General features: G+C 41.6%; 13 protein-coding genes and 1 long non-coding RNA gene across 25 annotated transcripts in view; 6 read left to right on the top strand and 8 right to left on the bottom strand.

Moving 5' to 3' along the window:
- The window catches only part of aebp1b (AE binding protein 1b), a 12,652-nt gene extending 311 nt beyond the window's left edge, over window positions 1-12,341 (top strand). Inside the window, exons 1-22 of the mRNA XM_071482421.1 lie at window positions 1-83; window positions 1,137-1,310; window positions 1,404-1,466; window positions 2,392-2,862; window positions 4,460-4,534; window positions 5,080-5,145; window positions 5,456-5,539; window positions 6,653-6,724; window positions 6,817-6,926; window positions 7,312-7,451; window positions 7,543-7,627; window positions 7,718-7,862; window positions 7,965-8,053; window positions 8,367-8,490; window positions 8,816-9,012; window positions 9,147-9,323; window positions 9,539-9,702; window positions 9,856-10,295; window positions 10,418-10,557; window positions 10,884-10,983; window positions 11,097-11,263; window positions 11,349-12,341. The exon at window positions 1-83 is cut by the window's left edge and continues 311 nt beyond it. Of these exons, the coding sequence (XP_071338522.1) occupies window positions 1-83; window positions 1,137-1,310; window positions 1,404-1,466; window positions 2,392-2,862; window positions 4,460-4,534; window positions 5,080-5,145; window positions 5,456-5,539; window positions 6,653-6,724; window positions 6,817-6,926; window positions 7,312-7,451; window positions 7,543-7,627; window positions 7,718-7,862; window positions 7,965-8,053; window positions 8,367-8,490; window positions 8,816-9,012; window positions 9,147-9,323; window positions 9,539-9,702; window positions 9,856-10,295; window positions 10,418-10,557; window positions 10,884-10,983; window positions 11,097-11,263; window positions 11,349-11,759 (3,577 nt within the window). The 3' untranslated portion in view covers window positions 11,760-12,341. The remainder of the gene's footprint in view (window positions 84-1,136; window positions 1,311-1,403; window positions 1,467-2,391; window positions 2,863-4,459; window positions 4,535-5,079; window positions 5,146-5,455; window positions 5,540-6,652; window positions 6,725-6,816; window positions 6,927-7,311; window positions 7,452-7,542; window positions 7,628-7,717; window positions 7,863-7,964; window positions 8,054-8,366; window positions 8,491-8,815; window positions 9,013-9,146; window positions 9,324-9,538; window positions 9,703-9,855; window positions 10,296-10,417; window positions 10,558-10,883; window positions 10,984-11,096; window positions 11,264-11,348) is intronic.
- On the bottom strand, window positions 12,214-16,051 carry pold2 (polymerase (DNA directed), delta 2, regulatory subunit). The gene is made up of 11 exons (XM_071482422.1): window positions 15,895-16,051; window positions 15,485-15,717; window positions 15,256-15,377; window positions 15,031-15,154; window positions 14,824-14,938; window positions 14,535-14,733; window positions 14,327-14,407; window positions 13,380-13,537; window positions 13,168-13,295; window positions 12,975-13,076; window positions 12,214-12,803 (listed from the first exon to the last, which is right to left on the bottom strand). Exons 2-11 carry the CDS (start codon window positions 15,708-15,710, stop codon window positions 12,643-12,645), a joined length of 1,416 nt encoding a protein of 471 aa, XP_071338523.1. The 5' UTR covers window positions 15,711-15,717; window positions 15,895-16,051; the 3' UTR covers window positions 12,214-12,642.
- A 252-nt stretch (window positions 16,052-16,303) lies between these two features.
- Window positions 16,304-18,061, top strand: nono (non-POU domain containing, octamer-binding). The gene has a single exon (XM_071482423.1). It carries the CDS (start codon window positions 16,436-16,438, stop codon window positions 17,759-17,761), a length of 1,326 nt encoding a protein of 441 aa, XP_071338524.1. The 5' UTR covers window positions 16,304-16,435; the 3' UTR covers window positions 17,762-18,061.
- A 4,907-nt stretch (window positions 18,062-22,968) lies between these two features.
- Window positions 22,969-34,241, top strand: npc1l1 (NPC1-like 1). Its single transcript, XM_071482407.1, has 21 exons — window positions 22,969-23,180; window positions 24,668-24,829; window positions 25,015-25,929; window positions 26,225-26,518; window positions 26,611-26,834; window positions 26,939-27,039; window positions 27,135-27,307; window positions 27,661-27,789; window positions 28,626-28,808; window positions 28,909-29,023; window positions 29,122-29,387; window positions 29,561-29,650; window positions 29,737-29,927; window positions 31,506-31,633; window positions 31,749-31,878; window positions 31,963-32,018; window positions 32,127-32,277; window positions 32,413-32,644; window positions 32,973-33,086; window positions 33,231-33,393; window positions 33,488-34,241. Exons 1-21 carry the CDS (start codon window positions 23,139-23,141, stop codon window positions 33,736-33,738), a joined length of 4,110 nt encoding a protein of 1,369 aa, XP_071338508.1. The 5' UTR covers window positions 22,969-23,138; the 3' UTR covers window positions 33,739-34,241.
- A 2,286-nt stretch (window positions 34,242-36,527) lies between these two features.
- LOC139623826 (rapamycin-insensitive companion of mTOR-like) lies at window positions 36,528-56,030 on the bottom strand. Of its 3 annotated transcripts, XM_071482406.1 has the most exons (38): window positions 55,939-56,030; window positions 55,766-55,813; window positions 54,020-54,117; window positions 51,207-51,271; window positions 50,790-50,921; window positions 50,530-50,593; window positions 49,812-49,938; window positions 49,516-49,685; window positions 49,082-49,149; window positions 48,498-48,565; window positions 48,304-48,386; window positions 47,384-47,471; window positions 47,059-47,149; window positions 46,903-46,969; window positions 46,645-46,725; window positions 46,338-46,438; window positions 45,917-46,082; window positions 45,211-45,312; window positions 45,082-45,128; window positions 44,839-44,974; window positions 44,532-44,731; window positions 44,247-44,373; window positions 43,938-44,102; window positions 43,540-43,616; window positions 43,356-43,434; window positions 43,112-43,221; window positions 42,917-43,004; window positions 42,683-42,775; window positions 42,472-42,578; window positions 41,931-42,160; window positions 40,677-41,784; window positions 40,342-40,422; window positions 38,756-39,015; window positions 38,445-38,651; window positions 38,203-38,355; window positions 37,402-37,525; window positions 37,149-37,287; window positions 36,837-37,060 (listed from the first exon to the last, which is right to left on the bottom strand). In XM_071482406.1, the coding sequence occupies exons 1-38, from the start codon at window positions 55,985-55,987 to the stop codon at window positions 36,980-36,982; spliced, it is 5,280 nt and encodes a 1,759-aa protein (XP_071338507.1). In that variant the 5' UTR covers window positions 55,988-56,030; the 3' UTR covers window positions 36,837-36,979. The 3 variants fall into 3 exon arrangements, with proteins under 3 accessions (XP_071338506.1, XP_071338507.1, XP_071338505.1); XM_071482405.1 differs by lacking the exon at window positions 40,342-40,422 and having other exon boundaries at window positions 36,528-37,060; XM_071482404.1 differs by lacking the exon at window positions 40,342-40,422 and having other exon boundaries at window positions 38,756-39,063.
- Window positions 56,031-56,546: 516 nt separating this feature from the next.
- LOC139623832 (FYN-binding protein 1-like) lies at window positions 56,547-61,767 on the bottom strand. 2 transcript variants are annotated; one of them, XM_071482420.1, is made up of 13 exons: window positions 61,680-61,767; window positions 60,993-61,385; window positions 60,706-60,796; window positions 59,581-59,671; window positions 59,370-59,489; window positions 59,074-59,179; window positions 58,772-58,886; window positions 58,648-58,667; window positions 58,487-58,532; window positions 57,967-58,001; window positions 57,796-57,843; window positions 57,580-57,608; window positions 56,580-56,719 (listed from the first exon to the last, which is right to left on the bottom strand). In XM_071482420.1, exons 2-12 carry the CDS (start codon window positions 61,360-61,362, stop codon window positions 57,586-57,588), a joined length of 1,065 nt encoding a protein of 354 aa, XP_071338521.1. In that variant the 5' UTR covers window positions 61,363-61,385; window positions 61,680-61,767; the 3' UTR covers window positions 56,580-56,719; window positions 57,580-57,585. The 2 variants fall into 2 exon arrangements, with proteins under 2 accessions (XP_071338520.1, XP_071338521.1); XM_071482419.1 differs by lacking the exon at window positions 57,580-57,608 and having other exon boundaries at window positions 56,547-56,719.
- Window positions 61,768-62,647: 880 nt separating this feature from the next.
- cunh5orf34 (chromosome unknown C5orf34 homolog) lies at window positions 62,648-65,791 on the bottom strand. The gene is made up of 11 exons (XM_071482413.1): window positions 65,449-65,791; window positions 65,269-65,358; window positions 64,806-65,177; window positions 64,475-64,725; window positions 64,292-64,390; window positions 63,833-63,953; window positions 63,581-63,672; window positions 63,416-63,494; window positions 63,230-63,315; window positions 63,075-63,121; window positions 62,648-62,939 (listed from the first exon to the last, which is right to left on the bottom strand). The coding sequence occupies exons 1-11, from the start codon at window positions 65,752-65,754 to the stop codon at window positions 62,758-62,760; spliced, it is 1,725 nt and encodes a 574-aa protein (XP_071338514.1). The 5' UTR covers window positions 65,755-65,791; the 3' UTR covers window positions 62,648-62,757.
- Window positions 65,792-67,498: 1,707 nt separating this feature from the next.
- rnf34a (ring finger protein 34a) lies at window positions 67,499-74,272 on the top strand. Of its 4 annotated transcripts, none has more exons than XM_071482414.1 (8): window positions 67,499-67,726; window positions 68,299-68,517; window positions 69,454-69,840; window positions 70,509-70,571; window positions 70,958-71,159; window positions 71,363-71,392; window positions 71,611-71,652; window positions 72,276-74,272. In XM_071482414.1, the coding sequence occupies exons 1-8, from the start codon at window positions 67,514-67,516 to the stop codon at window positions 72,461-72,463; spliced, it is 1,344 nt and encodes a 447-aa protein (XP_071338515.1). In that variant the 5' UTR covers window positions 67,499-67,513; the 3' UTR covers window positions 72,464-74,272. The 4 variants fall into 4 exon arrangements, with proteins under 4 accessions (XP_071338515.1, XP_071338517.1, XP_071338516.1 ...); XM_071482416.1 differs by lacking the exon at window positions 72,276-74,272 and adding an exon at window positions 72,014-72,177; XM_071482418.1 differs by lacking the exon at window positions 67,499-67,726 and adding an exon at window positions 67,790-67,929.
- Window positions 74,273-74,701: 429 nt separating this feature from the next.
- On the bottom strand, window positions 74,702-85,831 carry kdm2ba (lysine (K)-specific demethylase 2Ba). 5 transcript variants are annotated; one of them, XM_071482408.1, is made up of 10 exons: window positions 85,671-85,831; window positions 81,735-81,959; window positions 81,373-81,516; window positions 80,476-80,562; window positions 79,819-80,100; window positions 78,657-79,474; window positions 78,313-78,476; window positions 78,060-78,221; window positions 77,311-77,529; window positions 74,702-76,019 (listed from the first exon to the last, which is right to left on the bottom strand). In XM_071482408.1, exons 1-10 carry the CDS (start codon window positions 85,722-85,724, stop codon window positions 75,838-75,840), a joined length of 2,337 nt encoding a protein of 778 aa, XP_071338509.1. In that variant the 5' UTR covers window positions 85,725-85,831; the 3' UTR covers window positions 74,702-75,837. The 5 variants fall into 5 exon arrangements, with proteins under 5 accessions (XP_071338509.1, XP_071338511.1, XP_071338510.1 ...); XM_071482410.1 differs by having other exon boundaries at window positions 79,819-80,091; XM_071482409.1 differs by having other exon boundaries at window positions 81,735-81,956; window positions 85,671-85,829.
- A 2,272-nt stretch (window positions 85,832-88,103) lies between these two features.
- Window positions 88,104-92,961, top strand: LOC139623824 (calcium release-activated calcium channel protein 1-like). Its single transcript, XM_071482402.1, has 2 exons — window positions 88,104-88,522; window positions 89,732-92,961. The coding sequence occupies exons 1-2, from the start codon at window positions 88,409-88,411 to the stop codon at window positions 90,278-90,280; spliced, it is 663 nt and encodes a 220-aa protein (XP_071338503.1). The 5' UTR covers window positions 88,104-88,408; the 3' UTR covers window positions 90,281-92,961.
- A 102-nt stretch (window positions 92,962-93,063) lies between these two features.
- On the bottom strand, window positions 93,064-95,031 carry LOC139623825 (uncharacterized). 2 transcript variants are annotated; one of them, XR_011691595.1, is made up of 5 exons: window positions 94,950-95,031; window positions 94,732-94,838; window positions 94,016-94,221; window positions 93,748-93,835; window positions 93,064-93,538 (listed from the first exon to the last, which is right to left on the bottom strand). It is a non-coding gene; the product is annotated as an uncharacterized lncRNA (long non-coding RNA). The 2 variants fall into 2 exon arrangements; XR_011691596.1 differs by having other exon boundaries at window positions 94,092-94,221.
- A 7,841-nt stretch (window positions 95,032-102,872) lies between these two features.
- Window positions 102,873-112,555, top strand: LOC139624761 (histone-lysine N-methyltransferase SETD1B-A-like). The gene is made up of 18 exons (XM_071484138.1): window positions 102,873-103,439; window positions 103,662-103,814; window positions 103,951-104,055; window positions 104,187-104,457; window positions 104,558-104,670; window positions 104,822-105,853; window positions 105,973-106,695; window positions 106,824-106,937; window positions 107,036-107,114; window positions 107,236-107,435; window positions 107,564-107,690; window positions 107,784-108,167; window positions 108,501-109,547; window positions 110,552-110,751; window positions 110,833-110,961; window positions 111,617-111,736; window positions 111,957-112,094; window positions 112,209-112,555. Exons 2-18 carry the CDS (start codon window positions 103,677-103,679, stop codon window positions 112,380-112,382), a joined length of 5,094 nt encoding a protein of 1,697 aa, XP_071340239.1. The 5' UTR covers window positions 102,873-103,439; window positions 103,662-103,676; the 3' UTR covers window positions 112,383-112,555.
- Window positions 112,556-112,692: 137 nt separating this feature from the next.
- Window positions 112,693-117,331, bottom strand: hpdb (4-hydroxyphenylpyruvate dioxygenase b). Its single transcript, XM_071482401.1, has 14 exons — window positions 117,242-117,331; window positions 117,068-117,094; window positions 116,915-116,977; window positions 116,496-116,600; window positions 116,267-116,309; window positions 115,581-115,663; window positions 115,352-115,441; window positions 115,112-115,215; window positions 114,915-114,992; window positions 114,234-114,396; window positions 114,060-114,131; window positions 113,849-113,971; window positions 113,478-113,594; window positions 112,693-113,344 (listed from the first exon to the last, which is right to left on the bottom strand). Exons 1-14 carry the CDS (start codon window positions 117,242-117,244, stop codon window positions 113,234-113,236), a joined length of 1,182 nt encoding a protein of 393 aa, XP_071338502.1. The 5' UTR covers window positions 117,245-117,331; the 3' UTR covers window positions 112,693-113,233.
- A 13,095-nt stretch (window positions 117,332-130,426) lies between these two features.
- On the bottom strand, window positions 130,427-133,494 carry aplnra (apelin receptor a). Its single transcript, XM_071482400.1, has 2 exons — window positions 133,480-133,494; window positions 130,427-132,506 (listed from the first exon to the last, which is right to left on the bottom strand). Exon 2 carries the CDS (start codon window positions 132,355-132,357, stop codon window positions 131,272-131,274), a length of 1,086 nt encoding a protein of 361 aa, XP_071338501.1. The 5' UTR covers window positions 132,358-132,506; window positions 133,480-133,494; the 3' UTR covers window positions 130,427-131,271.
- Window positions 133,495-138,132: the final 4,638 nt, after the last annotated feature.

The raw sequence follows: 138,132 nt of genomic DNA, 5'->3' as shown, positions 1-138,132 counted from the left end.
TGAGCAAGGACTTGCAGAGGACCCACACCCACTAAGAAGCAGCAGCAAGGCCAAAAGAGACACAGAAGAGGCTGCACAGACAGGTGAGTGGAAAAAATTCAAATTTTAACTATAAAAATACAGATATGTTACACAGACAAGACTTCAAAGTTGTTGAGGTGTGGTCTGAGTTATGACACAACATGGACAAAAACACACCCATTTGGTCTCTGACAGCTCCAACAGGCATGGGAACGTTTAAGTGCTCACCTGTCCACCGCAACACAGCAGGGAACAAACAGGGCAAAAGGGCAATTTTACACACACCAGACAAGAGAGGAAGACATTGAGTCGAGCATCTTGCAGATAGATTTTATGACGCCGACCTTTTCCCTGCTTCTGTCGCTGTATCTCTGCATGAGTAATGCTGTCTCTGGTGTATGCTCAAGCTGAAAGAATGGGTTTCAATGACTAATACACGTTAGTGATAAGCCTATTTTCCTTTTTTTCTTTCCAACTAAACTTCACATGTAATACACATCAGTCGAAACGGGCTCGTTAATGAGTCCCGCTGACGGGTTTATTCTTTTGTGGTAAGATGTTGCTGAGGTGAGAGTGATATGTTTATTGAGTATGTGGACAGATTTTGTCATTATAATGGAATTGTGGTTAATGGAGCACAACTAATGGAAAGAGAGAGACGTGTTTTCCATGAAAGTACCTCAGGACTTCAAACCGCCTCAGAAGGAAATGCTAATGGACCTCAAGCAACCACTGAAATGTATCTGGCTGTCTGGATTTTCCCCCCAGCTGTGTTGAGTTTTGACATTGCAGGAAAGAAATAATTGCAAAATCTCAAATGTACTGCTGATAAACGATACACACAAAAATACAGACTAGAGCTTTGAGTTTTACTTTGGTACGCAATACAAATTTGCTTTCATTGTTTAATAAATTGGGATCTAATTGGTATTGGCAGAGTGTGACCTGCTAGGACATTGTTGGTCTCTATCATTTGATGCTAAGGGACTTGTCTAGAATTTAGTAAAAATACGATAAATATTGTTACTGTATGTGCTCATTTTGATTCTACCCAAAAGTCAACTGAGTGAGCTTTGGAAAATTTCTCTCTGCTCTTGTTTTTCTCATCTTTCCAGGTATTACGGGCAGAGTGAGGAGAGCACCAGGGGAGGGAAAAAAGAAGAAGAAGGACAAGAATAAGAACAAAGAGCCAAAGGACCCCAAAGCCACCAAAAAGCCCAAAACTGACAAGAAGGGAAAGAAGAAGGACAGACAGACAACAACTACAACTCTACCACCAACCACCACAGGTGAGGACAGGACAGAGCAGTGAGCCAAGTCTGAACTTGAACAACTTGGACTTGAATGAATGTTGTTGACCTTGTGTCTGTCTGCTGCCTCAGCGATTCCGACTGAACCACCCACTGAACCTGAGCCATACACTGACTACCCCTACCCTGATGCTGGTGAGTGCCACACGCTTATGGACTGGGCTCGGGAGGGGGGGTTAGATCTTCCATTTCAGTGTGTAGATTTGCAAGCTCCACCATAGCCTTATTAATTAACCCTACCCATGAATAAACTGCTAGTCTCCTCCACAGGGATGGTGCAAACATTTCCACCATTAACAATTAAAAAAGGCAAAGCATAAGGAATTTAAAGAGAACTCCACCCGTTTCACACATCAAAGTTTGTTTACAGGCCTTACTACTGTATAAAAAAGTAATAGTAGGAGCTCCGGATTCAAATCTGATTAAGCATTTGAGTCAGCGTCAGCTGGGACTAAATGCTACAAGTTGGAAAAGGAAAAAATCCAGAAAAAAAAAAAAAAGCCAGACTTTATTATGAAGACGAATAAAAAGACAGTATCTCTGGATCTGTTGTACGAATGTTGTTTTAAACAGCCCATTGCATATCCAACAATGTTGTACCTGTGCTATGCTAAATTGGTGGAGTAGCCTACTTTAAGATGCTGCAATTAAATTAAAGCTTAATTAATTAGTGGGATAACAATAATTTTATGTGCAAAAATAGAAAAGAAATGAGCTATCTCAAAATTTATGATAAACTTAACAAAAGACTTAAGTTGAATCATAATACAGACAACCTACCACTACATTTATTAAGATGAGAAAAAATTAATCAATTTAACAGAGACATATCCTCTGCCTATTGCAAAATACACCTCCATTCACACCCCTCGAAAAAGGAAAAGAAAAACCCTCCCTTTAGGATGACCTTTCCTTCCTAATAGTTTGTGTACAGTCTCTTAGGAATGTTAGGTGCTGTGCAGGAGGTCGTTCTGTTTGTAGTTTTGCATATTTCAGTCACACTTAAAAACCAAAGCTTGAGAACCATACAAATATTTTTGTCCATATGTGTCTCCGTCAGACAATGATTACTGGAAACCGGACGATGACTACTGGGACGTTGATCCCACACCATCCAGGCCTCAGCCCGAGACTGAGACCACAGATCTTCCATATGACTACTGGAAGCCAGAGGAGGTAGACCCAGCCGCTCCTGTAATAGATACCAATGAAGACTACCGGAAACCAGAGGAGAAAGAGCCATCCACCCTAGCCCCCGACGCCTATGATGACTACTGGAAACCAGAGGAGAAAGAGCCATCCACCCTAGCCCCCGACGCCTATGATGACTACTGGAAACCAGATGAGAATGAACCATCTACCCTAGCACCTGATGCCTACGATGACTACTGGAAACCAGATGAAAAAGAACCATACCCCCCTGTGACTGATAACTATGATAGTTACTGGGAAGAGGTGGAACCAACGCCTCCTGCTCCTGAGGTCGATGGGAAGACTGGGACAGATGACAATGATTACTGGGACGCCACAAGTAAGTCTTCGTTTCCCCCTGCTTTGTTTTGATCAAGGATGTTTGTGGGGTGACAAATAGCTTCATGAAACATGAACAGGATGAGATGAAACTATAATGATCTCTTTGGGAAATCACTGTGGGTCATTGCAACAACAACGAAAAAAGATTTGAGTACAGATTGAAATAGTGTTTAACCAATATGATGTTTGTTGAAATTTGATTTTGATAATACAACCAGAGTTTACACAACAAGTTGTGTCAATTCAGTTTAAGGCGATATCCTGTTCGTTTGATGGAGCAGAGACTTCGGTGCATGATAGTGGGAAGCATACGCTCAGAGGCTAACCCGGGGCTAATTCATTCGCTCAGCTACTGTTAAAATCTTAAGCTAACAAGCCATGTGTGGTGAGTGCAGACGCCAAGTACAGACCTGCTAAGTTGTGCTTTTTTCATATTAACATACAAATAAAATTATACTAGAATTTCACTCACCTCAAAATACAGGAACACAGACTGCCTTGTATTTCAGGTCAATTAACCACAAAGACAGCCAAAATTAGTGCCTTTTGGCCAAAAGGCACTAACACCACACACGGCTGAGAGGTCACACTCAGTGACTCAAATTAGCTGAGGTGAAGCCTCAGAGCCAGCAGATTGTGACAGCACCCACCTGTCACTCAAAGCGGCCACAGCCTCAATTATGCATAACTTGAAGCTCTAATTTAGTTATATATTCAACCCCATACAATTGTCATGAAAGAGGAAATTATCTATAGAGATTAAACCATTTTCTTTACCAGGCTGCAAACATGTTTGTTACCGCTGTAAAGTTGGATATTTTAATATGGGAGTTGATGGGAATTGATTTGTTTTTGGAGCCAGCCTCAAGTGTTCATTGGAGGAGCTGCAGTTTTTGGTAATTGTTGCTAACACCTACATCCAAACCTGTATCCATAGATCCTGGCCTTTTCATTTTTTTTTTTTTTTTTTAATTTTTTTTCTTAGTTTGAACAACTTGTAATCCAGAATATAAACGGTTGTTTTTACAGTGAAAAATCAGTGATTAAGTCTTTAGAGAATGGGAAACCACAGGACACATGTAAGAATAATACAATTTTATTGCGGGTTTTGTGCGACTTTGGAAACAGAGGGTAATTCATTGACATCCAGTGGCTGAAACTGAATACCGAATCTTCTAAATGCAGCCCGCTGATAATCAGAACAGATTGTCGTACCCTTTCAAAAAATGCTGAATAACTAATACCTGGTGACTAATATCCTGTACTTGATGCAGACTTCATGCTGAAAACATTTATGACAGTTGCTATCTCTTCCAGCCTCCGACCACCTAAAGTCTGCAGTGGCTTAACTAATTTTTCCACAGGATCAGATGCTGGAAACAGTGTGTCTCTGTGGCTCTGTGACACTCGTCTGGACCGTACCGGACATGCTCTCATTACTCTGTGTTTCCAGCATATGCACTGTACCTCTGCTCTTCCAGCATTTCCACTGACCCATCACAGTGCCATTTCTATTACATTCTCCTGTTTCTCAGTCTACTTCTGACACAAATGATCCCTTTGTGTGACCTTCTCTTTTCTTTCCACTCCTGCAGTTGAGGTGCCAGACAATCTACCATTCCCTGATGGTAAAGAGATCACCCCTGAAATCATTGTAGAGACTCTACCAGGTAACTGCTGACATGTTAGAAATTACATTTACATCTTACAGTCAGCATGTCAAATTTCCAACTAGGCAGTTAGCGTGTTAGAAATCTCCATCTAAAGTTGAGATGCAGATGAAATGTCCATTCCATTCAGTACCTTTACGCTGGGAGCAGGTGAGAAATCACGAGTGATTTAGCACATGGGAATAACATTATAGTGAGTCTGTGAACTAACCTGCCCTACTTTTCAAACAGGAGTGGGTGGGTTTGCTTGGTTTCACATAGTCAACAAAACTTTCCATAGTTTTGTTGTGGAGCTCAGATTGCAACTGTGTTATGATTCTTGTAAATGTAAATTAAAGATTTAACAACTTAATTACGTGGTGGGTGTTGCAGTGGCATCCAAACAGAGACCACTTGTTGTGTTTGAATAAATCAGGGCTGTACTAACCTGTAAAACTTTGCAGATTAAATGTTGTAATCTCGTAAAATCTCACTTGTAATGTGGCGGTGCGTCTGAGTGACTGAATGAATCGTCTGACTTCATGTTTGCTTTTTGTTTTACACAGAAGAGCCCACAGCCACTTCTCCCTATGAGGGGACGTGGTATGATGAATACGATGAATATGGAATGAGTATGCACACACACACACACACACACAAACACAAACACACACACACACACAAATTTTTTATATTAGATCCACTGGTTAAGCTGCAGTGAGGTTTCTGCCAACAAAGCAAACAGAAAGGAAAAGAGATGAACAGCAGCCAGGTCAATAACCCTGCAGATTCATAAAAGATCCTTTGTGACCTTTTTACTGTTTATGGTGCCTAATGTCTCACAAAGACTCAGAAATACACACATATACACTGCTGTGTATGGGGCTGGGGTATTTATAGATATTGCTATAAAATTATCCATGATTTTCTTATTTTCTGCAGGAAGAAAAGAAGACGAGACTGATGAAAAATGGATAGAGAGAGAGAGAGAGAGAGCGGCAAAGGAGAGAGAGAGGGAAGAGAGAGGTAAGAAAACCCAGATGTGGGTTTCTTATATAACACCACTCTGCACTCTCATGTCAGACTGTATGAAATACTGTAGTTGCCAAAGCAAAGAACTTGGGCTGTGACCTGAGTGCCAAAGTAGTACCAGATAACAGCTCAAAGGTGCACGCTCACATTTCCGTGTATAAGGGAATGCAGATGTGATGTCCCACCATGCTAATGTCAGCAGGCCTTTGGTACTTGCTTTAACTTGCACGACAGGAACAAAAGTTCATGCTTCCAAAACAAAATGGAGATTAGGCCTGTAAAAAAGTTGAGAAATCTCTTGCGAGCTCGGCTGAAAGCAAAGAGGGCGAGAGGGGGAGGTGATGATCAGCATGCAGCGGATTAGTGTGAGTGATAAAGGAAAGAGAAAACAAGGGAGAGGATGTTGTAATATAGGAGTCTGAAGGATTCAGATCACATTCAGCTCTGTTTTTGCCACGTGTCTGCTGTGTGCAGTGAGGCTGGCTGGTGTCTGAAGAGTCGAGCCTGGAGTCGATGATATATAACGCTGTCAGGACTGGTGTCAATAGGGCACTTCCTGTGTGCGCGGATCACTGCAATCTGGGTTTAAAGTGAAAAGCATTTTTAGCTAACTTGGAGCATAGGTTTAGACGTTTCTGAGGCTTGTAACACCGAGGCACGAAAGCAGATGTGTGTCTGCAGATAAATGTATCCTGTGTGCATGTTTATGTGTGCTTGTGCATGTAGGAAAGTGCAGTAGGTGAGTGAGCTTACAACACTGTCCCATTGTCAGTAAGACTTCTGGCAGCCATAGAAGCAGCAATAAACTAATAAATAATGATAGTGTTAGATGGGATTATTCTTCAAGAGTAATCTCTCTGGGTCAAGATGATCCAAGTTTGATCAGAGGACACTTGGAAAATCAAAACATCTGTCTTTCTTTTTTTTTTTTTTTTGTTTCTTTCACTGCTCTCCAGCTCTCTGGTCCTCTTGGGGATTCTTGGCAAATGACATTTGCAAAATAATGATGAGTTCCTAGATCATTTCTGGGCAGAGCGAGTGAGAAAATATTCAGCCAAGACAGTGCAATTTATTTTACATTAAGACTGTTTTTCTGATCTCTGCCAGAGAGAGCGCAGAAGCTGAAGGAGGCGGAGGAGCGGGCCAGGAACAGACCACGTGTCTACAAAGAGCCAAAGAGTAAGTCAACGTCTGTTTAAATCTGGAGAACATTGTATAAGCTTTGCTAATACAATTAACATGACATTTGATTTTCTCTGTGTACGTGGCAGAGTGTCCTCCCCTGGGGATGGAGTCCCATAAGATCGAGCCAGACCAGCTTTCAGCCTCCTCTATGTCTCAGTATAGTTTTGCACCTCAGAGGGCGCGCCTCAACATGCAGGTACACAATCAGACTCACAAAAGGACTCCCCTGGTCTGAACACTCATATATATTATAGCTATCACTTACATACTACCAGGCCTTGGTATAAACACTGGCTACCAGACACATGTTGGAAAATAATTACTGCTATTGCTGAGTCTGTCACTTCCATCAGCTGCTTTGGCAGTTTATCTTCAGCAGTCTTTATAGTCTAAGAATCTTTTTAGCAGCTAACTTATTAAATGAGCTGATAAATTTTGCCCTGTTTGTCGCTGCTGGTGATTTACTCCATCCATGGCAACTGTAATGTGTGTGCAGAGAATGAATTTGCACAGTTAGATATGCGGTTTGTCACTCAGTCAAAGGACCCAGCAGCATGTGTTATGGCCTCTGTGGTTCCCAGGGCTCTGACGATGAGGATGACATGAGAGGTGGAGCGTGGTGTGCAAACTCAGATGACAGAATCCACTGGTTTGAGATAGATGCTCGCAGGGAGACAGAGTTCACCGGAGTCATTACTCAGGGACGAGACCGCTCGAATGAGTAAGACACATACGCACGCAAACACATGAATACACTTTATCTTCCATTCATAATCAATTCAACACGTTTCCCGCATGTTGTCTTGTTGCAGGGGTGACTTCGTGACGTCCTACTTCCTGGCTTTCAGCAATGACAGCAGAGAATGGACCACCATCCATGATGGATACGCTGACTGGGTGAGTTCACCCAAAATAAGTCACTTCCCTTGGCACCATGTATGATGTCTGCTCTCTCCTGTCTCTTTGACTCATTTTCCTCTCGTCCAGTTGTTCTTTGGAAACAGTGATACGGACACTCCAGTGATGAACCAGTTGGCAGAGCCTATGCTGGCCCGCTACATCCGGATCATTCCTCAGAGCTGGAACGGCTCTCTGTGTATGAGGCTGGAGGTCCTAGGCTGCCCCCTGCCTGGTGAGCTTCACACACACACACAAACACACACACACACACATACTAAAACACACTAAAACACACTAAATTAATAATGCATGTTGGTTCCCCTCTGCCTCACAGATCCAGTCAATTTACAGTACAGGCAAAATGAAGTGACTCCAGTGGATTACTTGAAGTTCAAACATCACAGCTACTCAGAGATGGTTGCAGTGAGTATCCCTGTACACGGGCCCCTGAACGTGTGCTGGCAGACTGAATTTTACAGGAAATCCTCAGCTATTTTTCCAAAGATTAAAACAAAAAAATTTCCCAGGGACAATTAAACACTGAGCCAGCTGCTTTAATCCACTTTAATGGAAACTGATATTAAAACCCCCTGCTGCGGGCTCATTCCCTCACAGTTAGATATTTTAACCACTAGAGGGCAACATGACCTTTTCACACGAATACTAACCATCAGCTGTTTCATAAATAATATGTAAATATAACGATATAGTACGGGCTGTTTCCATCATCTCACAGCTTATGAAGTCAGTGAATGAGGAGTGTCCCAACATCACCAGCATCTACAGCCTGGGCCGCAGCTCCAAGGGTCGGGAAATCATGGCCATGATCATCTCTGGCAACCCCACAGAGCATGAAATAGGTGGGAATATGTGTACACGACCATGAAACAGGCAGATAAAACCATTTTCTTAAATTGTTTATATGCCATTGTATTTCATTATGATCTAGCAATAGCAAAATATAATTCTAAAAAGCTTGTTTTCATTCCAAGCAGATGTGAAACCAGCTGTTTTCTCTCAGACTTTCTAACACTGAAATGCTGATTGGTTGAAATTAAAACCTGAGGACTGTTGGGTCTTGGCGGCACCACCCATGATTCCAGGAAATCCTAATAAACACCAGGTGGAAGGCCGCAGATTATGGTTAACACAGAAACAGCCACAGTCTCCTCCGTCTGTCTGCAGGTGAGCCGGAATTTCGCTTCACGGCAGGTCTCCATGGAAACGAGGCGGTGGGTCGGGAGATGCTTCTGCTTCTCATGCAGTACCTGTGCAAAGAGTACAAAGACAGAAACCCCAGAGCCCAGCGGCTGGTGGAGGGAATACGCATCCACCTGGTGCCCTCGCTCAACCCTGATGGACATGAAGAAGCTCTTGAAGCGGTCAGTGACACAGCTTTAGTTTCTAATTCGGTGGCAAAAGAGAAACAAACAGGGAGCGCCAGTGAATCCTAGTGCACTCATTGTCCCAAGTAATTTAGCTAAATACGCCCTTTATTCAATTTCTCCTTCTGCAGGGATCAGAGCTGAGCAGTTGGATCACCGGACACTTCACTGAGAACGGCTTTGACATCTTCCAGAACTTCCCGGACCTGAACAGCATCCTGTGGGATGCTGAAGATAAAGGCATGGTGCCCAAACTCACCCCCAACCATCACGTACCTATACCAGAAAACTTTGAGACCAACAGCTCGGTAAGGAGGAGAGTATTTTTGCAAATCACTTATCAAAAATGCTGAGAGGAGGAAAAATCTGTAATATTTCCAAATACATTGTACTTTTAAGTGTTTTTACTATGCTATGGTTGTACAATTGATTTTTCATAAAAGTGCTTGTAGTCTGCTTGGGTATGCTGTACCTCAACGGGGCTTCCCTTCACTATTTGGATGATCCTTATCTTTTCTTCCAGATTGCTGTGGAAACCAGGGCTATAATCTCCTGGATGAAAAGCTATCCATTTGTGTTGGGTGCAAACTTCCAGGGTGGGGAGACAATTGTGGCCTATCCTTATGACAGCTTACGTCTCAACAAGCCTGCCCAGAGCCAGAAACCCCACAGCCGCAAGAAGAGACAGTATGACTTAACTCTCTCCATCCGCCTGTGTTCTGTTCTTGTTCCCCTGCTCTACACATATTTGTTTCCTAAATTCTCATTTTTCATCCTCCTTCTTTCTCCTGCTGCGGTTACAATCAAGTGAAATAGTTCATCTAGAATAATTCCTTACAGGTATGAGGAAGAAGGTTTTGATGTGACAGAGTGGGGAAGGGGCTACCACGAGGAGCCAGAGGAAGACTGGAGAAGCAGGGGGTACGCAGAGCCAGAGGAGGAGTGGAGGGGTCAGGGCTATGACCAGGGTTACAACCATGGCTACGACCACGGCTACGACCATGGCAACGACCATGGCTACGACCACAGTTACAACCAAGGTTACGGCCACAGAGAGGAAGAGGAAGATGACAGAGGAAGAAGCGCCGGCTACCAGTACGCTGAGCCTGAGGATGAGCCTCGGGTGATTGCTGATGAGTCCCTCTTCAGGTGGCTGGCTGTCTCCTACGCCTCCACACACCTGACCATGACACAAAACTACCACGGCTCCTGCCATGGCGGCAATGCTGCAGTCGGGCATGGCATTGTCAACCGGGCCAAATGGAAGCCAATCACAGGCAGTAAGTAGAGGCCTGTAGAGTTGGTTTACCTGTCTGCAAGTGATTACAACACACCCTGGTGGAAAATGTGTGCATTGCAAGTTCTGAGGTTCATGTTTGTATGTGTGCGTGCTTCTCTCAAGGCATGAATGACTTCAGCTACCTGCACACCAACTGTTTGGAGCTGTCCATTTTCCTGGGCTGTGATAAGTTCCCGCATCAGAGTGAGTTGGCGCATGAGTGGGAGAAGAACAGAGAAGCAATGCTCATCTTCATGGAGCAGGTCAGTGGCACACACACTTACGGCATTCAGACATGAACATACAGAAGAAGGGATATTATCTAATTCCAGTGTTACTCAATTAAAAGTACAAAAGTAGCTCATTTGAAGTCTGCTTTGAGTAAAACTTGGTCAAAAGTAACACATCCTAGAGTAAGTGTAGTTATATTTGAGCAGCACAATAAGACAACCTGACCAGTTCAACTTACCAACCAAGCCCTTTCATATCGAGCAGGATGGCTTTGTGGATGCCAATGTCAGTCTATCACATCAGTCAGTCTGCTGCGTTGGCCTCCCCCTCAACTACCGTGTTCTCCCTCTCTATCTAGGTGCATCGTGGCATCAGGGGCGTTGTGAAGGATCAGCAGGGGAACCCCATTGCAAACGCCACTATATCTGTAGAGGGGATAAACCATGACGTCACTACAGGTCTGGTGAAACACCTCCACTCTCTTCCCCTTACTGAGGTCAGGTGCTGTAAAACATAATGTAGGACCCGCTGTGCTAAAAACTAAATGTTTTTCCCCTCTTTGCTAATGAAGCTCCAACAGGAGACTACTGGAGGCTGCTGAACCCTGGGGAGTATCGTGTGACGGCTCGAGCTGAGGGCTTCTCCCCTGTGACAAAACTCTGTGTAGTGGGTTATCAGTCAGGGGCGACCGCCTGCAGCTTCAACCTGGCCAAGTCCAACTGGGACCGCATTAAACAGGTAAGGCCTTACCATCCTTACTGACCACCTCATCAATACGGGTCCATCTCGTACTTAATAAAGTGATGTCTTAATTTATCCGCAGATCATGGCCCTCCATGGCAACAAGCCAATTCGACTCAGCTACAGCAACAACAGAGTACACTACCCCGCAGTTGTTAATGGCAACAGGCGTGTGGTTGATAACAACAATGGGTATTCACAGAATTCACGACTCAGCCCTGGGCAGCAGAGGAGGATAAAGATAGCTCGTCTCCGTCGCCTTCGGCAACAGAAATTAATGAGGCTAAGATCGACAACGATGTTACCCCCAACAACAACAACAACAACAACAACAACACCACCACCACCACCCACCACAATTCCCACAACACCAGAGACCACCACATCCTGGTACGACTCGTTGTTCATAGATGAGGGACAGTCCTCGACGCCTGGCGGGTTCACAGACTCCATCCTGGATTATAACTATGAGTACAAGGTCGATGACTATTAAACCAAACACACACAGCCCGTTTCTGTAAACAACCATCCTCTCCTACTTGCAGTTCTCACCGCCTTGTTGTACTTGGAGCAGGTTGATAAAGAATCCAAAAAAGAATCCTGTCTTTGTATGACAACAAAGCAATGGGAATGCACAGAATATTAACTATATTAATTGTATAAAGATAATGTATCTATTACTTAACACTTGAAACAATGTCTCTTCACAGAAATGGACCCTGTTAATGAATGGTATCATTTCAGTTTGACAGTTCACACTGCGTTTTTCCTGTCTCATTATTCTGTCTGTTTTTTGGGTTTGTTTTTTTTTTTAAATGAAGAAATGTTTATTGTGGATGCACATTAAAAAAAAAAGTCATGACATGTTTTAACTTCAGAGCTGAATTATTTACAATGTCTTCAACCATGGCAGAAAGATTTTTTTTTACAGTATGAACAGTCACAAAAGGTGTGTAAAGCATTTATTAACAGTTGGTAAAAGAGTCAGAGGAAGGAAAGAGGCTTCTGTCATGTTTCCTCAGACACAGATGGGGTAGAAGAGTTATTTTTCAAATAAAGGCTTGTTGATACAAAATGCTTGTGTTCTCTTTTTTTCAGCACTTTTGTCAATGCTGATTTCTGTTTTAAGAGGAGAGTACTGGGAAGTCAGTGCTATTTATCTCTTACAAACTCGCCTTAAAAGGAAACATCAGAGGCAACCCTACAAAGCAATTTTAAACAGCAATTTGTTGACCTTTATAATGCCAGACAGCAATAGTGTAACAAGGACTCTAATTGTTGGCCCCATGTAGATTGGAATAGTCTCTTGTCAGTGCATGAGTAGTGTCCAACAAGTCTCAGCATGCTGTACTGTACTGTTGTGTGGATATGGAGCCTCAGTGACTGATGTTCATTTCACTTTCCTCATCTTCGTCAGCAGAGAAGGCAGAGAAGCTGACTGGCTCACATTCAAGAGTGCGTAAATTGACCAGGCATGCTGTTCGGGTGCTGCTGAACTCTGGGACAGTAACCAACAGGACTTCCTGCCCATCGGCACCTGCCAGGAACAGAAGAAGAAATCTACTGACGCAATAGTAAAAGAGAGGGAAACTGTTTAAATTGAATTTTCCTGAAATAATGTTAATATTTGGTCCATTTAGAGTGTAAATAAAGACCATAGTGACCTCTTTTTTTTTTTTTTTTTTATTAACGAACATGTCACACTGACCTTTGATGAGCTTGGACTCAAAGGCTGGAGCGTTGCCACTGAAATAAACATGTGGACACTCTTCCAAGATGAAAGGGTCTTTTTGGTAAAATGGGAAACAACCTGACAAAAAATGTAAAGAAAGCAGCGTGAATAATTTGAACCCATATCAGCCAGAAAGTTTGTGTCTTATTCCGCATCAACTCTGACCAACCAAGAGTATCAGGTGCCGTAGGGGCCAGGTGTCTGAGCCGCAGTGTTTCCTCAAGTATTTCTAGGTGACTGTCCATGCTGCTGTACCTCTGAATGTCACAGACATTCTGACCTGATGTGCCCAGGAACCTTTAGTGGAAACAAAAAGAGCATCCTAAGCTTATCTGCACACTCAATTTAGATTAGAAAGTGCATGTGTGTGGTAGTGCTCACCTCACTCCATCGATGTTAGCCTGGTACGGATTGGAAGCCAGCTGTAGAGTGGGGTACACTGAGGACAGGGGGAACATGCAGCGGTGGAGAGGCTGCTGTGGGAGAGTGTAGTTGGTGGGGTCATATTGACCCGGCATTACATCCACTGGAACAGAGGCCTAGAACAGCACGAGGGAGTGGCACATAACATTAGAGACAATAATGTTACCTTCATGGTACTCTGAAGTCACATTTTCTGTCATACCCTAAAAACTGAAAGTAAAGTTTTTTATCTTTTACCAGACTCACATTAGATCTTCCTTTAGTGCATATACTACTTTCCTCACATTTCTCTCTTAAATCTCTCATTTCTTTATCAACTTATCTGTCACTATTAAATGAATCCTTTTGTCGGTAAAAATATCATGAAGCGGACAACTGTCCATCTTCATTTTAACTCATTTTATAGTATTCATGACAAATAGTAAAAAAACATAAAATTAAAATATACACTTGGTTGGCAATTTATTAGGTCCCTCTAGCTAAAACTAATCCAAAAGTCCAGTAATAAATCTATCTTCGTAAAGATTATAATGTTCAGTTGTCAAAGAGGTATTGATTCAATTTCTGGTAATTTTGGAAGCTTCAGTTTATGGTGCTGTTGAACTGTACTGGGTTACGTGGACAAGTATTTTCATGATTTTGTCCACTCCATTTATATCAGTGAGGGAAGGATAAATAACAAAAGCAATACAGTTGACCTCAAATGATCTCTAAAATGACCATAAAGTTCAATCAGCACCTCTCTAACACAGTTTTAACACAAACTGAACATCATAACCATCATGAGAGTTGGATTTACTGTTGGGTCAGACGGCATTAGTTTAAGCTTGGTGGACCTGGTGAACTGCCAACTGAGTATAAGCACATACATACAGTACGATCTGACAGAGCAGATGTTGACTCACCACCAGCTGAAGCAGCAGCTCATCCAGCAGACGAATGGCATCCACACTGCCAGCCTGAGTCTTCTTAGTGAGGTATTTGGCCTGAAAACAGCAGGAGGGCACAACAGTACTTGATATATTTGTATATTGATATCTGTTCTCTTCTTTATGGAAACAGTAATACTACAGACACAATCAAATGAGTGTCAAGGTTGAATAAATTCCTCACCTTTGTTGATGCATCCTTGTCCTGGGTACTTTGGCTCAGGAGGTTTCCAGCCAGCAGGACCCTGGAAATTGTCGCTGCTCCGCTCTGCTCCCCCTGGTCACCGAGCTGACCGGTAACCATGTCAACCAGCAACTGTAGGCCCAGCATGCTGTCGGCATGAGTACTGCCGAGACCAAGTCCTGAGGCCAGAAGTACAAACCTGAATGAAGACAGACAAGGCCGTCAGAACCTATTATTACAGCAGGCTGGGACCACAGAAGTCTCTATATGTGTAGGTGTGTGTGTTCACCTGTCTGAGCTGAGAGCAGGTCTTGCCGTCTGCAAAGGGAGATCAGCTGTGCAAAAGTCCTCCACTGTGAACTTCCCATCGTTCCTCTCAGCTCCATATACTGCAACAATACTACCTGAGAGACAAAACAGAAAATGCCATGACATACACGAGACATGTTCAAAGCTGATTTGATCATAATATGAAACCCTGAAAAAAAATCCTGACCTGTCACACACTTGTCTCTGTCGATTTTGCCCTCTAGTTTGATCCTCTGGAGCTCATCCTCCAGAATCAGCTCATCTGCTTCACTGATGTATTTGGCTCGTGGGGGCTGGGGCAACAGGTTGTGCTGAAGGACAAAGGAAAACACAGAGATGGTACATGATACTTCCCAGAGAGCTGATTTCATTTCACCCGTGATGCAGGTGTCAGCTGGTGAATTCTGCCTACCTCCTCACTGATCTCTTTCAGGATAGAAGGCTGCAACTCCATACGCTTGAACAAGGTGCCAACAATGCAGCACTGTTCTCCTGTCTGAAGATCACACAACTTCCTGATCAGCACGTCTGATCCTGGCAGAGACGACAAAGACAAACAGATGAGAAAATACTTACAAAACAACATGCAACAGAAATTCTTCTCAGGCGAAGGTTTAAAAAAAAAAACGTCCTGAGCTTACCCCACTTCTGCTGGGCTCTTTCTGACAGCAGGGGCCTCATTTGCATGAGCCGTGCTGCGTAAATATGAGCATACTGGCGACTGAAGCTTCTCTCCCCGACCCTGTAGCGCTCGGAGCAGGGGCTGTAAGCCAGCGACACCCTCTCAAACACCGGCCCCTGGTCATCGGAGGCAGGGCGGCAGAGCAGAGAGGAGCCCTGCTTCTGGGCGCTCAGGTCGGAGAACATGTCTGTCCTGAAGCAGCAGCAGGGGTTAGCAGAAATATATCTTCTTCCACATGCACACTTCATAACTGTCGTCACGTTTATAGCGAGAGGGTTTTAGCATGGGGATCAATAACAGCCGTCTGTGTCCCTACAAAACATGTAGACTGTTATTAAGTAGCTAATCAAACCGATTTATCGACCTTACCCTTCGAGGAGGAAAGTCAAGCTTCGGCTGCTGCCAGTCTTAAATCAGGTATTGAATTATATTTTATTTTCTTCCTCTTTATATTTTGTCCCTTGTGAGCAAGCCAAAGAAACACTTCCCGCGAAATCACCCGCTCAGTGTCGCCGGAGATGTCAAGGCGTATGCGTATTCTCGCGAGAAAAACCAGTGCGTTAGAGCCGGTTAGAGCAGGCTACGTACCGCCGACACAAAAACAAAAACCGAGCGTAAAATAAACCTTCATGACAAAGATCTACATCGACTTCAGCAGACAATGGGACGTGCCGATCGTGTGTGATATAACATTAAAAAAAGAAGAGAATGGTCTCACTTTTTTTGTTGTCGCACAGAGTGTACGTCATGAATTTATGTACGTACGTCGCACTGAGTTGAAGTCACAATAGCGTCGCGGCAGCACGCAGCCTCGCCATTTTCGCAGCTCTTTGTGCGCCACTGTCCGCTCAGAGTTTGCGTCTTTTTATTGAGCGGTTCGTCGACTCGGGTTTAAATCCTGTCTCCAAAAATGCAAGGAAACAAAGGCCCCCAGCAGAACCACGGCCTCAACCGCCCGGGAGAGCAGAAAAAACCCGGAGGAACAAACACCAACGGCCAGCAGCCCGAGTCAGGCGACCAGACCAACCTCAATGAGGCCTTAACCCTGGACCTGCACAGCTTCAGGAAGCCCGGTGAGAAGACCTTCACCCAGCGCAGCAGGCTGTTTGTAGGAAACCTCCCCACTGGAGTTACCGAGGAGGAAATCGAGAAGCTGTTCTCCAAGTACGGGAAGGCCAGCGAGATCTTTGTCAACAAGGAGAGAGGCTTCGGCTTCATCCGGCTGGAGACCAGGATCATAGCAGAGATCGCCAGAGCAGAGCTGGATGATACTCTGTTCAGAGGCAGACCCATACGGGTGAGGTTTGCAACACACGGTGCTGCTCTGTCTGTCAAGAATTTGCCAGAGTTTGTGTCCAACGAGCTGCTGGAGGAGGCCTTCGCTGTCTTTGGTCAAATAGAAAGAGCTGTGGTCATAGTGGATGACAGAGGGAGGCCTACAGGGAAGGGAATAGTGGAGTACACCTCAAAGCCAGCTGCAAGAAAAGCTCTGGATAAGTGCAGTGATAGTGCCTATCTTCTCACAGCGTTCCCTCGCCCTGTTACAGTGGAACCTATGGAACAGTTTGATGAAGAGGAGGGACTGTCAGAAAAGATCATAAACAAAAACCAGCAGTATCACAAAGAGCGAGAGCAGCCACCTCGATTTGCCCAGCCAGGTTCCTTTGAGTACGAGTATGCCATGCGCTGGAAGGCTCTGATGGAGATGGAGAAGCAGCAGTACGAAATGGTAGACCGCAATATGAAAGAGGCTCAGGAGAAGCTGGAGGCCGAGATGGAGGCGGCCAGACACGAGCATCAGGTGATGCTGATGAGGCAGGACCTGCTGAGGCGGCAGGAGGAGCTGCGGAGGATGGAGGAACTCCACAGTCAGGAGGTGCAGAAGCGGAAACAGGCTGAGCTCCGGCAGGAGGAGGAACGTCGGAGGCGAGAGGAGGAGATGAGGATGCGCAACGAAGAGATGATGAAGAGGCAGCAGGAGGGCTTCAGGGGCAACTTCCCTGAAAACAGGGAGCAAGAAATGAGGATGCATATGGGTGGCCACGGGATGCCCATGAACAGGAACTCTCTGGGTGGCAATTCTGGTCCTGCCGGTGCTTCTGGCATGGCTGCAGAGAATGCTTCAATGATGCCGGGGCCAGGAAACAACAACATGTCCGGAGGAGGTCAGGGTGGCTTCCCCAGAGGCCTCCCTGGGCCTGGAGACTATGGACCTAATAAGCAACGTAGATTTTGAATCCCGTCTAATTTTTTCCATTTTCATACTCACTGTATTTTGAAGTTCAGGTAGTGAGTGTTACTTTTGAACTTTAAAAACTGTTGCATGTGTTTTTTGTTTTTTTGTTGTTTGTTTTTTTTTTTTTTACTTTTTATTTGTACTTTTGAATTACGTTTTAGTACTAAAATGTCCAAACTCTCCAAATGAGCCATGTGTTTTACATAATTTCTCACATTAATGTATTTTTCATAGGGATAGAAAATGTTTTTGTCCTGGATATGTTACATTTTCTGGAATAAATTCATGATTCCCTAAAAATGTTGTGTTGTTCAGAATAGACAAACACTCATGATTTCTAAATGTCTTTCAAAGCAGTGTGAGGCCAAATATTTCACCAACTCAGCAAGCTCAGTTCTTTATCCATCAAACTGACTAAATCGAGACATCTTTTTCTCCATGATGGTTTGACATAGTGTGTCTCACTCTTCATCACGTGGCTTCGTCATTGATTAGAATATTGATTTTTGATTAAGACAGTGGCACTGACTTAACACCTGATTTCCAGGCAGCATATAATATCACATAAAAAGTCATCTCAGTGGAGTCGGGAGAATATGGTGCTTTTCAAGTAAAGAATTAACAGGACAAACTAACATCTTGTATGAAGCTGTAGTTATACTTGCTTTTCAACACAGTTACAGCTAATATAGTTAACTGGTCACTCTGAATAGGGAAAGTTAGGCTTCATTTTATAGTAACATTGAGGTTGTGTTGGAATTATTATTGTGCTGATGTGAGTGCCTAAAATTCAGACTTTATTAGCTGCTGTGATTTATGAAGAGGTTCAGTTGGCTTTACAGTGATGTCTCTTCCACTCAGTGAACATCAGGTATACTTCATATGTTATCATGATAATTCATAGCAGGAATGAACAGGTGTAATTAATATTATCAGTGGCCACAATGCATTTAGGTGTGTCACTGTTATGGTTCACTGGGACCCAGGGGATCGGACCCTGGTATAGCAACAGAAAGTAACACTCCCTTGGTTTTTATTGATGGCCAGCTCCCTTCCAGACTAGACAGACGTTTAGTGACTCATTCTCCATCCACCCAAAGAGGATCACTGAATGAGAAAAGCTCATGCCCACACAGTCTAAAGTGACACAGAGGTTAGTGACACCTACATACCTACACAGTGTCAACAACCACTGCATATATGAACAGTGCTAAAATGTCACAAATGTCTCACTGTAACTAGCACAGACTAATGAAACAAAGAGGGTGGACTATTTTAAATCAATAGGACGAAGTAAAAGGAAGTTGGTCTAATTCAGTCATATTTTCATGTTCTTTTTGGGGGGTTTTTTGTCCAGCTTAATGAACAGAATGGATGAAAAAACAGGTGGTGTCATCACCGCCCTGTGAATTGCTTAATTGACTCAAACTTTAAAGGTCAAAGTTCATCAATCTCAGCTGAGTAAAACACAAGTATTAAGATTCTGTTTGAGCTTGCTCCCAGTGCTGATCTCAGTGCCAATCCGTTGTCATGTCAGCTGTCCGTCACGTACATCAGGCTCTGGTGTTTGAGTTTCATAGACACCCCCCTCATCTAGTGACCTGTCAAGATGAAACCCAAAGAGAAGCACCATGCAGAGAAAGCCTGGTTTGTAAACAAGGGCTAAGTTGATGGAGGTGGACTGAAACTGTTTAAGTTTGCATAATAGCTAAACAGTTGCAGCATGCTTGTGTCAGACCAGTGAAAAGAGCCAGGCTATGTGATCATATTTAGTTTTGTGGAGGAGGGTCAGTAGTTCCACATTAATGATTTAGAGTCACTTGTGGTTGAACATCTTCTCAGTATAAACCAAACTTCTATACAAAAAGTTCAAGAATAAAGTCTGGGATATATTGTGAACATTGAGAATCAAAAGCAGTTGCTTATAGTCGATGGTCTTGAATATCAAAACATCCAGCTGTTAAGTGATTTGTCACCCACCCTGTTGTGATAGACAGCCTGACGGTAATTGAAGATATTTAAGGATCCTCCTATCTCCATCACGCAAAGGGTTTATGTCCTTTCAGGCAGTTTTCAGCTGATAGCCAAGACCTTTCTGAGGAAACTACCCTTCAGCCTTATCGGAGTCCAAAAAGTCAAGATAACCAGCTTACTCCACTATCCAGCCAGCACAATAGATAATGGTTGACAAGGACGCAGGACTCAGTCAACGTAATAAAGAGGGGAAAGTGTGTGTTATCTGGAGTCGAGATCAGCAAAAATGGTTTAGATAGGTACTTTTTAAGCCCTCTGCACCTTGGAGGAAAGACAGCAGGTGATTTTTCTACAGCTCCCTCTGTGTAAGGTGTGTCTTTTTTTTATCAATCATGAATCGGAGGCTTTCGAGCCCCCACCATTGAAGAACATGATGATTTTGCATGTAATAATACAGTGTAAGGCTAAATAAAATTGACCATGCAGCAGAGTATTGTCAGTGTTTGGAATCAGCGTGGATAAAGATTGTTTGTTTTTTCCACATGCCAGGACATCTTTAGATAAATGAGTAGCCTATAGTTTATATGATATTAAGTCTTGTGTTTGAATATGTATTTCTTGGCAGTTGATCACAGTAAAAAAATAATCACAGCCACATTCATTCTCTCATGCAATTTGGCAAGAAAAATGCTAAGCTGTATCAGTGCACTTATTTTTATACATTTAACTGCTCATGTTTCTGTCTCATTATCAACTAGTACAATTATGACATACACTCACGGAGTGCAATGAAATAAAAGAAAAATACTAACAAATATAGTTATATATAATTGTTGGTACATATATATATGACGTGCAAAAGTACTTATTGTGAAAAGTGGCCTACTATATCACTGCTACTACTACTACTACTACTTCTACTACTACTATTAATAATAATAATAATAATAATAATGTATAAACATTATCTCATGTTGCACCTGGACTCTGTACATAAAAATTAACAATGATATTGTGTTTTATGAACATATAATATGCTTTCCATTAATTAATACATATAATGTAGTTGAAATTTTAAGTTTTCTCAAAAATAATAGTAATAAAACCTGCACTTGTCTCTGCCATCTATCCTGCATTCTTTGAAACTCTTTGAAACAAGTAAAAGATTTGGGTTGTGCTCTTATGTAAGAACATTTTATGTTAAAATACTTAAGTTTGATGTACATAGTGGATTAAAAATAGAAGAAAAAATAGGAACTCCCGTATAAGCCAATGCACTGCAAAAAGATACATCATGAAAAACAGAACAACAAAAAGACCATGGAATTAAATTCGTATTTCTCTGACTATCTGAACAAACATGAAACATTATGGAGGTAAACATAACAAATGTAGTAATTATGTTGTTTTCACATTTTTGTTTAGACTGTCAGAGAAATATTGATTTAATTCTGTGGTTGGTTTTTTGCTGCTTTGTTTTAAGTCATGTTGTTTGTATCTGCAAGGCAGATTGTGTCAAATGTCTGTATTTCCTTAATCAGATCATTCAGGTGAGTAGTTCTACATAAAAGGCTTTCTCTCATATGCTTTTATATATTTGTGTCCTCCTTTCTAGGAACACCTGGTGCTCACTTTAAAAAATGTGAATTACCAACAAAAAGTGCATACATAGCTTACAGATATTACAGTATGCATTTAAAAACCCTTTTTGGTTAAGCACTGCACTCTTAAGAGAAGTTGTTGTGACCCTTGTCTTGTTTTACATTACATGCTGGTTTTGGGCATTTAAGAGAGCTAATAACAAAATTGTTGTTGTCTGTTATTTGTAAAGCTGTTCTTCATTCTTAATACTAAAATGTGTGAATATTTTTTTAGAAAGAAATCACAAGTTTCTATTAAAATATTGTTTTGTCACATTTAAAACCACAATTATGTATTCTTTAAACCTTTAAGGTTACATTGAAGTCCAGTGGATCTAATCTAATTAGCCTGTGGACTTTTCTGCATTAAGATTTCTTGAGATAACATTTCTCTCACAATTATGGAAGCTTTCTGAATTTTAGCTAATGTAAAAAAAACAATTTTATGAATGGCCTTTGTATACAGTATGTGCAGATAGGCACTCATAAAGAACAGGTGCCAGATCATGCTGCAACTCTCAAGGTCATTTAAAGATGATAAAACAAGTGGGTATATAATGATCAAGAGACAAATATGAACCAAAAAAATGTATTTCTTTACAGAAGAAAAGAGTATAACACTGTAAATGTAGATGAATGAAGCTTATTCTTTATCATTTTTATGATTTCAGTTCTGCGCAGTCACTGTTAGGGTACTTTCTCACAGTGCAAATTGATAAACAATAGATAAATAGATAAATGTTGATCAAGCACATGATTTTACATTTTGATTTGAATAATGTGCAGTGCGGTGTAGCAGTTTTTGGTGTGCTGGCCAAGTTACAAAATTATACATGTTGTCGTGACTTATCAGCATATGAAAGAACAAAGAACATCACCATATCTGCCCCATTTCTTCTTGTCTTTTTTTACCATCTCTGTTTATCACAAATTGAAATGCTTATGTACCTTCGCCCTGATAGCTCTGATGCTCTGATGATCCTGTGCTTTATCTCAGGTCTGACCTTGACATGCGATAACAATATTAATTGCAAAGCTGATCTTAGATGGTAGGATGTGATCCAGGAAGTGATTAGCCATGTTGTCTTGGCATGACGGTCTGCCACCATCTATAGGCTGGCAATTGGTCTGATGTAAGCCTTGAAAGGGCGAAAAAAATGTTATCAGACGGAAATGTGTCAAGGATATTAGTAGATAGTATCTCTGCTCTAGTATACTGTACTTTGCATGGTTGTGACATACACAAAAACAAACAAACATCATACTTGCTGTTCAAATTGATCTGATTCAAAGCAACCAGTGTCAAAATCTGTCTTTAACAGAAACACCAAGGTGAAAACAAGACACACACAAGTGAAGGACTGGGTGTGGTTGTTGTTATGGATTCTCATGTAGTTTCTGCCACCTGCTTTGCATCTCCACAGCAACCCTATCAAAGTCTCTCCCATGTTAATTATCAGACAGAGGAATTGATCATCCATAGCTGCGATTGGCCAGCCACCACATCAGACCAGATAAGAAAAGTGCGACATCATAGGAGGGGTGACGTTGGGCATGTCATGATTTTTCTCCTTCCCCAACCCCAACGGACAGACAGACAGATGATAGGTGAGAGAGGACAACTTCAATATCACAGAGCATCTCTCTCACTGTCATACTTTGTCTAATGTGTCGTCCAACAAGGCAACAGTGATTAATATACACTCCATTTTACTGCACCTTAGGATCCAGACTCTTCTGTTGCTGAAAGACCCTCAGGAATCATGGTCTGTGTCAAAGCTCTGATCGCTTTTCTGACTTGTCTGGTAAGTTGGTCTGATAGTTTTTCTTTATTAAGGAACCAATACCTGATAGCTCTGTAACAGTGTACTGTAATATAAATACTGTTTTTTTTTCAGTCAGCAGTATAATAGCATTACTTAATTCTCATACTATAAAACTTTAAACAAAAAAAAAACTTTATAAGGAAATGATCTGTGACCAAGACTGAAAAGAGGCGGAATATGTGTGATTGCTTTGGTAATTCCAATACTAAGTCAATGTAATCACTTACAGATATAAGACAAATGCTGTAATTTAACTGTAATTATTGATCCAAATGTTCGTAATAACAAAAGGACTATGCTATGTTTCCACAGTAAAGCGCCATAAATGTCAAAACAAAAACGTGCTTCCAATGCTTTGTTACATCTAAGTGTCCAAAGTAAAGATTGGGGAAGTGTTCATACAGGTAGCATAGACCTGAGCAAGTCATTTAGATAAATGTGTCAAAATCATCAGATAAAGCATGCTCTGTGGCTTGAAGTTCAGTTTTATGGGAGATGTTAAATGCCTAAATAGAAAATAAATTAAATACTGAAATATAGTGAAATACCACACCTGTCGTAATGTGTATTCCAATTTTTACATATAACTACATAAAAATGATTTTGAATATATATTACAATGCATGTTGTATTTCACTTTATTCACTGTATTTCAAATCTTTCATACAACTGAAAGGTCTAATTAAATTATACACGTTATACTTGAATTAAGTAATATAATGTTAACTGGTTGTAATCTTTTAAAAAAATAACACTGTAAAACCATGTTAGTTACTTTCATCTAGAATAATGTCTGCTTTCATTCTTCATGGTAAATAGTGTTAACAGTCGGGTCCGGTAGTTCTTTTTCTGCTTTTGGTTTTGGTTGATGTCTAAAGAGTGAACATGAGACATAATGTAAATCATACCCAGATTAATGAATGCACTCTGTCATGAATTATAAAGTTGATATTTTACGATTCTACTTAAAATAAATAATTAAAAGAAAATGTATTTAATTTAGTACATGTTCCAAGAGTCCACATAGTGGTTGGCTAACCATTAAGTCATTTTATTTATACATAACATTTGAACAATTGCCAACTATAGCTCTTTTAGGTGGAAGTTTAAAAATAAAAGCTAAAATAAAAAGATTAAATTTAGACAAATACCAATGACAGACAGTAAGGGCTGTATTTTACTAGTTTAAAAGTGTGCCTCATATGGGAAGTCTATAAAATTATCAAACATTAAACATTTACTAATATATAAAATAGGTTCATTAATTTGTAATTCATTTTTGGATATTGTAATCAACCTTGAAGTAGAACATATTTGAACTTGAACATTTTCCTTTTTATTGTTCTTGTAAGGTTGTATCAAGTAGCTGACATAGCAGGACGCAGTGCAGCTCTAAAGTCATTATAGATAGTAGTCATATGTGTGCCCTATATGCCTTATACTTTACAACTCTGTCTTCCACACAGGTGCTGTCAGAGGCCCAACATGAGCCTGGCTACTGCGCCTTCTATGAAGAGTGTGGTCGTAACCCGTCGGTAGGAGGGTCCCTCATTGATCCTACGGTCCCCTGTCTCGACTACAGCCGTGCCCGACCAATCACAGGGCAACACTACATGAAACTTAAACGGGTATATAGATCCTTCATACTGTTTAACTAAAGCAGAGAACTGGACTTAATAAAGCATTGTAGAGTAGGACTGTTCTTAGTGTTCCTCATTTATTCTTAAGAAATTATTTTATGTATTCAGTTCACAAAAACTGAGCTCGTGTTTGAGTCTGTCACTTCGTAAAATAGCGCCTGTTCTTGCTGCAGGTGTGTCCCATGCTGGACCGTGGCGAGGGCAACACATATGCCTGCTGCTCCTCCAGACAGCTGTCGTCCCTGGAAAAGAGTCTGTTTCTGTCCCAGGCTGTGCTGGTCCGCTGCCCTTCCTGCGCTGAGAACTTTGCCCACCTGCACTGCATCAACACCTGCAGTCCCAACCAGAGCCAGATGCTAAAAATCACAAAGGTCATGAACATCACCACCTACGAGAACATCACAAAAGAGGCTGTGGTGGGTTACCAGGCATTCCTCACCACCACCTTTGCAGATGCTTCCTTCCAGTCTTGTAAAAATGTCAGGATCCCCGCCACAGGTGGCTTTGCCATTGCCACCATGTGTGGTCGGTATGGCGCCAAGCTGTGCACCCCCCAGCGCTGGTATGATTTCCAGGGAGACTCCAGTAACGGCCTGGCTCCACTGGACATCGACTTCAGGCTGATAAAAGAGGGGGACACTGAGGGAGTGCCAGAGGGTATGATTCCCTACAATGGACGTGCTCTGAAGTGTAACGAGACCACACCATCTGGAGGTCAAGTCTGCTCTTGCCAGGACTGCCAAGAATCGTGCCCGAGTATGCCTCCTCTATCGCCACCCCCCGGCCCCTTCACCCTGTCCGGGACAGACGGCTTCCTTGTGATTTCTATTATCTTACTCGTTCTCCTGACATTTGCCTTCCTGTTTTACCTCTCTGTCTCTTGCGTGATGAAGTCTAAGAAAAGAGAGGATGAAGAGAAAGGAAAGAGGAAAAAGAAAGGCAAAGACCAGAACTGTAATGATGTGACTCAGCAGGTTGTTCAACCATCAGAGGTGACGTGGGCTGACATGAAGAGCCTGGCAGCTCAAGATTTCCTGAGTGCAATTTTTCAGCGTTGGGGAACCCTCATGGCCACTTATCCTCTAACAGTAAGTATTTTCAACCGGCAAAAGTACAGTACATGATAGCAGGTACTGATACAGACCTGCTAATTGTTTCATTTGGCAAATTAAAAGCCACTGCTTGTAGGATTTCTGACTTTGTTGTATGACAGATGCACTGTTTCTTACAGGATTTCTCATTTTTCTACAACCAATAACCATCACAATGATTTTAAACATAAACATCTTCAAACTATACACGCAGTATCTTTAAGAAAAACGAAGTTTGTCAGCCAGAAAATTACAGTTGTTAATATTAAGTCTTATTTTATCTTCTTTCAAGGTGCTCCTGGTGTCGGCTGGAGTCGTGGCTGCTTTCTCTGCTGGCCTCAAGTCCATTGAGCTCACCACTGACCCGGTCGAGCTGTGGTCTGCTCCCAACAGCCAGGCCCGCCAGGAGAAAGACTTCCATGACACACACTTTGACCCCTTCTTCAGGACGAACCAGCTGATCTTGACAGCGCCAGACAGAAAAGGCCACATTTATGATTCTTTGCTGTTTGGACCACAGAACTTCAGTGGCCTTGTATCTAAGGATCTCATCACTGAGCTGCTGGAGCTTCAGACTAGAATACGGGTAAAAAGCCCAGAATAAAAGCTGACAGTTGGAAATGTTTGCAAAAGCTCATCATATTATTTTAACACAACAATGCCTCTTTTTTATGTTAGAACATCTCGTTTTGGTCAGAGGATCTGAACCGCACAGCGAGTCTAAAGGATGTGTGCTTTGCACCACTGAACCCATCCAACCCCGCCGTGACAGACTGTGCAATCAACAGTTTGCCACAGTATTTCCAGAACAGCATGGACAACATTAACGCTAAGGTGAACATGACAGAGCTGGGAGTGACCAAAGAGGTGGACTGGAGAGATCACTTAATCTACTGCCTCAAGTAAGGTTTCATCAAACGTCATTTCAAATCTGAAAAAAAAAAACAGTGATCTACAGTTTCTCAGTGACTTAAACATAACTTTCCCTTGTCTGTCTCTTCTCAAGCTCTCCCCTGTCCTTCAAAGACATCACCGATTTAGGTTTGAGCTGCATGGCCGACTATGGAGCTCCAGTCTTCCCCTTTCTGGCTGTGGGAGGCTATGAGAGTGAGTGACTTTCAGCATCATCTTTTACACACAAAATACCTGAACAATCAACACAATCTAACTCACTTTAACTTTACATGTCTTGCTTTTCCCAGATGATGATTACACCAACGCTCAGGCTTTCATCCTGACCTTCTCCCTCAACAACTACGCTCGCGACAACCCCAAGTTTAAAGTGGCCATGCACTGGGAGAAAGAGTTTCTTAAAATTGTCCAAGACTACCAGAAAAGCCCTGACACCAACTTCACCTTTGCATACATGGCGGAGGTACAGTAAATTACGAGAACTGACAGAACACATCATTCATGTTTCAATATTAATTTTCCCCGGAAGCCAAGGGTTTCAGACCCTGACTGTCTTATTGTCTCTGGTTTAAGCCTGCCCAGTGAAAAGTTGGTGCATGTCAAGTATATTTCCTCTCTGCTCTCTGTCATCTCCTATCAATTAAAAGCAAAAATGCTCAAAAAAAAGAAGTAATCAGCGCCATGCTGATAAAGACCTGCAGTCACAGCTTTTCCAAAGGGCGTGTTAGGTTCTCGCCTCTTTTTCTATCACCTCACTATCTTAACTCTTAAGGCACAAATCCTTGACTTCTCTTTCCCCTGCGCTTCGATCCACAGAGGTCTCTGGAGGATGAGATTAATCGGACCACAGCAGAGGATATCCCCATCTTTATGATCAGCTATGCTGTAATCTTTGTTTACATTGCTGTTGCACTAGGGGAGTACTCTTCATGGAAACGCTTACTGGTAAGTCATCACACAATGTATCCTTTGAGCCACACAAAAGGTGTGGCTCAAAGGATAGGCAGTCTAACACTTCGGTCCAAATATCTCAACAAATATTAGATGAATTGCCTCATTTGTGGTTTCCAGATGATGAATCACAATGACTTGCGTTATTCTCTGACTTTTCCTTTAGCACCATCAGCAGGTTGACATTTGTGAAATGTGTTGACAACTGCTGAATGGATTGCCCTGAAATTTGCTGCACACATTTATCTCCCAGTCAGGATGAATAAGGATGAATAACTGATCCCTTCAAAATTTCCATTTGTCCAATACTTTAATTTATAGTCAATCACCTTCAAAACTAATGACATTCCTAGCACCCTCAGCTGTACTTTGTGTTAAGGGCTAATTGCCAAGTGTTTGCATGCTAACATACTACACTAAGCTAGTGAATATTGTAAATATTATCCTTACCCAAACATCAGCATGTTAGCATTGTGATTGGGACCATGTTAACATGCTGATGCAGCCTCACAGAGGTGCAAGCATGGCTGTAGCTGTTGTTAAATAACTTTGTTTTACTATAAAACAGAGGTATACAACATGTGCCTGGGAAATTATAAGTCTCTGCCAAGAAAGGAAAAATCAATCAAACACAACTTATCACATATATGATAATATATGATATGGCTATCTCAGCTTTATAGAGCTTATCTTGACAGTGAAGCACATAGGTTTATTGGTCATTAAGTTGTACAACATAGAAGGGACAATACAGCATAGATAGATATGAGGAACAGAAAAGGGTCAATAAGTTGAATGTTCATCTGGAGTCTTATCTCTGTGTCCTCAAGGTGGACTCCAAATTCCTGGTGGGTCTGGGTGGGATCCTGGTGGTCGCCTGTTCTGTCCTGGCTTCCATGGGCTTCTACTCCTGGATTGGCATCCCCTCCTCACTGGTTATTCTGCAGGTCGTGCCTTTCCTGGTGCTGGCTGTAGGAGCTGACAACATCTTCATCTTCGTTCTGGAGTACCAGGTGTGTATATTTATGTGCACTGTGCGTGTACAATATTATTGATTTTGTAAGATATGGACATCATTTTTAGTGATGTTGCCCAACTCTTCCTTTCATCCAGAGAGATGTACGGAGGCCTGGAGAGAGGAGAGAGGACCAGATTGGTCGTGTGCTTGGAAACGTAGCTCCCAGCATGCTCCTGTGCAGTCTCTCTGAGTCTGTCTGCTTCTTTTTAGGTAGGAACATTAGAATTAAAAGGTTTCAATTCAGCACAATTGTGTGCACATACAAACCTGATAACCTCTAACTGTGTCTTTTATTTTTGCTATCCAAGGGGCCCTGTCCACCATGCCAGCAGTCAAGTCCTTTGCTCTGTACGCTGCTCTGGCTGTGCTCATGGACTTCATCCTCCAGATGACTGCCTTTGTGGCGCTGCTGTCCCTGGATGCCCGGCGCCAAGACAACAACCGCTGTGAAGTGCTGTGCTGTGTTAAAGTGTCAACCCAGCGTCCCAACAAGCCAAACGAGGGCTTTTTGCTGCCCTTCATGAGGAAATACTACGCCCCTGTCCTACTGCACCGTTACACCAGGATCATAGTGGTAAAGCTTACAATATTTCAGCCATAACATAAGACAGATTCACTGTTATTCTCAACCTGTGCACCAACCTCTGATGTGCCTAAAATAACACAAAACCCAACGTTAACAAGTCATACTTTCTTGTGATTTAACTGGATATTTGTTGAATAAGTTCTGTGATGTGTTCTCTCCAGATGCTGGTTTTCATCTTCGTGTTCTGTGGATCCCTGTTCCTTATGTTTAATGTAAAAGTTGGTCTGGATCAGGAGCTGGCTATGCCACAGGTCTGTAAGCCTCATGAATATAAATGAATGCCCACACATTCCTCTTTCAATGTAACCTTACAAAGATTATTCTGTTTTTGGTGCAGGGCTCTTATATGTTGGACTATTTCCAGTACCTGTACAAATACTTTGAAGTCGGAGTCCCTGTTTACTTTGTAACAAAAAGGGGCTACAAATTCACAAGTGTGGAAGGCATGAATGGAGTCTGCTCCAGTGTGGGCTGTGATCAGTTCTCACTAACCCAGAAGATCCAGTACGCCACAGACTACCCTGATCGGTGAGCCACTGAGTTAATTTCTTATGATCTGGACAGGAGAAAATGTAGGCTTTTAGATATTTGCAGCTCAACTCTGCACCAACCAGTTCCTCAGTTCAGAGGACTGAGGGGAGATTTTCTGCCGTTGTGTTTTACGTCATCATCATCATTTTTCAACAGATCCTTGAACCTGCTGATATCACAGTAGCAACCTCTTGCAAACAAGCCAATCAGATCAGTTAATGATAAACTGAGTTACATGAATGCCACAGAGCAGATAAAAGGTGCCTAGCTGATCGTAGCATGCACAGAGAGCAAATACTAAAGTATTTTCTATAATTACTGTTATTAATAGGAGTAAGTGTAGCCTCCTGATGCATTTTTTCAGTATCCTGTAGTGTAGAATAAATCTTTTCCACTAAAAGAGAGCTTGTGATGCATGAATTAAGCTCCGCACATACAAACAGTAGGAACAATGATATTACCTGTGTTCACTGTGATACTTGTGATAACCTTATCATTATGATATAAAGTATTCTTATGAAAAAACTTGAAGGGCACCATGAGCATTGGATGGATTATAATTAACAACACACTTTTGTTTCTTTGAGATAAGGATTATGGAGCGCACTTATCATTAGTATTATCAGTAGCTTTCTGGCAAACAGCAAAACTCATAAACAGGGATTTCGCCAGAATTTCGATACCATGTATGAAAGTGAAAGGGTTTAGTGTCCAAATGTTTGCTAAAATTAGCCAAAACTGGGCATCCACTAACTTCACTAAATGTGAATATCACACTGTGAAAACTGAAAGAAATATGACATTTAAAAAAAAAAAAACAAGCTCATTCGCTGTCTTGCAGAGTTAGATGACAAAGTTGATACCACTCATGTCTCTACAGTGGATATAAACCTGCAGCCAGTCGCCAGTTAGCCTATATTAGCAAAAAGACAAGCTCATCATCTCATCTCATCTACTTCATAGCAAACAATCTTGTTTCCCTATATGTCTATTTCTTTAAAGCTTAAAGCTGTTGTCAAGGATAATTCTAAATATTTGAACTGTCAGCAAATCCCATGAAAAGACCAAACCCAACAATAAAACTTTTATCTATGTAACTGCTGCCTGGTTAAGTTAATACCTGTAAGCCATAGAGCTTTATTATTGTCTGAAAATCATTACAGACACATCAACAAGCCACACCTTTGGGTGACATTTTCTTTGTGGCAACATTGGTGCTGTAGTTTATTTTGAGCACATGTCCCGCTGCTGTAAATACTCACTAGATCACTGCAATCCACAGCCAGAAATAGTACACAGCATTTATTTATGTTTGAGTAATATTTCCTAAAAACTACAGTTCACAGATGTTTTAGGAAATTGAGACTTTTAAAGAAATTAAAGTATAGGCCTATATTTGTGACCTGATTTTAAATATTTATGTCACAGTATATATTGTTTGACCGAATTAATGCATTGTTGTTTTTGGTCTATTCATGGGATTTGGATGTAAGAAAAATATCACCAGTCTTATCCTTCAACATTGACACTTGTATTCCTGTCTTTCTTTAACCCCACTGACGATGTGACCTGTAGGTCCTACTTGGCTATTCCTGCAAACTCTTGGGTGGATGATTTCATTGACTGGCTGAACCCTGGATCCAAATGTTGTCGTCTGTACACGATAGGTCCAAATTTGGGAAAGTTCTGTCCTGCAAGTGAATGTGAGAATCACTGCAGAGAAAACACAACATTAACGTAAATTCTTACTCTGAGTTTCGTAATATGATGAAAGACATCACCCTTGCTGTATTAACACTCTCTGCTCCGTCTCAACAGCTTCTTTTCTCTGTGCACGTAAGTGTATGGCTACTCCTCCAAATGGTGTTCTCAGACCCAGCGTGGAAAAATTCAACCGCTTCCTCCCTGACTTCCTGGGTAACAGGCCTGACCTGCAGTGCCCCAAAGGGTGTGTATCCTAGCTGCACACATATATACAAAAACATGAAAACATGAAAACAAAATTCTCACCGCTTATATTCTCTTATAACAGTGGTTTAGGAGCCTATGACACAGCTGTGGTGAGAGACGAGAGTGGAGAAATTATAGGTAAGTCATCTCAGATCATCTCAAAGCAGAGAAAGATGTTACCGTATATTCATTTAAATAGAAATGATTATAATAAATGAACCCCCACACCCCCCCTTACGTTCCCAGCCTCTCGGTTCATGGCTTACCACACACCTTTAACCAACTCTCAGGAGTTCACTGCTGCACTGCAGAAGGCCAGAGAGCTAGCCCACAACATCACCATGGGCATGAGGAAAATACCAGGCACCTCACCTGACTTTGAAGTATTTCCTTACACGTACGTACTTTTAGTTCCCAAACTCCTTCGTGTTACCTTCCCTCTACAGTGCTGTTGATGGGCAGTTTCTATTCTTTATTTATATGGAATTGGCCATTTAATCTAAGCAATACTTTGCTTTTCTCCTTCTTCCAGGGTAACTAATGTATTTTACGAGCAGTATCTTACTATTGTGCCAGAGGGACTCTTCAATATCTCCCTGTGTCTGCTGCCGACATTTGTGGTGTGCTGTCTGCTGCTGGGTTTGGACATCCGCTCCGGCCTGCTCAACCTGATCACCATAATCATGATCACCGTGGATACTGTTGGCGTCATGACACTGTGGGGCATTGATTACAACGCAGTTGCCCTCATCAATCTGGTCACGGTAAGAACATGGCTGTGGTGGGGATTGAAGGGGCACTTTGCTCATTCATTCATTTTAGATTTATTTATAATCCATATCATCACCATTATGTTTCATAATGGTGATTTATTCACCTTTTTATCATGGAGATTTATTTGACACTCTTACCTTTGAAATGCACAAGTAAAATTGTAGCCTCACATTTCAATGATAACTACTGTTTATCAAAATGTAATTATGTTAAGGCAAACATTACCTGAAACACTGCTACAGTATGTAAACAATAATGGAATTCATTTAGATGGTCATTTCTGACTTTATGAACTTGCAATCTCTATGTGGTTTGCAGGCGGTGGGCATCTCTGTGGAGTTTGTGTCACATATGACAAGATCCTTTGCACTCAGCAACAAGCCCACACATGTGGAAAGAGCTATGGAGGCTACAGCAAGTATGGGCAGTGCGGTAAGTAAACTAAGGCAAAACCTAGAGCAAACATTGTCAATCACGCACAAATTTAAAGCAAAAAATCAGGGAATTAAACTTTCACCTTTAGTGCCCCACAGTTAAATGCTGTCTGAGTTAAACATGTTTATTTGTACCCTGAAGGTATTTGCTGGTGTTGCTATGACCAACCTACCAGGCATCCTTGTGCTGGCATTTGCCAAAGCACAGCTCATCCAGATCTTCTTCTTCCGGTTAAACCTGATAATCACACTACTGGGGATGGCACATGGACTCATATTCCTCCCTGTGCTGCTCAGCTACTTTGGTATGCACTTTATTTTCTGCATCATTTTCTATGCAACAGAGGGTATCAATGAAACTGAGAGCGAGGACTAAATCTCCATGTTTTCTTTTCTCAGGCCCTGGTGTGAATAAGGCGGTGCAGCTGCAGCTCCAGCAGGCCAAAGCAAAGGCCAGACAGGAGCAGGAGGTGAGTACACAATTCTACGACAACCTGAGTTATGAGGACAATGAGATTAAACAGGACCCACACTCAAACTCCTCAAAGGTTGTCACAGAGGCCAGCACACCATCAAAAATTATGGAAAACCGTTTCTTGACCGTTTCTGAGGGCTTGCAACAAACTCTTAATAAAAGCTCTGATGAGTAAATACCTCAGTAACAAACTGCACAAGGATGGACACAGAAAAGGACAGATAGCAAACAAGGAGTCGGGTATTTGGCTCTTCCTTATGGAAATCATTAACTTAACTATGTACCTCAATCAGAGATGGACCGGTGGGACTGTCGACAACAACACACTGTTGTGTAATATTTCTGAGCAATGCAGGAGCGGACTATTGCAATGAGAGTCAACCTTCCTGTCTCATCAAATGAAAAACTACACGTCTGTCTTCACAAGCGCTTTTTGTTTTTCATTTGTGAAATTATCTGACAGGACAGGAAGTTAACAAATGTTCTTGAATTTTGTATTTTTTATTGAATGTAATTATTTTGTATGTGAATACTTCACATTAGTACTGTTTTGAGTAATTTCAAATGAGTCACACTCCAGCATTTCATAGAACAGTTTCTTCAGCTGCAGTATGATGCTACTGCTGTAAAATGTGCAATCAGTTTTTATTACGTTAATAAATATCCTTATTGAAAACATGTGGCTTCCTTGATTTCTTTGATAGGAGTTTATAAGGTACAAATGAGGAAATGGCCTTGCAGAAATGTCTACTTGGTTATCACGTGTTAATTTGTTGTGTCAGTGTGCAAAGCACATGAACGCCCTTTTGTTTTTTATTCAGGAGCCCAAAACTGAAACTGTGACATTACATTAGGAAAAATTCTTCATTAGGTATATAAATGAACTAGTTCTGGCTTGAAGCTCTTTTTCTATCTATTTTTCTTTTCTATGCAATTAAGAAAAGTTCTCAGGGAATGCAATAAAATATATTGTTTCTCCTAAAATAATTGAACTCATCTCCCCTGAATGTTTTATTTACCATTTGATCAATTGGCTTTCAGGCTTTCAGTCTTTCCCTCACTTTTACACTGGAAGACACAAAGGTTTGATTTTATTAATGAGAAATATTATCTTATTTTCCATATTTTTGGCTGCCCCACAAAGATTAGGACTGGTGTCTTCTTTGATTCTTTGCATTTCTCCAAGGGATTAATAAAGTATCTATCTATCTGAGTATGTTCTTGACTTTGAGCATTCTGCTCTATGCATGCACCTATTGTCGCAAAGTTGGAGTTGTCACGCAAAAGGTGTGAGTTTAGATGTCCTATGTATTGTTAAAATGTTGTAAAATATGCAAATTCAGTTTTGTTTAAATTTAGTGAAAACAGGAAACAATTTTAACACCAAATTAAACACAGAACAATGTGAATAATGGATATTAAGTATGTAAAGTGACACTTTGTTGCACTTTTTTGCAGGTTTCTACCTTTAGAAAGAGGGGTTTTTACATTCTTATTGCAGAAATAATTCAACTATATGATAATCTCCATCCTAAAAACTTCAACCTCTCTCATTTCAACATCTTGACCCAATCTAAATGTGATTTTTTTCAAAGCCTATTCCAAAAACTATTTCTGCAGTTTCAGACATGACATTATGACTTCCCCGACAAATGATAAAATTAAGAGAAACATTACAGATGAAAAATAAAAATAAAAAACGAAAGATATGTCAAATATCTTGGGTATTTCAAATTTTGTTTTATTACCAATGCATCCCTTTGATAGGATTGTATGTTTCTTTAGGTCATCAATGCCCCCAAAAACATACTGTACACATTATACAAGGGAAACCACGATTCAGGCAAAAAAAAAAAAAAAAAAGAAACAAAAAAAAAAGAAAAAAAAATTTTTAAATTATAATACAGTCTTGAGGAAAAAATATAAATAACTTTTTTTCTTCTCTGGTTGAGCTCACTCTATGGTACAGACATATAATAAATAGATCGGATCTGACATCACTCAGCTGATCTATGAATCATCTCTCTATGAGTCCATTTTTTGTAGCAGCATTATAGCAAAAACAAGCCAATGGAAACAGAGATCCCTGTTTCCCTGGAAACCTTTTACAAATCCTTAAGTCATCGCAACCCCCCCCCCCTCCATCTCAGCCAATGACAGACAGTGATATTGCATTGTGGAAACAGATTCAGGGGTAATTATATTCCTACAGTGTGATGGCAGCATGTAATGGCAACCTATTTTTTAAAAAAGTTTTACAAGCAAGAAAACGCGTTAAGGTGACGTTACAACTTTGCCATGCTTGTTGCACATGCAGTGGAGGTGAAGCACAGAGGTAAGAAGGCATAGAGTCAGGCAGCTGCTGGGCTTATGCAGGTTTTGGAAACGTCTGTGAGCAGAGTTTGGTACTAAATCTGTAATGAATCATTCTACAGATAACTTGTACAACCGAGCATTTCTCCAAAGATCAACCCACCTCCTGAGAAGCTTACTAATAATGCAATGGCTGAAGAAAAACATTAAAGGTCCTAAGGAAGTAAAGGATGGCATAAACTAGCATTAAATTACATGCTATTCTCCAAATGTACTGCGTAAGGGTGGTATATATAGTGCTTTAGAAAATACAATACTAGTGATGTTTGATTGTCTGAGATACAAGAAATAGAAAAGTAATTGGCTATCTGTGCTGACAAGAGGCTACAGGTTGTAGGAAGTGGTGAGGCAAGAGAAGCATAAGCACATATCTGGCTAGAACAGATCACAGGTCAGGGTGGAATATGAACCAGGAAGGCTCCAGATACATTTTAAAAACAGTAGGATTCCTCTGTAGTGTTTTATTTCGTAAGGAGAAAAGAAAAGCAGGGTCTGAGGAATCACTGGGTAGACACAACAACATGCCTTATTCATTTCATAACAGGAAAACACCACCTCTGGAGAGAGATAAAATGTTGATAGAATTTTTTCTTTTTTCTTTTTTTCTTTTTTTTTTTTTTTAAAACACAGCGTGAGTCTTTGTCTTAATGATCCAGCTTGTCCTTAAGCATTATTTTGATGTATTATTGAGTGTTGCTCAAGATTGCCAACCCATCTGAAAACAGTATTTGGTTAAACTGCTCCCCCTTTTTCCTGTTAAAAAAAAAAAAAAGTCTGAGACAGCATTAGATGTGTCGGGTTAAATTTTGTGTACAGATACTGACGTCCTTTGTTTCCAGCTCGTATTTGCCAGAAGAAAGGTGAGTGATGACCACCTCCTCCTCATCCTTGGCTATGGCACTCTGTTTTGAGCAACAGAAACATGCCAAACGTTCCCCCTCCTAAGAGCCACAACTTAATTTCTCTCAGTCTTGTGTTCGTTCCAAGTTTGTAGGGTGGCAGGGCCAGGTCTGTGCAGGGAACACAAAAGGGGGGGAGGATGATCAGGATTCTGTAGGTGGGTCAACATCCTCTTCAACGGGTTTTGGTAGTTTTGTCAGGATTGCCTCTGCTTCCTCATACATCTGAAAAAGAGGAAAATGATTGAATACATGGGATATATATATAGAGTTTTAGAAAATGTTGGGGGGGGGGGGTGATATGATGTCTTACTGCCATGAATTGCACGTCCTGGAAGAGTTCCTGTATGAAACGTCTTGAAGTCAAGCGGAACATACAGTGAGCTAAGAGGTGAGAAACCTCGGAATACAGGCAGATGTCGTCAAATGCATATGGAAACTTCTCCTTTATCCTAAACAGAGGGTGAGACATTTAACAGGCCATTAAATAACAACTTCCATTGTTCTGCAACTGATCATGCATCTCAAAAAAAAAAACATATGAATATTGAGAAAAAGAGCTTTACGTCAGTAGTCCTGTTTCGTGGCCTTTGGTTCCTACAGATGAGCTGAGGTTGATGATGAGGCGAAGAACCTCCTTCCTCAGCAAGACTCGAGAGGCGGGGCCATCTTCTGATATCGCCTTTCCACCTGAAGGACACAAATATTTATTCAATATTCACCAAAATAAATACAATACAAGCTGCTCTATAACGGATGAGGCAGGGGCCAGGGAAGACCTCCTTAAATTTTGGTGTATCTCAGTGAGAGCTAGACAGACGCGTAGGATTGTTTGGCCTTGGTTGAGGTATGCACTCTACTGAATACCGGTCTAGTTAACTCTGTGAATGCTACAACTCCATAACTCAGGTGGACTTATATCCACTCGCGTCATGGTGTGGTGGCTGCTTCGTGCTTTCACCCTTTCCCTGCTCCTTTTTCTTAATTGAGATTTGGTTACTGCACTGTCGAGCACAAACTGGATCCAAGCTACTTCTTTTATATTGCAATCAAATAATAAGGACTGATTTTTTTAAGCTACACTGTTTGTTAAATTCTGATTTTGTGGCATATTTTCTGTTATCCGTCTTGTGTTGTCGTCTTGCATCTTGCCCAAGACACTCTTAAAAAGGGATTTTTTAGAGGCTTTCCTGGTTGAATAAAAGTTAAACAAATACACCAAATAAAAAAAGGGGGCTGTGAAGAGCTGTTGAACTGAAGTAATATTGAACAGTTTTATTGGAAAGTAAAGGGAACAGAACAGTAAATTACTAAAGGATATTTTTTGGTATTCAACATGATATCCTGCATGTTGTTGTTATTCTTACCGATGACAATGTCACCAGGTGTGGGCGTGCTACAGATTGAGCCTTGTGACACAGCAGCGTCGCTGCAGCCTGACACCCCAGAGAACTTGGACTGAGGCATCACCTCCAGACGATGGCCGCTCTGGCCTCCCCATGACGGGAAGTCTACGTAGTCTGTTAGAAAAAAAAATGAGCACTGTTATATTCTTCTCTAAGTTTTAAGTAAGTATATGTGAATGATTGAATGCCAGCTGTCAGCTCACCTGTCCGAGGGTGTGTGCTGTTGATCTGCGGCTGTGTGGGGTATCCGAGGACGATGGCTCCAACACAGTAGAGGCAGTTTTCTTCAGTGTGCTCCTGCAGTCCTGTCTCCTCTGAGCCCACCGTGTGGTTCTGGCTGTCACCTCGGCAGACAATCAGCTCAGAGATACTGAACTGCTGCTTTAGTACTGGGATAGCAGGGCGGTCACCTACAGAGGGAAGAACCAATGTGAGCACAAACACCCTTAGATCAACCAATCTGTTTCAAAATCTCACACTTTTGTCATATAATACAACATGAAGTTGCATTTACCATCTCCATCGCCAAAGAGGAAGCGTTTTCGCTCTTCGGACGGCGGGCTGATCCTCTGCTGAAAGTAGGTCGAGTCTCTGATGTGGAACATATCATTGATGTCCATGGGCAATGCTAGGCCAATGTAGTCATCGTTGCACCCAAAGGTGGCACTAGAGACCATAGAGCGCACTGAAGAGCAGCGGTGAAGGGTGCTTTGGTTGATGGGACTGAGTAGCTCCTCTTTATCAAGAGAGGCGAAGCTCAGAGCTTTCAGAAACCTAGGGAGGGCAAGAGGAGAGGTGCGTGAGAGGATCCGGGGGGAGAGACTGGGACAGAAAAAGGAACATGGGGAGTAAGTGAAAAAAATGTTGGATAAAAGCACAAAGACAGAGACTTAGTGAGCAGAGAGTGAGAGGGAAGTTGGGATCACAACGGGCTCTACAGCCCGACATACTGTAGCAAGCTATCAGGGCCGCAGCTACAGGTAAACTCACAGCAAAGGACACATGTCAATCCAAAGTGTGACACAGCTGCCTTCAGCCTAAAGCACCGAATGACCAGCTGACTATAGATTCACTGAAAAACATCTTGTAAAAAGGGCAAAGTTCATACGAAAAAAAAAAAAATTGCTGTCCTTCCTTAGGATATAACCGTTTAGAATCTGTCAGCATGGTCTAACATGTTTACAACTACACATCTTTAAATCTGGACAATACCTCTATATATCATAGTATGTATGTTTTTTCAAGTCAATCAAAATTAATTGGCAACTATTTTGAAAATGAATAAATCACTTCAATATTTTTTTTCCTCAACATTTGCTGATTCAAACTGCTAAAATGTGAGGATCTGCTGTTTTATATCCATGATACATCAGTTTATTTCAGTATCTTTATTTAATCTTAATTTGAAACTTCAGCTTGGCCTCTACAAACTTGTGACAGGCAGTCTTTACTGTTTTCTGACATTTTGTAGATAAAACACCCAATTAATCTAAACTATTTAGACTGTAGGTCTAACTCTTGAATGTGTTACCTGCGATACACATTTATCACTGTGGATTTTTCTACAGAATAAGATTTAAATGCCATGTAAGGCTTATGACCAGTAACTTGAATTTTTCTGTTATTATCAATCAACTATTATGAGTAAAATAATTCACAGTGAAGGTGAAGAGAGAGTTTAATATATAGTGAGAGTTAAGAGCCTGTGTGCTTGGACCTTGGCACTTTGTCAGAGCTAAAGCACATTCTCAAACATTCCTCACACTCACTGACATGATTCCTCATCTTCTGGTCACAAGTAAATTTCTCCACCCACCTTTTTGCAACTTAACAATGAAACAGTACAACCACATCTAAATTGTGGCATGTATGTCTACCTGTGTGCTATTTATACCACTATGAAGGGTTACAGCTCCAGGAGGTGGGAACAACCAGTAACTGACCACACTACAGGGCTACAGGAGTCAAAGCAATGGCAAAGCAACTGTGGGTAAAGAGTTGTAGTTGCTACTGAAGTAAAAGCAGCAAAGGGCACATTCGTCAGGTTTGGTGCTGGAAGCTACGTCTCTACTAAGGAGGACACTGGGTCAGTCCACCCACCACGGTGCGAGTGTTCTGGACAGCCTGCGGTATGGGCTTAAGACGCTGGGTTCTGGACACGTGCCCCTCCTATCTGATAGCCTGACAGACATAGTAGAAGGTGCACAAAAACACATAATCAAACCTGTCACTGCTGAGGTAGACAGAAACCAAAACTCTGCCTCAGGCACACAGCTGCCTAAGCTACAGATGGAGGAGGATGAGTGAGTACACATCTTTCTGATCATGCAACGACAAACATTTTTTTAAAAGTAATAAACACATTCGTATAGACAAACAGAGACATTCAGTGGTAGCTTTCTGTCATACAGTCCCTGTAGATACGGCTGACTTACCTGCGAGGTGTTAATCTGGAGTCAAGGCTGCCGGTCTTCATAGTGATGGTGTCGGTGAAGAGCACGTCTTTGGCGGGTGAAGCCAGTGCTTCACTGTGAGACAAAGACGGGTGTATCCTCTGCTGCTGCAGCCTCTTCAACGTAGCATAGCCCAGTGCGTCTCTTGGGCTGGTGTACATGAAGCTACAGTCAGCCAGGCTCTTGATGGTGGTTACTGAAGGAGACTTGAGAGACTGAGCTCGGCGAGGGAGAGTGTGCGAGGAGCCGGGCGGTACCAGAGAGACAGTGGAGGACTTAGACATTGACATGTGGTTGGTCTGAGCCTGGGGGGTGAGGGAGGAGAGTGTTTTTACAGTCTTAGCAGACACCACCGTGTTGAGGCTCACACAGTCAGAGGAGTCCGGTTCAGGTTCGGGATGCTCGGGGTTTCCAACAGTCTCCCTGGAGGGGCTGGAGCTCATGGAGCTGATGCCGCTGGTTGTGGTGTCTGTGTTAAAGCTCTGACTGCGGCTTTTAAACTGAGTACCTCCGCCGCCTCCTCCACCCCCTCCCACGTTGCCTCCACTAGAAGAGGAGCCGCCATCTCCTCCTGCCAGGCGCTCTCGGCTGCTTTGCTCCCTCTCTCGGCTGGGGTGCTCTGCAGTCCCGTGTCCTCCTAGACCACTTAGTCCCAGGCCTGAGCCGCCTCCCCTAGCCAGCCTTCCATCTACAAGGTGCTCCTCAGAGCCCCCCCTGGTCCCAACAAAGGACGTCTCCAGGCTCACTGTAGGACTCTTCGGCATTCCTCTGCCATTAAACACAGGGGTGAAGACATCCCCCTGATTTGGGCTGTAGACTGAGGGTTCTGTCACTGTCCTGTTCCGCCTAATGCTCCCTGTCTTGAGTTCAGTAGGGGTGCGAGAGCCTGATGGGGTCTTCGGGTCACTGGTGGAGCGCAGCTTCTTGCTAGGAAGAGACAGGGAGTTGAGGAGGCGGGTGCGAACGAAGCGTGTGGAGGCCAGGATGGTGAAGGGGCTGCGGTCCTTGACCGGTTTGGGGTGTAGATAGAAAGATGACTCATCCGATTGGTCCAGAACATCACACTTGTCATCGTCCATGATGTACATGTCTGAAAGCACAAAGAGTAAATTAAGAGGGGGCAAATAAAAAAAATTAAAAAAAAGAGCTGTTGTCTACCTGTCTATTGTAATTGCCATCATGAACATTGGATTACAATGGTGGCATAACATCGTAAACAAAACTAGTCCTACGTACTTGGCTGAGACTCGCTCTCACTGTTGTGGCGCGAGCTGGTTGATTCAGAGTTCAGACTGAGCGTGCTCGGCACTGAAGAAAGCTCAGAGGTCAGCTGTGTGTCGACCTCGTCTGGAGTGACAGGCCACAACGTCCTGCGACTGTGTCTGACCGCGTCCCAACCGTACTGCTTCAGCACCTCACACCCCTGCCTGGTCTTGGAGATCACACCCAGCACATAAACACACGTCCTGTGGACGGGAGAGGACGGTTAGTAAACATACAAATCTCTTCTGCTGAGCCATTTTAGACTTTGAGAAATATTTCTCATGGATTTGTTTTAAAAACTTTGGAGGCATGCTGATCTAGAGCATACTAAGCAGCTTTTTTTTCTCTTCACTGTTTATAAGCAATTGTATATGGTGATGAGCATCCTCATCATCAGAAAAAAATGTTTACTTTAAACATTGTGTTACTGAACAAGAAAAAACAACTTCTAGATGCGTGGCTAAAATGTGGGTATTTTTTGGTGACAACTGGTAAAAACTAAAAATGAACTTACCCTCGTACTGACAGCACCTCACAGTGCTGAGCCAACGTGAGGATGTCAGGGATGACATTCTCCTCCTGAAGGAGGTTCAGACCCCAGTTTGAAGAGCCAATGTTGCCCTGCATGGAAAACAACACGTGACCAGAGCCGTCTCTTTGTAACTGTTACTAATATAGAGTCAGGGTACCTGAGGTGACATAAAGAGATAGAAAGTGTTACTGACCAGTGCCCAGAGAGCAGCCTTCAGCTGTTTGATGCCCTCCCAGGTGTCCAGCATCGGGGAGCGAACTGTGTAGCTGAGGTCAGGAACCACACTCTGGAAAAGACACAAACAGAGAGACGTTAGAAAGACACACAGCTAAACCTGGACAACCTGCTGCTCCCCACAGAAACAAAATGTAGGAAATGAAAAAGGAAGAAAGACCATACTGCACTGCTGTTAAGAAAAAGTCTTTACCTGAGCCTCCAAAAGATGACAGCCTGTCTTATCATGGACCAGCTGACCATACAAGTGCACAGGGAGATATACATTTGGTCTTTGTAACCTGGAGACACAACCAGAGAAATTAGAAAAACAACTTGCAGCACATCCTGTGACATGTAAGCTACTGCGGACCAATATTTCATACAGTCTTTGAGTCAAGCTTCTCACCTTTGGTTGCTGCGTCTGACGTAGTTGTCTCCATCAACAGGTTTGCGGTAGGTTGTTAGTGCTTCGTTGAGCTGCTCCTCTATCAGGTCCACATACTTAAGGTTGTATTCCTACAACAAATAATACATTTACATCCCAGAGTTAAACTAAAACTCCTGTTATTTTGTGGTCTTGTTATAATCTAGTAGCATCATGAATAAAAAAATACTATAACACATTAATAACACCATTATCCTGATTATACCTTCTGCCATTTATCCAGCTGTTTGCTGACGTAACCCCTCTCATTGAGGTAGGAGAAACCTTTAGGAATGGACAGGAACCTAAACAGCAGGAAGTTAAGAGGGGATATAAAGGCTTTTAGACTACAACATATTAAACACTTTGAGCCAAGTCTGGTGAGCAGAGCCGATGTGGTAAACACTCACCTGAGGAGCAGCAGGAGGCCTTTGTCTCCCAGGTGGGACAGAGCTGGTTTCAGATGGATTAGAGCATGAAGGTTGGCCTGTGAAGCAGCAAGACAGAACCAGTCAGACAGCGTGAAGAATGGACACACAAGGCTGACCGTAAATACACAAGAAAACACACCCAGAGTTCATTGTATTAAATTTATCTAAGTAAAATCAGTTTTTAAAGTGTTCTTGGAGTTAAGGCTGCGGTTCCATGTGCTTACTCAACTGTCTAATAAAGCTGCGCATTCATGCACTTTCTAATGCAACACCTTGCTTTACATTCAGTCTCTCACACTCTCACATAGCTACAGCCTTCTTCTGTTGAACCGCCAATGATCGGCTGATCAGACTGTACTCTAAGAGATGCGTGTCACCTTGTCCTCGCAGGCCTCGTCCAGTATGTCCAGGGCCTCCATGGACACCGCCTTGCTGTGGTCGTGAAGCTGTGTGACCAGCAGCTCCATGCCCCAGCTACTAAAGAACTCCACGCCCGCACGCAGCAGCACACGAAGGTGTTTGGTGGCATACAGCCGACATGTCTGCTCGGTGAGACAAGAAGCATTGTGGGAGGAAGAGAGGGCATGGTTATTGTAGTTCTTGTAGAGAGGCATGAGTACAAGGTAATTGTTTGTTTCAAAGGTATTTTTATGTTTGCGTGTCTTGTGTTCTTGTTGCTGTCCTACATCAGTAGCAGCAGTGAGGATCTTGGAGAGGATCACTCTGGCTAGACCATCTCTGCTGTAGTCCAGTGTGGATACAGCGAGTTTCAGCACAGCATCCTGGTTCTTCACAGAGCACAGATTCAGCAGGCTGCAAAAATACAGAAAACAAGAATAGACATTGTTACATTGAGTTGTTTAGTGGGAACTTGATTAAATGCGTTTTGTTACTGTGTCATCAAAACAACAAACACATCTGAGATTCTTACTCTCTATTGGAAAAGCTGTCAGGTTTTTCTGTTCACTCACCACTGAAACAGGCCACATTTCTCCAGCAGTTTGACTCCCTGTGGGTGTGCAGAGAGTGTCCCCAGGAAGAGGAAGTAGTGTTGGCTGAGTGTGGTGAGCAGGCCGTTACTCTGCAGACAGCGCTCGGGCTTCAGTCCTGAGGACGAGGAGAGCCATGACACCATGTCCTTGACCAGGTCCTCCAGGTATCCCTGGCCATCCTGGTAACAATGGGAAGAGGAGGGAGGGAGACAGGAGAGGCAAGTTAGAAAATGACAAAGGTGAAAACAGAAGTGTGTGTTTGTAGGTTAATGCCCACTTCTCTAACCTCATCCGAATCCATGAGGAACTCAACAAACTGACAACCAACCACAGTCAGTTGTCTGGCCTTTACGTGATCCAGTGCCAGCCCTGCGTACAGTTTACTACTGGGCTTATAAAAGTACAGCAGCCTCCTCACAAACCTGCATCACACAGACAACAAAGAAGTGTTTAAAACAAGATGTCACAAGAGCACGGCAAACTTTTTTAAATGTTGCAGCGGGTTTTTGAAGATATGAAAGGGTCTCACTTGTGCATCTGTTCATCTTTGTTGTTCCTGAGGTTTACATTTGGCCACTGGGAGAGAAAAACAACATTTAAACATTTGCCAGGGAAGAGAAGTTCACAACAGAGTCTGTGGTGCTACATGAGAACAGACCTTAAGGATGGTGGCAATAAGCAGCCAGTTCCACTCCAGGTTCTGCTTGTGGTTGAGAATGTGACTGTCTCTCAGGTTCATCATCAGAGCTTCTTCTGTGTCCTGAGACACAAAACATTGATTTTACAGTATGAAAAACAGGAATACATAGCTGCTGATGTTTTCACTGTGCAAAGTCAGAAGCACTTTATTATTATGAAATTCTGTGCTTCATTTCACGTTTCACAACTCTTTATTTAACTCTGCTTTGCCGAAAACAAAGGGAAGCAGTTAACTTCATCAAAAGTACTTCCTAATAATTTCAAAGCTCCACATTGCATCTTTTATATTCACCACATGTTGAAAATGGAAATGAGCTGTAGTGGTGGTTTAAGCAGCATTTAGTGAACAAATTGAAGCCATTTGCTGAATAACTAACAGCTGGCTGCACACTTTCTAACTTCCAAACAACATCCAGGTCATTCTTAGATGAAAAAAACTTTTTTTTTTTGTATTTATGATGGAAGCTACTGTATCTGTTTCCCATTTTTCTGTGCTCGTGCTCAGCCAAACTAAACACACCCCAGATGTTTGTACTGAACAGAGATTACACTGATATAATTGTGGGAGGGATAGGATAAATATACTACTAAACTACCTTAATATTTTGCTGCAGCACAGAGGGTTGCTACACTTAAAATCTAGAATCTGAAAAGCACATATTTACCTTAATGACATAGATGTCTCTGTGGGAACGCGAGTGCGACTCTCTGTGGTTATGTGAAGACACAGACTTGCGGATGATGTGGTCCAGGTAAAGACTGTGGGGTTTCAAACCTTTCTTCTTCTTCTCATGAAAACGCTTCAGATTGTTGACTGCTGCACTCGCCCGACTGGAACACACGTATAGATACATACATACAAGTTTTTCCCCCAAAATTTTGTTTTTGATTTGCAAATTTTATATCACTGATAATATTTAAGTTCATAATTGATTTCTGTTAAAAGAGCACTAATGATCAAAGAGAGAGATAAAGAAAACATTAATTTCTGGGAAATAAATATGTGTTTGTACTGAAAATGATTTTCTTTTGGAAAGGAAAAACAGGTGTGTGTGTGTGTGTGTGTGTGTGACAGAGTGTACTCACAGTCGTTTCTCCTGGGGGATATCAAAAGAGGCTGCCATGTTGATGAGGGTGGGGAGGCAGTGCAGGTGGTGGCTGTGGGAATGAGGAAGGATGGTGTTTGCCTAAACAGAAGAGAAGCGGGTGGAGGAAAAAGCAAAGATGCATTTCGAATTAATATGACAGTTGCTCATTTGTGACAGGCATTTGAATATACACAAATCTTCAGTTGTTTATTCTGCAGTGACACACAAACACAAACATTTAGGGCTTTTTCCAGTTTTCCAAAATATGCCGTGTGTCACGGATACTTTCCCAACGTTTCTATTACCATGTGTAGAAGTTCTCCCAACAGGATGGTAGATCGGACAGCAAGCTGGTCATCGCTACTGGTCACAACTTCAACAAGACCCTACAAAGACAAGAGGAAGGAGAGGGAGAAGGTTATGGCTTCGTAGTGATACTGTGGTATACTCCTGAAAAACACTGACACCTAATACTGATTGCCACTTTAGTAGTAGTTAAGTGCCAACTGAAATATAAATCAGTCCCTAGGTGCAAAGGTCTAAAAAACACTGTATCAATTTACCTCTAACAGCCCACTGGTGATAAAGGCAGACAGGACAAACCCCAGGTAGTTGTCCATCAGATCAGGCCTAATGAAGTAAACGGGGAAAAAAATAATTTCATGGCTCATGTAAACACTGAACAGTTTAGCCAACCTGTTTCCTTTCTATTCTCTCACCTCGAGCGGGCCCGATGGGGTAAGATGACTTTGGCCTCAGCAGCAACAAACCCATCAGAGAGTCTCCAGGTGTCCTGGAACCTGGCAGGGTCTGAAGTCAAAAAGAGCAAAGATTAGTTTATCCTGTGTGTGAGAAAAATATGTACTTGTATACACCAAAGTATTTTTATGAGTGTGCTTCCTGTTATGACTATAAAAGGCCATGTAGTCAAACTACAATTACATATTAAGCACTGTATCTAAAAACACCCAAATCACTAGTTACCCAGATACTGGAAGAGAGTATAAAAATGAATTCTGAAGATACAAAAGATGCTTCACTCACCAACACTGAGAAGAGCTTCAGTAAAGTCTTGAGTTACAATGGGCACAGGGAGCCTGAATATCTCATATAACACCTCCAACAAGCCTTTCTGCAGGGAAAAAAAAAATCAGATACATACACGTTTAATACACAAAGTACATTAAGCAGCGCTGGAAAGAGCACTTCCAATACCCTAATGTTACTGCTGTGTAACACAATGCTCTAAAGGCTTAAGGGAGCTTTAAGCTGCTTTCACACATGCACTGCAACCCTGAATCTATCTAGGCATTACCCTGAGGAGCTGTATGTGGGAACACAAATGTCCAAATCAGTTGGACCGGACATTAAACGGACCTTACCCTGCCAGCTCCCTCACACAAAGTCTGCGTAATGTCCGACTGAAGTGATGTGTGAGCACGGTCAGTCATTGTCCGAAGAGTTCACAGCGAGCATCTGGGTGCATTGATGACGTTTCTATCCTAAACCAAACTAAGTATTTCCAGTGGGTGAGGATACATCTGATGTGGACAATCTCCTTTTGTGTGCTACATGTGTAAATGTCCAGAGGAGTCAGCTTTACATGAGAAAACAGCTCTAGTTTTACTCTGAACCCACAGGAAATAGAACAATAATATCTGCAAGCTCTTCATCTGTTGATCTGATCTGATCAGTCTGTGCCATGACAAATATATCTCACTGTGTGTTTTGATAGCAAACAGACACATGTGAAAGCCTGTTTGATCCTCCATCTACCTACAGCTACAGTAAAATGAAAGCTGGTGGGACAAAAAGCTTCACAGGCAAGAGATTTACACATCACGAAAGTCTTGGTTGCTAGGGTAGCAAACAAAAGCTGTAAACTACTTGTAAATCTACAAACGTCCCTATTCTCCCAGACATTTTTTAAAAAATATTTGGTATGCAGCTGTTTCAATACTCACCCTAACTTCCATATTTGGTATGCAAAGTAAGCCAATTAAAGATTGAATTCCAGGATTTCCAGCCTTGCACAGGTTGATAATCCCTGAGTAACAAAAGAGACAAAGGGCCACATTTAACTCATGATACCCTTGAAATGAAAACACATTTTATATAAAACAAACTATTCACAAACAATTATCACGTAAGCCCTTACCAGACCAGGAGCGAAAGGCTGCCACTATGGCCATTCTACTCGACAAGAAACGGGCCTCTCTGTCCTCTCTGAGAACATGAAAACACACACACACACACACACACACACACACACACACACACACACACACACACACACACACACACACACACACACACACATTAATAACTGAGCACCGTGTTCCATACACACAACATCATTATGATCTCTCTTTGCACAGAGCACTGAGAAGCATTTCACAAAGGTTCAAGCTACACCACAAAGGAAAAACATCAAAAGTAGTCAAAGAGAATCAATAAAAGATCTTTTTATATTAAAAGCAAATCTTTCAGGGTGACTTAAAGGATTGTGGCGACTTAGCCTGCTTCACATCCTCAGGCAAGTCATTCTGGAGTCAAGCAGCCCTGATAACAAGGGTCATATCACAAAAACACTATACAAACCCTCAGCGTTCTCGATGCATGGTGTTACCAATATAGGAATACAGCAAACAGTAAACAGAGGGAAATGTCAAAACACTATCTTTTTGTTTCTACTGTAACAGTAACACTCTTCATACCCCTACCCCCCACACACACACTCACTTGAGTTGCCCTTCAGTCGTGTCTGCATTGTGACGGTAGTGAAAATCTGTGAAAGGGGCGAGGATTTGCTGTAGGATAGAACAAACACACAAACACAAAAGATGGATGAGTGGAAAATACAACAGACTTATTAGGTGTAATAAAGTGGAAGCACTCTTAAATATTCCCACCAAACATATTGAAACAATAATTAACCTGCAATTTAAATCTCATGTAACATCCATGCGGATATAATGACTGCTGTGAGGGGATGCCTCTGTCCCAGGTGTCTGTTTACAGACAATGAAGCTTTAGAGAATTGTTGTAACTGATTACTCTAAACTCCATGGGAAAGAGACAGCCAAACTCCGGCTATTAATCCTGACTGGAATAACTCCCAGCACTCTGGCTCATTTATAAACAGCAGCTTCCTCTGAATCTGTGTCTGTGTGTACCTCCAGCTCGACGTCAACACGCACGTACTGACGGGTACGTGGGTGGTTGAGAAGATGGAGGATGGTGGTGATCAGTGCTTCATTGATGCGACTCAGCTGACAGTCGATCACACTCTTCAGGATGGTGCTGAGGCCTCCTCGTTTGGCCACCACCTCTGGGTTCTTCAGGGCTGCACATGCAAGAAGCCGGCAACAAAAAATATCAGAGGTTTTTTATACTTGTCACACATGAGGTATTTTACAAGGTTCTTCAGTCTGCAGACAGAGCAACTTCCTGATGGGGGCCAGGCACTCACCTAGCTCACATACGATGGCAATGGCTGCACGGACCATGCGGTCTCTCTCCTGTAGTCCATCAGTGCCCACAGCAATTAGAGAGTTTGCGATAGAGGTGGGGAACAGCATTGCATTGACAGTGATAATCTACAAGGGGAGTGAGAGCAGAGAAACATGAGTCATCAAACAAGTCTGGACAAACAGAGGCAAAATTTAACTGCAATTTTTGTTAAGGCTGCTTTCACTTTTTCTAGGTCTCAGAAAAAAGGAAGAGCAATGTTAGAAATGCAAAAACTGTAGCTGGATGTATTCTGAGGACCTCAGAATTTACAATAACAAGTGGTGGCAGAAGTATACTTTATGATAAGAGGCCGGGCTATGTGTTATGAGCACAGGGGTAATATTACTGCCTGTATGGGCAATAGGTCTTCCATGAAACCAGAGCCTGACACTATGTGTATGTGTATGTGTGTGTGTGTGTGTGTGTGTGTGTGTGTGTGTGTGTGTGTGAAGAAGGTTTACAGTAAACTACAGAAAGAGCTATAAATAACCTCGCCTGCAGACTCGTGCAAAGTGTCCACACTCTGACACTGCTGCTTACCCAATGATCTTTCTGGTGGGACTGTGCTGGAGCTAAGGCTGAGCTGTGAGGGCAAAGGGCAAATTCCCCCTCGTCACATGACGCTGACGCTACAAATTAATGGCAATTGGAAATTTAAAATGTACATATTATCTCACCTTTCGGACTAGTCTCAGAGCCTGAGTCCTCTCCCCCTCATTGCTCTGCTGGATGTCAATGCATCTGAAACAACAGAGGTATTATTAGTCAAGTCCTTTTCTTTTAACCACAGCAGAAGAAAATTAAGTATGACTGAAGCATAACACTTGGATGTCTCTGAACATGTGACTTACTGTAAAAAGGAATATGCTTTAACCATTTGCTTTACAAGTCAACCAGACAGCAACTGTGCATCTGATTGGTCAAAGCAGGGTCTCACCTGGCTATTAAATAGTCCACCTGTAGTCTGAGGACCTTCTGCAGCACGCCGGTGTCTCTGATGAGGTAGCGGAGCGCCCGCAACCCTGCAGCACGTACTTCCTTGGCCTCATTCAGAAGAGCTAGTCGCAGACTAAGGGATAAAAATCAAACACTTGAAAATTGTACAATGTATGTGACAAATATTTACTAAGACTTTACAAACTATTATCATTTCCTGAAATCTTTCATAAGCTTTCTGATGGATTTTTAATGTTCCACATACCAAACATCTAAACTGATTATCCAACCAGGCCCAACTTACTAACAGTTTCACTTGGCTGTATAAATAATACTCCAATGAAATGGAAAATTAGCACATGTCAATAAAAAGTACACAGTGTACAATCAGTAACTACGGGTGGCTCACAACACTTACCAAATGATGATTTCTTCGTGTGTATACCCAAAGTTTTCCTCACGGTGGCCAATGCTGCATAGCAGCTATAACATGGAAACAGCAAACAACAAAAAAATAAATGATTTGACTCATAAAAGGAATGAGTTAACATGATGATGAGGATGATAATAAGCCTAGCACAGACATTATGGTGGCACTAGAGCTCCTCGTGGTATTCAGTCTCTCTAAAATGGTGCCATCCTTCACCTGAGACACTACTGTTTGACAATATTTGAGTCAAAGACGCACCAAACCAACAAACAGCACAGCACTTTCCTGCAGCCATGCCAGTGGGTTTGTTGTAGCTTTCCACTTGTCTGTAACACAATGACTGGTTTTAAATAGGTGAATCGCAAATGGATAATGTTATGTTTTCACTGGTGGTAGATGGCGGTTATGATTACAAAAGCATTGGGACAACACATTCACAGGTCCAGTGGTTGGTGCTGGCTTTTGTCACTTTCACCATTTGTTGTTTATGAGTGAGTGCACTTGTATGTGCTGGATATGTGAAAATATAGGGTGAGAACACAAGGTAAGCAGTAGGTTGACTGATTCTGTTGTATTCTTCCACCCACAGACTGATTATTGTCTCCTGTTTTTTGTGTACCCTGCCAGGCCTGGCAATGGACCCTGTTTTCTTCATATACATCCAATTTTAGCAGTTCCTTCACCACAGCTCCATCATTAACAGGGGCCCACACACATCTGGTGTATATATTTTATGTAGACAAAAGCAGTTCATGATGAACTCCGTAATGAAAATTTGAATAAGTATTGTGTACATAAGCCTTTAGTGATAGTCGATGTCAACTGTCAGACCAAGCCTAACAACAGCACAGTCTAGAAAATTCATTGTAAGCACAAAGCACTGAGCTCTTGGGTAAAGGATGCCGCCATTTTGGAGCTGCCACCTTTCCCATGGGCACCCTGAGGCACCCAAGCACTAACCAACGAAGCAGTTCAACTCCATCACAGCAGTTCAGTCTACCTCTGCATATCCCGATGCAGCATCAGCAGGGGAGCCAATGAGTACATTCGGCTGGTAATTGATGTGTGAAGTGTTTCTTAAAACTGCACATAAATCTCCTCTCTCCTTCATCATAAACCACAGAGCAGGAGGAGCAGGAGGAGAGATGGAGCAGGATGGGATGGGTGAACAGAGGCATGGTGAGTAGGGGGTTGTTTTAAACCAGCTGTGATGTCAGAGCTCAAGCAGGCAGGAGGGAGGGGGAGAGAGGAGATGGGGAGAGGGGCATGTGACACTGTCCGAGGGGGATTAGGTCACCCTCACTGTCCTGGAACCCTTATAAGGAATCAGAGGCATGGTGCTCAAACAGACGTATACACACAGACACACACACGTCACAGCCATTACCCTCCTGTCAGTTGTAAACAAGAGAGTTCGTGTGCGGATTACAGACGCACAGCTCAGGCCCACACTCAGCCTTCAGCCTGCTACAGTGCCAGCTGCGCAGTTTTCTGAGGGCCAACACACACCGGATGCACGGCCGCCAACAAACGGTCAATATATGTCCATGACAGACAGTCAGAGCTGGTTCATGGCAGCAGGTTACTCAGCAGAAATCAGCAAATGTCTAAACATCTATTGCCCAAGGTTGGCGAATTGGACAGTTGTGTAAATGGCCTGGACGAATCCACGATGATGTGAAGGTGAACAAAAACAATTGCTAAGAGAACAAGAAACTGCAAGTTGTCCCCTCATACTTAGCTCTCAGTGTTTCAAGTCACCTTCTACAACCCGTTATTCCTGTTCAAAATAACAGGACAGCTCAAGACCTATTCCTGTATCTGTTGGGTCAAAGGCAGAAAAACACCCTGGAGAGGCCAGTGGTCCATCACAGGGCTGACACAGGGCATGTCCACACAAAGAAAAACACTCAAATCTAAAAACACTGCTTATATGTTGAAACAACTTCCATCTGAATTTGCTTTTAAAGTGTTTCTAAAAAGTTCTCTATCTGCAGTGAAACACTAAAAGGATGGAGAAACAACCAAATCTCTAATTCTTCCTTCCTTTTTCATGTGCAAACAATAAATCTGAGCATCACAGTCATCATCTGCTGATAAGTGGGACACACACTGTCCAGTTATTCAGTTTGGTCTCAGCATTTTAAATCCTTTCCCTGGTACCTACTAAAATCTAGGATCACTTGTTTTGTGTTTCAGTTTAGCTGAACACATGAGACATTTGACATATGAGAAATTTGGAATTTACACATTGCACAGTGTGTACGTGAAAATCTTAACTTTTACCACCAACATCACAGCGCCAAACTAGAATAGAAACTAGAATCAAGTTGGGAAAAATAGAGATTTTAAAACTGAAAGTGTCTCAGGTTCATAAGAACAATAACCAGACATTAAAAATCTCAGGTTTCAAAGTCATAGTGCTGCTGCCTTGATGCACATTAGGTCAGAGTGCTTTCCCATCCCTAGAGCTCCTGTTACATTCACTGTCAGCATCACAATGACAGGCACTGCTAGGCCTGCTGGCAGCAACACCCAAGAGGAGAGGATCAAGGAGAGGTCAGTGGTGACACGACAGAGGAGGGGAGGGGAGCACAGCGAGTCAGTCTTTTCAGACAATCTCTGAACAGTGAGACCTTCTTGAAAAGCTGTATGTTTGTACCTGCAGGGCTTTCATGTTGGTTTTTGGAAGATACCAACTTCACAACTTTATTACTTTCACTGATTCTCAGTGTTGTCTTGACTGCCTCAAGTAACAAATAAAACCCTGGGGCAAAAGCATCATAACTCGACAGCGTTACCTTTATGAAGTTGTTCAGGTGGCCCAGTTTTCGCATGTTACTGACTCCGTGCGGTTTGGCCACATTTTGAAGGATTTCACGGAAGTTTTCTGATGGTTCTGCAGGAGAACAAAAAGGAAATACAATGTAACTAAGACAAGCATTAAGCTATATTGCCACAATAACGGTCGATGAACCGTATTTGATATGTTGCAGGAAGGAAGTTGGTTTAGCTGGTCAAACTAAATTAGTGTGTACAGTCAAAACAAGGTCTATCCAGTGAAAGCAAGACTTGAGCAGAGAAGTGTTTTTCGTTTTCAGTTCCTTCCAGCTATATGTATGTATAAATAGAGTAAACAAGTTCCATATACTGCATTTTAACAAAAAGATAAACACTGAAAAAAACTATGGATATAACAACTTAATGAACTGCATACAATATTTTTGCCTCAGTAACAAAATTAACCAGGGGATGAGCTCGATTTATTTTCAATGTCAAATAATAAAAGCTATCAGAATTAGTCATCAGTCAAAAATAACTTAAACCCATGAACAAAAAAAATCAGTGCTTCCAAATATTGAACTACAGCAAACTGTTTTTGCAAACACTGAATACATTCAGTGTAAATCAGTACAAAATGTACAAATGTTCTTTTATCCACAAGAGAAAATGACTGAACCAAAGTGTTGTGATATTAAACTTGATGAATTTAAACAAGCACTGATAAGCATTTTAAGCCAATGTTATGGTAAAATATACTGTTACATAAATGTACCAGATATAGCCTGAGGTTAATTAATTGACAGGGCAGGGATATACATATGCACTAGTCTCAAGCTCTGGACGAGTTTGAGCTTGTGTCCCATCTAAGGTTGCACATACAAGAAAAACACCTGACGTGGACTTTACATAGGAATTCTGAGCTTGATGATATTGGAGGTCCTGGGCACAGAGATGGTTTAGTGTTTAGTTTTAAGATTTCTCAAAATTCATGTGACACACCAGGATAATGTTACGACCCACTTACCCTGACCTGAAATCAAACTTTTAGGTTGACTGATATCCTACATATACTATATTTTGCAAATCCACGATGAAGCAGCTGACAGATTAAGTGCCCCCACCCCACACCATCCCCACACCCCATCCCTAATGTCAACGGGACGAACATACTATTGGCTTTTCATGTTGAATTTCTCTTACATTCCCTGGTTTGCACAGTGTTAATAACACCAGTCTGGGTCCCTAAGCCGGGGGCAGATAACTGGTATGCAGTGTTGCTGCTGGAGGAGTCGCTCGGACCAGCTTGTGCAGCTGTGTACCAGTGCCTCCAGAAAAACCTCCCTGCGCACCCTGTGTTGTCTAACTGCTACTCAGCTAACAGCCCCGAAACCCAATTTGTCCTCCAGCCAGCGAAGACCAGTGAATGACTGTACCACTTATGGCTGGTTGGCTAAAAAACACGCTATCTTGCCCGCTCACACTAACCAAAACAACAGAGCGTCGTCATGGCTGGTTAGCTGAGGCAGCTAGCTAACGCTAACTCTGCTAGTTAGTTAGCTCGCTGCCGCCTGTTATTATGATATCGCTGGCGATGTTATTAGACGAAACAGAAAGGGGGACGTGACAGCGTAACAACAGCACGGACAGACTAGTGCACCGACTAACTGGATTTTAACTTCACAGGGCTGGGGTCTGCAGAAATGCCCCTCATCCATTTTGAACAATAATCGCTTTCAGGGTGATGTGATGAAGCCTCTGCTTACCTCTGGTCAGATCCAGCGGTACGTTTTCCTCCCCGCTGTCATTCCGACCTGTCAGAAACACACATCGCAAACATTGTAAGGGATAACGCCAAGGTCATCATGTGCCTGAGAAAATCTATTTTTGCAATATCCCGCTTTTACACATACTGCTGAATCTAGTTTTTCACGCTTACCTCGCATCCGAAGACTCCGGATAGGACGGCCGCGGAAGCTGGCCGCCATGTTTCCAGGAACATACACAACACCGGAAACTTCGCGACTTCTCGCGAGAAAGCAGACAACGGGGGGGGGGGGGGGGGGGGGGGCATAGACGCAACAGACCTCCCACAGGCCTGAGATCTGCTGCATCGCCTTTAATCCCCCTCTAATCTTATAAAACATAAAAACATACATCTGCCCTGGCGACTGTAGGATGGTCAGTGAGGACAGAGCTAATCAACTGCTTGGCATGGACAGTTTTGGCTTTCATCACATATAGCCTATATCATTAGCATTTAAAGTAGAGTTCAAAATAAACTTCACCACACGCAATCATTAATTTATTGTTGAAAAAAAAGTAACAATGAATAAATAGCACACACAGTATTGATCAAAGCGTTTCATATATAGTCAAGTTGCTGAAATAAATGCTGGTGATTAAACATTTTCTCCATCAAATTAATATACCAGGCAACACCTCTAGTGAAGAGAATCAGGAATTGTCCACATTTGTCACAGCAAGTCACCATTGCACTTGTAACTGTTTAAAAAACTCAGCACTGCATAGCTGCTACAACAGGTTGAAGCATTAGATCCACCAAAATCATGTATTAATCATATTGAATCTAACCATGCTTTCTGATCAAGAAACTGGAGAAGTAAATGGTCAATAAAATGAGTAATGAGTAATAATGATCGTGCTCTTCAAAGTTGTCACTGCCATTATTGTAGATTAGTCGATCTCATAGATACAGTCTGTAGGAAAAAAAATATTATTAATAACAGGTTTTACATTTACATTTACATTTACTCATTTGGCAGACGCTTTTATCCAAAGCGACTTTTTTCTTTCTACTTCTTCTTCCTCTATTTTTTTTACATTTAATTTTAATCCATATCTGTCCTGCAGTGGTGCTCAGATCTCTAACATCAGTAAAAGTGTAAATTCCTCTATGTAAATTATACTCCATTATAAAGTCCTGCATTCAAAAGTAAAAGTAGGACCTACACAGGTACTACCAATTCAGTGTAAGTACAATATCAAAAGTAGAATGTCGTCTTCCTCTTTCTGAGGTTTAAATATGTTATAATTTTATAACATATTTAAATGTTGCAGCCAGTCATGCTAGAGCTAAAATATTAAAAATAATTACTGTAACAGTTGTATGCCTTACTATTTAACAATGAGTCATGTTTTATAAAATTATCGTAGGCTTTTTTTTAATGTTAAGTCATAATCTGCAAAGTGACTTGTAAATGCAGCTATAAAGATAAAATCTTGTGGAATAAAAAGTCAATACAGAAGCATAATGCATTCATATGATGAAAGAAAAAATGTTTGCCCTGTTTTTCTGAATTAATGAGATTATTATCTCCAAAATCAGAAAAACCCTCGACCCCTGGAGGCGGGGGTCGAGGGTTCTCCTTTGTTTTTTCAGAATTCTGAGATAATAATTTCATTGATTCAGAAAAACAGGGCAAACATTTTTTTATATCATGTGAATGCATTTTGCTTTTGTAAGTAAAACATCCCCCTCCCTCAAAATTGTACTTCAGTACAGTTTGTGTAATTTTACACCACTGCTGGTGGTGGTATTTGAGTCACCAGAACATACCTCAATTTATGTCCCCATAAATATCAAGCCTGTGTAAACAATAATCAGATTTTGAAACACTGTCAGACAGACATTACATGGTGCAGAAGTTGGTCAAAACTGTGTATTTGTAGCAAGCTACGGTAACAAACTAAAGTAAATAAATCACTGGAAAGATTTCTAAACCTATACCTCTGAGTCACAACATGTATTTATTTCATTGACATTATTACTCACCAAAAGGCAGTGGAGGACTCTGGGAATAAACATCGTAATACACCTCATCTATGGGCACAGAGACAAATAGTGCTCAGTGTTTAATAGCCGTGTGACGTCCACAGTGGTTTGTACAGTACAAATGAGCAGAAACATATTTGGTATAAAGGTTAAAATAATGGATATAGTTACCTCCATCTGTGGTTTGTTGTGGCATAAAAGAATCTCTGATGGGAGAAGAGAAAAAAAAAACTTTATGAAGATGTTTGGTTAAAACAGGACTTAAGAGTGTATTTTTATAGGTTTTAAAAGTAAGAAGTTAATGGACAGGATATCATAAACAAAAATGTTTTTCTTTGTTCAATAAGAACTTTTCTGACTCTAATCCTCAACAAAAAGTGTCTATTAAAGGATTTATACACACACGTTTATTAAAGTTGCAATAATCATATTTACCACTAGGTGCCACCCAAACACAACAAGCTACAAAATAATTATGTGACTTTTTTTGGTTTTTTTTTTCGTTTTTTTTTTTATGTGACACACATTTGTTGTTAGTGCATGTATTAATTAAACCAAATACTTGATTCCATTAAAGAAAGCGACTTTCATTCATTTGGTTAAGCACTAACTTCTGTTTACTTTCAGTGTATCCACTGTGATCTCAACTGCAATGGATGCAAAAACCCGAAACATAGAAAAACAGTACAACCTCATTTCTGGATTATCCACGTCATCATAAATGTCATCCTCCCCAACTATTTCAAAAACAGAAAATCAACAGTCAGGACTGTTGAGGCATAGAGGCCTTGTTATCATATCAACACATCATTCAATTAATATAATGACTGAAAAGCAATATAAGAAACTTGCCATTTTTCACGTCTAGGCCACTAAAAGGGGGAGACAGTTTAAAATCAATACAAGATCTTATGTGTGACTGATTTCTATCTTTCAAGATGTTTATGAAATGTTTCAGAGATGTTATGTTTTGTACCTGTCAGCTGGTGCCCCAATGTCATCATAAATCTCTGACTCCTGCTTGTAAGACATAGACCCTTGCTCCTCCTCTTCGTGATCTGTATGGACAGACTTGGTCTTCACATAGTCTTCTGCAGAAAAGTACGACCACATATTAGCAGAGCTCACTGCTTGGACCTTATGTTGGAGCACATTTATCACCATCACCGTCTTTTCTTGTTTGTCCTCTACATTTTTAAACTGTTGTTTAAAAAAGTGCAGGAGGTCTGTTACAGCGGCCCTACGTGTTCCTGCCCAGTCATTTTCCCTCTGGGTTACCTGTATTGTGAACAATCCCTCCTTGAGCCAGAGAAAAGGCTGATTTTGCTCCTTTACAGTCAAGAAGTGCCTTCTCCCTCTCGGCTACATGGACAGGTCCTTTAATCTAGTCGAGGATAAGGAGATCTCAGTTATGAGTCAGCTGTTTTTTTCAATTGATCTCTGTTATTAAGGTGTTTGTGGTTTGTACTGCACAATGCATGAAGTTACCGGTGTTACACTGGCAATGTATCAACATGCGTTGCTATATTAACTTTAAAAAAAGTAAATCCAGTGTGCAGGCTGTGTGCTTTTACCTTGGACACCATTGCATCTTTGTGCTTCTGCTCTTTTGTTTCCTGTTTTGTCAGTTGTTTTCTCTCCTTTTTCTTGGTTTGTCTTTTTATTTCCTCTGAGTTTATGGTTCCTTTTGTCTCCTGATTATCATAATTATCATTGGATCAAAACCTATATCAAAGACACGATTTTGATAGCAAAGCAATACACACATTCACCGAAACCACTTACTGTCTGTTTCTCCTCTGTGACTTCATGGTTTATGTCCTTTTTTCCACGATTTCTCTCTTGATGTTTTTTAAATCTCTCTGCTTGTTTCACCCTTTGGAAAGACAAAAATGATAAACTGTATGTACACATATACATATATACTCTGACCATCTGTCAATTTGTTCATACATGTCTAACTCCATGTAATTAGTTAGGTTTGTCTCTAAATTGTAATTGTAAAACTTCTGTTCATGTTACTTTCATGTCAGTTCATGTCCACTTAACTCCAACCTGGAATAAATGAACAGAAGTCAAAATTCTAAGTTGGATAAATTCAAAGCCTAAACTTAAGACATTGAGTTAAATTGCCAAATTTGACATTTTAATGAAGTTTGTTGCAATAAAATATTCAACTTTGTCTTTTTTGCAGTTTGTGTATATAATCTCCCACTATTCATACTGTATGTCAGGATTAAAACCAATCCAAGGAGTTCTCTGTAAACCTTGGCAATAAAACTGTGGCAAGGCTTAGATCAGAGCAAAGGTATAAAATTATTTCCAAAGCTCTCAGTGTCCTCAGGTGCACAGTGGCCTCAGTAACTGTGAAATGGAAGAAGTTTGGAACCACCAGGACTCTTCCTAACTGAGTACGAGGGCAAGAAGGGCCTCAGTTAGGGAGGTGACCAAGAACCCAATAACTGTCTGATGAGACAGAACTTTGTCCCTTTGGGCAGAACCCCAAACATTATGTCTGGTGAACACCAGGCACTGTCATCGCCTGGCTAATACCATCTCTACAATGTAGCTTGGTGGGGGACTCAGAGATGTAGTTGCTGCCATAGGGGCTTCTGAAAAGAAATAAATGGCCTTAATGCTTTTGTAAATGAAAGATTTCAGACTAAGCTTTTTTCATAAATTTGCAAAAATTTCTAAAAACAGGTTTTCATTTTCTTGTAATGAGTTGTTGTGTGTAGATTGTTGGACCAAATGGCAATTTTATCAATTCAAAATTAAATCTACAACACAATTAATTGTGCAAAAAGTAGCAAGTAGAAAGGATCTGGATCTGTTCTAAAGTCACTATGTATACCTGTATATCTCAACAGCAAACCTAAAGCAGCTCTACAATATGATATGGACACTTACAAAACAGCTTCAAGGTTGGGTGGTGGTTGCAAGCGTAGAGGTGCAGGGGCAGGTGAAGGTGCAACATGATGTGGTATCTTCATCCTTGGTCCTGCCACACAAAAATGCCATCTTTATTTAAATCTCTATTATGAAACATTCTGCTGCTGTTACATTGTAGTATTTGAAGAAGCAATAACCATGTTGGAATGATGATTTATCTTGAGTTACACTGCATTTTTGAATTTCTCTATGGGGATCAAAAAAGTTTTGTATTTTTTTTTTTCTTAAAAAAAAAACTGTCTCACCATCATTTAAATATTTGCTGTTCCTTCTAAATCGATGGATGTCAACATTTGGAGGTCTGTCAGGCTTCAGAGGAGGGCTCCCCAGAACAAACACAGGAGGAAACCTCTTCTTAGGAACAGAGCGGTCAGTACTGTCTCTTTCAAGTTGGTTTCTTACAGGTTTTGGTGTCTGTGTTTTAAGGAGCCTTCTCTCGAAGTCAGGCTTAGGAATGTGGGAGCTATTGATTGCGTTCAGAGAATTTGACAGATTCCCCTGCAGAGCAGCTATTCTGGATTTAACAGAGGATTCAGCACAGATCTTTTCTCGGAGTGAACAGAGTTTACTGGAAGCATCTGGCATAGAGCTGCGATTTGTCTCAAACTGAGCCATGAGACCCCACGTGACTGTTTGTCCTATATAGAGAAAAAAATTGAGGAATTACTGTTGAGTGTATCAAGACTTAGTTCTTGGCTTCACTCTTTTCCACTAGCACACAAAAAGGTAAAAAAAATAAATTAATTAATTAAAAAAAGAGGGAATCTCCAACTGTCAACACAGATTTATATCAAATAGATAGATAAAAAATTGAAGACAAATCTTACACCAAGTGTGTGCAACACACATGAAAACAAGAGAATTACATGCACAAGTCAGGAAGCAAAAATGACTTCAAAACAAAAATGAAAGGATTTTATTTCATAACTCACCTGATCTTTGTGTGCAAACATAAGCGTGTGTCTCTGTGTGAGAGTGTGTGTCTCTCTGATCTGATACAATTCACGAAATAAAAATGCTCCACCCACAAAGGAAGTATTTGACTCTTAACTGAGTGAAAAAAGCCAACTCCTGTCAGCCTGGTAGATCAAAAGATTGTAAGACCCATTTAGAATTTAAATTATACAGTATATTAAAGTTATATGATATAAACTGATAAATCACATTTCTAAAACCCTGTGCAGGTGCCTTCAAGTGTCAATACTCTCTCCTTAGGTCTTGGTATTGCAAAACTTCCTGAGGAGGATTTTAAACATGGATATAGGTATAGTCCTTTCAAGCTGAATTTTCTTTTCAGCTGTAAATTATTCAGAAATTGAACAGAAAAACTATTTTCCAAGTAGAGTGTATTTACATAAATTCGATTCCCTCTCATATCTTTCATTTCAAATTTCTGAAAACACAGTAAGGTATATACAATGCTACGCATTTTTTGATGTTGGGTTTTTATGTGGATCAGAACTAGTCATTTACTGTCTACAGTCATTAAGTAAAACTTTTAGGAGCATAAAATAAGACCTCTTTGGGCAACACTGCCCTAATATACATATTTCACCTGTGGCATATGGTTAAACACAAGACCACAGCTTGCATGAATAGTGACCTACATTCCACTCATGCACCTAAGTTTAAAACCCAATTTATAACCGAAACCTTTATGTCACACCGAGACTTTTTCTTATCATTCACACCTTGTACATTGTAAGCACGTACCACATTCGTCATAGGTTTTGGGAGGAAATATAAAAATGTTAAAGTTATTCTGCACCTTTGCAAGTTGTTATCTATGACTCTGACAGGAAGAAACTGTGTGCTGACAAAAACTTGGTAATTGCTTCTGTGTCTGTACATTTAGCAATTAAATACAACAAACTAAATTAAATTCAACTTTGTGACGTCATTACATAAAGATAAGTTTTTATTTGAGTATCTGTACATAACAGTAAAACCACTTTACATTTTTACAGAGAAGCTCATACACAGTAGTTTCTTCTCCTCCTCTCTCTTCTTTCAAGTGTTTGTGTTTGCAGACACAAGAGCATCAATGTCCTGTATGGCTCGGGATGTCTTCTGAAGAGCCTCAGCAATGGAGCTCTCATTCACTGGTTCATGAGTCTCCTCTTCTCCAGAACTATCTTGCAGCTCCGCGCATCCTTTCTCACTTCTTTCGAGGCGGCTGTTCTCCAGAAGAACTGGGCACAGGATGTTAAGGAGTGTGCAAAGTCATTGACATAAACATGGCAAACTCTCACAAGAAAAAAAAAAACAAGTTCTATTTGTGTCCACAGCATGAATTTGTGTGCCGTCGTCGAAGTGTTAAAGGATACAGTTGAACCGTTTTATCTTCTCTAGTTCTGCAGCTACAAGATCTGACCTGAAGTAAATGGAAGATCACATGAACATTACAAACAAGCTGTTGACACAGTGTCCGACTTTCAATAATATAATACCCCACAGGAGAGACCAGAGAGCTATAACTCACCGAATTTCCACTGTCATGTGATGCTCAACGGGTGCAGGACTGGACAGATATTCTTCAAGGATAGGTGGTTTAGAAAAATGTCTGTCCTGCAAACAAAATAACACATTTTTATAATAATTTTAGAGGCATGAATACTATGTAAATGCTATAGATATCAACAGCTGTAGTAATATCAGCAGGGACTACTTCTATGGCCTCTTGCAAGCAGCTGGGTGCGGCAGGGAGCTTCAGCGATTGCTTGGTCTGGTCGTAGCAAGTGAGGATCCTGCCAAAAAGTGATGTAACAGCTGGAGACCTTCAATAAAATAAAGCCATGAAATTCATCAGGCCGTGATAAAGGTGGTAGCCTACCTGCTTGCACGACTCACAATAGAGCATATAGAGTAGACCTGTCCGCATACATCTGGTGGAAGACTATTCAAATAGTATGATAGCTCTTTCACCTGTGAGATAGACACAAATAATTTGACATTGTGCATTTATGCAAAGATGCAAGAGACGTGACTGGTTTTGTGCTGTGGCTTCCAAAAAATGGTGACATACTATTCTTGATGTAGTGGTTGAGCCTATGTGACAGCTGTAAGATGAAAGGCTTAAACTTACCTGCCCGGACTGGGGCTCAGGTTGGTGATGGGTAAAATAAGTGTTGAGGACACCGTTAGACCGGATCACTGATCCATCTCCTGGGGAAACCTCTATGACTGAGACAGCTCCGCTCAGTATCCTACACAAGAGAGGATACTGGTACAGGTTAGAGGTAAGCACACTCATAGTGTAGCTGTATACACTAGTAATCAGTACATAGTGCTTTCTTACATAAGAAAGGTTAACCTAAAACAAAAATCACACTCTAAAGATCTAAGTGTGAAAATGTGCAAAGCTGATAAAAAATTATTTGCACGTTCGCAAGTTTACACGCTCATTCAAGTGTCAGTGCTTCATTTGTTGAAAGCATTGAGTTATACTGGCATGTTTTCACACAATAAAGTGTTTAAGACTACAGAGCAGAGGTGTTCTTTGAGAGTTGAAATCTTTAAGGTGCTTGAAAACCTGCAATCCTACCTGTAGGTGACTCCTTGACACCACATCACTTTCACCAGCTCTGTTGGAAGGTCTTGATCTGACTGTTCTTTTTTGGTCAGGGGGTCTTTAATCTGCCACCTTAAATACATGAGTAATGAAGCTTAAATCAGTCACTGAGCATTGTCAAATAGTTCACTGTGTGCTTCTTAGTAATCAACAAACCTGTGCCTGTGAGGTGAGGGACATGTGAGAGGCAGTGCCTGAGGTAGGGGAGACCTTCTCTCTTCGCTAGATACATCAGGCACATTCATTTTCCTGTCTGCCTGGGTAGAATCACAACCACCCTCTTTAGGTTTAGAGAGACGAGCCGTCCAGTGGTGGCGAGCCAAGGAGAGAGGGTAGCACCACATGGGGGCATAAGCAAAGCAAGAGTGATGCTGGACCACTGTGGTGGATTGGTACATCTTCCCTGGCTGGGAAGGGAAGAGACAAGAAATGAAACAGTTCATCAAATATTAAATATAGGCACAGGAATATTTCTAAGAAGCATTACCTTTGGCTCAGAAGTGCTTTCAATGCAAGGAGAACAAGACCTTGATCTAATGGACTCATTCCTTCTTTCTCTTCCCTGATGAACCCCTTCGGTCTCGTTGTTGGTGGTCTGACAGATCAGATTGTTCACTTGCTGCTGGCTGCCCGGCCTCCCATCAGGATCTCTGCTGAAACACTGCATGCTGTGGTGCTGATTCTGAGTCCGACTGAGGCTGCATGTGAACTCGACCGAGAAGTCTTCACCTGAAGGTGACAGCATCAGTGCAGCGCGCCCCTCCTCAGACCTGATGATGGTCTCGCCTTCAGGCCCGAGTTCAGCTTCACAGGAAGACCACTCAGGCCACTGCACGTCTGAGTCGATGCTGAAAAAAGGCTACAGGAGGAAACGCAAAAAACTATTTAGATACTTGCATCGTTGCACAATTTGAGATGCTGACAGTGGACTAGGAAGTAGCTCTTGGTACCTTCTTGTGCTCAGCAGGGATGAGTTCCTCCGGCAGATATGGTTGACTTGCATATTTATTCCTAAACGCCAGAGCAGCTACCACCAACTCCTGCAACATGACACAAGCCCGCTGAACACAACAGGATTGAGCCTGTGCAGTTGCTGTAATGCAGAAACTAACCATGACAGGACACCTTACCTTGTATGTGCTGATGGTGAACCTGGTCCTCTGCCGGGCCCTCTCCCGGGGCTGCAGAGGATGCCCGGAGGGGTCCGCAGCTTTCACCAGCAGGAGCTCACAGCCGCACGGCGACAGTTGCAACCGGGCCCCGTTTACGTAGCGAACATCCACCGACTCATCCTCGTACATGACCATCAAACTGACGCCGGCGTCGGTTCCCATCATCGAGCAGGATCCATCAGCTTTTCCTGGATTGTACCATGGTGTACATCCATGGACTGTACGGGCGCTAAAAAACTCAAAACATGCGTCGGCCAACGTCATCACGTAGAGACGTTTGTTGTTGGCGGGCTCACCGAGAGGGAGAGAGCCGGACCGGAAGTGCACTTCATTTTTTATTTATTTATTTATTTTTTCATGTTGTTTTGTTTAATAATTATATTCTTTGTGGCCAGTGACCAACGTTGGGCACGTACAGTCAAGGAAACACCTCAAACAAACAATGAATGTAATAAATGAACATAGGGCTACAACAAAAATTGTAAATAAAAGCACATTTTCATATCATTTACATTTCTTAGAAGAGTTAATCATACATTTGTGCCTGCCTGTGTATCGGCTGTAGAATTGGAAAAATATGATTATAAAATATTGGCTTTCATCCTATATCTTATAATGATACAAAAGAAAACTTCTTTAAGGGAAAAGACAAAATCAAAATTCAACACTGTCAAGTGTGACAGGACCAAAACTACAACTGTCAGTGATATCCATTGATTTTGTTCCACAATGACCCTTAAATAATGAATAGGAACACAGCTGCAGATGTGAAAAAACGTGTAAGTAACTGTAAGTACTGACACCTACTGCCCAGCTGGTTAGTGCACAGCAATTACTTTAATCTCGTCAGTATTTTCTGACAAATTGAAAGATTGATTAACTCTGTGACAATGTCAGTACTACCCCGTCCTCGCCCAATGTCCACTCCAGCTAGGACAAACTACATAATGAAAGGCTCACCATCTTGGTTATTTGTCATGTAAAGTACATGATCTTGAAACATAATAACTTTTATATGTCTCCTTTGATATGTGCAAATGATGACTTCCACAGTTTGGTTTGTCCAACAGGCTTGTTAAAAGAACCTGTATGCACGTCAGTCTTTCACATCCATATCTAAAAGTCCAGCAGTTACTCTTCCAGTGCATTACATATTGCAATCACATGTTTGTCTCTATATGTCAACCCTTTGATTGACTGGTGATCTGTCCAGGGCGTACCTCACCCTCACCCAATGTCCCTATACCCTATCACCCTATTACCCTGTCAGAATAAGTGGTATGGATGATGGATGGATGATGGATGGATGGATGAATGGGCAGAATCATTTGGTTTTGTATTTTTAGCATTAAAAAAAATATGTATTTGGTTTCAAAGTATTACAGCCAGCTCTTGTTATAAAACATTGTTTTTGGGTTCCTCTGAGTTTGGTTTAAAGAGAGAATGGCATGGAGGGTTGAAGAAACGTATAGTTGTTTTTGATGGCTGGTGGGATGAGGCTGAGGGGGTGACAGAGAAACATGAGTGACAGTGCTGTATATGTTGATAATGATTACATTTGGAACTGATATTGATGCAAGTCATATGACCCAGCATGTTTTGTTTATCACAATAATACTATTCTTCTTTTTTGGTTTTAATTATTATCATTAAGTATTTTGGGGGCATTAAAGCCATTTATCATAGAGCTGGTGATGCATCAAAGGTCCCCAACCAGACTCGAACTGGGGACACTGCAGAATAGGGCACCCTGAAATTATTATTTTGAATCAATACATACACAAACACCAAATGGGAAGTATTATTTGCTTGTTTTTTTTATATTGCAAATTTATTTTTCAACCTGAAAGATCAAATGTTATTGTTTCAAAGCCTTCCATGGAATTGGTGTTATGTATATGTTGTCAGATTAAAAAACAGTTTAAATACTCCAAAAGTTTAGTTTTTACTTTATTAAAAGTACACCTTAATGTAAATAGCCTCAATCTAAAAGGTATGGGAAGTGGAGTGCCCTCAGTTCCGTATGTGGCCTGTGGGGGCGTCGCTGCGTCCACACCACCGAGGCATCAGAGGGAGAAGAAGCCGAGCCAGCGGCGCTGTGTCCGGGGCACGACCGGAGCGCTCATCACGCCGAGACGCGTCCAGGCGGTTCAGCATAATAAGTCACGGTCCGTATTGCAATGGTTACACCGCCAGTCTGCTCTTTCACAGTAGACACGCCGGAGCTGCAATGAAGGTGCGTTATTTTTCTTCACGCAATCCCTCCTCCAGTTTCAGCTCGGCTCGGGCGGTCGCTGCCGGCTAACGCGGGCTAAAGCAGCTGTATCAGCGGAGCAGCCCCTCGTTACCCAGCCTGTGTGAGCTGGTTGTCAAAACGGCAGCTCTGACACCTGCCACCAAACATCGACTAGATGTAATGTTAAGCAGGGACTTATTTCGGTAAATTTGTTTTCTTATTGAACATTTTGGTTAGTTGTTTAATCTGCTGTCTCCCAACGCTAACGTTAGCTGGCTATCAATAATATGTTAACTATGTAGCTTAGCTTAATTGTATGTTTGTGTTGTGGCACTTGTATCTGCTTGTGCGATATTGTGTTAAGCTATCACTGCGGGGTAAAGCCTTTTAGTCATCTCATCTATAATTAGTTTCCATATATAGTTTCTATTCAAAGAGCAGGATCTGTTTCTGTGGTAGCCGTCGGTATAAATGTTGCTGCCGCACTCATTCATGTTAAATGTTCTGTCAGCATCAACAAGATTAATGTGAGCAGAGGAAATACTCAAGTGAAGGTGTGTTGTGACTCTCAGGCAGGGGCCTCGTCCATGTGGGCTTCATGCTGTGGTCTGCTGAATGAAGTCATGGGTACTGGGGCCGTCAGAGGCCAGCAGCCGGGTTTTGGGGCCGGGGCTGGACCCTTCAGATTTGCCCCCAGTGCGGGATACTCCACATACCCGCCCACCAGCTCAGGGAGTCCCAGTCTTGTATGCAAGGCCTGTGGCCAGGCCTTCTCAGTCTTCAGGAGGAAGGTAGGTGCCTGGATGCTCTGTGTGATGCCAGCACATGTCAATAGGGCTGCTGACTTAATGAGGAGGAAAAGTGCATGTGTGAAAGCAGAGGTGGATATTAAATCAATATTTTAGATAGAAGCACTAATGTACATGGCTGTGGGAAAACTGAGTAATTTAGTCTTACTTAGATTGAGGGCATGTTTTAATGCACATCTACATTAGTAATGGGTTTTCATATCTTAATGCTGTTTGGCCAATTAATTTAAAATTAAGAGTGAAGTCAATCAAAGTCTGTATCTTAAATCATTTTGTTTTCTTTTTTAGAGTATCTCAGAGTCTTGTAAATCCTAAAGCAGTTATTTCAAGCAGAGCGTAATTAGCCACAAATTTCTAAGAAATTACTTAGCTGTGTGGAGAAGTGAAAAGTTGATTTAATTTACACCCAGAGGCAAGTAATCTTTACTGAAAATGCTGTGCCGTTCTAGCTCATTGCAGAGACAGATGGACACCATACTGGTTCTGTAATATCAGCATCACTGATGTTCATGTATGGCTCACAGGGTCTCATTCTGTCTGAACCTTGTGCCTCGCTCACTCATCGTGCCAGTTTAATCCCACGTCTTGCATTTATTACTGTTTGATGTTTGTCACTTAAAAGAAATGGGCTGCCTCCTGTGTCTGTGCCTGGAGAGGTAGAGCAGATGTGAGTGATTGAAAAATGCAGGCAAGGTCTTTTGGCATGGATATGCTTTCCAGTGATTTATTAAATGTCTCTTCACTTAACTGTTCCTATTTCATCTGTAATATCACAGGTTATTGTAAAAAAAAAAACAATAAACGAAGGGCAGACAGACATTTGGTCTTATGCATCATTCTGATATGAGGGCTGTTTGGCAGTGACTCATGGTAGAAGGTGTGCATAAATCACTAATTGTTTTTTCATTTCTTCTTTAGTATATTTGCTGCGACTGCAAGAAGAGTTTCTGCTCGCTGTGCTCCGTGCTTCAGGAGAATCTGCGCATTTGTGCCACGTGTCATTTGCTGAAAGCAACAGCCTTTCAGCGGCCTCGGCTCATGCGTTTACGAGTGAAGGACCTGCGCCAGTACTTGCTGCTCCGTAACATCCCCACCGATACCTGCAGGGAAAAGGAAGACCTGGTGGACTTGGTGCTCTGTCACCGAGGCATTGAGGAAGAGGAGGACCCTGACACGGGCAGCCTCCACTCGCGGTCCCTGTATACGCCGACCCCTTCTACCACACGATCTGCCTCAGAGCTGTCTGCTTTCGTCGTCTCTCAAGAGGAGCGGCTCAGCAGGAGCGATAGCTCTGATACCAACCAGGTCAGGGCTGAATTTGAAATATATACTATTTTTAATAACAGCACAAATCAAATCAAATCCTTGTAAATATCAGCAGAGATACAGAAGTATAACACCTAGCCTATCAGTTTTGTGGATTTTTTGGTAATGGTGTGCTGTAGGCACAAACCTTACATTTCTGAAGAGCCCACTTAGTGTTTTTCCACAGCATTTTAGGTTGTTTGTGCAGATTTTAGTGTGTTATGTCAACGATTGAGGGAGAGTATTTGTTGAGCTGCTACAAATTAGTATATGGGAACTACTTGACATGTCACCATAGACAAGTATAGAAACAAAGTGTTGAAGTGATGTTTATTATTCATCTTTACTACAGTTTGTAAGCCAGCCAAAAGGGAACTGACTGGGACTCTAGAACGCAGAGAGGCAAAAAGTGAAAGAGAAAACGAATTGCCACAACTGGTGATGAAAAGGGAGCTCAGCTTCAAACAGCCAGGATCCACTATAAATACTTGTACTTGGCCTGCTTAGGGAGCAGTAAGCTTTTCTATGAATGGAAGGGACGAGACATTGTTGTTCCTAAGGTATCAATGAGCTGTCTGAAGAGCGCCTAATCCTAATCCTCAGTTAGCTGGCTTGTTCCTTGCATGTAGTGAACACTAATGTGTCTTGTTGCTGTTGTTGTGTTGCAGGATATAGGTGATGCAACATCGGTTTCCCTCCTCAACTTGGATCCCAGTGAACACACTCCTGAGGTGATCAGATTTCCTGCCATCATTTTCAAATCATTTATATGTGAATTATTGACAAATGCATTTCACCTTTTTTGCTGAATATTGATGCAGTGCAAGAAACCAAGGCAAGGGTTGAAAATGAGATGCTAATGCTTAGAACTTCTTGGCTGGATATGAAACTGCTTTCTCTCCTGCTGCAAAAACTGCAGTGCCTTGCAGACTGCAGACTCAGTATACTTCAGATTTTCAAATTATAGTCAAAGTGCTTATTGCACAGAAGAAGCAGTAATAAATGAAAACATCTGTGATGGACAGGGAGGCTAAAAATCCTGAAAATAACAAGTTTTCTGTACCATTTAGATACCAAATACCAAAAGTGTCATTTGGTGGTTTCTCTGATTCTTCAGGTGAGCCCTCAGACACGACGTCGGGCCAGAGCATCTCTGTCAGACATCTCCAGCTTGAGGGACATTGAGGGCTTGTCTGTCAGGCAGCTGAAGGAGATCCTGGCCAGGAACTTTGTCAACTATTCAGGGTGCTGTGAGAAGTGGGAGCTGGTGGAGCGCGTCAGCAGACTGTACAGAGAGACAGAGGAAAACAGGAAATCATGTGGGTATTAAACACTGCATAGAAATGAAACTATTGGTAGTTTTCCTTTTATTTGTTAGTTAATATCTATGAAAAATCTAAATTTTGTGATAGTATATGTGAAGGCAAGTAGAGAGTATATATTTATTTAAGTTGCTATATAAGTATTCAGTACTTGTACCTCTGTTTACTGTGAGTGATGGAGTCTGATCTCTTTCTTGCAGTGGAAAATGTGAGCAGTACTGTAACCACAGGTAAGCTGTCACCCATCTGTTTGAACTGTCCTAGATGTCAGCACTGGATACCACATCCTGTTTTTACCCATAGAAACCTAATATCTTTGTTGTGACAATATCATACCCTGTAGGTAATAATGGTTTGAAGTACCTACACTGATCACATGTAGACACAAGCAGACTCATTCAGAATGATGATGAAATCTCTTGCTTGCTTTACCCCTCCCACACTAAAGTGGTGGCCTTCCCCCCTCCCATCTGCAACGGTGCCATCGGAGGTAAGGCTTATGGATTCCTCGCCACCACCGTTACCGTGGTCACACATACCATCTGTGACACGCCTCTCCATCGTATGAACAGTATCACATCTGCACCGCATCTGTCTTCCTCGTGAACCTGTTTTTATTGTTATCTAATCCTTTCTTTGTGCAATTCCTACATGTGCTGTTTTACTGGAAACGAATGTTCATTTATTCTACTTAAGAACTTCAATATTTCAGTTACATTTGTCATGCTCCAGGAATATTGATCCACCATGAGATCAATCTCCCAAGGTCATCTGTTCATGTGTTCAACGTGTGAAGCTAATTATACTGAGAACTGCAGTATGTTAGCTGTGTACATTCACTCTCTTACCAGCACGGCTTCAGTGATGAAGACTGTGTGGTTGCCATAGAAACATCATAGAAACACAGCCACCGCAGGCATTGACATTTTTCAGGAGATTGTGTGCATGACCTCATCAAGATAAGGCCCACTGGATAAGACGAGGTGTTTTATTAAGTTGCTGAGTATTCTACTGCCCCCGTCTCCTTAGTGCATGTTTTTTTCCCCCGCCGCTTTTAAAGCCGTTTCTTAACGTTTCCAGTCACCTCTCTGCGTCTCTGTCTGTCTCTTGCAGACAGTGAGAAGGGCCCACTGACGATCCATGACGACAACCTCTGCAGGATCTGCATGGACGCCACGATTGACTGCGTTCTCCTGGAGTGTGGTCACATGGTCACGTGCACCAAGTGCGGCAAGAGGATGAACGAGTGCCCGATCTGCAGGCAGTATGTCGTGAGGGCCGTGCACGTCTTCAAATCCTAATACACCACTGCAAGACAACAGCACCTGCTTCAGAGCAGCAGCTCAGATTGAGACTGTACCTTAACTCAACCATGCAGCTCATATCTTTTGAATCCCCAAAAGACTTTTTTTTGTGGATGTTTCATGTTTGTATTCACATTATTTGCACATTGAAATATTACAAGACGTGTGTTTTTCTTAAGAATTTGACTCTTTGGTTCAACCAGTGGGCAGAGTGTAGGATCGTACCCTCCTGTGAGTCAGTCCTCAAGTAAACATATCTCTGATCTGTGTTCATTCCTAAGTGTCCGTTTTGCTTTTCTTACAGTTTTTCAACACAAAGAATGTGTGGCATCCAGCCACGTGCAGTCTTATTAAACACAACACATCACCCTCAGATCTGCCTATAAACTGTAGCTGGCACTCGACTGCTGAGTTTTCTTTAGAGCACCTCTCTTTACAGCTGCTGCAAGTGAATACATATCTTAGTAACACCGAGGACAGACACATGCTGAACCTGAGCACAGGAGAGTTAGGTGCCAAATAATGGGTCATGCCCTTATGGTTCTCACCCAATGTTTTTTTTTTTTTTCCCTCGACTGTGTGGGCCAGTGTGTGGCTGTTAATTGTTCAGCACATCTTAACAGAAAGCACTTTGTTCACTGTGTGCGTTAATGCATCACTGCTCACAACTGAATGCAAACCAGTAATTGTGGCTGAGGTAGCACGTGAAGTAATTATTGAACACTTGTCCAAACCTCAGCTCGACTGATGGAGTTTTGAAGGCCAATAACTTTGTTTAAGTTAGTGAGAAAAGCTAAACAGAAATCACTGAGCTCGTCTTCTCAAGTTACTCAGCCCACAGATTACCATTGTGATTCAAGGATGCCAATGACTGAAAACGGTGATTTATGATGAAGTCGTTTTTTTTTTTTTATTTCATTATATTCATCTGTTTTGTTAGAAAAGAGCTTATTGCAATGCATTACACATTAAAATGATCACACAAACTCATTACAGCAATAGCTAACCTCTGCTGTCACCTCTGTCCTGTCTCGGCACTTCAGTGGAGACAAAAACCGGTGCTAACTCATCCAACCAACTTCCCTGTTTCCCAGCTGAACTGTGGATGTGAAACTCTGAATGTTTTTGTTGTTGTTGTGTATTGTTGGGAGTGGAATGAAGTGTCTTAATGCGTTTTAGTTGATTTTCTCTCATGTAGGAGTAATATATTGAACTAACTATTCAAAGACATAGCGATGAGTTTACTGACACCTGTGGTATAGAAAGTATATAGAAATAATGACTTGCTGATGTACATTTGCATATATTGATCAATATGAGATGTATATATCTATATTTTTTTCCATTTGATTTAAATTGCGTAATATCAAATTATTGAAATGTCCCTGGGATTGGGTTAGATTATTATTACAGAGTTACGTTTTCCTGTCAAGTAGTTTGAAGTATGTTTAATCTGCATAGTTTTGCTTGAGCTATCTGTCCCTCTTGAACCACAGCATGACAAGAACCCGTATGACACTGGTTATGTTATCCTCCATCTTCCCCACCTCTAAAACTTTTATTTCCTGTAATCAATCCTGCTCCTTTAGCAGTATCCAGCTCTCTACTGTACCCACACAAAGCCAACATTGCTGCTATTACAGTAAAGACGTCCTCTACAATCATGAATAGTAGCGGAGCAGGTTGCACTTTTCCTTTAGAGAGGGTGTAATTGTGTGCAAGGTTTTGTCTTAATATTTGGGAATGTTGAACTTTTTATTTTGGTAATTAAAGATTTTAATTAAAGTCTGTTTTTGTATACTCATGCATCACAGTGTCCCTGTATTATCTTGGCTTAATTATTAATAATTAGTGCAGAAGAGATCTGTTGATTGATTAATCAACACAAAAAATCAATTTGGAATAGAATCATTTTTAAGAAAACAAAATGCTCTGGTTTTAGTTTACAAGATGCGAAGACACACAGATTTCTATTTTATAACATAATTTTGAGGGTTGTGACTTGGACTAATAAGACAGTTTACAATTTAAAAACATTGCAAAATTGTGTGGTGCATTCAAAAATACAAAAAGAATTAATTGGAGAAAAACCTGCTAATTGATTGACAGCTGAAAAAAATTTACACACACACACACACACACACACACAGCTGTAACCTATGACGAGGCGTCACAAGCAGACTCCTGGCATCTTTCAGTTCCCTCAGAACATGACCAAGAAAAGTGAAAACTCAGTGATGGTACAAATGAAATTCTTTTAATGCATATAAGCACTTAGTTTTTGGATTTACAAATATAAACATTATCACATTCACTTGAGGTGATTGCAGATTACAGCACGACACCCAAAATACACACAACACCAAGTGTACGGAGTTTATTTTTAAATGTATGCAAATGAGTTATTTGCAAAGGTCAGGTAATTAGTTGCGTATATAAACCTGTATAGAGAACCAGATATGCTGGGTTGACTGCATTATAGAAAGTCTGTCAGGTAAGTTGTCAGTCACCTGTTTGCTGTGACTGTCAGATTCCTGCTACTGGATTTTGGGTGTTAAACCCAGCGACTGGGTGCTGCAACAGGCTCAAACCACCCCGATAAATTATTGGCAAGCATTTTGACCCAGCTGTGAGACATCCATGTCAAATTACTGAATAAATGAATAAATACAAACTGTAATAAAAATAAAAAAACAAAACAATAAATTAATGTTGAAATGTTGATGAAAACCCCATCAAACACCAACACTCAACAGTTCATAAAGGTATTAAGGTATCTGAAGACATGAGGGTGTAACAGGAATATGAACTTTATCGTTTTATCATTCTTGAAATACATTCTAAATATTTGGGAAGTATTTATGATAATTTAGTCAGATATTTATTACTGTACATGTTCTTTTCTTTTCCTCTGTGATACTGAAGTTACATTGATTTCAAATAGAGATTTTGGCACATACGAGACACCGTTGCATGAAGGCAAACAGAGGGAGGTTCCCATGCCGTACAGTCTCTCTGCAATATTGAGCTCCTGAGACACTGTAAACTCATGAAATGATGCTTGTATAAAAATACTGTGTTTTCAAATATTTAAAGATTAAAAATAAACAACCCAACCGACAATTACAAGCACATCTTTATAAAAGTAAACTCTCAACACAAATACATGCATGTCGTTCGCTCTGTCCGTCCAGTGAATGTTTATCACCTCCTCACATCAGAGTCCATCTCCATCCAGAAATCCACCTCTTATTTCACTTTGTCTACTGTGACACCGACTCAGAGACTTATCATAGGGACCAGTTTAAAAAGAAAAAAATTGTTCCATTAAGTGCAAAGGCAGTCTTTGATCGTGTTTGTCCTGTAAGAAACTAGCTCGTCTTTTGCAGCAGTTTCTCCTCTTTCAGTTTAAATGGTACGCTCACAGACATCTCTGCGATGAACCTTTCGCAGGCCGTCTTGGTCACCTGCTTGCAGAAGCGAAGGTCTATCTGACAGATGCTTCCACAGCGCTTGAAAAAGTTCAGGGAATGGTCTGTGACCCGGTTGCAAACTAACAGAAAACAGAGAGAGAACAATAATCAGTCACAAGCCTGATATTTAAAAAGGGATGTGCATAGAAAAAAAAAAAAACCCTAGTGAAAATCATTTTGTTTTCTCGTCTTTTCTTGATGCATAACGTCAAATACAAGATTTCAAAGCATGTAGGACAAACGCAAATTATCTCTTCTTCTTCTCAGCGGGCAGACTCAGTTCATTTACAAATCACAATATTGACAACTATACTCCATTCAACTATACTCCATCGGGCTGCATAGAAAATAAAATCAGATTTGTAAAATTTCCCTGTGTGTGTTTGTGTGATGCCACCTGATTTTAAAATGTGATAGTATTTTGGTTTGGGCTTGACCTACTTTTTTGAATTGCCTGCAAAAGGAAAATGTTGTTTTTCACTTTGTAATTTACTTTCGCAAATGGATGTTTTCAGTTATTATACCTCTTGTGAGGACTGTGCATGTGACTGTCAGCCATTCTTATTGAGACATTTACTTCGGTGACCATATCTGACATAGCTCTGCCCAACCTGCACAAAGGTCCAACCAGCTAAAGTAACTGAAAACACTTGTGTGGGACAGAGCACTTCAAGAAGTGATTTATTAATTCAGAAAGTCCTGAAAAAATGTCAAGTGAGGTTTATATTCACTCATCATTTTTGGAATTTATTTATTTGTCTTAATCACAATTTCTGTTTCTGATAGATCATGAGTGTTGATTAAATGAGCGTGATTAAAAACAGCTGCAGCCTTGTACCTCGTCTCCCTGCCAATCCAGGAACCAAACTGTTAATTAGCTGCCTGTGGCAGCAATTTAAGTACAATCTGTGAAACAGCAAGAACCCTTCTTTTGCTTGTCTTTTTCCAATGGAAGATGTTTCATAGCATGCCTATTTTGTGTGGCCATTGCTTTGTCCTTACAATACTGATGTGGCCTCACATTTTTTTCACAAAAAAAAAAAAAAAAGGCAAAAAAAACAAAACAGACCAACCCGACCTTTCTGCCTTTATTGGTTGTAATTTGGCATCATTTCTTTATCTACTTCTCTGTTAAAGATAATTTTGGTATTTCATCCTTAAACTCTGGGTGTTATATATTATCTGTTACAGACTTAAGGGATTACCAAGGGTGTAATTCCCACTAACTGATCTTAGTGGACTGGTTTCCTGCAAAGCCATGACAAAAATCCCAGAGTGGCCACCCAGCAAACCACTGTCACATCTGTATATAATTACAACCCAGAAACTCCTGCAATTGTGCCTGTGTATTCCTAAAGTCCCAGTTCTCACCAGACAGGTTGATTTCTGTGAGAGAGTCTCTGGTCGTGGTCCCTGCTGCTGTCAGTAGGTTCACTGACTGGTCATTGATATGGTTACAGTAGCTCAGGTCCAGTCTGGACAGCAAAGGCATCTGCCGACTGATCAGACGTAATGACGTGTCGGTGATGTCCAGCCCCGCCAGCCGCAAGTCCTCCACGTTCCGCAGCTTGCAGCGGTTATCCAGTTGACCTGTCAGTCAGTCACATAACGAACATCACCGATTAGTGTTTGTATTTTGTAAACTGGTGCATGATAGCTTACAAGGATGTCTAGGATGTCTTACTGCTATAAACAAGGAGGCCCTCACATTCTTCCTTGCAATTAACTTCATTTCTAAAGCTGTCCTAGTCCTAAGACCCAAAACCTAAAAGAAGGTATGAGGAAAAATTATGTTGATGCTCATCTTTCATAAAATCTCTGGTTTACAGAAAAGGAGCGATAATTGAGTGTGAACTGAGTAGTAACATACAACCTTTAGCCACTATGACTGATCCACCACCTACAGGAAACGACGCACCTACCACCCCCAAAAATCATTTAAAGTCAGTGAATTAATCACTATGGATTTTAATCCTTACGTGATCAGTACCTATATTAATGTTAGAAGTGTTGAACTGTAACATGCAATTCTACTCAAAAGTGTCACAGAAAAGGGAACCACAGTGCATTCACACATTATAGCATGTGAGACAGGAATAAAACCTCCATCCATGAATTACCTGGCCTGTTGTCTGTAGGGGGTGAGAGGAGGTCCCTCATTTGTGCGTCTTTAAGTCCCTCCACCCACTGGACATCCAGAGTGCGCAGCAAAGGGCAGCTGGAGGTGCAGAGGGCAGATACAGCAGCCCAAGAACAACCCGATAACTTTAACACTCGCAGACCTGAAAGACAAAGCAGCACTGATGTAGAACAAGTTCCAAAAAAAGACAGAATTTTCCTTGTTAATAGCTCAAGAATCACTCAGTTGGGTACCTGGCAATCTATTAATAAGCCAGCTTAATTGTTTCTTGGAAATGTTGGTCCAGCTGAGGTCAAGGGAAACTGGCTGTCGGCGGATAATCCCGCTTAGCATGAGTGGAGTGATGGAGGTGCAGCGGTTCAGATCGATCCTTGTCCAAAGTCTCTTATCACAACACCTAGAGACAAAAGAGACAGAAGAGACAAAAGAGGTTGGAGTTGCTGTCATGAGCACCCAAAAAAATCACCAAGCTCTAACTGCTCTTTCACACATAAAAAGGAAAAATGTGTGCATTCTGTGCAGCAAAATTTTCTTTTGCAATGTTGAACATAAGAATGTAAACATGCTGTGCATTTACCATCTGTTCCACGTCTTGCAAACTCTCATGCACACACACAGCTCCTGGTGTGTGAGGTAGCGAAAGATCTTCATCCAGACCTCACGCTGTATGATGTGTGTTTTACCATCTTTTAAAGGCAGCCTGTCGGGAGGCGGGCTTATCGGAGGAGGCCGAATGACGTGCCGCTCCATTTGGACACACTTGGGTGGGGAGCGTGGGGGCACTGGCCGATTGGTTGGGGTGCTCCTGTTGAAGCCCAGAGGAGTGATCTGACTCGGGTAGAAGTGGCGCAGTTCCCATGGGGTCCCGTTCATCTCTTTGGTCTTGAGGTGGGGCCTCTGATCCCCGAGTTCACTGCCGTTGCGGAACAACCTCTTGGGTTCCTCGTTTTCCGTCTCCGGCTCCACCTTGAGGGGTTGGCGGTTCTCGTTGGCCAGGCAGTCCTCCGTCTTCTGGATTTCCTGGTTCAGTGCTTTGCTCAGTTCTCGGCTCAGCTCCCTGTTAGGTAAACGCCGCTTACGGCGAGGTTTGGGACGTGGACCTTTTTCCTGGGTCTCGCTTCCGCCCTCACTGCTGGGGCCGGCCTGTGGAGAGCTGCAGTGAGACTGGTCACTGTCTCCAACAGGTGTTTTTATGCAGGGATTCAAAAGTTCATTCTTGGAGTCCTTTTCATCCCCTTCGTCTTCAGCGTCTCCAAAACGCCCTTTCCTCTCTACACCACTGCGGAAGTGAGGTTCCCTTCCTTCTTCATCCTCCTCCTCATATGCGTCTTCGCCCTCCTCTTCTGTCTTGATTTGGTACAGAAGTTTGGAAAAATAAGGATCATCCGACTTTTCCTGAAAGAAAAAAATTAAAATTACTTACTTTGGTTTGGTACAAGTTGAATTACCCCCAAGCAGTTTTTATTTATTGAAAAATTTATATATAACTTTTTTGAAAGGTGTTGCTTGCATCAAATTCAAATTGAGCATATATTTTTCATTAAATAATAAAATTTCCGCATTTCAACATTTGATATATTGTCTTTGTTCTATTTTCAATAATCAGATTCTGTTTTTATTTACAATACATATATATATACACATACACACACACACACACACACACACACACACACACACACACACACACACACACACACACACACACACACACGTCAGTCACTGTAAATGATGCAAACCTTCTTCTTCACACTGAGATCCTCTTCCTCATCATCATCGAATAGCTTCCTCTTCTTCCTCAGTTTGTCCTCGGGCCTGGGCCTGGGCAGGCTGCTGGGGGTCAGCAGTGGTGGCTGTCGGAGAGACTCCTCTGGTCTGTACCTGGGTGTCTCCTCTCTGTCTGGTCTCCTCTTGGCTGCAGAAGCGTCTCCCTCCTCCTTCACAGGCTTCTGTTCCCTCAGCAGAGAGCCAGGGAGGTTGGAGGCGTACTTGAAGCCTGGACCCCTTTTTTGCTTCAGTACCAAAGGGGACAAACATTGCAAGACAACTTTATACCTTTTGCCTAAAGCAACAAGGAAAACCAACTGCGCTCCAAGTGTAGCTACGGTTTAATAAACTTATCACTGTAACATGTAGTATGCCAGTGGTTTCCTGCTTCTGTGACAAACCCAGTCACATGTGAATGACTTTCACAAACTAGCAGAGTATAAACAGGAAGTGGCTGGAGAAACAAACTGAAATAAAGAAAGCAATACTGAAATTACAAAATCACTATCATCTATGAATAATAGCTGCAATCTTTAGTAGTAATTATGTTGTGTCTGAAAACATACACAATAGACTTAGTGAGCTGTTACTTAATCTAAACACTCTGACTCACACATATTTGTACTCACTTTTCCACTTTTCCCAGCATGGTTGCATTTGGGACATTCCCAGCAATTAGGAAGTTCATCGTTCACCACTCCTGACGCATCGCTCACCTGATAAACCCACAAAGAAAATGAGCTGGATTTCAACAAGACCAACAGGCTTTAACGGATTCCTATGTACAGTTTGTTTAACACAAACAAGACAAGGGAAGTGAAAGTCAATGATGTGACGTGTGCTTGTTAGGCAGGTCAGCTCAGTTTAACCTCAGCCAACATGCAGACTCTTGCTTCATACAATGAACAGAAAAGGGAAGTAGAGTTAAAGACTCCTGCTTAAGGAGCTTACTTATGCACTTCTAAATGGTTCTACATCCTTGCATGTTATGTATAAATCTAGAAAAAAGATTTAAAATATCTTAGCTGTTGCATTCTGCAAAACAAAAAAGGCAGTGCATGTTTGAAAAACTGGTTTGACTGAGCCTATGCTAGCAACGACCTCTTGTGTTTTTTACATAACAGGGTGTGTGCTGCTTTACATTTTTTTGCCTTTACCTCATGAAATGTAGTAAAGTCTATGTTCGCACATCCTTTTTAGGCTAATGAGCTCAACTTTGGTTCATTTGGTAAATGTTTTTATCCCTGATAACTTGTTTTCTTGAGCATGTGGCAGGAGTCAAATCCTCAAACATGATATTGTCATGCTTGAGTCATAAAAACCTCTGAATCACATAAGAACAATGAGTGTGCTCAGAGTTATATAAACGACAGCATTACCACATCCAGTTACCTTCAGTGAATCACTCACATTATGTTTTGACGACCTGGGATTGCTGGCACAATACTTAAACACAGATGAGTCACTGTGTGAATGACTTAACTGAGGTGGAGTTGTTCAACTGTTCCCAGCCCAGCCCTCTGTACCTTGAGGCAGTTGGGATGGACGATCTCGTTGCAGATGGAGCACTCCATCAGCATAAAGTTGAACTTGTCCTCCTCTTCCTCCAGTGTGTCCTCCTTCCCTGCCTCTTTACACACCACGCACACTGCCGTGTGGGGCAGGACAGGCTGCATGGAGCAAGAACAAACAAAAAGTAGGAATAAATGCATTTAACATCAATGAACCACGTAACAATGAGTTATGTTTCCTCTGTCAGAACAGACACTGTGATAGCTAATACAAACCTTTGAAAACCTTTCTTTAGACTGATAACGATGATGTGGAAAATGAAATGGAAAAATAAAAAAGATCTGTAAAATCTATAATTCTCCTACAACTGACTCACCGCGATGCATTGTCTCATAATGCAGGACTGCTTCATGCGCCCCGGCCCTCCGAACTTCTTCATGTCCTTGCAGAAGTGACACTCTCCACACTCGGTCCGGAGGCACGCCTCGCACTTTCGGCAACGTGTCCTCCTGCGTCTGGCACCAGACGAGCTGCGGTTGGACGGCAACTTAACGGCTGATGACGTCCCCATCTTGGGCTTCGGCCGGTTGGCTGCCCGCTGCTGGAAGACAAATTGTGAGAGTGAAAGTGAGACAAAAGCGAGAAAATCAGGAGAGGTCAGGGGGGTGATAAGTTTGTACCTGGAAACAACAATTGCGTATTCCACTGTGACAGGGGTCTTTAAGAAATACAACTAGTGTAATAGACTGTATACAAGACAGCATGACCTGTATTGAGGTGCTGAAGCTGAAATTATTCCTGATAATGCTGCATCAACACAATTTTTTTCCATTTTAGTCATAATTATAGGCTATGCTTATAATTATAGGCTATGCCTGTTGCTGTTTGACAAATCCTAGCCAATTTTGAATTTCTAGTTGTAGCTATTCTCTAACCCTTTGTGTATTGTGTTTCTTGTGATGATTAAAAAACAAAGGGGCGCTGTTAAGTATCCACCCTCTGGGAAAATTAAAGCCCAAACATGCTCTCTATGTTTGAGTTGAAGGGATTTTGCAACTCCTACAGAGAATGAAGAAACAAGGAAACGGGTACTAAAAAAGGATTGTCTTTACACATCTGTGCCAGGCATTTACTTTCATTATTGATTAGTCGTTTTGTCTACAAAATGTCAGAAAATTGTGAAAAAGGCCAGTTGACAAGCCAAAGTAACATCTCCAAGCTTGTCTTGTTGGACATGGAGACATTCAGTTTACTGTCGTGTATGGCAAAGTAGAGCAAAATGTCAAAGATCTTTGAAGCTGGAAAAACAGCACATTTGCTATAAAAAATAAATAAATAAATAAATAAAATATTTTCAGTATTGATTAATAAGATGATTATCTCCCAATTAACAGATTAATTGTCTAAACTGTAAAATGACATACAATTGTGAAGAAAAGCTGATCACAATTTCCAAGAGCTCAAGGTGACATCTGTACAAAGATATAAATCAGCGGACAGCGGCAAATCTTCACATTTGAGAAGCAGTTACCAAATGTTCGATATTGTGTTAATAATTTATATGATTAATCAGTTATGAAAATAGTTGCAGATGAATTTCCTATTGCTCAGATAATCACTTAAGTGACTTATTGTTTCATATCAGATCCAAACCTGCCCCACTGCTGCCACTTCTTGTGCTCTAACCTTTCTGATGAAATACGCAGAAATACTGTATACGTGACTCATGGGAGTAAATGAAAGAAAATGTAACATGATGATTAACCTCATCTTATAAATTCACAAGGGGAAAGGACTCAACACCCACCCACACACACACACACACACACAGCTTTCAAACAATTACCCTAAATTCACATTTGTAATTTTCTCACATGTATTTTTAGTCTCTACCCTGTTGCCATGGCAGGATTGTAAAGTACTGCGAAAATAAGACAAATCATAGACCATTACAGTGATGCTTGTTCGGCAGGAGAGGTTACCTTGGCAACACATTGGCCTTGCTGGTGGCAACTGTTTGAATATAGGACTGCAAGAGATGGATAAAAATAAGCTCACAGTGGAGGTTATGAGCCTGTGAGCACTTTCCAAATGTCATTTATTCCTATTCCATAACTGGTACACACAGCCCACATACTACTGATAAATGTAGCTCTTTGAGCAATGATCACTCAGTTCATATTTATGAAATTAGCATTTTATGAAATAGCTTTCAAGCACATGTTGATTTCATTTCTGGATAACAATGCTGGAACGCTATGGTTAGATGAAACAGGCAAAACAAGATGGAAATAGAACAAGACATTCCAGGCTAACGGCAATCTAGACTAATGCTGTCAGGATGAAACTACCTACAAAGAGAAAGAAAACCAGCCCTGAATCTGTTGACTGTGTACAAATCACCTACTTGGTATGTCATTAATGTTGTCAGGACATTCTCATAACAAGATGTTCCCTCACGTTTACCACAAACTGCTCTAGCTCTTTTTTTCCCTTTTTTAAATGACATGTTTTTGAAATCTATAGCTTTAGATCACTGAGTGTCTTTTAAATTGTAAACGCCCCCCCCCCCCAACCCGCTGTTAGAGATGGAGAAATATTTCCAAACCAGGGCTAAATCCATCTGACAGCTTTACATAAATCCATCTGACTACTATGGAAACATGGGAGGTTGACATCACAGACAGCGCTGCTGCTGCTGCTGCTGCTGCTGCTGCTGCAGGCGTAGCTGTGACTGTCAATGTCACAGTGCTTTTTAGTTCAGCTGCCTCATTATTTTCCTGACCTTTGTCTGACACAACTGTTTTACTAATAACTTACCTAAAGTCAGGTTTGCAGAGCCTCTGAACAGAGCATCTGATGAATTAAAGTAGCTGTGCAAAGTTCTGACCACGACAGATAGTTGACGTTTCACCCCTGACCTCTGCGGGCAGCATTAAAGTGTGGCCACAAACACATCAAAGCAGCCACTTTGCAGAGTGGGACTGCCAGAGCTACTACCACCTGACCCGTCTTTACTGTAACTCCGTGCAGTAATATGTCAGGAATTTGGGATTGGCTGCCGAGGCCTGTGAACAAAAACATGGCCTATATTCTGAGCGCAGCCTTCTGACTCAGCTTCAACGTGGATTTCAGTGGGAGGCAGTCACAAGGCTCATCATCTGCTGCTCGTGTACAGTGGTCCTTAGCACAAATAAAAGTGTGCGTTATTGTCTCATAGAATGTGTCACAACAGAAGGGGTCAAACACCCTCTCTGATGAGGAAGTGTTAATGGGTGGCATGGGTATAAACATTGTGCAAGAACAAGGAGAAGGCTGTAATGTCAACACTTCTCTGTGCTGTAATGTCACATTTCTCCTGAATAGTTACAGGCCGAGTGTCCAATTGAGGCTTGTGCAATTTCCCATAAAAGCCCTGTTAGAAAGCATTCATGCTGTGGACCCTGCTATAGATGGACGTAATATTGTATAAAACTTTGACCTGTGGAACCTGATAAGACAATATGCTGAGTGATTAAAAACACCAGCTTGCATATTCCTCCTCCTGCATGCGGGAAACATGCGGACGAAACACAGCTGAAATCAAAACAACCGTAATTCTGCCACAGGTTTGGGGGGGTCACCGGACCCCAGTCTGGGAACCCAACAGAAGCAGAGCAACTTCATTGTTCCCTATCCCCCATCCCCCTCCCCAGTCCTTGCTCCAACAACATTTTGCCTAAAGCCTCCTTAAAGGCACAGAGTGGTGGGGGCAAGTTAAGGAAGTATGAGGAAATTAATGGCAGGGAAAGCGTTTATGGGAGGTTGGTGTACATGGCTAAATCACAGCTTTGTGCCAGCACGAAGCTGGATGGCCTCCCAGCTAATGGAGGACCCCGAGGGTCTGGCCACGGTGACGGATTTGTTGATCGCTGGATGAAGGCGCTGTGTGCTGAGAGGGGGTCAGCGCAAAATGGGTCAGTTGTGGCCAACATGAGAGATGGTGTCCACGGAGGAGAGGACGCGGTGTGTCTGAACGCTCAGGGGATCGGCTCGGATAAGTACACCGACTTCATTCAGCTCCGTGTCGCGGATTAAATGTCGAGCTGGGTGTTCATCTCTCTAACCCGGCGAACTGTTGAGGAAGGTTTAAAGGACCTTTCTCCTTTCAGCTCGACTGGAATACAGAGAAGAAGAGGAGCGGGTGAAAGCCAAACGAGAACCTGAAGCAACTGAAGAAAAACACAATCCGGCTCATAAAAGCTTCCCTCTAACACACCGAAACAACACACGCATACAGAGAGGCCGCGCTATGAAATGTAGGAGCTCTGACCTGCTCAGACTCTGAATCATATTCCTCATCGTCTCCGCTCAATGACAAGGCCATGGCTCCTCTCTCTCATCGTTTGTGAACAGCTCAGAAAACTAACATGGCTGAACAAGGCTCCTCCAGCTCGCCCCCACCGACCCGTCCCTCCTCCCCGCTCGCATCGCACCGACATTAGCAGCTGCTAGCTATGTTCGCTGCGCTGCGTTCACGGAGCGTGGGAAACGCCAACTTCCCGCTTACTTAATCCACCCACAGCATTCGGGTTACAGAACAACAGTCGACCGTGAAAGCAATAAAGAGATTACACTGACAGCTGAAATGTAAAAAAAAAAAGTATGCAAAACAAGTAATGCAAGATGAAAGGTAGGGTAGATGTAACGTTTTGGCACCGCGTAGCGTCGCATAGACATCGCTATTCGTTGCAACGGTTATTGATATGTGGCGTAAATGCAGCACCGACGCAACAGGAAATGGAGATAAGCAGGTAGGACAAGAGGGTGCACTCCTTCGCATGCCTGTCTTTGGTTTCAACTGGTTTTTCTGCAACGTGTGAATGACAAGACATTTATTCAACATCTTAATCCTCAAAGGGTTAGGAGGTTACTAATGGTTTCATACTCAGGCGGCACTTACATACCTAGCATTATGGTTTGGTGTAAGTAATGATTATTCATGTTTTCTACATGTTATAGTTTAATGACCAAACAGTACAAAGACTTTTTACTGGCAAGGTCAGTCACCTGAGCAGGTGTTTTAGGTGAGGCCAAGAGCAAGACCTGGATTATAACTATTATGAAGTGTTTGCTGATATTTGTCCAATGTATTTTATTCCTGTGAAAATAAAAACTTTTGCAATCCCACATTCAAATTGTCCGTGTGATGTTGATAAACCACCTCAAACTAAAAGCGACAGTCAGCACTTTAACCTTGCTTAATTTCAGACCTAATACACTTAAGTACAGAGCCAACACAACAAAAGATGTGTCACTGGCTTACTCAGAACTGGACTGTATGATATAATCATGGTGATTCAATAGTGAAGCATGTAGAGGCCACCACGTTTATAGTTTGAACATCCCACGCTCTGGCGGCATCTGGTGGTATATTAGATATAAGAATGAGACTAGAGGGTCTGTTGACTAATAAGGCAAGCTCTCTTACTGCTGCACCATGTTTGTCAAAAGGGCCCCTTCAGATCCCTTCAGATCCCTTCAGATTCTGGCGAAACATAACCAAAAAAAGACTGTGATGGTCCAAGCCCACAAGAAGAACTGTATATGGGAGACGATATGCTTGATGGACGAGTAGATCTGCTTAGTTGTGGGTGGCAGTGAGATCAGATGTCAGTGTGCTCAGAATTAGTACACATCTGAGTTTTCCACAGGGTAATGTCATACATGCATATGTTTCATATGCATGCATCTATGTTTGCACACACAGAAAATCCCACAGAAAACTTTTTTTTTTTCCTTTTTTGATAGTATATCGTATTCTGAACTTCCCATTTCTGGTTCTTTCCCAGAGACATTTGTGCTTGTCAGCCCTCAGGTGATGAATGTCTGCAATGATGTTCTACTCCAGCTTTCCTGGCTTACTCACTCCACTGTGGCACCAGAAGCTTCTTTGTTATGCAGCCACTGTTATTAACAATGAAGCGTGCATGTGTCTCTGCTATTGACTTGTGGGATTAAATTGTGGTTACTTTGTTCATTCAAATTGTGCCTAGTGTTCAGAAGTGTAAATGTACGCAGGTAGGTCTGCAAAACCTCATCAAGTAAAACAACCTAAGCGTGACAAAAGGCGCTGCTGTTTCTGTGTTTAGACAGTTCAAACCCTTCCCAGTGCTGCAGCAGCACCACAACACAAATCAGCTTTCGGCTTTGTTGTGTCTGTAACTTTAATTGAATGGTATGTTTTGTTGTGGGTGGCCACAGGCTTGTGTTTAATTTAATTATTATTATAAATAAAGTATTGTAATGAGGAGACAGCTGATATTAGTGAGTACTTAAGTAATATCACTCAGGATATCTACCTATCAGGAAAAAAGGCAATAATAAATCATTGATGATGTTATTATTGTGGCGTAAATATGTGCACACTATTTTGTAACCTTCTCTTTCTCAGTGGCAATAAAAACTGACCAAATTTAGAGACTATTTAGAATAAAATACACCACCTAACCCTAACCCAGTCAGATTCATGTATATATATATTTTTTTTGCTTCATTTCAACTTTTGGTCTGAGATCATGCAGTTTCACCAGTGTCATAAAAAAACTGCCGAGAGCAAATCCAGGAAACACTGTCACAACAAACACATATAGGGTGTGAGCCTCAGTGGCAAGAAGACACTGGGACTTTCACAAAAGTGCATTACACAATCTGGGCTCATGCTGACATAATATCCAGCTTCATAACGAACATCGCTTCTGGCGCAAGGAGGCGAACTCCTGCGGCTCCTGAGCAGAGGATTGTGGGTATCTGGTGTTTCCTGGTCGAGTCTGACAGACAGTCAGCTGCTGCAGGAAAGTTTTGACATAGTTAGGCAGCCCTCTGTCTATAGTGTTTACTTTATGTTATCGTGTTTTAACCTCATTTCCTGTGCTCGCTTTTCATCGGTCATCGATTACCCTCCTGTAAATCAATCCGGTTTATAGCTTTATGTTTATTTAAAAAAAAAAAAAAAAAAAAAAAAAAAAAAAAAAAGGGGGAAAGAACTGATCACTTGGGAGAAGTTTCGGAATGAGTTTGAACGAGCACTCTTTGCAGGCTCTGTCATGGAGAAAACTGTACTTGAGTCGGGCCAAATTAAAAGCCACCAGCCGCACTTCAGCTCTGCTGTCGGGCTTCGCAATGGTGAGTCCGCCTCGACTTCACTGCTTCTTGTCACGGTGTCGGCTGCATGAAAACACGCTCCGCTCAGGCCATCGGCACGAAACGCAGACACATATGTGACGCAGATGATTGTTTTCAAGGGCTGAGTTTATCCCGGCATTAAAAACAGGCCTAAAGACGGCTCCCGAGCGCTGATATTAGCTATTATCGACGGCTTTTGTTCCCTAAAGGAGGCTGAACTGAGTGGGTACGTGAAAACAAAAAGGTCACAACATCGGAAACAGAGGGCGATCAGTGGGTTTAGTTGTATCAGGTATCTCTGACGGTGCGACCGCGCAATACTAACGGACCAGGTGAAATAAGAAGTTTGTGTGAACTTCAGAGCCACACACCCTCAAATCCGGACTTACCTTCCGCCGTAACAAATAGACCGCACAGCAGCACCGCTGAAGCATCCACACACATTTTGCAGCATACACATTCATACCAATTTAATAGCTTGAGCAAGTGTTTGAATATTTTTCCTTGAATTTGAATTTTAAAAAAAAAGACACAGCATGTCGCGCATTATCATACAATACAATGTTATATTAATGATTTTCTCACCCTTTGTAAACCTCTTACAAAAAGGTCCATATACAAAACCCACCACTGTATCTACCAGACTGTATATGATATATAGCCACTACTTAGGCCAAGGCCTACTTGTAAAAATCTCTCTGTTTTCATAAGCTGTCTTTTTTGGCTCATATGTTTGGATCATCAGATATTGTTTAATATTCAGTAAAACCACCACATCGGAGAAGATTTTATTGTTATATTTCATTTGATTAATATATTGTACACAGATGCCTTTGCTATATGGTGGAGACATCAACAGATAGCAGGGATCAAAATGGCCACTGTTTGACATTTGTAGTTTTACATACAGCACCTAGTGAAATCACACTGTGTCCTCAGAGAGACCCTTGGTTGGCCTTGGATCCCTTTGGGGAGAGCAGTACATATTCATAGTGAATATACCCTAAACATAACTGTATTTATTGTATTAGTGACGCAGTCTGGATTAAAGGGTTTGAGGTGGATACAATACAGTGTACTATTTGCACAGTTGATTGTTTATATTCAGCTATTAGGTGGAGCAGAATAGATTTTCAGTAGTGTATTAGCCCTTGACTTGTATTAGCCCAGATGCTGTGTTGTAAATACTTTCCTGTTTGATTTCCCCAGGTTGCCATGGTGGAGGTACAGCTGGAGCGGGATCATAAGTATCCTCCAGGGCTGCTCATTGCCTTCAGTGCCTGCACCACGGTTCTGGTTGCAGTGCACCTCTTTGCCCTCATGATCAGCACCTGCATCCTCCCTAATCTTGAGGCCGTCAGCAACGTTCACAACCTCAACTCTGTCAACGAGTCGCCCCATGAGCGCATGCACCGCCACATAGAACTGGCCTGGGCTTTCTCCACAGTCATTGGGACCCTCCTCTTCCTGACAGAGGTGATGCTCTTGTGCTGGGTGAAGTTCTTACCCCTCAAAAGCAATACTGAAGAAAACAACGGCACCATAAGTTCTGGTGAGGCGGCAGCCATTGCTTCCACTTGCATCATGGTGCCATTTGGAATTGTTTTTATTGTGTTCGCCGTCCACTTTTACCGCACACTCGTGAGTCACAAAACAGACCGACAAATCCGAGAGCTGGAGCAGGTCATTCGGCTCCAGAACCAGCTGGACAACAGGGTTGAGAACGATGACCTGAAGGCGGCTGTTAATTTTCCTTGATTAAAGCCAATCAGCTAATAACAACAGTGGACATTTAGCAGTGCTTTTATTGTAAAATCTCCTCTTAAAGTTTTATTTTTAATGTTTATGAGGTATGCTCAGATGCTTTTTTTTTTTTTTTTTTGCAAAAAAAATTGCAAGCTCCATCTGTTGAGTGTTACAGGTTTCGACTCAGTCCACTTTTGGATGATGCATGTTCACCAACTTCTACACATTATATTTTAGTTGAATAGATTTACTTTTAATTTGAAGGTAAATCATTTTCTCTCAGGCGCTAACATTTAAGTGACTTGCAGAATGACATATCATATCATATTGTAACATTACACATTTTAAAGCTTAAGTCTCTTAAGGACTTCACAAGGGTGTTGTTTTATGAGGGTAAATAGCCAGTTACAGGTTTTATAAGAGAAATATACTATATAGTAATGAATAAGTTGTTGTTTAGTTGTAAACAACAGTAGAAAACAGGATTTAATATCTGAGAAATTAAAATCTGGGTCACAGTGAAGACCCACATCTGATCCAAATAATCACACTAAATTAAAGGTGCACTTCCTTGTTTGAATGTGACTCAATAAGACCAGAACTTCCTCTCAATATTCATGTAAATGACAGTGAAGCCTGGTCTTAGTTCAGGAAGATGCTTCAGTGGTGCTGTTCTTTCTGTGGTTTTCTTTCAGTAATTTACTGGTCTCTTTAAGCCATCAAATTTAAGAGTTTATTCTGTGCTGCTGATGGAGGTTTACAGTAAAACTTGGCACCATAGCAGCATCCACCTGTGGACTCATAGCATCATGATTTAATTTGACCTCATCTGTTCTTACACATGCCTGTCTTTAAATTAGGCTTTGTAGGGAGCAACCACCAAGCTTTTATTATCAATACAAATGTTCACATTGAAGATGTTATTTGTCTGAATGGAATATCATTTATATTAGAATCACTGTCTGCTTGCTTTAAAACCAACATTATGGAACAAGTCGCATCCTTTTAAAACATTTACAAGTTCTTAGTATTTTGGTTTGGTTTATACATGTGTCCATCCTCACTGGACTCAATGATTGCCTGTGAGAACTTTTTATTTTGCCCTAGTTACCAGTTACTTTAGGTTTTGTCAAAGTTTTGCTTCTTTCCTTGTCCCTTACCAAAAATTTTCAATCAGTTTGACTATCTGCATAGTCCTTTTTAAGCTTTGAGCAAAACATTGTTTAGGCCTTTAACAAAACAAAAAGAATATATTATCAGTATTTGTGTGCAATCTGAGACAACAGGAACATTTCTTAAAAATAAGTGCTGGTCAGGGAATGCTTTTAGCCACAGTGTGTTATTACAGTGCACATATTTTTATGGCAAGGGTTAGGTGGAAATCAAAGTGAATATTTAAGGGCAGCATTTTGAGCCTGACAGTTGAGTCTGTGTTCCAAAATCATTTTTATGTTTCAGAGTTGTTGTGCTCTTGGAAAATCAATCTTGGGTCAAAATTAGAGAAATTTTCTTGATTACACATTGCTTTTGCAATTCAACATATTGTAATCCAAAGAATAGTTAGTGGGTTTAAAGAAGTATTGTTGAATGTATTATTGCAAAGCATGCATGTATTGGAAATATGTCAAAATTTGTATGCTTTGACATACAAACTACTGTCCATAGTTTACAAGCTTGAGCATGATCACTCATTGTTTAGGTTATAGATTGTTTATATAGAAGTGTGTAATATAGGGTGTGTTGTTTGTGTCCTGTGGCACATCGTTGGATTGTTCTTCATGGATTTGACCATTGTCTTTACTTTTCTCTTGTCGTTATTTTAAAATTGTTACAAAAACTTAAATGAAGAAATTGGCGCACATTTAGGGCTGAACGGCAATTAATTTATTCATATTTATTCTCTCATGTGATGCTTCCATGACAAAATTTTCACATCCCAAAATATGCATCCCTCAATATGTAGAATTAGCAAAGTCCTACACAACATGAGGTTTTAAATATTTGAAAATATCAATTTTCTTCATTTATAGTCCAAGTGACAGTTCGTATTTCTTGTGTGATTTATATTTTAACATACTGTATTTATACCAAAGTAATGCTGTGGTCATTAATGCAATATCAGTTTTGCCTTTATTACCCACCCCCTACACATGGTTCACAGTGAGTCATGGTAATATAATAGCATCTGTTGACCACAAGCTCCTAAATTTGGATTTAAATTTCCCAGAGCAGCTATCTCTTGGATATGTAGCAGAGAATAAGGAGCCACAAAGGGTTAGTAACTCACAGACTGTTACAGAAAATGATCATTACTCTTCTCCACACTGTTAATGGTGTTTCTCAAAGACTAAGGAACTAAACAAAGACAGGTTTATGCAGAAGGACTGCACACACTCTGTCACACTTCTGATAGGATTCTCCATGTGCCTTCTTTAAAGACAGATCAATGCAAGCAAAGGCATGTTTCTTTGGTTCATTATTGTGGTTTATTTATTTAACCGTGTATGTACTGTATATAGAGAGGTTCCACTGCTTATGTGAATGCACAGCTTTAAAGTGAATTATCAGCAAAAACTGTATTTTTAAGTTGTACTTATGTGTGGTGTTAGCAACTCAAGAAACTGCAACTTTTTAATTTGGTAAGATTCACCATGACATTTGTTGCTAGTTTTAATAAAACACATTTGAGATGATATCAGTGTTATATTTATTTTTATTTGTATATTAGCATACATACATATATATATATATATATATATATATATAAAAACGCAGGAAAATAAACAACATAATCTCACAGACAAATGTATTTTCAACCAGGAAGTCAAAAGGAAACCACACAGGAAATGAGTCCGATCATGCACTTTCAGTATAGCCTACACTTGTCAGTAAGTCAGAGTCATGACTGTGCACGCAAATTCCCCTGTGGTCTGACTTCTTCCTGTGCTCTTGTGGCCATTAGTGCTTGTTTTGTTGCTTCTCTGAGTAAGTCATCCATGTTTTCCCTGTATTTTGCAGAGCACTCTAGGTACAGCACAGCACTGATTTTCCTTCTGGCTTCTTCACCCTGTCAGAACAAAGTTTTATTCCCACAAACGTGTCATTTCCACAAATTCTATCCTGTAACTAATATTGCTTCACAAAAGAAGAAGATGTGACAGCATTCTTGCGTGATGACCAGAGTCTCTTCATCAGGAGTTTGTCTTCTGCTTTGCACCGAACAAGTATGATGGGCATCCCATCATAGAAATGTTGCACCTCAGGGTAGCACTGAAACATTGAACATACTTATATGATTATTATTGAACATACTTATATCATGGTACTTCTGATATTCTGATTCTGATTTCTGATGAGAGATCACCTCTGTCACATTTTGAGAAACCTGCATTCCTTCAGCCTTTCACAGACCTGGGCTACCTGTTTAACAAGGTGATCCATATGAAAACAAAGTTTGAAAAAAAAGAACAACACCTTACCTGCAGTGTCACAGAGATGTAGCTGAAACTGTTGCCCTCTACACCTTGTATTGACAACACTCCTGTCACACACAGATGGAACATATTCCTGAAAAAATGATAATTTTGTCTTTCAATACTCAACTGCCTTTGATTATATTCATCATAAACACTTAATTCTATTTGGTTTTTGCACAATAATAGCTTTCCTATTTATACAGCCACTGACATGAGAATACATCAGATGCAGTGACAACAGTACAGTTGGGCTCCAGTTTATATCTCTCACCTCTGGAAAGACTCCCTTAGTGTAAACTGTGAGTAACGAGGTTTTCCCACAACCCCCGTCTCCCAACAATAACAACCTTGAATTCTTCTTGCTGGTTGTCGTTTCCTCTGCTTACTCCTGAACCTTTCTAGGTCATGTTTTGCAGAAAGACGGATGTGGACAGATGCTTCCAGTGAATTGCTGGTCCCGGCTGTGTATACTGTGGACTGTAGAGATAACCCAGGGATAAACAGAAACTGTGACTGCAGTAGAATCCCTGGAGGAAGGCTGTATTACTTACAAGTCACTTGTACACCATCATGGAGGCGGAGATGTTAACAGATGAAAGGGTTTAGAAATGCTTTCTGGGACATTCACACTTTCAGACGCACCTACAAATAGTCCCACCTTCTCCTAACATACTGATCCACCCTCTGTCTTAATATCTCAAGTATTTAAACAGCCTCAAATAAACTTGTATTAACTACATCACCCCACTGAATATCTAATCAATATATCTATATTCTTAAGCTACCTATATCTGATTATTATTATTAATAATACAAAACACTATCACCCTATGCAATAATATAACATACTATCTATATATATATGGTCATATTATAAAAAAGACAAATGCAGCCAGGGGACAATACTAGTTCAATCTTTAGAGAGTAACAGTTATCAAATGATTCAAGATTATCATTGATATAAAATAAAATAAAATTGAAATTTACCTTTTTGCCTGAGAGGGTTCACACATCTCCTCTCCTCTCTCCTCCCACCTCCTCTCCTCTCTTCTCCTCCCACCTTGTCTCCTCTCCTCTCCTCTTCCATCATCCCTCTAAAAGAAAAATTGAACACAAGCAGATTGTAGTTAAAAACTTGAGAGATCAGGTAAAAAGAAGTAAAATTCATCACTGCATGAAATCTGATAATAACATGAAATATTTACCTTTTATATCAGAGGGTTCACTCTTCATGTTGCCCTCCCTCCTCCTCTCCTCCCACCTACTCTCCTCTCCTCTCCTCTCCTCTCTTCAAACAAATACAGACAAGAGACAACAATAGTTAAATCTTCAGAGAATAACAGTGATCAAATTGATTATCCAAGAGTCATTTATGTAATATGAAATAAACTGAAATTTACCTTTTATATGAGAGTGTTCACACATCCTGTTGCCCTCCCACCTCCTCTCCTCTCCTCTCCTCCTCTCATCTCCTCTCCTCTCCTCTTCCATCATCCCTCTAAAAGAAAAATTGAACACAAGCAGATTGTAGTTAAAAACTTCAGAGATCAGGTAAAAAGAAGTAAAATTCATCACTGCATGAAATCTGATAATAACATGAAATATTTACCTTTTATATCAGAGGGTTCACTCTTCATGTTGCCCTCCCACCTCCTCTCCTCTCCTCCCACCTCCTCTCCTCTCCTCTCTCCTCCTCCCACCTCCTCTCCTCTCCTCTCTCCTCCTCCCACCTCCTCTCCTCTCCTCTCCTCTTCCATCATCCCTCTAAAAGAAAAACTGAACACAAGCAGATTGTAGTTAAAAACTTCAGAGATCAGGTAAACAGAAGTAAAATTCATCACTGCATGAAATCTGATAATAACATGAAATATTTACTTTTTACATCAGAGGGTTCACTCTTCATGTTTCCCTCCCACCTCCTCTCCTCTCCTCTCCTCTCCTCTCCTCTCCGCTCCTCTCCTCTCTTCAAACTAATACAGACAAGAGAGATTAATAGTTAAATCTTCAGAGAATAACAGTGATCAAATTGATTATTCAAGAGTCATTTATATAATATGAAATAAACTGCAATTTACCTTTTTGAATGAGAAGATTCACGTCATGTTGCCCTCCCACCTCCTCTCCTCTCCTCTCCTCCCACCTCCTCTCCTCTCCTCTCCTCTCCTCCCACTTCCTCTCCTCTCTCCTCCTCCCACCTCCTCCCACCTCCTCTCCTCTCTCCTCCTCCCACCTCCTCTCCTCTCCTCCTCTCCTCTCCTCTTCCATCATCCCTCTAAAAGAAAAATTGAACACAAGCAGATTGTAGTTAAAAACTTCAGAGATCAGGTAAAAAGAAGTAAAATTCATCACTGCATGAAATCTGATAATAACATGAAATATTTACTTTTTATATCAGAGGGTTCACTCTTCATGTTGCCCTCCCACCTCCTCTCCTCTCCTCTCCTCCTCTCCTCTCCTCTCCTCTCCTCTCTTCAAACAAATACAGACAAGAGACAACAATAGTTACATCTTCAGAGAATAACAGTGAGCAAATGGATTATTCAAGAGTCATTTATATAATACGAAATAAACTGAAATTTACCTTTTATATGAGTGTTCACACATCCTGTTGCCCTCCCACCTCCTCTCCTCTCTCCTCCTCCCACCTCCTCCTCTCCTCTCCTCTTCCATCATCCCTCTAAAAGAAAAATTGAACACAAGCAGATTGTAGTTAAAAACTTCAGAGATCAGGTAAACAGAGGTAAAATTCATCACTGCATGAAATCTGATAATAACATGAAATATTTACCTTTTATATCAGAGGGTTCACTCTTCATGTTGCCCTCCCACCTCCTCTCCTCTCCTCCCACCTCCTCTCCTCTCCTCTCTCCTCCTCCCACCTCCTCTCCTCTCCTCTCCTCTCCTCTCCTCCCACCTCCTCTCCTCCTCTCTTCTCATCTCCTCGCCCTCCCACCGCCTCTCCTCCCACCTCCTCTCCTCTCCCCTCCTCTGCTCTCCTCTCCTCCCACCTCCTCGCTTCTCCTCTCCTCGCCCTCCCACAGCCTCTCCTCTCCTCCCACCTCCTCTCTTCTCCTCTCCCTACCCCCACACCGCCTCTCCTCTCCTCTCCTCTCCTCCTCTCCTCTGCTCTGCTCTCCTCCCACCTCCTCTCTTCTCCTCTCCTCGCCCTCCCACAGCCTCTCCTCTCCTCCCACCTCCTCTCCTCTCCTCTCCTCCTATCACCTCTCCTCTCCTCACACCTCCTCTCCTCTCCTCCTCCCACCTCCTCTCTTCTCCTCTCCCTACCCCCACACCGCCTCTCATCTCCTCTCCTCTCCTCCTCTCCTCTGCTCTGCTCTCCTCCCACCTCCTCTCTTCTCCTCTCCTCGCCCTCCCACAGCCTCTCCTCTCCTCCCACCTCCTCTCCTCTCCTCCTCCCACCTCCTCTCTTCTCCTCTCCCTACCCCCACACCGCCTCTCCTCTCCTCTCCTCTCCTCCTCTCCTCTGCTCTGCTCTCCTCCCACCTCCTCTCTTCTCCTCTCCTCGCCCTCCCACAGCCTCTCCTCTCCTCCCACCTCCTCTCCTCTCCTCCTATCACCTCTCCTCTCCTCACACCTCCTCTCCTCTCCTCCCACCTCCTCTCCTCTCCTCTCCTCCTATCACCTCTCCTCTCCTCACACCTCCTCTCTTCTCCTCTCCCCTCCTCTCCTCCCACCTCATCTCCTCTCCTCTCCTCTCCCCACCCTCCCACCGCCTCTCCTCTCCTCCCACCTCCTCTCTTCTCCTCTCCTCGCCCTCCCACCGCCTCTGCTTTCCTCCTCTCCTCTCGGCTGCAACCTTTATCTTTCCGTTATCCTTTTCGCCTCTTCACTTCTCTTCTAGAGTCATTTCTTCTTGTCTTGTTCTGTGTCTTCCCTTACCTCCTCCACATACTTCATCTTCTCCTCTGTAATACTTATTCTCTAATGCAACTATAGCTGCTACTACTGCATTTATTTTTCTTCTCCAGTTTGGACCACATAACCAATGTGCTAGTTCTACTGTTTCAGCTTCTCTCACTTCAACCATGTCTCATCCTTTTTCTATCTATTGAGGACCACTGCTCTGAGGTCCTTGTCACTGGAGACTCCTGTCGGTCTAGGGTGGGCGTCGACAGACATATGAACCCCCTTGACATGGTGTCGCCATCCTTTTATTTTTCTGACACAGAGGAGTTTCACTGAGCGGTCGAAACACGTTGGAGGTTCACGCTATCCCCCCAGATCAACCTCGCTCTATGCAGACACCCTGCCTGAGTCTTAGTGCAGCAACAAGAACAAACTACTTACCAGAGCACGACCTCTTAATCTAATGCAATATAATACCATTCAGTTTCATTCAAATAAATTCAACTCAATTTAAATCAATTAAATCAATGAAAGAAATTCAAAGCAACTCAAATGAATTCACCACAAAGTAATTCAGTTCAAATGAATTCAAAGCAATTCAATTCCAATTGATTCAAAGAAATTCAATTCAAATAATTTCAATTCAAATAAATTCAATTCAAATAAATTCAGTTAAAGTAAATTCAATTCAATTCAATTCAATTCAAAGAAATTCAGTTAAAATCACTTCAATTCAAATTGATTCAAAGAAATTCAATTCAAATAATTTCAATTCAAATAAATTCAATTCAAATAAATTCAGTTAAAGTAAATTCAATTCAATTCAATTAAAAGAAATTCAGTTAAGATCACTTCAATTCAAATTAATTCAAAGAAATGTAATTCAAATAAATTCAGTTAAAGTCACTTAAATTCAAATTAATTCAAATAAATGTAATTCAAATAAATTCAGTTCATAGAAATTCAATTCAAATGAATTCAGTTCAAATAAATTCATTTGAAAGTGATTCTGAGAAATTCAGTTCACTTGAAATAAAATGAGTAATAACGAAAATGCTTACCTCTGCGCTTACCTTGAGGATTAGCCATCGAGAGTATATAAAATGTGTCGTTGGGTCTCTTGCGACCCTTGCTGTCAAACGGCTCTCTCCTCTCCATAAGAAGCCTCACATTCCTCGCCCACTGCGGCTCAGGGTGGCTCCCAAACAGCCCAGGCTCACCGGCTGACTGAGGTCCTGAGGATGTCTTAGATGCTTCAGGAGGGCATGCTTTAGGCTCAATGGGTGTCACAGGAGCCCAGGAGGTGGAGCAAGACTGGGTGGGTGGGGAGCCAAGTGGGGATCCAGGTGAAGGGCCAGGTGGAGCGCCAGGTAAGGAACCAGATGCAGAGCCATTACAGGATCCACTGTGGGCGGCTGGTGCTGGGACCCTTCGGCGGATGGCCCGTGGGCTGGTCGGCCGGGTGGGGTTTGGAACGAGGACCGTGGTCCAGGTGTGGCGATGCTCCATCTGAAAGTGGGAACCAATACAACCTTTAGACGTCTGCTCCACATCACATGAACAAACCATGAAATGTTTTACCATAATAACTTCACACTTCACACACACCATCACAACTTTGAAGTAGCACAATGCATTAACACTCCAAATAAAACTGTGTAAATAAGTCAAAACTGTATAAATAAGTCATGCATTAAATGATGCAGACTACTTTGTAAATACAAATAGATAAGTCCTGGTAGCCAAAGAGGCCTTACACACTGTATGAGCACCAATAAAGTGTATAGAATAAATTTCTGAATATGTGTTAATGGCAAATAGAAAAAAAATATTCAGAATCTACTTGTGTAGATGATCCATCATTTTTCTTAGTAATAAATGAGCATATGGAGTAGGCTGTATAAAATTCTTGATGGACATCTTTCATATTGTCACAGAGCTTATTATCAAAGAGATGGAGACAGAGCATCCAGATTAATTAATTGTTAAAGCCTTGTATATCATTGGGCCCATGAATATACAGCTGAATTTATGAAAAGCCCTAAGTGTACTCCATATTATTTGGGTCTAGATAATTTGATTGACTGCATATCCCTTAAAAACTTGTTGAAGAACAAATATTACCGGCCCCTCGTGTGTGTGTGTGTGTGTGTGTGTGTGTGTGTGTGTGTGTGTTTTATCACATGCCTTCGGTTTTTGTCTAAGGGACTGACACACACATACAGCATATAGGTTACATAACTATATACAGCCTCTATTTAATACACATAGGTCAACCTTGTACAATTACACATTACATATCTAAGCATATATACCACTGATAGCCAAATACACGTAGTCACAAAAGTGTTCAATATTATTTCAATGGCCTAAAAGAAGAAAGAACACATGTAAACATTATTTTCATCAGTATTTCTCAGCAAACTTATTTGTTTAATAGGGGTTTTATAGGTTTGTTTAAGGGTGATTTCTAGGGGGAAGTCTGTATAAAACAGAGAAAGCAGCTTCTGCTTTTCTTGCTCAAACCTTGGTGAAAACAGTCAAAGGTCAGTCCCGTTTGATTAATTTCACTGGTGACTGGAAACATTTGCAGCTGTATTAGTGAATTCTGAAGGTTCTGAAAGTCTTAACGGAAAAATACATTGAAATCAACAGGGCTTCAAATGTGCAAAAAATCTCACACCTTCCTCGAAAAAAGTCCTCTTATTTTTGACAGTAGGTCTTCAGGTGATGTGCAGGTGCGAAAAACCCCAGGTTGATGCGTCCTTTTCAAAGTTATCGTCGACTGAAACTCAAAGTGTGTGTTTTTTCTGACTGTTGGAAGGTTGTTTACCTTTGAATGCTGGTCTGGTCCAAATGATGCACCTGGAGACCCAACATGGCGACCACGGAACGCGTCTCACCTGGACAGGTTCCATCCTCCAACATGGCGGTGTCCGGGCAGAAAAGGGCAGAGCTCAAAGCCATGTTTAGTGTTTGACCACTCCTCCGACCTGTCTGCTGTAGAAAGTCGCTGTCAATCATCGTATGTACCACTTTCTGTGAGTGAGGCTGTGCGCACCTCTGCTACACTTGTATATGAAGTGCAAATCAAAGAGTCATTAAGGTCCCATAAGCCCATCCCGTCCTCCTAAACTCTAATAATACTATTATTAATTAACAATTTGATTAAACACAGCTTTATTAGAAATACAATAACGCATTTAATTTAGAAACTGGTCTAGACATGTATAAAAAAAAGGTAATAATTATGTGCACACGTGACTGAATTTATTTGAGACACATGACAATGCATAGATGTCAACAACATATGAATTATCCGCCCACTGTTAGCACTGTTAGGATAATATTGTGTGACTATAAAAAGCACGATATTAAACTTTTTGCATAGAGCTATGTTCATTGGTAGCTGAATGACATCTGGGACAGCTGTTTTACAGTTCTGCTCTTGTTTTGATGCATTTTTATGAACAGAAGGTATGTATGAGAGAGAACGCCAACACTGAAAATTAAAACATTTTCTGCAGCGTCTTTACTTCTCTATCATAGTTGGTGTGAACACCTTCCATAGATGGACAACTGTAATTTCACTGTAGATTTTCCCAAATCACATTAAGCACAGCCCTGCATTAACCTACATTTACCGACATTACTGACAGTATATCTGCATTTCCTGCTGCTCCTGTCTTTTGCCAAATGCCAGTTAATCAACCTGGTGTGGCCCTTCATATGTGACTATGCTGATTATAGAGTCAGCAGTTATTAAACCTCTGTGCATATTCTCTCACAGTGAATGAGCCCACACTACAGAGCCAGATATGACTGAGACTGAGACAGGACTTCGCTTTGCTCCCAAGTGAAATCTGTGCTCGTGCTAGATGTTTTACAAAGCTGTGATCATTCAATCACTGCTTTTGCAGAAATGCATCAAATCAATGGAGAAAAACTGTAGCTATCCCTGAGACAGAGTCTCTGTAAATGAATTTACTCCCTGACGAAGAAGTTCAACTGAAGCCAAATGTAGTTGAGCTATATTGTTGAATGTTATGACTCTGTCTGTAAATTTTTTGTGTTAAAGAATTGTCTGATAAAAAAATTATCTGAGACTTATTTTTGTCATGTCTGCTTTCATATACCAGGGGTCAGAAACTGGGGTCAACCATGGGACATGGAGAGTCCATGGGGAGTTTTTACAACATGTTCAAAGGGGGAGAGGAATTGATTTATTAACTTAATAATAAATCTGTTTGTTTTAGGATCGTATCTGAAGTCAGATGTCATTTTTATTGTTTTTAAGACAACACTTAGGGAGTTACAGAAGCTCACTATGTTAGTACTCATTTTTTGAAAGAATGAGGCATATATGTGAACGTCATTTCTACACCGGTCAAACAGGTATCTGGTTTTCATGTTGTGACTGATCGGTGTATATCTGCAAATGGTTTTGAAAGAGTTAATTCTCAACCATCAGCAATGTGGCGTAAAACTTATTTATTAGTTTTCATTAGTTTTCCATTAATCCAAGTTCCACCACCAGGCCTGAGCTGTAATGATATGCCATCCACACAACATAACAAAGCGGCCTGCTTTATACCTATTGAGCAAATTATTATTATTCCATAGATATATATAGCCTCCTAACCTCCAGAACAAACAGGTGCTGATGCCTCAGCTCATGCTTTTACCTCAGAATAACAGCCAGCCCGTTTCTGAAACCTTGAGAATTTGTTTTGGGATTTTGAATAAAAAATATTGGTTGATCTTTTCAGAAATTTGGCACCAGGAGGAAAACAAGATTCAAAAGGAAGAAAAGACAATGACAAGGTGGGTGAGGAAACAAAGGGAGTGAAGATAAACAAGTGAATGGGAAAAAAAGAGAAGAAGTCAAAGCAGAAGAGGGAGAAAGAAAATGAAGGACAGGGGTTAGCTATACAGGAGAACTCCTCTTTAAACCCCACCTCACTCACTCTTTCCCTTTACCTACCCCTATCTCTTTCTCCCCCATCCTTCACTCCCCAAACCAAATCCAAAAACACCTCTGAATCAGTTGTGCTAACTGATCTAGAAAAACCTCTGGCTCCTGACATCCAATCTCTCAAAAGCGATATACCAATAATACACTCCTGTCCACAAACCTTTGTCCATGTTTGGTTTGGGGCTTTTTTGTGCTTTGGGCTATTTGCCCTTTAGTTCAATTTAATTATCTTATATTTTAGATAACAGTGTGTTTCCAACGTTGTGGCAAATGAGACAGTGTTTACTGTTTTGAAACCTCATACACAGGAATAGTTTTTACTCCTTTAATGTAGAAGAACTGGACAGGACTAAAAATATGTTAATGATAAAAGCAATATGCTATGATATCCTCACAGAACGATCTGTACCAGCGCAGCTCTTATCAAAGAGTAACCAAGTCACTTTAAGACCAGATTATTAACTTTATTCACAAGATATCCCAGAATATACAGGAAGGACTGCCATGCAACGCCATTCATAGGACTTGAGGATGAAGTCTATGTATTGTCACTCTGTTACCTGTCCAGACCATAGTATAACATAAGGATGACTGTCCTGCATATCTCTGAACGCTGTTTTTCTCAGCAGACCGAGGAAAAACTCCTTTGTATTAGGTTACAACACGGCTTTTTTTTCTGATCGCCGTCAGTACAACCTTTACTATTTTCGTGCTCTTCCGCTGGGCTGAAGGATCTATATTTCGTCCCTGTCTGTTGGCGGATGGATCTGTCATCCAACCTGGGCGACGTCACCGAAAATCACAACAGCTTTTCCACAATGTTGCTCCATCAAAGGATAAAACTTTGGTACAGGTAAGCGAAACAAAGAATACTTTGTTAGATTAAACTTGTATTATTTGAATATGTTTCACCTTACAACCTGTTACCCTTTGGAGAGCCATGACGTTACAGGTGATGCTCTCCATCACCTGTTGGGGCGTGTTAACCTGCAGTGGAGCACTAACGTGAGCAAGCAAACAGCTTCACCTGGCTACAAGATGACAGCGTAGCGGTGTTTATCTGTTACATTCACAGGTTTTGACGAATGTAATGGAAAGCGAAACACAAACTACTGAGAGAGAGACGCAGCCTCAGCACTGGAGAAGTTGCAAGTTGATTATTGACCCCGCATTGACAAAAGGACTGTACAAAGTGTACCGCTATGATGGACAGTGTTTTAACATACCCGTGAGCATTTTTACATCTCTGTTTATTGTCTGTCTTTTATAAATAACACCGTTCAACTGTATATTTCCCGCTTTAACGTTGTGCCAAACAAGCATCTATTTCCCATTATAACGATGGCTGTTGTTTACATCAACAGGTTGAGGACTTAGGTCTGTTTCCTGTAGATACTGTTAGAGATCCTCGCATCTGCCGCCTGTGGAGCAAATGCAACAAGACTGACCTTGTAGTGCCTAAATTTAAGGTAATTTTTTATCATCAACATAATGATAATAATAGCGTTACTAATAATGAGTGTAATATAATATTAATAATAATATTAATAATAATAATAATTTGTTAATTAATTGTTGTTGTCTGCCGATGTCCTTTCAGGTTGATGAATGGTATGTTGGCCCTGTTCCTCCCAAAGAAGTGACATTTTCCAGGTTGAATGACAATGTAAAGGAGGCCTTCTTGACTAATATGTGCAACAAATATGGGAATATTGAAGAAGTGGAAATATTTTACCATCCTAAAAACAGGAAGCATTTAGGGATTGCAAAGGTTGTCTTTGACACAGTGCGGGCTGCAAAAGGTGCTGTTCAGCACCTCCATCAGACGTCAGTGATGGGAAATGTTATTCATGTGGAGATTGATCCTAAAGGTAAAGCTAACTTTAGGAACAAATTGCATTTTTTATATAGTAGTTTAATAGTTAATATTGTTGAATGTGTTGATTAACTGTAATATGCAACCTTCCTCAGGGGAAAACAGGTCACGATATCTCCAGCTCCTCTTACATGGCCTTTATACTCCTTGGACATTGCCAGTGGGCAGCAGTGAAGAAACTCTTCAAAGCTTGATCAACACTTTGCTGGTAAATATTTTAAAGCTGCTTCAAGCTCTTTGAACTTCAAGGTGACCGTCTATTCTGTATTTATAAAGCAGCTGTTACATGACTATGTTTTTTTAAGGATAGTATTTCTCAGTTGTTTTTGTGTTTTCTCTGTAATATGTATGTCTTACAGGGCAGCACAGCCATGCAGCGACAGGGGAGTGTCTCCAGCCCCACCAGTGTCGCTACACCCCTCTCTCTGGACACAGCCTACTCCAGTATTTTGCAGGATACACCTTGCAGCTTTGGGCTTACACCACGTTCTCAGGGAACCCCCCGCACTCCTTGCTTGTCTGCGACTCCTCTCTCCCAGGACTCTTGCTACTCCAGTCTTCAGGCGACTCCGGTCCTCCAGTGGGAGCCCTCCACCTATAGTGTTCACAAACCTGTGAGACGAGAGCTCTGCCATCGCAAACCTGTGAGGTATCACCGGAGATCTGGTGAAGTCTCAGATGTCAGCTTAATTTTGAAGCATTGTCAACCACAGCCACCAACTAGCAGCCAGCAGCTTGCACTCTGGGGTCACAGTTCACAATCCTCCACTAACAATAATACAGAATCTTCCTTTAACCTTGCTTCCCCCTGTCAAGAGGGCAAAGACATGGTCACTGCTGTCTCCAAGACTTTGCCTCTAAACTCTGTCAACATCCTGAGCATTAATTTCACAGCTGACCAGCAGGCAGCACATGATGACCATGCATGCATAACAGACTTATCTCCATCTGCTGCAGACTGTTCCTCCAGCAGCCCCCAACCAGTGGTAGAGAGTTTGGACTCCCGCATTGAAAATTTGCTGATCAACAGCCAGAGCAGTGACCCCTTGTACTTTGACAGACAGACTTTGGAGGCCGATGTGCACTCTCAGGACAGCCCAACTTCACCTTGCTCAGCTAATAACTCCCCTTTCTCAGATGACTCACTTGTTTGCACTCTGATGCCCTCTGGACCCTTGACAGCCAGCAACCAGCAATCCAACAATGATCTGGTGCATGTCAATCTAAGCTCTCTCATTGAAAATGAAGAGGATGAAACTACTCAAGCAGTTTTGTTTCTTGAAAGAAACTCACAATCTCCCACTCTGTGTGATCCCGCACATTTTGAGAGGAGGCCTCACATAAACAAAGAAAAAGATGCAGAAAGGTTCCAGTCATTATCATGTGCAAAGGTAATTCCTCTAGATCTCTACATACAGCATGATAATAAGAAATGTATTAGTTATTATGTTGCTATCTATTTAAAAATATTTCTGTTGTGCCACTGAGATTTTTTTCCCTTCATACCCAGGAGCATCATGCAGCGGATGAGGATGAGGAGCTCTCAAATACCAGACAATCTGATCTGACACCAACAACAGACATCTCCTCTCTTCCACAGTCTCTGTCATTATCTTCTCAACACCCTGCCCCCAAAGCTCCTCCTGCCATTGCAGCTGGATGCTCCCGTCCACCAGTCACCCCTTTCCCTTTCCCCATTCCCCCCTTTCCTCCATCTCTTCCCCCGGTTCCACCTCGCTTGCCAAATGGCACAATCCCCATCCCACCTCCAAGCTGGATCCCCCCTCCGGGCCATCGCATCAGCATCCCCATTCCTCCTCCTCCTATTCCACCACCTCATTCTATTCCTCCCCCACCCACTTTTCTAGGGCCCCCTCCACCCTTGATGGCGCCGCCTTCTGTTCCACCTCCTGTGCACGCGTACCCTTTACCCATGCAGCCTGTATGCAGCTTGGATAAGGTGAATCCCCCAAGGCATGGCAGTGCACCTTTACCATTCCCTCGACCACCCTGGCCCGCTCCACCTTTTCCCAGGTTTAACCCCTTTGTGCCACCACCAGACTACACACCTGTGCGGGAAGACCCTCACAAGGTCACAGCAGAAAAAGTTTTAGAAGTCCTCATGGATGAACTGAAGTCAATCATTAAGAAGGACATTACACGTAGAATGATTGAAGGGGTCGCTTTCAAAGCATTTGAGGACTGGTGGGACTGTCAAGAGAAGAAAACAAAGGTAAGCTCTACACAGCGGTCAATGAAATCACATGAATGAGGACCTTTTTTCTGTGTCCTTTGCTACTTTTAATGGCGACACACTTTTGTCATCAGAAAGTTTATTATTTTTGTTGTTTTATTCATAAGATACAAGTTTCTCCTTTGAAAAGTGGAAGTGTGGAAGAGACAAAGAAACAAATACCAGACCCACTCAGTCACATCCGTGGCCAGCGCGAAAAACCTCCACTACCGTCGTTCAAGGTAAACTGTTTTGCTTAATGAACAATAAAACACACCAGCATTTAAGCTCTGAGAGACACATGACTTAATGTAATGTAAAATAACTTATTTTTATGCAGGTAAAAAGGAAAAGAGCCGATGATCCTGCTTCATCAAAAGAGACAGAAAATGTGTTGTCCTCTTCGCATGAAAATTCTGGTCAGTGTTTTTATTGCATCTGCCTCTCATTTACTATATATCAACTTCTTCACCTGTCAACTTCTCCACTTCTTCACTGAAGCTTTATCAGATGTGTTTCTCTCTTTCCACGGGGCTTTAGATGTGAAACAGGGTGATGACACAGTGAGATCTGCATCTGAGAGACCTAAACGCAGACATGCAAGACCACATGAGCTTGACAGTGATGATGATGATGATGATGTTGAGGGGAAAGAAACGGATAACCCAATTCAAGATGAAGAAATGATATCAGACAAATCAGAGGCTATTGTGCCAGATGATGGTGCTCCTAAAAACCTGGTAAATATGGATTTTTCACAAAACTACTATAATAGTGAAATTACAAAAAAAAACTTAATTCTGAATTTCAGTAAAGTTAGATGTTTCTACTTTGTTGTCAGCTTTTTAACAGAAAATGTTTTATTTAGTGTGACAGAGATCATGAGGAAGACAGTGATCATCCCGAGGAAGAAAACAAAGTGGCACAAAAACCTGTGGAGGATGAAGTAACCGTCAGCTCTCACATTAGTGAAGGAGTGCAGTACTTAGATGATGGTAGGTCACAAAGTCATGTAGTTGCAACACTGAAAGCTAATGAAGAATCACATAACTATGAGTGAATGTTTTTGTTTCTGTTTTCAATTCCAGAGACATCTTCAGAGAGCAGCTCTTCAGGGGAAAGCGAGTACTCGTCAGAGTTCGACTCGTCTGACTCCTTCTCCTCAGACAGCTTTGAGGACTCGTCCTACTTTAACCTGAGTCCTGAAAGTGAAGACATGGAGGAGGACGACAAGTACAGCAGGAGTGACGAGTGCATAGTGATTTTGTCGGATGAAGAGTCAATGGAGCTTGAGCCCCCCCTTAACTCTGCAGCCCCGCTAACCCCTGGTGCTCAGCTAGATCTGTGCCTGCAGGACTGGGCAGACCAGTACACATCCTGTCAACAAGACACCTGTGACTTGGATGTCCTGATGGAGCTCCAAAGCAGAGAACCCCAGGACCTACAGCCCCCATCCCCTCTAGGATTTCCAGGTTATATGTCCAGCATGGTGTAGTTCAAATTAGTTTACTGGATCAGGAAACGATGTTTCATGTCAGTCAAAGATTATTAAATCAAAATAAATTGAAACATTTCTTGTGATTTTCTCAAATTTTATGCCATCTAATGGAGATAAAAATAACAATGAAAAAATTTACAGATGTGAATCCAATGCCAGAATATTAAGAATGCAGGATTTTAATGTTCACAGATTACCCTTGATAAATTTTTAAAAAGCTGTATATTCTATAAATAATGTAACAAACCCATTGAGTGAATGATTTATATATGATTCTGTAATAATTCCTTGTTATTTATCTATGTAGAATTGGAGCCAGACCTTGATGTGGAGATGGAGAGCCCTGAATGGACAGTGGAGTCTCTAGAAACCATAGAAAACCTGAGGCCTCTCACACCTACTGGCTGCTTGGTGGACAGTGACCCCGACCTTCTGATTAAAAGCAAACCAACATCTCCTGCTGTGGAGGTGGAGCAACCACAAACACCAGGCAAGGGGATAGTGGCTGAACTGGAAAGTGAGGACTCAGATGATGCTAGTGAAGTCCTGTCCCTCTCCCCTGTAAGCAGTGAGCTTGTTCTAGCTCCCTCTGATCTCCCAGCGGCCTCATACCTATCATACCAGGATATACCTAAAACTCCTGGTAGAGAGGAGAGAAGTGAATGGCTTCAGCACAGCTCTGGGAGAGCTCCAACAACACCTGGCAGAGAGACGCCAATGTCAGAAGGCACAGTGATGTGCCAACCTTTTAGCAGCCCACCGCCTATTCCATCCCTGTCCAGTAATCCTTACACAACAGCCCCAAAGACTCCTGGAAGAGACATTATCCTTTCCCGAAGAGCAGTAGTTCACAGGAGAAAAACACAAATGGCGGCCACCTCCCTTCCCCTGTTGTGTGACGACTCTCTTGGAGGCTCTCCCATCACAGTGTCCTCTCCATGCAGCCTCTCTGAATCTTCATCTGACATTTCTGATGGGAGCAGTGTGTGGATCAGTTCATGTGTGAGAACGAAGCCCTTGCAGGGACTGGAGAATATGCCCGGCCTTTTGGATGAGGAGAAGTCCTTATTTAGGCGAAAAGAGTGGAGGAGGCTAAAGAGGAGATGGAGGACCCATCATCGGCAAAGATCACGTAAAAGAATCACAGGTTCACTCTCCTACCACAGGCGTTCTCACAGGTGGTGTTCACTGCATGAAGAGAGGAGAATCCTTCACAGTGTTTGGAAGGAGGGTCTGGATGAAGAAGATGCGAGGCTGCTGCAGTGTACATATGAAAGGCTGCAAGAGAAGGACAATGGCTTTGGGTGGCTCAGTGACACCCTTTGGATACCTCATCCTCATATCCTTTTTAACAGTTTCATTTTAAAATTAAATTAGATCAAAGTCAGTTTATGTGAACTAACTGATAATGTATGTATAGATGTGATTATCTTGTAATCTACCAAATTACCCAGATTAATTCCATAATGTTACATATTTATTTTGAAATAAAAATATTACGTTATATTCAAAGTTAAAAACCCTCACACTTAAATGCTGCGAATTGTGGGGACATCTTAAGTAATGTTGTAGTTAAGTTTCAAGTGCAGTTGCAGAAAAGTTTGCTCTTAAAACATCAGTTTACAAATAAATAATGAATTCAGATTAATCAGCAACATATTTGATTGATACAGAAATGTAATATACAACATATATGTCCCTATATCAAGAGTGATGTTGCCATATATATCACTTCTAAGGGGCTATATTACTATCACATACATACATCCTCTAGGTATATGACAATATAAGTATATGACATGTTAACAATCTATATTTAATTTATATATCAAATCAAATTTCTTTATAGAATACATTTAAAAACAGCAAACAGCTGACCAAAGTGCTGTATACTATCAAGAAAAATACAGTCAACACGGAGAATCAAAAATATCAACAGACAACAAAATGTATGCAAGTACATATATATGTGTATGTATGTATATATACAAGTTTATTAAAACAACAAACATACGACAATTCTATATGTTTATATATGTTTTTCCTTTTTATAATTTTATAATTGTCTTTCTCCCCATTTTCTCCCCAAAAGTCTTTTGGACTCTACTGTATATAATATCAACATACATTAACAGGCTTTGGGATGGATACATATTTGCGTAACGTGTCTACAATATAAGCATATATACATAAACATGCATATTTGTATGGACTAGACATACATGTCAACATATGAAATTGCTCCAATTTCTAATAGGTTTCATATGTAATTTTTACATATATATTTTTTATTTTATATGTACATATGGAAATTCATTATATGTACATATATTACATTTGTGTGGTACTGTTTATCATGTTCTGTGCTTGACATCCTTAACTGTTGCTTACTGACTAAAGTCCTCGCAGAGAAGAGTGAGGAGTACAACTCCTGGCAGCCGAATCACAGGACCGGCTCTGCTCGCAGCGAAGGCTTCTATAAAATCAGCAGGAAGGACAAAATGAAATACCTCAACAACACCAAGCTGCCCACTGAGCTCCCATCTACAAGTACTCAGGTATTAAAGAGAGGAAACTGTGATGATCTCAGTGCTCAGTTTATGCCACTCAGAGTTTAATGTCATCATGTATTTGTGCAGGGGACGTCCATCCCAGCCCAACAACCGACCTCCCTGCTGCGTGCTGGATCTGACTTCAGGTCTGAACAGCGCCGCCTGCTGTCCTCTTTCAGCTGTGATAGTGACCTGGTCAGGTTCAACCAGCTGAAGGTAAGTAAGGTTTTAGTATTAGTTAAGATAAGTAAACTAAACTAAAAAAACCCTGGTTTTCTTCTTGAAAGAAGCTTAGATAAATGCTTTATGCCCAAAGAATTTGATATGAATTAGTTGTTTACCAAGCCACATATTATCTTGTCAGCAACAATACACTCTTTTATCACTGTGTAAGTCCTGCTCTGTTAAATATTAACTTTATCAATATGTAAACTTTATTATATCTCATCAGGGATTTGGTTTTTCAAACTGCATGTCCCTATTTGCTTACATGGACAAAGAAGAATTGTGTGATCAAGGCCATATGAATATCAAAAACTAGACTCAATTTACCTAAATCACAAAAAATAGTGATTTAGATAGTTTTTTCAAAATTCAGTTTTATTTGCAGATTTTTTGATATAACTGCTATTGCAAATAGTTATGAATGTAATCTGTCTGTTTTTTCAAAACACTGAAAAGACTAAATCTGAGACATTAAAAAAACAGTCAACAGTGACGTGTCTGAACACAGTAATACTGACATGACAGTTAACTAATTTCAGTTAATCAGTTAACTGTCATGTCAGTATTTGCAAAGGATCGAGCCTGTGTTAACAAATGATATTTGTATCATTTTGACATGAAACTATTTGTATCTTCTTTATATCAGTTTCGAAAGAAGAGGATTCGTTTCAGCCGGAGTCACATCCACGAATGGGGGCTGTTTGCCATGGAGCCTATAGCAGCAGATGAGATGGTTATTGAGTACGTGGGCCAAATCATTAGACAGGTGAGATGAACAGAAACTAATGACAAGGCTCAGATGATGATGCAAACATCTTCCCCAACAAATACTGCAGTCGTGCTTTTAAACCATGTTCCCCTTGACTGTTTCTGTGAATTGGCACAGTGACTCACTGGGACCCTGTGGTTGTTCTGGGTACTTTCCAGGAGAGTAGGAGTGGCAGTGATAACCTATGAATAGGTGTATCTGTTCTCTTTCCCCTTAGGTCATCGCTGACACGAGGGAGCAGAGATATGAGGAGGAGGGCATAGGAAGCAGCTATTTGTTCCGGGTCGATCAGGACACCATCATTGATGCCACTAAATATGGGAACTTAGCCAGATTTATCAACCACAGCTGCAATGTGAGTAAGAGCTGCTTAAATGATTCTGAATGAGATCAACATTTGTGTGATGGGATCCTGAATACAAAAGAACTTCACACACATGAACTGCACTTACTGTTTTTTCTCTTGCAGCCCAACTGCTATGCTAAGATCATCACTGTGGAGTCTCAGAAGAAGATTGTGATATACTCCAGGCAGCCAATAAGCATCAATGAGGAGATCACGTACGACTACAAGTTTCCCATTGAGGAAACAAAGATTCCTTGTTTGTGTGGAGCAGATAGCTGCCGGGGCTCCTTGAACTAATCTCTAAGGAAGTGTCCTGATGTGTCATGAGCCAGAGTTGCCTGAGGTACTGCATGATATGAAGACATACTATGTGTCAAAAAAATCATTTTAACACAGGAACTCAGAAAAGCACTGGAGGAGCACTGGAGGAGCACTGGAGCTCTGGAGCATGCTGGAGAAGAGCTGTGTGAAAAGTGGCAGTACTGATTGGTAAATAATGATTTTTATAAACTGCTCTTAACAGCACTTAAGACTGGAATGGGACCAAGCACTTCGCCGGCAGTTAAAACTAAATGTCTGGAAAAAAGCTACAATATAAAACACAACATTTGGTTGTGCATCGCAGTTTATTGCAACCGATTTTTCACACATTGCAATTGTTCTCTCTTCCAACATGGAGGGAGAAAAATGGGCACTTTAAACATCATGCTAAAGGCCTCTGCTACAATGAAATGTCCAAACAATAACATAAATGTATAGTTAAATGTTTTCATTTATGAGAGCTTAAACTGTGTTTTGCTTGAGTCAAGCTTGTATCAATAATATTGGTTGTGTTTTTAATATTTTATAATAAGAAAGCGTTATATTATGAATGTTTAGCTGAGGTGTACTCTTCTTACTTAATGAAGCAACACATAAAATAAACATTTCATTCTAATAAAACATGCGAGTAACAAAAATATCAAAGCATAACAGCATCAATTAACGCTTTGTGCACTCTTACTGTCTATCTAACATTATCAGAGCACTGATGTAGCACATTATCAGTATAATACTCTTAAGAAGTAAACAGGACCCTCAATGGACAGTGTATTTTCATAATGGTTATTCAGACTTTTCAGAGGTAAAAGGTCAATATAACAATGGGTTCACATGGCCTTAGAAACTCCATTTGGTGTCAGGATAGTCAGATTTCCTCTGGCATGCTGGTCGGCTTCAATGGCTTCAAAAAGAGATTTGAAGTTTCCTGCACCAAAACCCTGTGGACAATTGATGGATTTAAGTTACTACTATACTTTAGCTATAACAGATGTTTTCTTGTTAAGACATACAATGTGCTGTAAAGTGTATTTCCTCCTGTAAAAGTGTTCATCTATCCAGTGGCGCCCTCACCTGGTGGTTGTGTCTCTGAATGACCTCCAAGAACACAGTGGGGCGATCCTGAACTGGCTTGGTGAAGATTTGAAGTAAATATCCATTGTCGTCGTAGTCCACCAGGATCTTCAGCTCCTGAATATGAGTAAGGTCACAAGACAATATTTGTCTTTTGGAATTAATTTCTCCATGAGGTTGTTGAGTAGTTAACTCAGTTGGTCACTAATTACAGTATATGTTCATTTTGCTTTTAAAATAGCTGTAAATGGAAAGTGAATTAACTTGTGTTAAGATTTAAGAATATAGTAAAGTTTTAGCTAAACATAAACTCCTGAGGTTCAGTCTGCATCAGTCCTCCAAGCTTTTTAAAAGATGACCATAGCTCTGACCTGCAAGACATCAAGGTCCTCTGTGATTTTGACCTTTGAGTGTTTCAACTTCTCCCTCAGCTGGTCGTAGTAAGTGTCCGGCACAGACATGAACTCCATCCCACGCTCCTTTAGGTTACGAATCTGAAAAGATGAGATTCATCAGAGCATTATTGCCGCTTTAGGGACTGATTCACATACAAAGCCAAAGAGAGTGTTTTCATAGACTTACTGCCGTGATGATATCTGAGGTGTTCATGGCTATATGCTGCACTCCTGGACCTCCATAGTACTCCACATACTCCTGTAAGTGCAAACACATGGAGAAGATACCTGCTATTTAACCATTATTGCACAAGTAAATTGTGTCTGGTCCACATGTTTGTTAAAAGTGTGAGGAACATGCCTGGATCTGAGACTTTCTATTCCCCATGGCAGGCTCGTTGATGGGCATCTTCACAGTCTCCTCATAGTTTGCCACTACAATGGAGCGCAGGGCACTAAACTCAGTCTGAAGCTGCTTGTCATCCACTGACCAGAAGCGGTGAAAAAGAAGGTTCCTCTGATACCTGTGAGACAAACATCATGGTGGATTAATCATACATGTACCATATGTTACATAATTTTAAATTTCTGCTTTTCACTGGTGGCTTGAATTGATTCAACTGTAGAATCTGAATTGGATAATTGCGGCCTGCCAAACATGAATGAGTGACATTTTCTCCACACCTAAAACCCTCCAGCCCATGTTACACCCCTCTCTCCAGGATCAACCAATAAGCTTGCTCATTTGGAGAACTGCCTTTCCCCTGCCTTTTTGTGCCTAAATGCCTCTAATGGGTTAAAAACAACATCCAGATGTGGAGAACCACTGGAGGCCCAATTTAAAAAATGCAAAGTCATGCTGATCCTTGAGTCATGCCAAAAAAGCAGAGTTATGTAAGAATCAGATGGGTTTTGACTCCTCCTCCACCCTCCACCCCCCACCCCTCCAAACCACCACCACTTTTACTGTTGTAGACTATGTGGACAATATGAGCAGCAGGTTTGCTGTTGCATGTTTTCTTCCTTCCTCTAAGTCAATTACCATTCCACCACTGGAACCATCTCATCATCTGGTTGGTTTCCCACAACATGATCAATAAAGTTCAGTTTCCCACTTGGCCTGTGTGGAAGGATAAAAGCAAAACCACACAAAAACATCATTAGATGACATTCAGATGGAAACAGGCACGTTACTATCTTATGAGTGTAGCAACACCAGAATAACTTATGTTTACTCACAGTTTGGCTAGTGAAGGGTCCTTGAACAGAGGTGGATGGAATCCCGGCAGAAACAACCCACTGTATCCTGTCCTCTCCACAAATGTGTGCGTGGTGTCACCATACTGTAACAAACAAAACCCAGTCTACAGTCCTGGCATTTCTTAAATTTTCAACTCATTTCATAGTGTGCTACATTGAAATAGTTACTAGAACTTTCACTGTAAGTTTATAGGATTAAAAGTTGGTGACTTCTCTTACCGTTTGAAGCACAGCCAACCGGACTTTACCATACTTGTCCTCCAGAGTGTGAGGCTCCTTTACAACAACTGCACCTCGTTCACGGGCTTTCTGTGAGTAGAGAAAAGTGTTAGTGCATAGAAAGCAAAAGCATTCATCTGATAGCATTCAGTACCAGCAATTAGATGTAGTCTCAAAAGTGAATGTGGTAGCTGAGCATGCACTTGCAAAATAAAACCTGAAGTATTACCTGCACAAGGAGGTCACAGTCCTCCACGGTAAATGCAATATCCTTTACTCCATCCCCATGCTTGACCAAATGATCTCCCATCACTGAGGAAAAGCCAAACGTAGTCACTTTGAATTTTTTTGTGATTCAAGTTCAGTGCAAAATATATTGTTTGGACTTAATTAATTTGACCAAACAATTTCAGTATTCATCGGGAAATGTTTTGCACAATTCTTCCTTTTTCAGTTATTTTTTTATTGATAATCACGGCGGCCCGGTGTTCTTGTCGCAGACCATTAAGGTATTGAAAAAATGTATCTAAGGCATAAAATGCATGTTTTAATTGTAACCACTAAATAACTAAACTATTGAAGTAAGGAAGGAAGGAGGAGGAATAACAGAAAGGTTGAACAAAATGGTGATGGATAAATTAACTACATGTGAGTAGTCTAGTGGACCATTTCTCAAAATAAGTGCATGAACAGCAGCAGCTCCTCTTTTTGTTGTCATTAACTAATGCATTTATTAGTCCTGTAAACTATGACATCTTACAGAGGTCATTCTTTGCAAAGAATTTCTCATAAAATCAAGGTGAGTATAAATTAGTAATATTTTTCCTCATTCTTATTATACATTTTTAGAAATACAGCAAATAAACACTTCAGATGTGACCACATTGTGAACCCAGCTCCTGACGAGTGCTGTACCTTTGTTTCCAGGATTGAGGGCAGATGAGAACACATAAATGATCTGTCAAACACAAAGTGAAATCGTTAGCATGTTAAAAGCCGATCTATACATCTATATGTTGACAGTGGAATCAGTGACGTTCAAACAACATTTGCACAGAACAGTGTTTTTCATTTTTGTTTTGTTGCACCACAGGAAAGCGTAGCACGTGTATGGTTTTCTTGTTGTGTACTTCCAGGTCTTTACCTTGCCTTGTTTCACTACATGGGAAACCACTTCACGGCTGCCTGTCTCCAAACCATGGTAAGCCAAAGGCTCAAATCCCAGCTTGTTACAGTAATACGATGCAGCCTGTTGAAGACAATTGTTAAAGGATGTGATTCATTTCAATGTTAAACTATAATTTACAATGACTTCATGAGGTTGGCTTTAAACTGTATGATAGTGCCATCTCCTGGTGAGTAGTGAGCTTTGACTGAGTTTGTGCCGTGCTACTTGGAAGTGGGGAAATGAGTATGAGGTCTGGGGTACTATATGCTGTGTCCCCTCCACCCCCCTGGAGAACCAATAGCCTGGCTGAGTGTGTAGCCTGCCCCTTCGTCTGTGAGAGGAAAAATATAATGTGCCCAAAAAAGTGTAGAGCGAGCAGCTATGAGTTAACTTACCTGTTTTGCATTTCCTACCCAGAATGTCAAGTGATCAAAGCAGAGGAACCTGCCCTGCTCATGCTAAAAACAAAAAGACATGACAGTGCTCAATAACTGCAGCGTCACGTAATAACCTCTGTTCAGGGTGGCATATATGAAGAGGTTACCCACCTTTTCTCCTTTGTCTGTGTATGTTGTCTATAATCAAAAAGCACATCACAAAGTCATTATATTACAATGAAAAAGAATAGCTCTGCTAAAATACGCTGACAATGTTAAGGTACCAATGAAAGTAACAGTAGAAACAAGCCGACTGAAATTATTCAGCAGTGACTGGTAACTCACCATCTTGCTCCTGGGGACCTGACCTGGCTGTCACAGTGAAATCTACAATGAACGCCCGAATTTAAAAGCTAAGGGGGAAGTTTCTGAATCAACGCCCACCAGTGAAGAGGAGGTACTGGAGGAGGAAGAGGAGGAGGAGGAGGAGGAGGAGGGAGAGAACTGATGCTTGGTGCACTTTTACTGTTATACAATGATTACTTGAGGAAAACATGTCAACACACCACAGATCTAATCCTCACTTAATTCACTGTCAGTTTGATGTTATTGACATTACAATCAATGTCATATCAAGAAATATATCAGTCCAGAGTGCAAATAAAAAAATGTATTCTTATAAATAAGTATAAATGAGTTATTTCTCATGGCTTCCCTGCTTCACAATGCATCATGAATCATCAGATTGAGTTATGAATAAATCCTGACTTTTTTGCTGCTGCAAAAAAAACCTGTTTGTACAAACCAGTTTAGAATTACAGCTGCATTCTTCTAGAAGAAGAAGAAGAAAGCCCATATGTTAACGTTTAGTGGCGAGAGGAGGGTCACTCATGCAGGCCTCTCATTGGCTCAGTGGTGTTGAAACACCCTCACCCATCAATCCTCCTTAAAATTGTTTCTGTAGTATTCTTTAATTGTGATCAGTCCAGTTAAAAATAAAAAACAACAACTTATCTTATGGCACTGTTTGATTCAGCCATATAAACATCAAAGGAAAAACTATCAAAAATCAAACTGATCAATAAGTACTCTGAGCCCCCAACAAGATAGTCAATTTCAAATTGTGTAACTGTGCAATGCAGGATAGTCCTGAATGTGAAGACTTGACTACATAACATTTCTCTGCTTACTTAATGTAATCATTCACATCATTAATCAAGAAAAATGCACAGACCATGCATTTTTCTTGATTAATGATGTGAATGATTACATTTGCCAGTATACAGGATATGATGAAAGGGAGACATGTACATAATGATCTGAGTGAGTGAGAGAGAGAGAGAGGGAGAGGGAGAGGGAGCAGAAAGTTAATGAAATGTTGAGTTTGAGACTAGAAGCCATTTAATTTTGGGAAGTTTTGAAGAATTCATGCTGCTGTATGGACAAAAAAACATGCAATTTGGCTTCGGACGTGATAAAAGTGAGCATTTCACATAGTTTTAAGCATCAACCTGTGAACTAAGCTGAACTCACTCAGTATTTACGCCTGAAACTCTGAGGCCGGTCCAGTTTATTTGCCAGTTAACAGAGGGATGCAACAGATGTTTCAAATGCTCAAAAGGGAGCTGCTCCTGCCTAACACTCCTGATAGGTTGGGCAGTATAATAGCTTACTATTAAATGTAATCTTTTACCTGTTATTGTGCATAGTGATAACAACTTGAGGAAATTCTGTGCAGTAATTACTTTAGTGTTTGCTCTGTGGAAAAGTTGCAGATTTTTCTTTTTAAAGCAAACCAGAAGAACATATTTTGAAGTAACTGTACTTGGTTATTATGTCTTTGTGTGGCAGGCTGTTTAGACAAATGGGAGTTGACTTATGGGCTGTCAGTTATTTAGCACGCTACACACAAACAAGGTATAATTTGGTACATTACATTAGGAAGACTTTAACCTTTATGCTCTGTGCTTGTGCAAAAGCAAATCACCACCCCTGCAGACTATAAGTCGTACTGCCAGGACAACAAAGTCCTTTTCCAAAAAAACAGTGTCCTCTACACAAAAAATTACAAAATCTCCGAAGGCACAGATGCGCTGCACAAAAAAATTTATGATGCGACACAGCTGCCCAGCAGTGTGTCTGAGGTAACAACGGGGACAGAGTTTCTGAGAGTTACACACAGAAATGCAAGTTCTATCTATCTATCTATCTATCTATCTATCTATCTATCTATCTATCTATCTATCTATCTATCTATCTATCTATCTATCTATCTATACCATCACCATTTTGTTCAACCTTTCTGTTATTCCTCCTCCTTCCTTCCTTACTTCAATAGTTTAGTTATTATCTATCACACACTGGTGCCGTATCTGTTAACAAATATTGTTTTTAAGTTTGGATTTAGACAAAACTAAAGCAACATTTTGACTGGACTAGTGAACTAAAATACAGTCACACCTGGATAATGTTAAAACAAACAAAATGCTTGCAGATGTATTAAATTGATTCAGTGACGTGTGCAGCTACAAATAAGCAATGAAAGTGTGACCAGTGCTTTTAGACTTACACATCAAATGTTTTGCTAGTTTACAGTTTTTCTCAATCACTTCAATGCAGTTCACACATCAGAAATATCATTCTCACAACTCTAAATGCAGTGCTCAAAACGGTTCATCCTGTCCCCGCTCAGATCCACATTTCTCACTGTGTTTCTACAAACTGCCGTTTTCTCTACACATATTTTCCTACTAATGATGTTTTCTCATTGTGTTGATGCATTTTTCATTTGACTCATTCATACAACTCATGAAAACAGACCTCTCTCTCGACATATAATTTTTGTTCTATTTTTCCATGTATGGTTCGATGTTTATCATTTTGCTTTCCACAGTTACAGCAATCATATCATGTGAATTTACAAATACAGTTTTTATGACTGCTTTCATACATTTATCATCTCATTTTTTCTCTCATTTTTTTCAAAACTCGACACAAATCCAAAAATTGCACAAACAAAATGCAAAGTGCCACATATATGCTGCAAAATGAAACATTGCATTAAAAATATCATAAACATCTCAAAATAAAGTATTTGCATTAAATGCAAAACAGTTTTTTCATTATAGTAAATGTTTTGGATATACCATGCACCCTAAAGCTCTTCTGTCTTTCATGGGCTGGACCTCCATGATGTCTTTGCCTTTCCACTGTGTAGAGGATGACAGTAAAACAATGTGGGTGTGTGCATTATAGTATGCAAATGTTTTTTGCAGTTGGCTGTATTGTAGTGCCTTATGATAACCATCCATTCCTACAGTACAGTGCAGTGCACCTACAGTAAGACCTACAAATGTTAATGTAATACAGTACAGTAATACATATTTTACAGTAGTGTTGAAAGAGCCATTAGACAGTGGGATGTCTGTTCTCATTTCTAGGATGTCACTGTAAACTGACTCATATTGTCTCTTATAGTTACAGTAAATCATTCACATTTCATTGTTGTGTCTGAACATTGTTTTACTCTACATTACTTTTTTTTTGCAGTAGCCTCCTCTTTTTCTAAAGTCAGTCAGGTTTTTAATAAAATATCAAAACATTTGATGACTAAGTGTTAAAGCACAGGTGAGAGGATTGAGAAAAACTACTATATAATAAAACACAATTTTAATAAAAACCTGTTCAGTTTTTGCTCATTTATTTATTTTTGCTTTGTTTTTTATCCCAGTCAGCAGGAATCTGGACCAGTGATGACTCTTGATGTCTATAGCCTGAGGCTCAAGGTGTATCAGTGTCCTTATGAAAGATATTCTTATTACATGTTTAGTCACACATGTTGATGAACAGCCTCATGTCAGTGTTACAGATTTCTACATTCCAGTAACAGCTCACTAACCACTAATGAGAATTTCGAGCCCACCCCTCCGTGCTCCCGCTGGGACGCTCCCTGAAGATCTTTGTTTTTCATGCTGTTACCAGGAGGCTCGCTGTTGTCATGGGATGCAACTACACACACGCAGACAGAGAAGCATAACATGATGGATTAAATAATTATAGATGTGTTTCTTAACTACAGCTGTTAGATGATTTATTAGTGTGATATGAGAGCTGTAGCTTGTTGTAGTTTAAGTTCCACTGAATAGAATTAAACTTACACTACACTTAAGTTCTGCTTTACCAGAGCAGAAGCAATTATTCTAGGCTTTTAATCTTATTTACCTGTAAATTGTGAATATTGATAGAATTGATCATTGAACTGGTTTAACTTGCTTTGCTATTGCACCACAATGTTTTCAAAGGTTTCCTTGCAAATTACACTGCATTACACTAGACTGGTTGCCGAAATCCCCTGACATTTAGTTTCTTTGGGGACACGCACCTCAGTCAATTAGGTCCTTCCCAGACCAGCACTCCTCACATAATTGTAGTATCTCAGTTCAAGATACAGCTGTCGAGACAAGAAGTAAAAATGAATGAATTATCCTCCGAAACGAATCCACAGATACTGGTGAACGGTGAACAACAGGAGCAGCAACAGGACGCTGAGGCTGCTACAGTGGAGGAGCAGATCTCTTCTGTCAGTCTGGATGATGAATGCTCAGAGGACAGTGCTTCTGCAGAGAAGGAGAAACAACCAAAGATGCAGTCTGTTCTCCAGCAGGTACGTAACCACATCAGATCACAAGTGGGTACCAAGGCTCCAAAGAGCAGCATACTGGATCTAGTGAAAAGGGTCAAAGACAGGGAAATGGAGATGACACAGGTGAACAGTGAACCTGAGGGGAAGGATGTCAACGGTGATGAGAGGGGACAAGCAGAGATGTCGACAGATGAGAGCAAAGATGAGATGGATCTAAGGGAGGAGGAGCTGTGTGCAAAATTTGAGGAAAAGCTTGAGGCTACTAAAAAAGCCTTAAGGGATGAGTTTGAGGAGCAGATTTCTCAGCTGCGTAATGAAATGCAGGCCTACACTGTCAAGGCTCTGAAAGACTTGGCGTGTAATATATGGAGCCAGCAATCCCACATTCAACAACAGACACATCCCAAAGAACAACAAGAGAGCAAAGGTCCAGACAAGAAACAGAAGCCCCCTGCAGCTCCCTCCCTGGCGTCCAGAAGAGGGAGAGTCCTGACTCGGACCATGACCACCATCATCCCTAAAACTTGTGCTCCTGTCATCATTGGCCCACGAGCCAAATCAGAAACACTGGCCTCCTCAAAGGGCATAAGCTCTCGATTCCTACCAAGAGATCCATCACGCTCCTTACCAGGAAATAAGCCTTACCATAGCCTCAAGCCACTCCCCCCGGGTTGCCCCCCACTGCATCAGCGCAAAAAGACTGTCTGTGCCAAAGCTAAAACAGGAAACTGATGCACCTTGGAGACAAAGGCAATCTTGATCATTTATGCAACTGACCTCATAACAAACCTAGACCATCACATCCAAATGGTCACATAAATAGGAAACCTTTTGTTATTAGTTATTACCTATGACCGTTGCTGTAGCTGGTGCACTATAAAGTACGTTTGGAATTTGCATTTATAATTGTGAAAATAATAAAGCATCTTTCACATTCACTTTTATATAGTCAATGCATTTTTGTGGTATTGTTTAATGAAGTAGCTTGACATAAAATCCAGACTCTTTAACAGAAAAGTCTCATTTAAAAGTTACTTGACAGTGGCATGCTTTACAGGTGGAAGGTTGCAGCTGCCTGCAGATGTGGATTATTCCTGACAAGAGAGTGGGGTCAGGTGTACTCTAGTGCGGGTCTAATTAATGAAATTAATGTTGGTTCACTTCCATGTATCTGCTTTGGTTTCCGGCACCTGGTACCGTCCTGGTATTGCTCACCGTTGAGCCCTCTGATGGCATTATGGGCCTTTTTACAGAAACTATAAACACCTTTGATTATGGCTGCCTATATGAGACTTCAGCAATCTGAGTTGGATAAATCAAGAAGATATTTTCCAAAGTAACAGTGTTTTTAGGACCAGCTTTCTCTTACTGCTCCCCTGCCACTGCTCAGCAAGAAAACACTGTCATGGAAGCATAAATTTCATACTAAAAAATACTTAATTTGTCACGCAGCAGGTAAACTTTCATGTATATTGAACAATTACAGTGATCAATAACCCTTTTTAATGTAAATGTGGTCCTGTTTTGAGAAAGGCTTGAAAAAGGTGACCCCACTCTTTAATCATCATCAAATGAAAACTTTTCCTACTGTGTTTTGGCCATGTGCCGAAAGAAAAAAAAGTTTTGGTAATTGTACAACTTGAACAACAGGTGGCAGCAGTTCATTTCCACAGACTCACAAGCATCTCAGATCACTCTCATCCAGGTAAATGCGTCACTCTCTTTGAGAGAGCAAAGTTTCACTTCTCCTTCAACTCATTGTTGAGGTGGAGCAATATGGGTAAACATGTTATTTCAAATAAATTTTTTGTTCTGCGCGGCCCTCGTTTGAAAAGTAGATATGTAAACACACATAATTATTGTATGTTCCCTCATTACTAGCTGATCCTGTAAAGTGATTGGAAATCAAATTTGTGATGGCACAGTGTAGACTACCTGACCAATGAAGTCACTAATTTGAGGTCACAGACCAGCGGGAGAGTTAAGTAACTCCCCTCCCTTCCTCACATCTACAGACTGCTGCTGCTCCCCAGTGGCCAAACAGCAGAGGACTGCTCTGTACTGATCAGCTCCCAGGACAGAAGATGTGTAACTATGTTCATGTAAACAAGGCAGCGATGAAAGACAGCTTCCAATCTGCTGCGTTTTTACATTGATGTGGCCTCTTAATGACAGTCAGCATCTAAATTTGTTTGACCAAATGACTTTTGTTCCCTTGAATAATCTGCACAAATGTCACCACATGTACTGATGCGGACAAATTAAATTTTTGGATGTTTTGATATCTGTCTAATTTTTTTCCCTGCAATCCTTCTGATGAGGGTCAAAGCGTTAAAATGACATCCTGCCATATTTATCTCCAAATAGTGCTTGCACCCTCTTTATACTTGCAGGAAAGGTGATCTGAACCCTGTTGTTTCTCTCTGACATTTATTTGTGGAGACCTGAGCACCTGAGTGCTTCCAGCAGCTGAACTGGCACTGGGACCAGCCAGTGACAGGAGATGCATTTAGTCCTGAAGCAAGCACAGGAGCCGTGTGCCTCGAGGCAGGCCTTCCACAATGGATGGGATAGAGAAGGATGTGAAGAGAAGCTTTGTGTCTAAGGGATGATGAGGCCTGAGCAACCATATCCGGAGGGGACGAGAGCCCAGCACATTCAGGTCTGGCCAAGCCACGCTGTCCTCGGAAGCAGCATCTCTTGCCTAACGATATCCACCAGCAGCAGGGTTCATTATAATGCACTGTGCAGCAGGAGCCTGGTCCTCCCTTCAAATATTCACCATAGATAGATAGATAGATAGATAGATAGATAGATAGATAGATAGATAGATAGATAGATAGATAGATATTTCCACATATGTGCCACATATGTTAACCCCAGCCTTTACAGTAGACTACAATGTATATCCCCTTAGATATTTTCTCAGCTGACTGAAATCCTCTCGTACACCCAATCAGAACCAGTTAGCGCTGTAACGGGTGGAGGACATGAACGTGAACAACAGTGAATAACAGTGACAGGGAGGAGGTGCTGGGGGGGGGGGGGGGGGGGGGGGGGGGGGGACGACGCATGTGAAAGCCCTGATTTCCTAATCACCTCTTGAAATGTGCCAGAAGATAACGACATTACCATGAAAACACTGATCTCATGTAAATGATGTATTTTTCTGGTCCATTGTTCTCAAGGTCTGGACAATTACAGTGAGAGGCCACTTCCAGGTTACACTAGCCAGATTACTGAGGCAAGGTGATCTCAATAGTGATTCCTGAGCAGACGTGGTAGCAATTTACAGGCAGCATATGGGGAAGAAGTCGAGGAGGGAAACTGCGGCATTGGTGTGTATTGGACACTCAAATGGCCCCTTTTGTTAGGCATGATTGGACATGTAATACCTCATTATTTGTGAGAGCTTATTGATAAGATTTATGGCGATTTGGCTTTGTTTCCAAGGTCTGTGGTGTTCATTACTATCAGCACTGATTCAAGCGAAAGGAAAAGGATATGAACATAAATGAGGCAGTGAATGCAGGGCTGGAGCCTTAGTTTGTTTTCTTTACTTCCAGAGGCACAAACTGCAAAAAGATCACAGGAGAGACTTTCTTATATTTATATTAGTGGTGAAACTAATGTGAAATTCATGTGATAATTTTGTCTTAGTTCATGGTTTGGTTAATTAGATGTCATAAAAAAGTGGAAAAAGTTTTGAACAGTCCAAAAACCAAGATATTCAGATGTACTTATGAGAGAACCAGGAAATATTCACAGTTGAGAAGCTGTAACAATTAAGGCTTTTTTTAAATTGAATGTAAATGATCTTTAATACAACAAATTAAAACAAATTTTTACAAACTAATCGCCACTATTGATTATTTGGATTTTTGGCTGCTTGTTCACAGTTTATTACTATATAGGAAAACAGGTTTTTGTTTGAAAGGCTCTCACACTTTGGGAGCAGGGGGAGGGGTTACAGTGAGACAGAAAAGACAGAAACAAAGACAATCTGCATTGTGAAGGTGTGCACACTGTAAACAAGTATCGAAACATGGATTTAGAGGGAGGGGCCGTCCCCTTTGACAGAGGGAAACTGCTACTTTCCAGGTTTCTGCGTCAGGTTGGGCCGACTTGTTTTGGTGGATCAGAGGCTCTGCTGTCTAGACTGCTGCTGGCTTCATACTCCGACTCAGACACTTTATGTTATTAACAGTACAGTATAAGCCTTAATCCTGCGGTCAGTTTCTCATCACAAAGCTGTCAATCCCTCAGTGAGCATGAACAGGGCTTAAAAACAAGGCCCCTCATACAAAATCCCACCTGTTCACTGACTGTACATTTTTCTTTTCCCAGAGTTTGCTCTGGATTTGTTACTGCAAGTGTGTGTTATAAAAGCCAGTGATGTGGTGATTTATAAAATGTGTGTAAAATACAACTGGTATTTATTATTATATTGGCTCCTTATTAAACACTTAACAATAGCTCATTTTTATCAGTCCAAAAGGGAGTCTGCACTGTCCTGTAAATAACCTGCAATAACTTACATGGTTTAGAGAACATCTGTAAACCTCTGGATATGGAATTAATCTGGGTTAGACATGCAATTTAATCTTTTATTTAAAGCCAGAGTTCTGCAATACACATTGATTTTTTGGGCTTTAGTTCTGGTACGCAAAATTTGTTTGGCGAAAGCAGAGTTGTTTCCCTCTGTTTCCAGTCTTTATGCTAAGCTAAGCTAAGCTAACTGCCTCCAGCTTCATATTGAACAGACAGATTTGAGAGTGGTATCTTCTTGTCTAACTCTTGGCAAGAGTGGTGCATGAACATTTTTCTTAAAATGTCAAACTGTTCATTTACTTTAATAGAATGTTACATAAAAACTTAATAATCATAAAAAAGTTGTCACATCTAGTTTTCTACGTCTTTCTGCATGAATGCAAATTACAAATAAAATGCAATTCAGAAAAAAATTTCAGCTCATCAGCTTATTGTGATTTACTGTGGTTTGATCAGAACTGACTGACAAACTCTGATTGGTGAGTGGATACATGTAATATCATCTTCTTCCAACTGAGCCCCACGCCTTTCAAACCACTGAGAAAAGTACAGAGAAAAAAGTGTGTATCCATGTAAAATAAAATGCTGATTGAGAAAATGTGTTTGCAGGACCTCTAAAGAAAGGAGACAATTCCAGAAAAGGAGAGAGGAAGAAAACAAGAACAAACACAATACCACACACACTCCTGCTAACCTACCTAACCACCCACACACAGACACACACACACACACACACACACACTCACACACGGGAACAAATGCATGCCACACTTCAACACCCTCACCCCCACCCCCTCCATCAAATCCTCTTTCCTGAGTTTTGGGTTGTCTAATAGACCCTTTGTGCTCAATATTCACAGGTACGACAGAAAGGCAGGCAGGGAGAGGGACACCCAAAGGTTCTCTGAGCTTTCAGAGAAAAAAGGTGGGGGATAATCAGTAATGCCCCCCCCTCTCTCCCTCTCCCCCTCCTCCTTCACTCTGTGTTAAATCAACTAATGGGTGGTTTGTATGGAGAGACACTTTCCCTAACTGCATCTTTTTGATACATATCCCGGAGCTAATGCTGTTTGTTTGTGATTATTTGAATGGGGAGCTGATTGTGTGTGTGTGTGTGTGTGTGTGTGTGTGTGTGTGTGTGTGTGTGTGTGTGTGTGTGTGTGTGTGTGTGTGTGTGTGAGTGTGTGTGTGTGTGTGTGTGTGTGTGTGTGTGTGGGTTATAGTTAGGCAACAGGTGGACAAATGCTATAGAGAAAGTAGGGTTAGCGTTGACAGGCCGTGGAATGTGTCAGATCTCTGTTTACATGTGCATATGAACACACACACACATACACACACACACGCGCTATAGAGCGCATTTGTTGCAGCTTGGGTGGGATGGAACAGCAGGGAGATCTGAGGAGAGGCGAGCAGTTGCGTTTTGGTTCAGATGTCCCATTTGGGTGTGGCAGCTCACACTGACGACAACACTCAGGAGCAGGCACCTGTGTGGGCTGCTGTCATGTGTTTATGTGAATGGTACTTTATTTTAAGTTAATACCATGCCACTGCCATAAAGACTAACTAGAACACCAGTTGTATATTTATTCACCTTTTAGTAACATTTGATTTAAAAAAAAAAAACTACAATGCCCAGCTGTTTTAGGAAATGATTTTGCCCATTTAACTATTATTCAACTATCATCTGGGACCTGTTTTAAAAGATTTGCTTCAGTCAGTACAACAGGGTTTGGGATTGAGAGCCACAGACAGGCATAGGAAGGAGGAAAATATTGAGAGACAAACTTAGATTGTAGGTTTTGGTGTTTTCATGGAGTTTGTTGATAATAACAGACATGTAGAATATCTCCAGGCTTATCCTTTAAGATGGAAGCCTAGAGCAGCTTAGTTGGTGATCATGAAAATACTCATTTGATCTCAAGTACATAAGCAAAGTGTCAGACAGTGAAACAAATCCATAACTTGTGGAAAAATGAATTAGGAAATGTCCAGTGACTTCAAGTTTATGCGTCAAATTACATGCACAATGACCAGCATGTAGTAGAGTGTGCACAAGGCTGCAGGGTGGGTTTTTTTTGGTTTGTTTTGAACAGAGGTAGCAGCTGTTGGTCAGAAGAACTAAAACCACTACAGTTAATGGGAAAGTTCATGCCTTACTCTCCTGATAAGGAAAAAAAGTCATTTTAAGAGGCCGGTGGATTAACATGGTTGACCTCTCTCTAACAATACTCTGAGCACTGTAAAGCCCACACCCAAACATCCACACACACAAACAGGTCACACAGGCCACACACAAACACGAACAACATTTATGTGCATTTTGAGGGCAACACAAGTGTTGTTTTTGTGTTGGCGCTGTAAAGCACTGGGGTGCTTTGCTCAGCTGGTATTCTGGATGAGTTATCCCAACGTGGACTTGCTGGCTAACAGCATCAGACAAGCTGTCAGCCCGGCTCATCTCAATAACAACAAGAAGTCTGGCCAGTCCAGCATGCATGACTGACTCCACACTGTTTCCACTGTCTTACTGTCAACTGCATGTCGACTATAGTGTAATTCCACTTTTATGGTCCTATATTGTTAAATGGTGTAGAAAGTCTGTGTTATGGGGTTGATTCCCTTTGTATCTGATATATTAAACTCAACTGTACTTGTAAATCTCCACTTTCCCTCTAAATGGCATCTGACTGAACCATATGAAGAATGACTGTGTGTTTTAGTGATCCTGTTTCTGTTTGTGTGTGTTGAGGCCTGCACATCCATCACAATGACCATCCCATGATCTGCTTCAAGCTCCATCATATCTGCTCCATTTGGCCAGGACGCACAATGAGTAACATATGATCCCTCACACACAAAAAGACAAGATGAATCATGGGGCTTCACATTCTCGTCGTTTCACACGTGTTGTTACTTTAAGATGTGGTGCAAGACGAGCTCCCGTGGCTGTGATTTTCCCAACCAGTCTCCCAAGCTAAATGACCGTATAGGTTGCTTGTCCCTACCCTTGGATACGAGGTCGCCAGTGGCAGGCGTGCCAGACCTTTGTTGACATGGTAATGATAATAAACACATGGTTAAGGTTGTGGAACGGTCATGGATAAAAGAATCAACACTGACTATTAGTTTTTACAAGCTAACAGTGGTCTCTTGTTCATGCACCCCAACCTCCTAAGAACGTGGACTTTGCTCCATATACTACGTCACCTGACTTCCTCCTTTCCTCCATCATGATTACAAAAGCCACTAGAGATTGACTAATGAGAAAACCTAACTATAGCCTCAGTCATAATAAGCTGCTTGCACAGATGATCTCCGTGGTCATTTTTTCCCTTTTCTTACAGGGCAGTCTTGATTTTTCTTAACTTCCTCACCTCATTCCCATTTTCTACTCAGTGTATTGGAGCATCTGCAGTCAGCTGCCCTCCTCCCCCACCGACCCCCCCCCCCCCCCCCCCCCCCCCCCCCTCAGCCCCGCCCTGCACCCAAGCAACCGCTCTAACTGCAATCTCTTGTCAGCGGAGACAAATATTGACTTGTTCGGCGGCCCGACTTCTGCCAGGATTAGAGCCCCACTTCCCCCCCTCCACGGCCACCGCCGCCATCTCTAAATGGTGATTATGTCCAACAGAGCTCATTACTGTCAACTCAAAGGATCCCTCAGAAGAGTCACTCATTGGTAATGACCCTATTATTCAGTGAACATGTGGGGTTTGGTCAGCTTTACCTCCTGCGGATGGACAGTGTTTTTGTGACAGTAAACATTAACATTGTTTCACATGAGCTTCAGGTTCTTTGAAACTTGTCTGTTTCACTAAAAGCACGTTACTCAGAGTACTTGGATGGTGCCTCAGTCTTCTGGTCATAAATAAATACAGCGTTTCAAATTCAAAGACCTTTGACTGTAACCCACAGGACTGTGTCATCAAATAGTTAAAGCACCTCAGATGACAGAAGTCACAACTGAGGATCGAATACACACTCTCAGGATGGCCGGTAGTTTGCATAATCCGGTTACAGTCTGGATACTGGCTGTGAATCAACAGAGATTAGAGATCTATTAGTCTGAAGGTGTGACACAAATGCAAGGTAACTCATAACAAAGCCTTAACCTGCTGGAGATACTTAACACAGGATAACAGGATGGTGTAATGAAACGGATTTGAAACTACAGGTTTAATGAAAGAGTTTCCAAAGACCTTTTTTGTGCAAATATTTACATTTGGGATTAGAGTTTTCTTTACTTTCTCCTCTGCACCTTTAAAATCATTTTCAAAGCAAAGATATGACACTGGTTTTCACGCACTCTTACACACATTCTCAATGAATCTAAGAGATCTAGTTCATAGAGCACATCTTTAATGCAGTAGTTAGTTACAGTGATGTCAAAAAATAAAACATATACATCAGATCGGAACATTTATAAAGTTCCTTTGTCCCTCTTTAGTGCCGTGGCTGCACCGCGAGACCCCCTCCACCCTGCCCCACCCCGTTCCTGTTCCCCAACATTTGTCAACTGCCATCTGCCTGTCTGCCCCCGTCTCCTCTACACAAACTATATAATTAAGCTGCAACACCTTTTCTCCTCTTACGCCCACCCTCCCCCGCCCCCTCCCCATCCACAGCACAGACTTCTACCTTCACAAACAACAAGCTCTCAAGAGGACACTGCTCTGTTTGATTTCCCTGCTCACACATATATATTTTAAAACAAGTGCTTATAAAACAAAACAGCAATAGATCTGAACAAAAAAAAAAAAGCTATGGTATGAAAATACTGTACAGCTTTATGTTTCCTCCAGTGTAAACAAATTTCTATGCAAATTGATTCGCAATTCCAAAAATCAGTGTATGTTTTTAAAATCAGACAACTTTTGCAAACAACAAAAGGAAAAAAATAGACTTTATCTCTGACAATTTGAGGAGCAAAGCAGCTAAGGAGCTCAGCCGGCTGGCTCCAGCTTCCCAGGTCCACACACCAAAGAGAGCATCGACGCCTCTCACTGTAGAACAGGAGGAACATATAATGGATTTCATGACTGTGAGCAGTGGCAATTCAAAGTTCATCATCTCATCTTACCAGCTTTCAACAATGGACACATGTGGTCTGTATTTTTACAAGTGTTCCAGTGGTGGGAGCTGGGACCGTCCCGCAGCACCGCTCCACCTTTCCTTTTACTCTCTACACCTTTGTGGCCAGAGACTGAATCTCTGACTTCTGAGTCTGGGCGCTGAGTGTGGACGACATGGAGCTCATCTGGCCATGCATAGCCTTCTTCAGGTTGAGCAGGCACAGACACTGGGAACGAAAGCGCAGGTCAAAGAAGGCGTACAAAAATGGGTTGAGGCAGCTGTTGACGTAGGCCAAACAGGTAGCATAGGGGTGAGCCAGGAGCAGGAAGCGCAGGAAGCCGCAGGAGCTCGGAGCCAGGTTCAGGTAAGAGAGGGCGTCCATGCTCTTCAGCACGTGGAAGGGAGTCCAGCAGATGGCAAAAACCACCACCAGTGTGGTGATGATCTTCAGCAGCCTCTTCTTCTTCTGGTCCTCCTTGCGCAGGTTGTTGAAGTGACGTGTAACGGTGCAGCCGATGAAGCAGTAGAAGATGGTCATGGCCAAGAAAGGCAGAAGAAAACCCAAGGCAGAGGAGGACAAGCTGAGTCCTGCAATCCAGAGATAGTCGTGCCTCTGGTTCAAAGTCACTAGGCTGAAGTCCATAGCGCATGTGGTCCGGTTGCTGTTCAGGTCGTTCACAGTGGTGCGGAAGAGCAGTGTGGGCACAGCCAGCAGGCCAGACAGGAACCAAATGGCACCCAAGGACGCCAGCATGGTGCCCCGTGAGCGCAGCCGGCTGCTGGACAGAGAGTGAACGATGGCCAGGTAGCGGTCAAAGCTCAGGCAAGTGAGGCAGAAAACACTGGCATACATGTTGACCAGAACAACGTAGCTGCTGATCTTGCACAGAGCCACACCAAAGGGCCAGTGGTAGCCCAGCGCCGTGTACACAGCCCAGAGAGGTAGGGTTATAACAAAGGTGAGGTCAGCAAGGGCCAGGTTTCCTATGTAGACGTCTGCAGCCCGGCGTTTAGATTTGGATCTCCAGACTGTGAAGATGACAACGCCGTTACCCGACAGACCCAGGATGAAGATGAGCATGTAGAGGACCGGGATGAGGGAGTAAGAGGGCTCCCACTCTGAGAAGTCACAGGCAGTCTCATTATCATCGTAATACTCATAGCTATCAACATATTCCCCAGTGGTGGTCTCCATGCTGCAGTAGGGAAAAAAAATCCTTAGTCTTTTGCAAAAAAAAAAAAAAAAAAAAAAAAAAAAAAAAGACAGATAGTCCTGTACAGTTCCAAGGCCTCAGCGGTGAATCACTGGAGCTGCTGCTTCTGCTGAGCTGCTGCTGCCGGGAACTGGAGGAGAGAGAGAGACAGTTTGTTGTGTGTGAGAGTGACTGACTGTAGGCGCTGCCTGCCTTTTTAAACTCAGCCCTCCACACCCCTGGTTCCCTCCCAGGACGACCCCCTCCATCCCACCCCACCTTCCCTCCCTCCTGCCCCAGTAAGACATCCCTCAGCCCACCTCCTCCCCCTCCTCCTCCTCCCCCTCCTCCTCTCTCACCTCCTCCCGCAGGACGTTCCCCACTAGACAGGTCAAGCCCTCATTTATAAGAGTCAAGTGAAATTAACAACAAACCTGCAACTTTTTTTTTTTCAGCCAAACGTTTTGTTTGGTTTTTGTGCCGAAAATCGAAGATTAAATTTACCACATTTTACTACTACTACTACTACTACTACTACTAATAATAATAATAATAATAATAATAATAATAATAATAATAGTAATAATACAAATAATAATAATGATATCATCCTATACTAATAATCAATTACGGTCCTTTCCTGAATGAATGACCTCATGTAAACAGAGGGCTGATGCGTCTCCCTGCCTCTCTCTCTCTCTTTTCTTGTGATAACTTCATCTGTTAATCGTAATAAAATCGGGTGAATAAAAATTCTGGGTTGCTTCAGATCCTCAGTGATTTCGTTGGAGGAGGTGGACCCTGGTGGCGGAACAAGTCGCGACATCTCAACTTCTCCTGTTTTACACCACAAAGGATTCAAAGGCTGTTAAAAGCGCGGAGATGCGTCTCATTTTGCCTTTTACTGGTCGAAACGTTGGACCTTTCATTTCATATATATATATATATATATTTATATTAGGAGTTTAAGGAGTTGCTTCGAAATGGGACCGTAATTAGATCGACAACCAAATGCAAAGCGTTTGAAGATTAGATGAAATGTCAGCGGGCAGCTCAGGGGATGTGTGAATTCAATTCTCAAGTCTGAGGATTAATTTCCATGAGAAAAGGCGAAGCAAACTCACCGGTCTGAAACAAAAACAAAAGGAAACTTCACGTTGACACCATCATTTCTAAACCCTTTTCACTGGACCCTTTGGTTCCTGCATGTTCATCTAACCTCCCCGCTGATTGCATCATGTTGGGAGATCAAACAGGCAAATGTGTGCAGCTCATGTTAAATTGGTTCATAACGTTTTTCTTTTGGTTTAAAAGTCGTTTGTGGACAGTTTGTTTGTTTCACTGCACGTGTTGGTCCAACAATAAAAAAAAATGAACCCATCAGTGAATTCTACTACATTTTGACAAAGCATTCAAACAGCAGTACGACTCCCCAGCCGGCTCAAATGAAGTACTGTCAGTGAAACAAAGAGTGGACAAGTCTGAGCGGAGCTGAACATTATTTACAGCAGGTTTAGTTTAGATCACTTGTCCAAAAACAGGCCTCCTTGTGGTGATAACAGGAACCTGCCACATGAATCCTGACTGTGGATTATTGTAACGCAGAAGCTTTGAGAGATGTCTCTGATGAAAGCTATAGATCAATGCTTATCAGCCTGCAGTGAGTGACTGCTGATGGTATTGTACTGAGAGCCAGTTGAGGGGAGTATATCATGGCAGAGACTTTATCCTTTCAACAGTGAAGAGACGTTGGCGCCCAGATCAGGTGAGAAGCACCTGAGCTCTACTCACATCATTTTGTTATCACGGATCAAACATTTCAAGTGACAGTGGTTCTGCATATCTTACAGCCTCCTCCTTAGCCTGGCTATGGTAAAAAAAAATCTTTGGAAAACCACACACAAGCAGTCACACACACACACACACACACACACACACACACACACACACACACACACACGCACACAAACACACACTCACGCACACACACCCACCAGGTGGGTCCCACCTCCACTTCATTCCCCAGGGGAGAGGATTGGGCGCCTGCTGCTTTGCAGACCCAGTATCCCTTACACAAATAAATTTGCAAATTTAAAAAATAAAGGCGAGTAGATAAGAAACAGATGGTCAGATTAGACCATCGTCTTGGATATCTTCAGAGGACCTCCTCACTTGTTAATCATAGCCTTTATAGGTGCCAAGATAAAGTCCCACTGCTGATCCTGAGCTCAGTTTTACGGGGGGGTGGATGGGAGGGGATGATTATCAGCTGAGGTTGAGGATTGATTTACATTTCTTTCCAAATAAATACATGGGTGAAATATATTCAACATAATTTTTCAAGTTATGGCATGCTTTTATTTTGTGTCATATTTTCTCTCTGTCATATACAGTATTACCATAGCGTAGCTACTTATAGCTGCGATGTGTGACAGGGTTTTCTCTCTTTAGGCCTGGACCACACATGCTTCCCTGCCACAGCTGTGACTGCTTTTGATCTGCTGTTGTAATGACCCTGCTGCTGTGATGGGGCTGCTCCGGTCTCACTCTGATGTTATTGTGTTTGTATATGGACAAAATGTAGCCAGAGTTGATGATATCACATGCTTTGAAGAGAGGTGTGGTGCAAGATATTCATCTTCACTGAAGTTCACTGACGTCAGTGACAGGCAACTTGGGGGACATTTGTAATGGACGCATGTCAGCTCCAGTCTGGTCAGAGGAGGAGATAAGTGATTGAAGGAGGAATCTGTGACCTGAGGTTTGTTTGAAGTGTAAAAATTGTTGGCAGCACACAGAGCCCCCAGTTCATTGATTTGTGGCCAATACAGCAGACCCCAGGCACCACAAATCATGAGGTGCAGGCAGGGTGGGGGCTAGGGTCACAGTGTGGTGTCACTTGAATCACCTCGGAGACAGGATGGGTCCTTAAGTGCACACTGTTCCTGCTGGGAGCACTTTATGTGGAATAAAGACAATAATTCATAGTGAACCCTGCGTGGTGTGTTCATGGACACTCCTCTGCGGACCGCCGGCCTCAGCTGCGGACATTTCACATCAGCTTGCTAAGTGGCGACTCTGCTGTGTCAGACGACGTCGCACTCCTGTGCCATGGAGCCAGGGCCACACCCTCTGATGTGCGAGGGCACTGCTCCTGCAGAGGAGTTTGCTAATTGGCAGAGCGTGTTGTCAAACTGCAGGTTATCTGAGGATCTCTGGCTGTTTGTGTGTGATTTGCTTCTGCACGTCCGAATAAAAGAATAAAACACATTCTCACAGTGAGAAATAGAAAGCTCTATCAACAACTCCCAGAGGCCATTGTACTGTGCTGTACGTGGCTAATTAAACCCTTATGTTTGAGGTCAGCCATATCACTAACAGCTATCTTTCCCCCACATCTGCCTCTTGACCTCAGCATTAAACTAAATACAGACCTCCACCCAATCATTAAAAATGTTTGCGTTGATAAGGCTGCTCTATTGTTTAATTTTTGACGCACTAAGCACTTTTTTCTTAATGAGCAATACACCTGTTGGTAGAGCCCTCTTTAAAATTTCATTATGTGTCCATGCTTGGATTGAAACAACGGATGCGAATAATTTTAGTAGTAGTTTTGTTTACTGTAATTCTGGAAGAAAAATGTAGTCTAACCATACTACATTATTTAGGGACTGCCCAAAAATTATTAGTGGTTTGAGGGGAGAGGAGCTGAATCTTATGTTTCATGTTATAATAAAAACAAGTCCCTTGTCAGCATTAAAAAAATTTTCTTTGGACCCTCCCTTTGAGTAAAAGAACAATTGTAACATACTCCTCACAACATCTAAAATATAAAAGCACAAATTTGGTTCAGTTATTTTAACCATTAATAATGTGCATAAGCAAGTTAAGGTGGTATAACCAAATTAGATGTTAATATGTCAATGGAACAATAGTTTTCACATGGTCACCAATTGAAAGAATTATGACATAATTGTTGTCACCTTTATGACCCGTTGCACAACACAACTCTCCATTTTTATGTGATAGATCCAGGTTTTGTCAAGGAAGAAGAATGCAAGGAGTAAAACAGAGAATATCTCTGGTTCTGCTGCATCGATTTTTAAACTTTCTTTTAAACTGTCATTGAGTTCAACTGTGTCATGGTATGATGCTAAATCAATGGAGTACTTAAAGGCACTAAGAGCTTGTTGCTTCCAATTTATACCCTATGTTATTTTAAGGGAATGAAGACATAAACCCAGCCAGATTTACTCTCATTCTGTGTCAGTGCACTGAGCATGTGTGCGTGCATCAAAGCATAGTTTTCCTTGGATGGCTCAAGTGGAGCGGAGGGTTTATCTGCAGCAGAAGTCATGCAGTCTGTGCCTGGGAGACAGTCGAGTTTGACATCTGTATCAAAACCCAAACATGGCCCAGCCACAGCCAAACTGCAGCGGTGCGTGCCAGCTGATCGTTGTTGTTGCCACCAGAAACAAAATCCTGACTGTTTATTCATTACTTATCTGTCTTCCTTATTGTACATCTGCCAAGAAAGCACACGCACACACAAACACACACAAAATGAGGACAGGAGCATATTATTTCCCATTTGTTTTTATATTGTGATAATAAAGAATTATATATTTTTTTCTCCTTAATTACAAAATGAATACTACAAAAATGCAAGAAGTCCGAGCAGGTAATTGTAACGTTAGATGTAAGCCAACAGCCGTCCAGCGGTGCTCTCTGCTCGACCACCCTTGCTGTCTCCGCACCTCCAGTAGCTTGGTCAGGAACAAGGGGGTCACAAGGTGTTTCCCCTCTCCTTTCTCGGGACCCTGGGCCACCTCCGCACCCATCCTCTCTATCTCCCCACCACACTGTGTGTCAATGGACAAAACAGCAAGCACCACAGGATGTGCTATAATAGGACAGTTTATCCTCTCCAACTGAGATGCTTCTGTCAGACTTTTGTTTTATAGCTGCTTAAGATAAGCTATTTATTTAGTAGATGGCGTGATTGAATGATAATATAAATATTATTTCTGCGTGCTGCCACATACATCCCCAGACAGTTGTTTTTGTACACTAGAACTGTAAAAATAGGTCAGAGCAGTGGTTTTGTGGTAAGATGTGACAAGAACATTTCTCATCGCTTGTTATTCTTCCCTTGAATTAAAAGTTTCTATAAGACAAGTTGTTGTTTTTAACGGATTGTGCAGGTGAGATTTATGTTTCACCTGCACTCACAGGGAAGATCAGGAAGGAAACCTGGCGGAAAATGTAGGAAACAATAACACATGAGAAAATAAAGAAGCGTGAGATGAGCCTAATGAAAGAGAGGATGTAAGGGAAGAAATAAAGGGACAAAGGACAGGGCTGATGAGAGGGTAGTGACCGGCAGGCAGGCCAGTTTTCTCTGTGTAGAAGAGTTAATGACAGGGATTAAGGAGCCGGGGGGACTCCTGGGATCTCCAGGCTCTACTTGACTCCAGCCTGGCCCTCCCATCATCCCAGGAGATCTGCAGGAATCTGACTCTGTTTGGGTCGAAAATCTCCTGACAAAACAAAAACCCTTTGCTCAATTAGGAGGAAATTAGTTTCTCCCTTCAGCTGACTGACTCTGCTACAATATTTCTTCACTGCTTGCCACCTCTAAGATTCGCGGTGTAAGTGATAACTGATTTTAGCATTGTCTTTAATGTTTGATGCTTTTTGTTAATGGTTGGACCAAGAGACCTATTCTGAAATGGCAGGAAATGTCTGGATCTCATAATCAATGAGCACTCATGCAT

This window comes from Trachinotus anak, unplaced genomic scaffold (genome assembly GCF_046630095.1).
Source record: "Trachinotus anak isolate AG129_WGS33_773 ecotype Australia unplaced genomic scaffold, CSIRO_AGI_Tana_v1 ptg000008l, whole genome shotgun sequence".
NCBI lineage: Eukaryota > Metazoa > Chordata > Actinopteri > Carangiformes > Carangidae > Trachinotus > Trachinotus anak.
Note: the sequence above shows the minus strand (reverse complement) of the source record. Positions and strands in the feature narration are given on the sequence as shown.

Excerpts from the sequence above, each read along its gene's own strand:
- pold2 (XM_071482422.1), bottom strand. The coding sequence starts at position 15,710 with ATGTTCTCCGACCTGAGCGCCCAGAAGCAGGGCTCCTCTCTGCTCTGC. Across the intron at positions 14,734-14,823 it reads CCTGCTCTCAGCTCAGACAG|GTTTGTACTTCTGGCCTCAG; the intron begins GTGAACACACAC and ends GTCTTCATTCAG. Across the intron at positions 12,804-12,974 it reads TGAGTCCAAGCTCATCAAAG|GTGCCGATGGGCAGGAAGTC; the intron begins GTCAGTGTGACA and ends TGTTCCTGGCAG.
- nono (XM_071482423.1), top strand. The coding sequence starts at position 16,436 with ATGCAAGGAAACAAAGGCCCCCAGCAGAACCACGGCCTCAACCGCCCG.
- npc1l1 (XM_071482407.1), top strand. The coding sequence starts at position 23,139 with ATGGTCTGTGTCAAAGCTCTGATCGCTTTTCTGACTTGTCTG. Across the intron at positions 26,519-26,610 it reads AGCTTCAGACTAGAATACGG|AACATCTCGTTTTGGTCAGA; the intron begins GTAAAAAGCCCA and ends TTTTTATGTTAG. Across the intron at positions 32,019-32,126 it reads CGAGAGTGGAGAAATTATAG|CCTCTCGGTTCATGGCTTAC; the intron begins GTAAGTCATCTC and ends TTACGTTCCCAG.
- LOC139623826 (XM_071482406.1), bottom strand. The coding sequence starts at position 55,987 with ATGGCGGCCAGCTTCCGCGGCCGTCCTATCCGGAGTCTTCGGATGCGA. Across the intron at positions 49,686-49,811 it reads TGCCATCGTATGTGAGCTAG|CCCTGAAGAACCCAGAGGTG; the intron begins GTGAGTGCCTGG and ends TTGCATGTGCAG. Across the intron at positions 47,472-48,303 it reads TACCAAATATGGAAGTTAGG|AAAGGCTTGTTGGAGGTGTT; the intron begins GTGAGTATTGAA and ends TTTTCCCTGCAG.
- LOC139623832 (XM_071482419.1), bottom strand. The coding sequence starts at position 61,362 with ATGGCTCAGTTTGAGACAAATCGCAGCTCTATGCCAGATGCTTCCAGT. Across the intron at positions 59,180-59,369 it reads AAGATGCAATGGTGTCCAAG|ATTAAAGGACCTGTCCATGT; the intron begins GTAAAAGCACAC and ends ATCCTCGACTAG. Across the intron at positions 58,002-58,486 it reads GTGGATAATCCAGAAATGAG|AGATTCTTTTATGCCACAAC; the intron begins GTTGTACTGTTT and ends TTCTCCCATCAG.
- cunh5orf34 (XM_071482413.1), bottom strand. The coding sequence starts at position 65,754 with ATGACGTTGGCCGACGCATGTTTTGAGTTTTTTAGCGCCCGTACAGTC. Across the intron at positions 64,726-64,805 it reads AAAGCACTTCTGAGCCAAAG|CCAGGGAAGATGTACCAATC; the intron begins GTAATGCTTCTT and ends TTCCCTTCCCAG. Across the intron at positions 63,954-64,291 it reads TGTCAAGGAGTCACCTACAG|GATACTGAGCGGAGCTGTCT; the intron begins GTAGGATTGCAG and ends TCTCTTGTGTAG.
- rnf34a (XM_071482414.1), top strand. The coding sequence starts at position 67,514 with ATGTGGCCTGTGGGGGCGTCGCTGCGTCCACACCACCGAGGCATCAGA. Across the intron at positions 71,393-71,610 it reads GAGCAGTACTGTAACCACAG|TGGTGGCCTTCCCCCCTCCC; the intron begins GTAAGCTGTCAC and ends CCCACACTAAAG. Across the intron at positions 71,653-72,275 it reads CTGCAACGGTGCCATCGGAG|ACAGTGAGAAGGGCCCACTG; the intron begins GTAAGGCTTATG and ends TGTCTCTTGCAG.
- kdm2ba (XM_071482408.1), bottom strand. The coding sequence starts at position 85,724 with ATGGCCTTGTCATTGAGCGGAGACGATGAGGAATATGATTCAGAGTCT. Across the intron at positions 81,960-85,670 it reads ATGATTCAGAGTCTGAGCAG|CAGCGGGCAGCCAACCGGCC; the intron begins GTCAGAGCTCCT and ends TTTGTCTTCCAG. Across the intron at positions 76,020-77,310 it reads CACAGAAATCAACCTGTCTG|TTTGCAACCGGGTCACAGAC; the intron begins GTGAGAACTGGG and ends GTTTTCTGTTAG.
- LOC139623824 (XM_071482402.1), top strand. The coding sequence starts at position 88,409 with ATGAGTTTGAACGAGCACTCTTTGCAGGCTCTGTCATGGAGAAAACTG. Across the intron at positions 88,523-89,731 it reads TGCTGTCGGGCTTCGCAATG|GTTGCCATGGTGGAGGTACA; the intron begins GTGAGTCCGCCT and ends TGATTTCCCCAG.
- LOC139624761 (XM_071484138.1), top strand. The coding sequence starts at position 103,677 with ATGGAAAGCGAAACACAAACTACTGAGAGAGAGACGCAGCCTCAGCAC. Across the intron at positions 106,696-106,823 it reads GTCAAGAGAAGAAAACAAAG|ATACAAGTTTCTCCTTTGAA; the intron begins GTAAGCTCTACA and ends TTTATTCATAAG. Across the intron at positions 106,938-107,035 it reads CTCCACTACCGTCGTTCAAG|GTAAAAAGGAAAAGAGCCGA; the intron begins GTAAACTGTTTT and ends ATTTTTATGCAG.
- hpdb (XM_071482401.1), bottom strand. Across the intron at positions 116,601-116,914 it reads GGGTAGGAAATGCAAAACAG|GCTGCATCGTATTACTGTAA; the intron begins GTAAGTTAACTC and ends TGTCTTCAACAG. Across the intron at positions 116,310-116,495 it reads ATGTAGTGAAACAAGGCAAG|ATCATTTATGTGTTCTCATC; the intron begins GTAAAGACCTGG and ends TGTGTTTGACAG.
- aplnra (XM_071482400.1), bottom strand. The coding sequence starts at position 132,357 with ATGGAGACCACCACTGGGGAATATGTTGATAGCTATGAGTATTACGAT.